At 22.4% G+C, this 144,179-nt stretch overlaps 19 protein-coding genes across 20 annotated transcripts; 7 read left to right on the top strand and 12 right to left on the bottom strand.

The window, feature by feature from the left end:
• Positions 1–38,135: 38,135 nt before the first annotated feature.
• LOC105360674 (HMG box-containing protein 4-like) lies at positions 38,136–39,763 on the bottom strand. The gene is made up of 5 exons (XM_011497641.1): positions 39,708–39,763; positions 39,067–39,575; positions 38,760–38,835; positions 38,556–38,687; positions 38,136–38,488 (listed from the first exon to the last, which is right to left on the bottom strand). Exons 1-5 carry the CDS (start codon positions 39,754–39,756, stop codon positions 38,136–38,138), a joined length of 1,119 nt encoding a protein of 372 aa, XP_011495943.1. The 5' UTR covers positions 39,757–39,763.
• Positions 39,764–42,831: 3,068 nt separating this feature from the next.
• Positions 42,832–50,084, top strand: Nup205 (nuclear pore complex protein Nup205). Its single transcript, XM_011497640.1, has 10 exons — positions 42,832–42,863; positions 43,022–43,185; positions 43,248–43,664; positions 43,967–44,258; positions 44,316–45,038; positions 45,135–46,889; positions 47,110–48,606; positions 48,685–49,136; positions 49,559–49,754; positions 49,831–50,084. The coding sequence occupies exons 1-10, from the start codon at positions 42,854–42,856 to the stop codon at positions 50,043–50,045; spliced, it is 5,721 nt and encodes a 1,906-aa protein (XP_011495942.1). The 5' UTR covers positions 42,832–42,853; the 3' UTR covers positions 50,046–50,084.
• A 233-nt stretch (positions 50,085–50,317) lies between these two features.
• Positions 50,318–51,333, bottom strand: PIG-C (phosphatidylinositol glycan anchor biosynthesis class C). Its single transcript, XM_011497639.1, has one exon. The coding sequence runs from the start codon at positions 51,264–51,266 to the stop codon at positions 50,448–50,450; it is 819 nt and encodes a 272-aa protein (XP_011495941.1). The 5' UTR covers positions 51,267–51,333; the 3' UTR covers positions 50,318–50,447.
• A 784-nt stretch (positions 51,334–52,117) lies between these two features.
• LOC105360837 (NF-X1-type zinc finger protein NFXL1) lies at positions 52,118–54,865 on the top strand (the record flags this gene model as incomplete). The annotated part of the gene is given in 5 exon segments (XM_011497836.1): positions 52,118–52,162; positions 52,164–52,373; positions 52,449–52,561; positions 52,740–54,420; positions 54,560–54,865. Coding segments are annotated over 5 exon segments (2,355 nt in total), but the record flags the coding sequence as incomplete, so codon positions are not given.
• A 47-nt stretch (positions 54,866–54,912) lies between these two features.
• LOC105360836 (uncharacterized) lies at positions 54,913–57,156 on the bottom strand. The gene is made up of 7 exons (XM_011497835.1): positions 57,005–57,156; positions 56,584–56,698; positions 56,262–56,429; positions 55,878–56,178; positions 55,533–55,801; positions 55,122–55,472; positions 54,913–54,956 (listed from the first exon to the last, which is right to left on the bottom strand). The coding sequence occupies exons 1-7, from the start codon at positions 57,062–57,064 to the stop codon at positions 54,913–54,915; spliced, it is 1,308 nt and encodes a 435-aa protein (XP_011496137.1). The 5' UTR covers positions 57,065–57,156.
• A 1-nt stretch (position 57,157) lies between these two features.
• On the bottom strand, positions 57,158–60,217 carry LOC105360671 (amine oxidase [flavin-containing] A-like). Its single transcript, XM_011497637.1, has 5 exons — positions 59,888–60,217; positions 59,018–59,154; positions 58,127–58,585; positions 57,925–58,068; positions 57,158–57,303 (listed from the first exon to the last, which is right to left on the bottom strand). Exons 1-5 carry the CDS (start codon positions 60,095–60,097, stop codon positions 57,168–57,170), a joined length of 1,086 nt encoding a protein of 361 aa, XP_011495939.1. The 5' UTR covers positions 60,098–60,217; the 3' UTR covers positions 57,158–57,167.
• A 175-nt stretch (positions 60,218–60,392) lies between these two features.
• LOC105360670 (uncharacterized) lies at positions 60,393–63,826 on the top strand. Of its 2 annotated transcripts, none has more exons than XM_011497635.1 (3): positions 60,393–60,470; positions 63,191–63,693; positions 63,765–63,826. In XM_011497635.1, exons 2-3 carry the CDS (start codon positions 63,334–63,336, stop codon positions 63,795–63,797), a joined length of 393 nt encoding a protein of 130 aa, XP_011495937.1. In that variant the 5' UTR covers positions 60,393–60,470; positions 63,191–63,333; the 3' UTR covers positions 63,798–63,826. The 2 variants fall into 2 exon arrangements, with proteins under 2 accessions (XP_011495937.1, XP_011495938.1); XM_011497636.1 differs by lacking the exon at positions 60,393–60,470 and adding an exon at positions 62,482–62,638.
• Positions 63,827–66,747: 2,921 nt separating this feature from the next.
• On the top strand, positions 66,748–70,275 carry LOC105360668 (neuronal acetylcholine receptor subunit beta-4-like). Its single transcript, XM_011497634.1, has 7 exons — positions 66,748–66,972; positions 67,760–67,804; positions 67,869–67,978; positions 68,051–68,261; positions 68,491–68,668; positions 68,734–68,886; positions 69,868–70,275. Exons 1-7 carry the CDS (start codon positions 66,748–66,750, stop codon positions 70,221–70,223), a joined length of 1,278 nt encoding a protein of 425 aa, XP_011495936.1. The 3' UTR covers positions 70,224–70,275.
• Positions 70,276–71,900: 1,625 nt separating this feature from the next.
• On the bottom strand, positions 71,901–73,242 carry LOC105360667 (neuralized-like protein 2). The gene is made up of 3 exons (XM_011497633.1): positions 72,873–73,242; positions 72,467–72,790; positions 71,901–72,041 (listed from the first exon to the last, which is right to left on the bottom strand). Exons 1-3 carry the CDS (start codon positions 73,240–73,242, stop codon positions 71,920–71,922), a joined length of 816 nt encoding a protein of 271 aa, XP_011495935.1. The 3' UTR covers positions 71,901–71,919.
• A 5,045-nt stretch (positions 73,243–78,287) lies between these two features.
• LOC105360666 (Kelch like family member 18) lies at positions 78,288–82,122 on the top strand. Its single transcript, XM_011497632.1, has 8 exons — positions 78,288–78,622; positions 79,294–79,424; positions 80,042–80,542; positions 80,783–80,958; positions 81,026–81,206; positions 81,278–81,494; positions 81,565–81,734; positions 81,808–82,122. The coding sequence occupies exons 1-8, from the start codon at positions 78,392–78,394 to the stop codon at positions 82,013–82,015; spliced, it is 1,815 nt and encodes a 604-aa protein (XP_011495934.1). The 5' UTR covers positions 78,288–78,391; the 3' UTR covers positions 82,016–82,122.
• Positions 82,123–83,620: 1,498 nt separating this feature from the next.
• Rheb (Ras homolog enriched in brain) lies at positions 83,621–85,935 on the top strand. The gene is made up of 6 exons (XM_011497631.1): positions 83,621–83,890; positions 84,364–84,582; positions 84,665–84,736; positions 85,231–85,438; positions 85,605–85,734; positions 85,808–85,935. The coding sequence occupies exons 2-6, from the start codon at positions 84,534–84,536 to the stop codon at positions 85,895–85,897; spliced, it is 549 nt and encodes a 182-aa protein (XP_011495933.1). The 5' UTR covers positions 83,621–83,890; positions 84,364–84,533; the 3' UTR covers positions 85,898–85,935.
• A 3,969-nt stretch (positions 85,936–89,904) lies between these two features.
• LOC105360664 (ATP-dependent DNA helicase Q5-like) lies at positions 89,905–91,159 on the bottom strand. The gene is made up of 4 exons (XM_011497630.1): positions 91,060–91,159; positions 90,860–90,971; positions 90,341–90,414; positions 89,905–90,019 (listed from the first exon to the last, which is right to left on the bottom strand). Exons 1-4 carry the CDS (start codon positions 91,088–91,090, stop codon positions 90,003–90,005), a joined length of 234 nt encoding a protein of 77 aa, XP_011495932.1. The 5' UTR covers positions 91,091–91,159; the 3' UTR covers positions 89,905–90,002.
• Positions 91,160–91,212: 53 nt separating this feature from the next.
• LOC105360835 (ATP-dependent DNA helicase Q5-like) lies at positions 91,213–93,261 on the bottom strand. The gene is made up of 6 exons (XM_011497834.1): positions 93,159–93,261; positions 92,838–92,962; positions 92,590–92,754; positions 91,923–92,096; positions 91,316–91,505; positions 91,213–91,220 (listed from the first exon to the last, which is right to left on the bottom strand). Exons 1-6 carry the CDS (start codon positions 93,259–93,261, stop codon positions 91,213–91,215), a joined length of 765 nt encoding a protein of 254 aa, XP_011496136.1.
• Positions 93,262–95,010: 1,749 nt separating this feature from the next.
• Positions 95,011–95,492, bottom strand: BORCS7 (BLOC-1 related complex subunit 7). Its single transcript, XM_011497629.1, has 2 exons — positions 95,324–95,492; positions 95,011–95,226 (listed from the first exon to the last, which is right to left on the bottom strand). The coding sequence occupies exons 1-2, from the start codon at positions 95,459–95,461 to the stop codon at positions 95,047–95,049; spliced, it is 318 nt and encodes a 105-aa protein (XP_011495931.1). The 5' UTR covers positions 95,462–95,492; the 3' UTR covers positions 95,011–95,046.
• Positions 95,493–97,020: 1,528 nt separating this feature from the next.
• On the bottom strand, positions 97,021–98,603 carry LOC105360662 (ubiquitin thioesterase otubain-like). The gene is made up of 5 exons (XM_011497628.1): positions 98,426–98,603; positions 98,298–98,350; positions 97,861–98,160; positions 97,591–97,791; positions 97,021–97,326 (listed from the first exon to the last, which is right to left on the bottom strand). Exons 1-5 carry the CDS (start codon positions 98,466–98,468, stop codon positions 97,129–97,131), a joined length of 795 nt encoding a protein of 264 aa, XP_011495930.1. The 5' UTR covers positions 98,469–98,603; the 3' UTR covers positions 97,021–97,128.
• Positions 98,604–98,781: 178 nt separating this feature from the next.
• On the bottom strand, positions 98,782–100,241 carry RpL32 (ribosomal protein L32). Its single transcript, XM_011497626.1, has 4 exons — positions 100,147–100,241; positions 99,936–100,051; positions 99,638–99,790; positions 98,782–98,955 (listed from the first exon to the last, which is right to left on the bottom strand). The coding sequence occupies exons 2-4, from the start codon at positions 100,026–100,028 to the stop codon at positions 98,797–98,799; spliced, it is 405 nt and encodes a 134-aa protein (XP_011495928.1). The 5' UTR covers positions 100,029–100,051; positions 100,147–100,241; the 3' UTR covers positions 98,782–98,796.
• A 6,235-nt stretch (positions 100,242–106,476) lies between these two features.
• LOC105360659 (F-box/LRR-repeat protein 3) lies at positions 106,477–114,113 on the top strand. The gene is made up of 5 exons (XM_011497624.1): positions 106,477–106,699; positions 107,085–107,304; positions 108,458–108,703; positions 109,862–110,029; positions 114,037–114,113. The coding sequence occupies exons 1-5, from the start codon at positions 106,477–106,479 to the stop codon at positions 114,062–114,064; spliced, it is 885 nt and encodes a 294-aa protein (XP_011495926.1). The 3' UTR covers positions 114,065–114,113.
• On the bottom strand, positions 113,537–115,948 carry LOC105360660 (transmembrane protein 185B). Its single transcript, XM_011497625.1, has 5 exons — positions 115,746–115,948; positions 114,855–115,200; positions 114,419–114,718; positions 114,019–114,142; positions 113,537–113,892 (listed from the first exon to the last, which is right to left on the bottom strand). Exons 1-5 carry the CDS (start codon positions 115,781–115,783, stop codon positions 113,684–113,686), a joined length of 1,017 nt encoding a protein of 338 aa, XP_011495927.1. The 5' UTR covers positions 115,784–115,948; the 3' UTR covers positions 113,537–113,683.
• Positions 115,949–119,166: 3,218 nt separating this feature from the next.
• LOC105360657 (odorant receptor 22c-like) lies at positions 119,167–120,781 on the bottom strand. Its single transcript, XM_011497623.1, has 6 exons — positions 120,252–120,781; positions 119,884–120,178; positions 119,689–119,788; positions 119,510–119,620; positions 119,286–119,441; positions 119,167–119,217 (listed from the first exon to the last, which is right to left on the bottom strand). Exons 1-6 carry the CDS (start codon positions 120,736–120,738, stop codon positions 119,167–119,169), a joined length of 1,200 nt encoding a protein of 399 aa, XP_011495925.1. The 5' UTR covers positions 120,739–120,781.
• Between the last annotated feature and the right edge of the window lie 23,398 nt (positions 120,782–144,179).

Here is a 144,179-nt window from a genome sequence, read left to right as displayed (position 1 = left end):
TAATATTTCAAAATATTTTCTTATGAATTCTTATTTATATTTAACGACTATTTTTAAATATTGTAAATATTTTTAAAGCATATTTTTAAAAGCATAGTTGAAATAAATAATTTTAATAGGCTGTATGTTATTATTTTAAAAATAATTTATTCTCTATTAGTTAAAAAATTACTTTTGAAAGAATGAACAATAAAAAAATTTTCTACTAAGGAGTATTAATAAATTATTATAAATGAATATAATATAAATTTCATGTTTCACATATATTTTTTAATGATAATTTGTATAAAATAATATCTAAAACTATTTATTTACTAGAATCACAATACTTGAAAAAGATAATTTTTTTAGTAGAAAAATGTTATTGGTAAAATGTAAAATGCCGTAAAAATGCATAATTGTATTTGTTTCGCTTATCTTAAAATTATATACTTTTTAATCCATAATTATTAAGCTACATGATTATGATAGTTTTTCAGAACTATAAAAAATATTTTCACTTAAAAACAATTTGTGCATATATTATTAATAATAATTACAAAAACTTGATTATTGACTACTTTAATATTAATTGATATTTACTTTAATTGATTCAATAGATTTTAAATAAATTTTTTAAATATTTGTCGTGTGATAAAAAGCATTTTATATTTTTTAATTTTTGTGGAGTGTTTATTTTTAAATTTCAATTATACTTTTGAAGATATTTTCATAATAAAATAATAGCTTAATAGATATTAATAATAGCTGTACCATATAGACCAAAAAGTTAGATTTATATAAATAATTTTTCGAAACTATTTATTTTGGATTTTGTTTATTCAAAATAATGTTTCCAACAATATATGATTTTGATAAATGTCAGACGTATTATTATTTTTATGTTTTTGTTCTATACTGGAAAGTATATATTTTTAGAGGTAATTCCATGTAATTTTACAATACTTAATAATTTACTTTTTTAAAGAATTGTTGTAAATTTTTTGATGGTTTATAATATCTGTAATATTTTTAATAAACGCTTTATTTCACTTATAAAAATAGTAAAGTCTATATACGGTTTTTTATAAATATAATTTTTTATGAAAACGAAAATATAAAAGATCAATAATTGCAAAAGTCTATTCAGTAAGTATCGAGCTTATTATGAAGTTTAATATAATAAATTTAATATATGCATTCAGAAATGAATACAAACATTAGAATAATATAAATTCGTTGTATAAATTGTTACTCGTAATTATGTATAATTATTATAAGTCGCAATAAAATAAAAATATAATTTGTATTCACAGTTAATACAGAAAAAATAACATCATATTTCATGAAGATAAAACAACAAAATATTCTATTCCTTGAGAAAATTGAAGAAGTGTGATTGGTTGGAAAGGAAAGAAGATAGAATGAGAAGAAAAGATAGAGGAGGAGATTGGGAGATAGAGATGAGAGAGAGAGAGAGAGAGAGTGAGAGGAGATAGTAGTTGGAAGGGTAGTGAAAGGGAGTGACGAAGAGGAAGAGAAAAAAAGGAAGTGAGAAGGAGAAAGAGGGATGGTAAAGAGGGAAGCGGAGAAAGAGAATATGAGAGAGACAGACGGAGGGGAAAAGAGAGACTAGTCCGAATATACCGAAGCAATAGACAATCCTAGTGACCAGACCTGCAACCTCACTTTAATCCTGATAAATTGTTGTGCACCCTCTGCTGTACTGTTATTAAGAGGTCCTTGAATATTCATGATTTCTTTCGTGGATGCTATTAGGACTTGCACACGCGTCTTCCATGTATCATTTTATTTACATTGATTTGAAAGGCATTCAAATGCCGCTCTTTTCTTATTAATCTTTGAACGGTGAGTTCTCATACAAATTATATTTTAATGTTGTTATAAAGTGTATTTTTCGGCACCACACAAACAACTTTATGATTACATTGTCTGTAAGGACTGGAATGTTGCTATCAAACTAAATAATTTGAATTTAAATCTCTTCAAACATATTATGACGAACATCTTAAGTCAAGATTGGTTTCGGTGACTCATTTTATAATTTTGAAATATAAATGAGCTTTACTTCATTCATTCATATTAGACATGTATTAGGTATGAATAGATATGTTTGGCTATCTAATTTACCTGCAGGCTATGAAAACTACACATTTCATTACTTAACTTATTAAATTTAAAAAATAATTTTTCCTAATATTTTTATTAGTTTAAAATAGGCCTACATGATGAAGTATATGCAAAAAATATTGGATAAGCATAATTATTTTTAATTCAAATTAAAGTATTTATTATATATGAGAACATTAAAAAAGTCAAGTCACTTATCTAAAAACATCTTTATATAAGTACTTAATAAATGGTATAAATCATAATTATTCTATTTTAGTATATAGTTAAATAATTGTCGTTTACCAAAATTATCCCTTAACACGTTAATTAAACCATATTGCAGTTTGCCAAAGTTTGAAATTACCAAAATTGTTTTCTATATTTAAATAATGCAATACAATACAAAGAAACTGAATTTAATTAAAATATTTGATTAAACGAATATTTAAATAAAATAACTATATGAATATGAACTTTGGATTACTGGAGCTTTAGAAATATTATTCACAACGAGCATATAGAGAATAAATGCTAACAGATTCATTAACTTGGAGGTACACTTCTATACTAGGAAATAAAATTAAAAGCAATAATGTCTAATACGAAAGAGTTATTTATATTATATATATATATATATATATATATATATATATATATATATATATATATATATATATACATGTATTTTTTTTATCACGGGAGGCTAGAAGTCACTCTAATCTTAATTTGATATGCAAATTCATTTTAATATTATTTGTTCCGCACAATTTAATATTCCCTTTTCTTTGCTTAAGTCTCATCTTAAATCACAAAAAATGACCAATCGAATTAGAAGAGAAAAAAGAATTCTGAATTGTTTAATTATAAAAAAATATAAAGAATAAAAATTAAGGAAAGAAAAACAGAGTAGAAGTAGGTAGAGGTTACGTTGAAAAATGATGAAATGGCTATCAATAATCGTTACACATATATCTCGATGTGCGTAGATTTAGGCACTCACTGGTATTTTCGCGGACGAAGCGAATAAGAAGGACGGATAATCGGAAATATTTCAAAATTACGATCTATTCGTCACGCCCGAGCTGCGGCAAGACGATTAATTAAAAGGAACTCGATAAAACGGAATGCGATAAATGCGCAATAAATACTGAAAATACGTTAGACCATTCGAGCCGATTTCACATAAACACAAAAGACAAAAAGAATACTCTTAGAAAAAGTAGATCACCTTTCTGTAGGCAGGCAAAGGCATAAAATAAAGGAGAGATCAAATAATCGTGTCGACGAGACCAATTTATATTAACGAAATATGAGCAGATAATAAATACTGGAATGGCATTTTAATTAATTTTCTATTCATTAATATGTCGTCATCGTTTTTATTTGCCTGCTTCATCTAAGTTCTAGTAAATTTACTAAGTTAGGTATAATTGTAGAGATAAACGTTAGATTCTTTCTACAACTTTGATATATAACTTACACATATGTAGCATATTTAAAACGTCAAATGAAAAAAATTAAATACATTAATATTCAAATTTTTGTTTAAATATGTTTGAAATTATAAGGAAGCTCTAATCTATGCATATCTATTTTTATATTTTCTGAAGCATGTTTATCCGATAGAAATGTAATAGTTTTTGTTCATCTTTTTTTTTCAATTTGTTCAAAATTATACAAAAATCAGGTTATTATTATTTAATAGAAAAGATGAAAGAGATTGACCGATCAGATTGCAAGTATATTATTTATAATGTTATAATGAAAAAAGAGTCTTTTATTTAGTATAAATTTGTTATTTAATATAAATTTATAAATATTATAAACCATTCAAGCATTAATATCATTAAAATACGAAGTTAATATACTTTTATGATTAGTGAATTGGAATTTTAAATATCTTTTATTTTAATACTATTTTTCATAAGTCAATATAAAAATTCTGAATAGTTATGAAATTTAAAACTGAGTAAAATTAAATCACAGAGAATCATTTCAAATTGTTATTAAAAAAAATTAAAGGTACTATACAATTTGTTATCGTTTGTAGTGTGATATTTCTGGATATAATAATATATTCGAATTCATATGCTTTATATAAAAATGATAATGAATTGTGATACAAATAATTAAAAATCCATTCCATTATAATTTCCATAAAATGTTATATTAAAATTCAAAATGACATATAATATTATCCTTACTACTAATATCATTACGTAATGTCCATGAACATGGATTTTACATTAATCAAAATATAGTAATAATAAATACGTACTCAAACTCGAATAGTATCGTAGAATACTAAGTTAATATCAATGTTATGTATACTCTTCGCCAATAAGCGTATCTTCTTAGTAAATCCGAAACGTTAATATTAGACATATAAGCTCGCCATAATCTTACCTTATAAAACATTTTTAATTTTTTCCATTATTATTTAAACAATTTAGTATTTGGCGTAAAATTATTATATTTTTGTGCGGGTGTTATAATATACCAATTTATAATACAAAAAAGTTTTACTCCGTCTAATTTTAGTCCATTAAAATTTTCTATTCTAGTACTAAAACCTTTCTTTTTATTTAAGATTTAACTTTATTAAAGAAAATACGATTTACACTTATTTTATAAATAAAATTAATATATTTATCACTGTATAAATAAAAATACGATTTTATTTTTTTATTTATGAATATTATAAATAATTTTTTTGTATGATAAAATATATTTTTTTAAATCATTAATTGGTACTTGATTATGAATTGGTATTATTTTCTATATACTATTGTAATAATACATTAATATATTTCACTATTAATTTAAATTTCAAATATAAATTTCACTATTAAAGTAAAGAAAAAAAATCTTTTTGCACATTAATAGCTAAATGATCATTGTTAAATTAAATGGTCGTCGTAATAGTAAAAATACTATAACCGTAATGTTATAAATCTGAAAAGTAAGATAATTATTTTTATTACAAAAAATGTTACATAAAACACGAAATTGAAACTTTATATTTATATATTAATATAATATATTACTTAAATTAAGATTAAAATAATAAAAGATCTAATAGCTTATAAATACAAAAAAAGAAATTACAAGCAATACAAACAATCGTTATCTATCGATTACCTTATCTATTATAGTTCTGTTATTTAAAGAAAAAAAAGACAAATCGATGTTTGATAGAAACATTTATCTAATACTTGATACGGAATCGCAAAGGAAGTCAGATGGATGTCTAGCTTTTCTACCTGGGCAACGGTCGTCATACTGTCCATCAAGTCAATCCTATTTCACCTGGATATCATCAAATCATCAGGATGAACCCTTATTTTACTAGGGGCGCATTTGGGACTCGGCGTTGACAGCTGGGAGGTGGTGAAAGTACGTTCTACAGGATATAAAAATTTACGAATACCTTGTTTAACGAATATGTAAATTGGTAACCGAGTTTGATATGGTATTATTAAATCATAGTATCTAGTATTAAGATTAAAATCGTCGTTATTTAATTTTTATCTTTTTTTTCTTCTTTCGTTTGACAAATCGCATATTGCCGACTGAATTAAAGAAGGTCTTTAATGTCTCTTATAATTAACGATAGTAAACCGAAAATGTGGGCCTCTTCTATAAAGCATTATTAAATTTTAAAAAATTGTTTAAAAATAAAATACGTATGTTGCTAGTATATTTCTATATCAAGCCTCTATTTGTATCTAACTACGTAATGCATCATAGAATAATTATTTATCTAGATATAAATTTGATAGAAAGTTGAATATATTACTACAATTTTCAACAAAAATTTCACTTTGGTAGAAAGTTAGAGCTTACTGATTCCTGATTTATTTAAATACAATTATATAATTATCAAAACTTATATTCTTGTAACTTTGTTGTTTCCAATGTAATTTCGCAATTAATTTTTCATTATTTATCCAAATATTCTAGAGTATTTTATAAGTCATGTATCTTCCAGTATTTGTATATGTTGAATTGTACATGTCATTCTTTGTATATATTATTTTTAATATATAAAGATATAATAATATATTCATTAACAATAAGTTTATAAGTATGTATAATATTTATATTATAATAAATAATATATATATATATATATATATATATATATATATGTAATATTATTTATACGTATATAAATATAATAATAATAATAATAATAATAATTTTTCTTATGTCAATATAATCATAATAAATATGTAAAAGTAAAATATAAATAAAATCGAAAATAAACATTTTAACATTTTTCATACAATTTTAACAATGGGAAATCAATTCCATAAATTAAAAATATTTAAAAAATAATTTCATTAATTTAATATAAATTAATAATATTACTTAAATATAAATTTTGTAATACTTAATCTTAATTATTTATAAATTATTTATCGATTATTTATTTTTATACATTATTATATATTATTATATATAATTACTTTCAATTTCATATTATTTATTAAAAATAAAATTTTTTTTGCTTAATATTCTATAGTAAGATAATTTAACATAATTTTACCTATGCTTTTTTACAAGAAATTTTATTATTAATTGACACATTTGAATTGTTCAGCGAACGAAATTTCATTATTGACATGAGAAAGTAAGTGATAAATAACTAAATATAAGCTTTTTTGTATAATTATAATAATCGATTAGTAGTTCATTTAACAAATAACTTATTTTTCCCTAGTAAATAAAAAAATATTTTTATTTATGAAAAAACTTTTACTTTAATATTTTATTCAATTGTTTTATGTTTCATTATCAATTTTATTTACTCTCGAAAAAAATTGTTAGTTTGTAAGTCATAAATATAACTTAATAAATAAACTTGAAATAAATAATAAGACAATAATACAAGTATAAGAGTCTCAGTTTATATATACATCTTCAAATTGATTTTAAATTTGTGTCCATATTTTAGTTGCAGTAATGATTAAAATTAATAAACGAAGGGCTTACACTGTAAATTATACTACTGCTATTTGAACAAAGGGAAATACATTTCAATAAAATATAATTCAAATTTTGTATACGCAGTATTCTAATATAAATAAATAATGCCAATGTAATCTAAACTAATAATTGTTTTCAGCCAGCAAGAGGTTAAAAGCACGCTTTCGATGTAATAAAATATAGTAAGAGTCAATCTATACGGATACGTGAATCGCTAGCCATGAACATCCGTAAGGATTAGTCTTTTAACCTTTCACCTACTGTTAAAGGGTATCTAATCGGCAGCTAATCTTACTGCGTGAGCACAGCAGTGGTCCACAGATCCATTCTTCGTAGTGCCAACCATTTCTTGGCGGGTGTTTGCCGGTTCTATCCATAGACGCGTTCTTGGCGTCTTACCGCAAGCGCATCCGTGGTTGCTTCTGTTATTTACACGGTCAGAAATGAGATCGTTGTACCGCGCAAAAACCGCTGTGTTATTCATAGGATAGGCATTATGAATCACTTTCGAATTAAAATCATGAGCTCTATGCACATCGATATTTTTCTTATTGATATGTATTTTCGCAAACATATGCACGCAGCATCTTTATATCTGCACATTTAATTTAACATCGGATATAATTGATCAACTATTATTATATAACATAAATATATAATATATAAAATTAATTAGCCATAAATTTATAACTACTTATATCTTAAACAATGATAATTTTTCATGTGTTATTTAATATTGTAAGTAAATTTTTATTCTTCTATCCATTTATAAAAATTATATAACCAAATTTTAAATTAAATATTTTTATAGTACATAAATAATAGAAATTGGGCAATTAGGTCTATTTTATTTTAATATATTACTTTTATTTTATATATTATAAAGAAAATATTTGTATTATGAAAAAATTTTAATATTTCGTAGAGACAACAAACGAAAAAATTAATAGATAAGCTGGATTGATCAATTTTGAAAGTACAAATTTAATAGTTTGCGAGTGCTTTAGATACTCTTACATATAAATTTCTCGTCAGTAATATAAATTTATTATAATATTCATTAAATATTCTCATACATATATAAAAACCTAAATATTAAATTAAATAATAAAAATTAATAATCTGTAAATATAAATAGCGAAATTTATAAAAAAATATGAATTATATTATATATATATATATATATATATATATATATATAATATTAGAGGGAGAAAACAAAAAGGAAGAGGAAGAGAGGGGGAAATAAGATTTGGAAGCACATAGATACGTGTACTTGCGCAAACTAATTAAAATAAATATAATTTATGTTTTAATAGTTGATGCTGTCGAAGTTTTTTTTGCAAATTAAATATTTAAAATAAGGAATGCAAGATTGTTTTTCTCGTTAAAAGAGTTCATTTATTATTATAAAAAAAATGACTCATTTAAATTGATTAAGTCAGTAATTATTATTTTAATTAAATATAATTTATTACATAAATCCATTATCTATATATTGATTATTGAATATATCAATGAATTATTTTCTAATATTTTTTATTACTTGTTATACTTGCAATGCTCTTAAATTGTAATTGAAAATTTTTTAATCGTAATAGATGTATATCTGTTTATATCTATAGTTTATTTATAACTTGAAATACGTTAGTTATATTTTGGCAAATGTAAAAGCTATAAAATGCAAAATCAAATATTTATATCAAGTCTCGTACATTCAGTAAACTGATAGTGCCAAAAATTTAATAAAGAAAACAAAACAGTTACAAAATATATTAGCCACAAAAAAAGAAAGAATACAAATAAGAAAAAAGTAATTGGCACAGCTTTTGTTGGTTCATGAAAGAAGGGGAAGTATTGAAATGAAATTTCACTCAATTCAATTTCCTTCCGCGATCAACCATTGATAAATGCCAAAATCCTTAATATATTCACAGACCTGTGTAGGTACATGTGCATCTATCCAAATCAATTGATATGTAAGTTCAGTTTGCTTTCGATAATCTGCAAACGACTTTTGTTAAAACTTTTACACAATAATCACTGCTTTTACTAATATATATATATATATAGATGTATTTTTCTCATGCATTCGTTATTAATTTTATATATAAAGGGTGTTATATCATATGAATCGTATCTAGTTATGTGTAGTACTTGAATCGATATATCATATGATAAAAAATCAAAATTATGCAGGTTAATATTAAAGAGAGAACAAGTCAGTAAAAAAGAAAGAGAGAGAGGGTTTGAGAGGGAGAGGGTGAAGGTCAGGCAGAGGGGGAAATGGCGATAGAAGGTTGAGAGAAGTGCGGGGAATTATAATGTTAAAAGGATGCTATCCAATTTGAAAGCAGAAAGCAAAGGAGAAGGAGAAGTCCAAAAGAGGATCAGACAAAGAAGAAATATAATGAGAAAGAGAGGGAGCGAGAGAGGGAGGGGGCCTTTGAAAAGGTCGTGTTAAAGGGGAAAAATTAAAATTTAACAGGAATGAAATGCGTACAAAATTGGAGTCGGGTAGTGCTAACTTTTTTCCCTTTTTTATCTTATACTGGCTCTCTTCGACCTTTTCTCTTTCTTTTTTCCTAGTCATTTTTTACCTTTTCACAAAAATCTCTTGACCTTTTCTATCGATCCAAGGGTACGTATAAATACATACCCTTTTTATGGATTTCTGACTTCCACTCATCAATGATGTTTTGTATATCTCTCTGAGACTTAATATAGGGATTTAAATAAAAAGTTATAATTAATGAATTTCTTAAACAAGACGTAGCAGAGAGGAATAGCTATTGTCAATGATTCTACGGACATTAAAAACTATCTATGTATATACTTGCCTTTTTAGAGTATTGTCTGTAAGACTAGATATATTGCCTTAAAAGATACACTTGATCTTAAGCAAAAAGCCTCCAATTATTTGATTCTTTTCTGAGATTTCTAAACAAATAAATTACCGGTATTATTTATTGTATGCAATTTTATCTTCTTTTCAAACATATTATTTACATATATATATATATTTAGTTATCCAATCCATTTATACAAATACTGTTCAAATTCCTGTTTACATAAATACCTTAAATCACTTGTGATTTATCATCTAAACAACACATTTATCCAATTATATGTTTATAATATTAACAACATTTTTGCTTGTACTCTTATCATGTTATTAGTGTATATTATTTCACTAATGAAATTATTGTCAAAATTGTATTAAAATGGAACTTGCACAAGGAAAGCTGTATGATAGTAAAGAAAAAATTAAAATGAAATTAATTGCACATAATATAGTTCAAAATGTTTTTTCAAAAATCTTTTGATATGTCAATTACTTAGTAAATACAAATTATGTTTGAAATTTTTGTAATATTATTTCTTTAAAAAGTCTGTCTGATCTAAATTAAAAAATTGTGATTTAATATAAATTATTTATTGGTATCAATCATTGAATAGGTATCAAAATGCCTATTTAAATTTTAAAATATATATTTTAAAGCCTGTTTTTTATGTATAATGATGTTAACAATTATTTTCATAATTATATTAAAAATGATCAAAATCAATATAAATAATGAAAAATACATAAACAAAATTTTTAAATGCTTTGAAATATTATATATAATTTATTGTTACAATTGAAATATATTTATTTATATATTTTTTATGGAAAAAACTCATTTAAAAATGTTTAACTATTTTTCATTTGTAAAAAAGTAAAATAACAATGTTATTTGTTTCTTGCTAATGTGTTATTGTAAAACATAATATTGTTTAGTAAATAATATTAAAAATTATTTTTATATTTAATAGAATAAATTTTTAAAAGTATTTGTTAAAATTACTAAATTTTTATAAGTTTTTGACTATTTTTATTATTTGTTTCTAAATAATTAAAATAAATTAATTGTCAAATTAAATAAATAAAATTAATTTAAAAGAAAATTTTAAGATTAAATTTTTTAAGTGTACTTGTGCAAATTTAATTAAATGAAAACTACTAAATAATACATGTTTAATTTATTGTATAATAAGTAGTAGTTAGCAGTAATAAATAATTATGCATACAATTATTATATATTTCAATAAATCTAAATTATTATTGTCTTTCATGACTAAAATTTTATATAGTATTGTAATTTAAAAGCATTATCGCATAATGCCAGTATAATTACTGACAAAAAGTATAATCTTGTAGAAATTTCTAGATGCTTATGTACGTAAAAATATTATTCGAAATAATGAAGAATTTTTTATTTCGTCACTTTAAATTGGCACCAAAAAAATAAAAAAAAAGTATTGAAAAAAGTTCACATAGGATATTATTGAATTTTGTAAGTAATATAGATTAATTTTACTGACAGAATAAAATTGTCAATGCATATAAATTTCATCGATAATTCTTTTTTGTTTCTAACAATAAAACGCAAAAAAAAATTTAGTAGAAAGCGGAGAAAATAAGTGAAGGGAAAGGGGCTCCCTATAACACCACAAATACCAGAAGAGATGCTGTAAGTCTCACCAGGGGTAAATAGAAAGGTTGCACGATTAAAAAATTGGAACAAGTTGACAGAGAATGCAGCTACGATGGCTACAGGTGATGGCTACCGTTGTGAGAATATTCCCACAGCATCAGTGGCGACGTCAACCCTTCGGTATCCTTTCGCAAAGAAAATGCATTCTCGCCTTCCCCCTTCCCTATGCTCACCCTTTGGATTTCAATGAGAAACGGTTGAGTAAGGAGGTGCGAAGGTATTGGAAAACAGACACTGACTAGTTAGGAAGGGGGTTTGATCGCATCCAAGGAATAACAGATAGTAGCAAGTTTCATCCTCACCTGCGTGAAGAATTTTCGAGTTACACTTCTAATTCGATTAATCTGGGTATCTAATATTAATGTAAACTTCATTTTTATGGGAAAGATTGAAACTAAAATTAGTAAGAAATACAGAGGTTTGCAATCAAAGAGAATAAAATAAACTCACCATTCATGTACATATCATCTGCCATACCATTTCTGGATTATCGTTTCTGTGGTTTTCTGTTATTTATTGCAATTTTCTTTTATAATGACTGAAATAGGCAAAATATATACTTTTCAATCTTAATCTTCAAGTAGATACATAAATGTAGTTATGATAAACGAGATAAAAAAAAGTCGATATGTCTGTACGTAACTCAGAAAACAAAAATAATTACATTTATAATTTTAAATATTTAAATCGTATGTCAAATAATATTCGTATATAAAATTTGCCATGAATTTTTAACTATTGATGAGTAATAAATTTTTAATATTGTTTCGTACGGATGCTAATAATATAGTGATTAGAAGCGACGTTGTTGTACAAAACTAACAAATAATATAAACTAATAAAATATATAATAAAATAAATTTAAAATTGTCTACTATTAACAACATATTTAATAAATAATTTTAATTCCGACGAAGATTTTATAAGTAGAGTTTGTAAAGAAAAAATTTTGTAAGCATCTAAATATAATAATTGTGGATGATAAATAATTAAATTTGTTAATATCGGAAAATAAAATTGATAAAATAAAATTAATTATATATTATATAAAATATACGTGTTAATGGTGCAATAATTATGAAGGAATCTTTAATGTTAGATAATCATAATCAACACAACTCAATTCAAACGAACGTTAGTAATAAAAAATGACGAAATTATCATATCCAATTGATTTAATTAATTTGTAAAAATAAAAAATAAATAAAAAGGTTTATTGATTTGCGAAGCATTCATCCATACAATAAAAAAAATTTAGCGGTCAATAGCTAATGCACGCCTCGAGGCGCCTACATGTACGTAAAGTATGAATGTGATAGATAGACAAATTATTAATGTATGAACATACGTAGTAGGGTCTCCATAAAGCAATATCGTAATAGGAGGGATATTCTACCCAGGAAGTGGGTACACGTGACTCGCGAACCTGTCGCCACAGTAAACTTCGTCGCGGCACCGAGGGTCAACCATAAAAAGAGCGTAGCCAGCCCATGACGAATCAATCGCCACTAGACTATCCGCTTTGCTCTTTACTTCAGACTTCCATTTGATTTACCACTTGGCAGAACTTACGTATGTGATATCATCCTACGATCGATGCTTAAGCAGTTTTCCTTCTCGCTGCTTTATCTGTATTAATTAATTAACGAATTTCTTTTCTCGATTTCACTACTCGTTTTATTCATAATCTATTTTGAATATAATTATGCAGGGTTGGATATATGTAAAATTTTTACGAAAAGTATCAGAAAACCATCTGATCATTGTTCTATGTACTTTCTTTTTACAGCATAATTCTTTCATAAAAATACGATTTTAATTTTTTTTTTCACTTTTATAATCTTATTGTCGTCTATTATGTATACGATATGTATTAGAATTACTTATTAAATATAAGGTTTATAAACAATAAATATATATTAATCTTATAAAATATAAAGATTATATATTATTTTATCATTTTACATCTAGTTAATTTTATGATTTGAATTAAATGTGTAATTAATAAACTTAATAATGAAAAATCGAATTCATTACTTTATTTCTAATTTGGTAAGAAGTATTCATTTATTTCTCAATAATATATTTAGTTGTTATATAAAATTAAAAAATAATATAATTTAATGTTAATACATTCATAAAGTTACAATTAATTTGTAAAATTAATCTGAAGAATTCTAGGTAAATTAATGGTTTAATTGTTTTCAATAATTCTTTTAAATTAAATAAAACTACATATAAAAATTAAAAGTGTTTAAATTACATCACCATCTCTAAAATTAATACCAAATATTTAGGTAATATAATATTCTTTTCAATCAAAATGCAAAATAAAACATGTTCAATTATTTTACAGAAAAATTTATATTCATTATTATCGAAGACAATAGGATTTCTTTTATATTTTCTTTATTCTTTAGAATTATATATTTCTTATCCTTTTTTGAATTTACTTAAGAATTCATATTTATGAAATACTAATACTATTATCTTTATTAATTTTATTTACGAATTCGAAAAAAAAATACGTAAAGTAAATAATCACTATTAATGATTTGTATGTACAAATATATAGACTTTATTGAGTCACGAAACTCCGGTTGTTCATTTTCAATTCATGGGAAAAACCGTGTCCTCGAATTAGTTGGTACAACGATAGCTAAAAAAGGGTATATGAATATTTATCCAAGAATCAACTGGATAAACGCTTCGTTTATATTAAACTAAGACGCTGAAGAGGAGTATGTTAAAATAGAAAACCGGAAGGAGCGGGCGCAAAAACAACAGCTCAACAGGTTGGACTGTCGCATTTCCGGAATTGCTGCTTGTCAAATCAAATCCTTTTAGTCGCCCGTGCGGACTGTCAGAGTCCAAACCCGAATGACGATGATTTACTTTCCATAAACTCCAGAGCACGCTGCAACAGTAGAGCCTTAGAACCTATGCAAATACACACATATTCGAGACGAGGAGGCTTTATACACGAGACGCATGCGTAACTTATACCTCTGGGAAAATCTCCGTTCCGTTTGCAAAATTTGATTACCTGCTATATAACTTTTACGTAAAGCAAAATAACTTACTTTATATCGGTAGGACGTAAACTATTCTTAATTAACTAAAAACCTCTTTTTAAATAGTTAAAAAGAGGCATATTATATTTTCAAATTATTACAGTATATAATTCTATAGTTATTTAATAATGGTTTGTAGTATATGATGAATCATGTAGCTTTAGAATTCTTATTCTTTAAATATTGTACAAAATAATTAAAATTGTATATTCAAGTTACAATTTACAAAAGGCACTGTATAATACATCGAAAAATAAAATAGGACTACTTTTAACGATTTGTAACATATTAAAAACTCCAATTATTTATCGCAATTAAAAGAGATTTAAGTTTTTTTATTTTTTTGTTATTTATTTATTTTGTATTACCGCAGCGAAATTTATTTTGTATTGTGTATACAAGCAATATCACATCATCTGTGGTTTTAAAGTATCAGCAATTGATTACGATTTGTAAAATTGCTATAAAAATTAAACTTATTAAGAAATACACAGAAAAATGAGCTCATCATTAGAAATGCAACTAGTTTAGTGGATTTGAAAAATGTATTTATATTTTAAAAGAATATTGAAGAAAGATAATAATTTTTCACATAGTTTGCTGTACTAATGAATACTATGAGTTATTATGAATACTATTTGAGACATCAGTGTCTTGACCAAGCACGGTATAATATTTTAAATAATATACAAAAATGAAATCAGATAAATTCTCATGCAATTAAATCGATTCCAATAATCAGTATTTGTATCCACAATGGACTAATAGGTCGACGTGGGTCGTCAGAAAAAAATATGATGCCTATCCATGGGCGTCCGATGTATAAGATCTGGTTTAATAGGGGTTTCCTTGTACCATTATTTAGTGCATTCGTTTAAAAGATTATCCGACACATTACCAAGGGTTGATCGAGAATCGTGTGGCTACAACCTTCTGCAGATTTTCAAAAGTTTGTCTTGCATAATTAAATAATTGTCTGAATTATGAGATTAATTTTATTTATACTTATTTATTGAACTGGAAATAGGATTATCAATTAATTGAAGTACATAGAGAGCTATTTACTATTCTTTTATTTTTGTAATTCGCGAACATATAGAATATTTTATATTTATCAAATACATTAAAAAAAGTTTTATAATTTATAAATGAAAATAAAATCACATTCAAATTCAGAAAGTTAAAGAGGAAAAGGCTGAATCTGATGTAACCGAACTTTTAAACTATTTTATATTATATTTTGGCTGTTATAAGTATATTAATCAACTAATCTTTATACGATAAATAATTCACGCAAACAGGGCAAGTTTGCAGTGGCACCTTTGGAAGTGGTTACATTATTAGGTACACATACATCTGGAAGTGAACGCGATGAGTGAGTATGTTTAGCACGCATAATATTTAACGCAGGTGATTATTTCTTGTCGAGTGAGATCTTACTACTGAATTAAAATTGATAATAAAAACTAGAATTCAGCTACAAACGAAAGAATTTTAAACGAGCTCCAGCGATATTTGCTTCAGTATGTATGTCACTCAAATCATTTAAGAACAATCGTGTGTATGTCACTTAAATAATCCAACAGTTCTAAATACCCCTTTAAAATACTTATCAATCAATTCCTATGGGTGAACGATGTACGATACGACTCACATGCGATTATTAGGCATACATTGAAGAGCTGAGAGCACTAACAGTTCCGGTTAATCTGGTTGAGGAATCCAGAAGTTTTGGCGTCCTGGACTTGAGGATTACCAACGACAGGTCACGCGAGGTGTCAGTTTAAACAAGGAGCGATGCAATATTTGCAACAAAAAAAAACAGCGGAAAGTTGTTGATTTGTTAAAATAGAAGATATAGGACGCGTGATAGAACTAGCATCTTTTGTCAAATTTCAACCTTTCGTATCTTTCACGTTTTTAATATACTTAGATTATTTTTCATGGCGCCTGTCCATAATATTTTAATAATATCTTAGATGATTTTTCCAGCAACTCGCTTCGAATATAATCATGTAAAAATTCACATTCTATGCATGAGATATGTAGAACGATTAAAAAAGGAATATAGAAATTATGTTTGAATTACTTTAAATACTAGCTATGAAATTTTGTCTTTTTTTGTCAACGCATGTCGATGCTTAATAATTTTTCATCGTATACACTATTGTTTTCTAATAAATACTATACTTATTTAAAGCTCATTTTAAAAAATTAATAAATTTGAATTTATTTTAGATTCCACTGCCAATGTAGCCTATCAAACGTATACTTAGTTGATAATTCTTTTTAAACTCAATTAAAAATATACAATTTTGTATCTAGAATATTTATTAAATTTAATTAATTTCATAGCGTAAAGATTTTTATAAAATGTACTTTCTGGTTTTCTATAAAGAGCATATTTATAAAAAGTACATGTTTTTAAAGGGAATTTCACACTCCTAATTCAACATTTTCAACAATAGATAAAAATCCAACGGAACTCATTGTTGAGAATGCGAAAACTTCAACTATACACACATTATCCGCCCTAATACAATAATTGAAAAGCTGCACAGATTTTGTCCTCTCTCACGGCGGAATGACTTACGCTCGAAGAGCAGCTTCCGCTAGTGTAAGAGTCATCACCAGCTGCATCGAGGGATGCTCTAGCTTATGAAGCTCAGGGGATGGGAAAATCAGACATGGATTTGCTTCCTCATTCATCCTTTCGCGCACCCTTGATAATGAGATGTTTCACTGACGGAGTTTTTTGTTTAAATGTCGTGGGACTCTTGTAGCTCTGCTCTCGAGTCCCCGAATTGCATGCGTATCTCTTCTTTATACATCCTTCTTCTTATTTTACAACATTTATTACTTTCTTATTCACCTTCAATGATTTTTTCTTCTTTGTTTACTCATCGAAAATTTTTAATAACGATTTTAGCTATATTTTGTGGTTCCTATATTATTTTATTATAAATACTGTGAGATACCATGTAATACATATCTTTATGTTCTGCATAATGAATCATCCTTGATTTTATAAAAATAAAATTGCCTTTATTAAATAGATCAAACATTATTATGAAATTGAAAAATATGTATTTGAATATAAGTATTTTAATATATTTTTATATATTGTAAATATTCTTGTGAATTGTATTAGATAGAATCCTATTACTAGATAGAATATTTTTAGATTTAATTTTAAATATAATTTATTAAAAATTTCTTAAAATAATTATCACTGCGTTTGTATTATACTATATTTAAATTTTTAAATTACAATTGTTATTACAATAAAATTCTATATACTTATAATTACTTTTAATTATATAATTAAGAGCTCATAAATATTGTATTTGTAATATCTGCTTAATACATATTATATTTAAATAAAATATAATTATTTATAAGATAGCTTTTAAAGGAAAATAAAAAATTTAATTCTAAGTAAAATCCACAAAATTTAATTTATTAATATATTATTATTTATTTCTAATATCTATAATGTATATAGTAAACTAAAGTAGTATTAGACCAAAAATATAAAGTTATAACTAAAGTTGAACAGCTTTTTATCTCTTTTATAGTTGTTTCTAATATGATCCTTACTTCTATAAAAGAACATGAAAAATCTAAATCTAAATTCTAAATGACGTATGAAACTTAATTTTTTGTATAATATTAAATAAATCAATATAGATACGCTTGGGTTCATTTTAATTTTGCAAATCTTTTATTCATACATATAAATGAAAAGCAAATTTTATTTTTTTTAATTACTGGTATCTATTGATTTTTTGTTCTCTCTCTCTCTCTCTCTCTCTTTCTCTCTCTCACACACACGTTTGAATAAATAAATGCGAAATAAATGCTTTTACTCAAACTCTTCTTACAAGCGAGTCACTTCATATATAGGACCAATCCATGTAGATTGCAAGAACAGCTGTGGCTTCTGACCCGAGCCTCAAGATAGATTACAAGATTATTCCAAGTACCCCACAGATAATGGAGGCACATCTCTTCAATACTCTCGAATTATCTTGAAAGATACAGAGAGAGAAAGAGAGAGAGAGAGAAATATATAAAAAAAAGTCCTATTCGAACTTTTGTCAAGTAGAAAAACATGCCTAGATACAGATTGAGCCAAGAATCTCAAGCATTTTTATTACAATAATTTAATGGAATCAATTACGTAATTACAATAAATTTAAATTTAAAAAATTTAAATGAATAAATTTTTTACGTAAAGTTTTCGAAAAATACACTTAAACTTGAAAAAAATGTTTAATAATTTTGATTTTTGTAAATATTTTCAAATATATTGTGCCAAATCAAAACTTTTTAAAATTTTATAAAATCCAATGTATTAATCGTAGATATTTAGATATATGAATCTTAAATTAAACTTCTATCTTTAATGCTAAAAAATATAGATTAATTTTTACTTTTCAATTTAAATTTGAATGAATTGTCTGTTGCTTGTTGTTTATTGTTTATTGTTTGTTGTTTATTATTTGGAGTATATTGGATTTTTCAATAATGAAGTACGCAAATTAATAATTTTAGAAGGTAATGCAAATGTTTGAACACATTAGTACACGTATATGAGAAAATTCACATATACTTATAAATCATATAAATAAAGTGTCTGAACAATATAAGAAATACAAATAAATCAATATTTAGAATTTCTATAAATCTCAAAAATTGAAATAGTAAAGTTTCTGGTTAGCTTTTACGCATCGGCACATCAATGTATGTTAGTTTACCATGTTTTTATATGTTTTAACGTGAACAAGAGAAAAAGTCTGATTTACGATATTCTAGTAACAACATTTAAAAAATGAGTAGATTTTTAAGTTAAAAAATTAATCTACTATAGGGCTTTATAATGCATAATATCTTGCGTTATTAGATCTTAATAAGAATGCTAAATTATTTTATACCCTAAATCATCATATTTTTACTGCCATGTTATTACGCTTTTCTTGGTGTCAAAATATGAACTTCTTGATTGAATCCATGCTTGATTAATATAAAATAATATATATTTAAATCTATATATAATATATTTTTAATTTATTTGTTTATAAAAAAAATGTATAAGACAGTTACAAATACATCTTAATAAGGCGAATGAAACTCTGCTGTCGTGGCTAATCTTTCAAAAGCAAAATATTGTTGCATAAAATAGTCGTGAAAAAATCCCTTCGTGTCTTAAATATATATTAATATGTTTAATAACGAAACTTACGTATATGGTCGAACATTTATACTTCAATACAATAAGAAATATTCTTTATCGTGCATAAACGTTTATTTTTCAAATTGCTAGTTTCGCTTCTTTCCAATATTGTGCAGATTATAATATTTGTATATCTTAAGGCAATATAATAAAATATTTTCTTTCTATAAATATTATAACTTGACTGATATAAAATTATTTTGTAATATTTTTTGCACTTAAGAAAATCTAAATAAATAATGTGATTTTTTAATATTTCATAACTAAATGCTATTACTAATGTATATTAAATATATATTAATAATGTTATCATTTAAAATAATCGCTGAAGGACAAATATATATAACAAGAATTAAACCAAGATTATATAAGAAAAACAAAATGTAATATCATTTTGTGTAATGCCAGATCAGAAAATCCTATTTAATTACTTTTGAAGTAGTGTTTTTTTCATTTTTTTTTTGCTACTGTCAATAATTAAGTATTTTTTATATTTATAAAATTATTTTTTATAAAATTATAAACACAATTACCTAATTGTATTAGATTGAAATTTATACAATTTAAATCAAACAAAATAAATAATTTTTTTAAATTTGAAGTCTCATTTCATGATAATTATTATTTTATGCATTCAAGGAATTTATTGTATTGTTATTTTATTATATGCATTAAATCGGTAGTTTTTATAAATGAGTATACAAAATATATTAATATGTAATTATTGCAAATACAAATATAATAAACAATGAATTTTATTTAATTGAAATGATAATGTTTCATTATTTCACTACTTTAAAATTAACTGCATAACAGATATAGCTTTTTGAAAAGTAGTTTATGAAATTATCTGATATACTTAAATTGAATTTTGAGATTAATACAATTTATATGTTTTTAAGTAAAATTATTATTTTGTTATTTTATTTTCTATATTCTTTTCAAAATTTAACAGTTTTTAGATTCCCAATTTTTATTTAAGTAATAAAAGTTTATTTTATAACAACAATTTTTTAAACTTTTTAATTTGAACATATAATTTATATCACATGCAATTGAATGAAAAGTTAATTAATAAATTTTTAACAAATAAATTATTGATGTTTACAAAATTCTGTACTATCAAGATTTATTACTTTGAAATAAATTGGATGGTAAAAGTATAAGTTTAACTTCCCAATTAATTTACACGTCAACATTTTTCGAAAGAAAAGTAATAAATGTGTTAATAATAAAATCAATAAATTATAAAACAGAAAAATCTATATAAGTGTCAAAAAATTCTAGTACATGTAGTCACTACAGTACTACAATCATAGTACAATGATAGTCCAAGTATACTATCATTATAGAGTACTTACTTCATTAATGATTTTAATAATTTAATAAAAAATAGTAATACTGCATAATAAGTTATGCCGTAAAACCTCTAAAATATAGAAATTCAAATTCTACGGCGAATATTTGTTGAGGAAAAGAAAATACAGCAGCTAAAGGTAGGGAGAGAAATGCTTTCAAGAGTAAATTTATTTGTGTGTATGTGCGCGCGCGCGCATGTGCATGCATGGGAACAATATATAAAGTTGGAAAAAACGGTTCCCAGGATCTCAAATAGCTTCGCATGTCTCTACAATAAAGGGAAGATCATAGGCAAGGGTCACTGAGTCGCGCACATACGCAAGCTTTTCGAGGGATGCTGCTGGCTTTATTTTTGCTTCTATGCATCTGCTCCTTTGGCGTAATGATATCCAAGAGAGTAAGAGAAAGAAATAAATAAATAAAAAGTAAGAAACAAAATACAAATGAAGGATCAAAAGATGCAATAAGGGGAGAAATGAAAGGCGGGTTAAAAAAAGCATATTATTTGAATGTGTTACTTTCCCATTAATTTCTCTCTTAAATGACAACAATTAAAACAAAATACTTACATATATTTTAGATTTTATAATATTCATCGGCTTTTTTAATTAATGCCATATAACTTTTTTTTTTTTTAAATATTATTAGTTGATTTGGCAGCAATAGAATATGTTATGTGTCTTACTTAAAGTTAGTAATGAAATCTTGTTATAGTAGATTTATATAAAACATCTTCGCATCTATTTCTATTTATCATAATAGTAATAAATAATATTAACGTATTTTATATTAAGTATATATAATAAGTATTCAGTCAATATTTCAAATGAATTGAACATTAATTTTTTTGTATATTTAAATGAGCTTTATCTTTTTATTTCTCTTCAAATTTTATTATTTATCACTTTTGAGCTTCACACTTCATTTTATCGAATTATATAAAAAACATAAGTATTTATCAATATAACCAGCTGTAAATGGCAAGAATCTTTACAATACTATTGAATATTAATTTACTATCATTAGAAAGAGTTAAAACAATGAAAATCATATAAATATGTTACAATGGCATTAAGTAATAGCCAGATACTAATCCACACCTGAAAGAATTATATTTATTTAAAATACAAATTCTCAGTCGGCCATAGGAACCTTTTCAGAAAAGTAATATATAGGGTATAATATAGAATATAGGAGAACAAATAACATTCAATATTGTCTCAAACAAATTTAATGTGATACATAATCATGATGCTTGTATTGAACGCTTTTTCTTTTAGATATGACAAAAACTTTAAACTAATGTTTTTAATTAAATTGAATAACTGTCATTTTTTATTAAAATAGTCAATTAAATGTTTACATATCAGTAAAAATATAATTTTTATATAATAGTTGGATTGTGTGAACATATATTTTTATTTATCCTCACTGAATTCATTGTAATAAATAGTTAGCTGAATCTATTAATTATTTCAAATGATAATATCCTGGCTATCATAAATGCAATAAAGTTAGAATTTACTAATTTTTACTATAAAAACGAAGAAATATTTAATTTGAAGAAGTTCGACGCTTTTTTTCAGTCCTACCTTTTGTACTTGTATACATATACATGCATACATACTATTGTATGTATGAATGTATCTATATACGTATGTATATATATTTCTTACTTTTTCTTTTTCTTTTATACTATCTTCTAGTTTTTCTTCTCAATTACTCAGTCAAAAACATACTTCTCGGAAAGAGAAATTCTGAAGTACCGCACACCGGTAAGAGTATGTTTACAGTGGAAACATGAAAATTAGGTGGTTCTAATAAGAGGTTCTCATCTCTTGCTCAATAAGTACGAAAAATTTGCAGTTCGTTTTCTTGGTGTTTCATATAAATATTCTTCAAGTTTAAAAATGTTCTTTACTTAGTAAATATATTATTTTAAATAACAGAAACTCTCATATACTAACAGATATTTTTCATAAAAAATTTTAGTTGAAATTTTAATATAAAATTTATTATAATTGTTTTATTTTATCTTTAAATACAATATTTAATTATAAAGTTATTAAGTGTTTCACATTTTTATTCATAATTATTTCAAAAACTATTTAATCCGATTAGAAATAATGTTTCAAAATCATCATTGAACAATTAATTACAAAAATTTAATTAAAACTTATATTTATATTTTTATTACAATTGTCGTTCAAAAAAATTTCTGAAAATTTGTTTGAGAAGAATAGACTATAAATTGCAAGTGCTATAAATAAAGTGTTATAAAGCTAATATATAGTGGAATTATTTGAAATATGAATCATTTTATGTTGTAATTTAATAAACTATGAAATAAATTAATATATAAATAAATAAATATTTTATTTCTTATTTAATAATACTTTTAAAATAAGAAATCAATTATTCATCTGTATAATTTCTTTTACTATTTATACTTAAGTTATTGTTAGATATTATATTTTACACTATGAATCAAAAAAATTGGAAAATGGTTTATTTACCATAGATACAATTTTCATTTAGATACCAATATTATTTTATACCAAAAGCTTTTAACATTTTTTTCTCAGAATTAAAAACTACATAAGTTTAGCAATATAAAATCTGAGAACCACTTGCTATTTAAGGGTGCTTTTAAGATAGTTCAATAATGTTAATACTATACCCTGTTATTATGCATTCTATAAGAAACGAAGAAATCCTTCTTTTTGTTCTCCTCGTTTGGAAACGCGAAGTATTTTACTCTCAAATACTATAAACGTATTCTTTCATTGAATATTGTGATCTGAACATTTAAAATCGCAGGTTTAATTTCATGGCTATAATTCAAACTTCAATCATTTACATAGTCGTATAGAAAATGTTTAAATAAGAAAAATATATTCCAGTTAATTCTTAGTTGGATATCATTTAATTTGGATGAATTGCAACTTACTTTTTTACAACGGCACTTATCACACTATTTGTCTTGTTGATATTAAAGTTGCATTACGTATTGAATAAAAATTATGTTTTTAGTAGAAATAAATAAATAACTTTTTATATTAAAAAAACTTATAAATTCTCTTAAAAATTAATTTTATATTATAGATTTTATAATAAAAAAAAGAATTGAGTGTATCTAACTACCGTGTATCCATTTTTATATTGATGAATGGTCATTTCATGTCTTCTATTGTCCTACATGGTTCTTAATAAAACTGCTATATTCTATATTTTGGTTTCATTTTACTAAAGGTTATTGTATTTCAAACTATTCGGTCCCTTCTGAAGCGTATGCATAATACATACCAAATATCGTAGAGATATACTTTCAATCCTCCTAGTTCTTGAAAAAAATTTTGTTATAATTTTACTATATTTAATAATTTTTTATTTCATTCATTCTGCTTTGATCAATGTAATGTAATTTTACTTAATTTGTTCTTTTTTTGTAAAATCACATTGATTATGGATAAAAACAATTTTTCCGTTAATTATAAATTGTAAGAAAGTTTTTAGTTTTATAGAATAGAAAATATATTTCACTACTAGAAAAACCCAATTGTAGTGAAATTAATATTTGTAAAACAATGTAAAATAAAACAATAATTCTTATAAAATACGAATTACATCATTTATCGGAATAATGTAATCGTTTATTGTTATTGAAACTCATTAAAGCAATTCAATTTGGTTAAGAGAATAGTGATATTTTATCTCAAATACTTAAAGTATTATAAATTTATTATTATAGTACAATATCATTTTAATATACAATAATTATATCTTAATGAGATCTGAACAATGTATGAGTTAATATAAAGTTTTAGTGTAAAATAAGATATTTTACAAAATCAAAATAAATCTTATAATTTTACACCCTTCTTAAACTTTTTTTTTACTTTCTAGTAATGATTCGTAATAATTAAATATATTCGTTTTCAGAATCAGTTGAACACCCATTGAAGGTGTTTCATCTGATTAACGGCGTTAAACGGAAAGAAGGAAGGAATACTTTTTCTTTAATGTAATGCGATCCATATTAAGAAATTTCAACACAAATCAGTTATTTATTTTTATCAAAATGAGTGCCACATTTATGTCGTTATTTTTCATCATTCGCTTTATTTGATTTTTTTAATTGCTTTTTATTCTGAATCCTGTATTTTTTTCAACAGTTTGCATTCTATTTCGATATTAGTCGTTTTTATACATTATTAAACTTAAACTTAAATCGGATATTATACACAATAATCTAAATAATAACCAAATATAATATTCAAATCCGTAAATAGATTCTCAATTGTAAAAAATTTATAGATTGTATTAGCCTTGTTAAATCATATTGGCTATTATTTTATATATTGAAATTATATTCAACCTACCACTGAATTTGCAATATGTTCGAATATATTTATATATATTTTTTTATTCTTTATAAAAAATGGGCATAACAGTACAATTCATAGATTTCTCACTATATATTTAATTATCTAATTACAATGTTTGTGCGGTCGATAATTGAATTTTTTATTGCTTAATAAGATATTAGCTTTACATAAACACTTCCGTATCGTTTGTCATCTACAATGTATTCATGAAAGCAAATTTTTTCATGATTTCCTTTAATCTGAAGTTGATGTATTAAGACTTTTTAATTTCTGAAAGGCGTAAGTATTACTGTGTCCCATCAACATACACAAAACGCAATTGAAAGTCAAATAGCAAAACTAAAGATTGGGAAGCTGCCTAGAAGAGTTGCTCTTGTCTGTCTGCTTGTTAACTTAGTGGAAATATCTGATAAATAAAAATGTTGCGAGATAAAATGAGAGAAAAACGTCCCCTATTGATTGATTCCAAATGAAGACCAAGTGCACTTTTACATTAAATTTCATTATCATTCAAATATGTTTCAACTTATATTCGCAAACAGCAGTAGCAAGTGTTAAATTAGCTTCTCAGGCAATTCGACTGGAAAATTATACTCAACGCTATGAGATATTATAGTTTTCATAAATGTTGTATGTAAAATATATTAAATACACATGAACATTGATTTAAACAAGTATTATAATATATTTAAAAATTTATAGTATAAAGACTTAAGTTTAATACCATAAAATGTAAACACATAACAAATAGTCGATAAGTTTGGTATGTATTATAAGTGAATTACGCCGATTCAAAGTAATGCTCTTACTCTAAGTACTAGGAAAGAAAAATTAATGAAAATACAATCGAATAACTATTATTATAAAAGACTTAATAACATTTCAAACATTTTAAAATATTCCACAAACATATTTCGGTTGTTTCTAAAGTAAAATATTAAATTATTTTATTTTATTGAATTTTCTAAATACTATACAATTTTCGTTTGAATTGAAAAATTTTAGATTCTTAACATATTCTGGAATCAGTAATATAAAATAGAATTTTATTAATGAGAGATAATTATAGATAATTGTCTAGTATTGTGTTTTACGCATAGTATCAAATTATTTCGAAAAGGTAAATTCGAATAGATTACTAAATTAAAAAATGACTTAAATACTATTTCAACTATTTAAAATATTTTAGATATCATTACATGCATCAAAACTATTTTTGGACATAATGTAATGCAAATGCTTGAATTAACAATCATTTCATTTGATAAAAGGCCTATGTGATCCTTAAGAAGTGGTGGATATAGCAAGGGATAAATGTACAAGCGCTTGCACATCTTTATTCCAGGTAATGCATAGTGCTCATAACGTATCGTCCATTATGCATAGAATTCGGAAGATCCTTCGGACGGTTGATACCGACGGATTTGAATATTAATTCGTGCACGTCGTCGAGGAGAGTATAACGAGAAGATTGGACTACGGTCACTGTCGTCGAAGGGAAGGTCCGTCACTAGGACAAAAAATGCGTAGAGGAAAGAAAACAGAAAGAGGGAAGTGAATCGCTTGCAAAGTGTCCATCATATACGTTACTGTGCGAGGGCTAATGAAACACTCGGTTTCGGGATCCTCGAGGGTAGAGCGCACGTCTGGACGAAGGTCTTCTTCGCACCTGCGCCTACCCTGGGGTTGATTTCCCGCGAAACGTTAAAAAATCGATTAACGTTTGCCGGATGCGCGCGATTGCTTTAAATGTCGTTTCGCGTGGCAGAGACGTCCATGTGTTCAAGCCATGATTTACCTCCCATCCATGTTTACTTCGCAGTTTGTCTTCTCCTCCGACAGGACGTACGATAGAAACGATACAAGCATGCATCGAGCTATACTTTTTAGATTTATTCCTTACTAAGTACATCTAAAATTTACGGTGTATAATGATTTGTGCTTGGAAACATCTGCACAGCGTACAAACAATTGACTAAATTATAACGTTTTTTACATTTAAATTTTTCGTATACAATTTATATAATAGAAATTTAATATTAAAGCAATGGTATCTACGCTTTTCCCTTTTTGTATTAAAAAATCTGTCATCTTTTATGTATAGTTCAAAATTATTATCATTGTTTGTTATTATATTGTTTGTTATAATTTTAAAGCATACCACATCGATCCCATAAGATATAGACTTTTTGATAAATTTGTACTCTCAACTTTTATATACAAACAATCATTTATTAATTTTAATTTAATGAAAATATGTTGTCATATTTAGTGTAACACAATCAAATATGCTTTTAAAACTGCATGAATCCTTAAAAATAAATTAATAATTATCTATAAATAATTTAATGTTTTTTATTTAAGTTTATTTTTTTTATTAATAACAGAGATTATTACAATAAACTCATTTTTCCCGACAAATTTAATGGCTTAAATCTTATTTTATAACCATAATCGGCGAAAACATTCATTCGCTGGCAAACGAAAGTCCCGTTAATACTCAAAATAAGTATAAAAAATTAGGTCACTAGTTAAACAAAAAGTAGTGCCAATTTAAACATTTAAATAATAAATAGTTGCTGTGTCAACTTCTCTTGTAAAAAAGAAACGTATGTTCGCAAATACGTATTTCAACTTTATTCCGCACGTTTGTTCCATAGCAAATACCGGGAACGTAATATTGCAATAATAACGAATGACCGAGACGGGCTACCAGAGCAGTGCGCGTCTCTTTTCCATTATGCAGTTAATGAATGCTGCGCGGCCAAGTTTCCGGCAATAATTCAATTAGTTTAGCGCGTAAGATTTAGCGTGGTGGACGCCATAATTTAGGTGTGATATATACGTGCACTCATGAGCATTGAACATAGAAGTTTGTGCTCGTTGCCGGACCAACCTTAGCATAAATTAGAAGAAACAATGCCGGAAGCTATTGGTATAACCTTACGAGTGAGAGAGATAGATGAATTTATGCAGATATATATAAGGCATTCCAGAATATACCTACATATATGTTTCACTCGGCATATTACAGCCGCATCAACATGTCTGTATGATTGTGTGTATTACATACAAATATTTTTAGGATATATTGGTGAAAGGATGTGACTATTCTTGAATCGATGCTGGACAGCTAATATCGCAAAAGAGTTACGCGATTCGTATACTCGCCAGGCCCCCCGAACAATTAAAAGGGTTACATTTTATTTGTACTGCTTCTATATCCTTGCCTCGCCGCTCCGACTAGGTAGATGCTCACACAAGTGCAAGTCTCGGCTCTTTTCGAGTCTAATATTATAACTGACTAACCTTATTTACGCGTATATATCAAACAAAATGGGGTGGTAAAACCGTTACAAACTGTAACAGAACGCTTGTAAGGATTATCTGAGCAGCGAGATGTGCAGTTCCGAAAATCGCGAGCTAAACTTCATCAACGACGAGTGCACGTATTATTTTAAAATCTCTTTTTAAATAAATACCATAAATTATTTTAATACATTAAGTACAGTGTAAGATAATAATAAACCAAAATATATATATATTATTTTAATGTAAGTTTCTAAGCTAATATTACATCTCATATTATACAAATAAGAAAAATTTAAACACTCAATTTTAAATAAGAATAAACTATATATAAAGTTTCAAATCAAGTCATAAACTAAATTACAGTACGAATCAATATATAAATAATCATTAAATACAAATTTATGTATTGGAAAATAATGATATATTTGTTGACTTTATACTTTTTGCGTATTATTTAAATACCTTTAAAAAAAATAATATATCCAGTGATGAATTGGAGATTCTATTTATTTTATATATAAAAATACTTAAAAATACTTACTTTTTATTTATATAAGCTTCTTCTGTCTTGTACAAATTAAAAGTTAGTAATTTGTTCAACAAAAAGAATAAAATGTATTTATTAACAAAATTTATAAAAATGAAGTTTATTGTTTATGTAATATATATTTATTATATGCAGCTCATATTGTAATTTTTTGTTTTTAAATGTAATGATAGTTTAATATTTTAAATTATATAAATTGATTAATATAATAAAAATTTGTTAAGATATAATAATTTTATATAAAAAAATAAAATAAACCGATAAATTATACAAAATCATTATCGATGTATTAAATCATATGGTATTTTATATATTTAAAAATTACAAATTATAAAAAAAACAATCTACAAATGATTGAAAAATTAAATTTGTTACTTTAATAATTATATGAAAACGAATGTCTTAAAGTAATTAAAAATACTTGTAATTTTTAAATATTTTTATAAGTCCATCTCATATAAATAAAACATAGCGCGTAAATTATTTTCAAAGAAATGTTATGATATTTTATTAACTTATTATTACATATTAAATTATTATAAAAATACATGTTTATCAATTTTCAATGATCAACATTTATATATTTATAAATAATATTATTACGTGTTAAAAATAGATAAAAATCCATATCGCATTATTGTTTTCCACTTATCTGAAACAAATATAAATTTTGTACAAAAGCAGTATGAATCTCAACAATTTCACAAGTACATCATTTCTATTTCGATACCATTCACTTTGAAAAGATTACTCCACAAGCAAATAAAGGTAATGGAAGCAAATTGTGTTTCACAAATTAGGAACGCTTACTATACACTTAACCTGCGCTTAATCATTTGTTAAGTGCTGCAAACACTTGACAAATTTACTGTGGTTGATGAACAGGAACACTCGAGGTCATGCAAGTAAATATTATCAAGAGTCAGTCAAAAGTTACAGCGAGTCGTCATCGACTCGTCAATCATAATGTGACACAAATAGACCGAGCAACTCGTAAAATATTCGCGCCCTCGAGAAATTACGAGTCGCGCACGTCAAACCGGAAGCAGGAAGTTCGAGGCGGGGAACCGGTACGGCCCGTGCCGCCTAGATCGTCACTTGTTCTTCAAACCGCCTCACGGCTGCAATTAAAATGCATTAAAGCTGGTCGGCGATCGCCTTTCAATCAGACATTTAAATCGAGCAAACCGGTCAGCGGTTTCACTTCAACACTTTATTGCGTGTATTTTCGTTTATAAATTTCCGACGCATCACCCTTACGAGTGACAGACAGTCACTGCCAACTCCTTCTTTAGGGCGACCCTTATAAAAAATGATATTACGCGAGAGTGAATCGAAGGGAGGTGATGGGGTCGAAAAAAGACATGGACAAGGGCCAATGAAATGAAGGACGAGCTATGAAATTGGACAATGAGAAATTAGATACAGGCTAGCGGGTACTCGCACTTGGTACCTTTGAGATTTATTCGCATCGAATTGAAAAAACAGTCTTAGGTACTTGTGCCACGCTTTTTATTCGCGTGCGTCTAAGAACTATTCGAGATATACGTTACAATTGACAAAAAAATACATGATAATGAAATGGACTTATTCACTGCGTACATGAGAAATCTCACGCTTGTTTTTCAGCTGCTGCCTTCCGTATGAAATAATACAAAAACCTAACTTAGCTACTTTATTTTTATTACACTTTCTATCCAAATCGATGACAAAGCTTCATTAATGTTATTTTAATTAAAAATTTTTAAATCTCTTTTATAATCCATATGATACGTTCGATCACAATTTTTTAAGAATATATTTATTCAATTTTCAATAGATGTATATTAATTATTTAAATACTTTTAATAACATTTAATTATATTTAATTACTTCATTTACTTTTATATATTTATTTAATATTTAATTTTATTATACATTCAATTACAAATTAAATTCCGCTTAGTTTGCTCGATTTATTTTATAGAATTTTTAATAAACTGTGATCATATTAGCATTTTCTATTATTTGTATACGTATATTTCGTTAATTATTACTTTTTTCTTTAACCTTAGTTTTTAATATATTAAATAATACCTATGTAATAATAAATAATAAAAAACACTTCGTCTATTGGCTTCAAAACGAGACTTCACTTCCTATTTGAATTATGTATTTAAGTATAAGATCATCATAATATATTGATTTTTTACAAATTATTATTATAAAGTTTCATTTAAAATTCAAGTTATAATATAACTTTAAATAAAACTTTATTTTTAATTTTTTTATGTAAATATTTTTACATACTTTATTTACAGAGTTTTCCACGTCTAATTTCGAAGATAATATTTTTATTTTACAAATTCTTCTAAAGTTCATCCATTTATTACTTACTTTTTTTACTTGAATTACATTCGCCCTTTAAAAATATTATCATAAATATGATTGTTTTGAAATTTATTTTAGTATTTAGAAATAAATTAAGTAGTTTTCAAATTTCATAACAATTTTATATACTTGTATGATAAATATGCATTCGTTATTGATTCATAAAAAAATGTTTATTTACTAATGATAATAACCTAAGTATTCTGAAGATCAATAAATATGATCGAAAGTTTAATTTATCATCAATTGTAACTTCACTGTATAATGATATACTTTTCTATATGGTTTAATTATATACAAAAATCTAATGTTTTTATTTAACATTTCTTAAGTTCATAATTTGATATATTATAATATATTGAATATTTTATAGTATATAGTTAAGGGAATTCTTTATTTTTATATTCATGTTATATTTTAAATATAGTTAGTATATCTTGATGTATTTGCTAATTCTATTCAGATAAATATGTATTTGTTGCAACAGTAGTGAAAGAATCAACTATCTTAAAAATGTCCTTTCAACTACGTCATTGACTTTTACACATTTTCATATCGACGATCAAAAACACTCTCCAACCGCGCGAAGAATTAAAAATGTTTAAGATATTTGAAAAAAAGAAGGTCAGTTTATGTATTAGCGGCGCAGAGAATTTTAAATTATTTTTAAAGTCTATTCACAAATATTTCACGGATGCAATTTAATTATTAGAAATGTATCAAATGAAGTCTATTTTTAACCGTATTATAAAAGATTATATTACAAAAAAATTGTAAATTTCTGAATGTACCAATTACATAACGCATGTTGATTTATAAAATATAGATATTGACTATTAAAAAATATTTCCTCATACATTTATATAGAAATATTTTGAGAGAATGTGAGATTCATATTATGATGGTAATATGAAATACTTTTTGTAAGCAATTTCATAACATTATCACATTAAATTTAGTAAAAATTTTAATTAAAAATATTAATTTATTTGGTAAATATTTTGAAATAATTATTCCTCAGACTTAAAATGTTTTAGTTTTATTTTAATTTTAAAATAACATTAGTATATAATTTAATCGAAATATAAAATTTGCACTATCCAAATTTTACATTTAAGAATAAAAAATTAAAAATAATTATATACTTACTATATTCTATTATTATTTATTATGTATATAACACAGTCTACAGTTGTTTACAATATATAGAAGTGTACAATAGTTTACAATATATAGTAAATCTATATTATAGACTTCTACGAATTTATATCACATTTCCTAATTTAATATTGTTCCTTACGTAAATCATAATTAAAGCTTATTAATTTACTACATTAAAAATCGTGTAGATTTATTTGATAAATTTACCAACTATATTTTAAATAAATTATTGAATTATAATTTATTAAATGGTTCTAGTAGATAATATTAATACAACCATATATATTTTTTAATACACACAGATCAAAAAATTAATAATAAAGTCAATAAAAAATTAATGAAAATTACAAGTTACAAATTTACTTATTTTAAATATTACGCAACCTCATAATTAAATCATACTCATTTATTTTACTTTAAAATTATTTTATATTATTATCTTAAAAAATTTTTTCTGTTTTTAAATTTATAAATTAATTTTTTGTTACACTTTCAATAAGAAAAAAACTGATAACTACGATATCATTTATCAGTTTTTGATTGCATCTGAAAATATACTTTATTACAATTATTTCAAACCCTTTCTACTTAAAATCTTATCCAAAAATATTTTTTAATAACAGCATTCTTGACAATAGTACACTAAATATATATATTTCATGATCCAATATAAAACATGCAACTGTTAATAATATAATAATATTATATCTGAATTACGGTACGAAACAAAATTTTAATGAAGTTGATTATTAAAAACGAGTACTGAGTATGAATATGGATATATAGTTCATTATCAAGATTTTATATTTATTACAGATGATTGATTTAAAAATAAAATATAGCTTTATATATATATAATATTTTTATAGTAATTTCATTTATTTCTAATGAATTATAATCATTAATATAAATTTTACTACTTATATGGTATTTTTATTTAAAATGTTATATCGTTATTACTTATAGATTTTACACATTACATTACAATATATAGAATATAATATGTATAAAAATAAACGAAAATATATATATATTTATAGGAATGAAGAATATTATTGGTACAAAAATTAATTATAATTTTATTTAAATTTGAAATAATACAACAACAGATAATCGTATAATGTAATAACAGATAAATACTTATACATTTTGTTTATGTGTTATTTAAAGATTTTTATTATATCATGAAAATTATTTTTTCCACAAAATATTGAATGCAATACTTAAGGAAACGTAATTTTTTTACATTTTATTAGTTTTTAAGCATTTTATTATTGAATTATACAACAATAAAATTTACTTATCATTACATTATTAGTAATATACATTGGTGATGTGTGTATTTTGAAAGATGAACTGGATAACTCAAATATTATTCTAATGCATTAAAAGCATTATAGATTAATAAATGCGTAACATATTAATAACTAAATGTTAGTTTATATTTATATATAATATAACTGAATAAATATATAAATAAATAAAAATACATTAATATATATAATTAAAGAAAAAAAAGTTTTGATATATCTGTATTTTATTTCTATTAAGTTTTCAAAGCATTTACTGCCATCTACTTAAACTATTTAAAATTACAAATTGTTACAGTTGAAAATAAAAAGATTTACCTAAAGTAGGTATCCCTATAATACTTCTAATTTCATATACTTGTAATGTTACTCTTATAGGGAATTAAATAGATTTTTTTAAATATTATATTTATAATTAAATGAATTACAAATATACAACATATTAGTGTAGATTACGAAATCCTTTCAAATTTAAGATAGAAAATTATTTAATGAAAAAATAAATATTTATAATCATTTGGATTGTAAATTATAAAACAAATTAAAAAAATGTATCTCCTGAAATTTACATATTTTATAAATATATTTTATATTGTACGTAATGTGATACAAAAAGCAAATGACAAAATTAATATTATATAACTGAAAATCATTTGTTTTGATAATATTTTATATAAATAGTCTTGTACAGTAATTCTTATTTAAAACAAAAAAATTTAATGTACTTTATATGTGAAATTAATATTAAATAAATAAGTTTGTACTCAATACAAATTTTCATATTAAAAATAAATTATTTACTTTTTGAAATATTTGTAAGCACATTGCTTAACCTGTCAATAAAATAAAAATAATCTAATTTTCATGTTCATATCATCAAAATTTTAAGTTACAATACTTTCATTGTAATCTTGTTAGTATAAAAATGTTATACCCTCTTTAAAGTAAATACCATAATACATAAATTTATTTATGCCTCAAACATAATAATATATAAATTTTAAAGTTCTTTTAGTTTTCAACCAGCATATTTTTATTTAATTACTTGCTCGTATGTTTTTAGAAGAGAAATTTTCAGAAAATAATTTTTGTATGCATTTATTTTAAATGCACTGTTGTTTTGAATTAAAATACAAATGTACCAAATACTAAACTATTATAATTTATAATATTAAATGATATTAATTTTCATATGTTTAATATTCTCTAATAAACATTAAGCTGCAACATTATTTTATATTTATTTTATATTAATATATTTTAATATTTTAAGTTTTATTATTATACTTAACTACAATATTTATATTTAAATCTCAAATCTATTTTACGTCATAATCACATTTTCTGGATATAAATCTATATAAATATATTTAATAAAAAAAAATTTGAAGTTGATATTTGTAAAATTTATTAAATTTAAGGAATTTTATTTAAATACATAAAATAAATTGAAATATAATGATCTATTTTGAGTAAACGATAACAAAGAAATTGTGATTACAAATGTATATATTTTTCAACGAACAGTAAAAAATTAATCTAACAAATTATTAAGAAATTAAATTTAAATTATATTATTAATTTAATTAAAGCAGAATAATATATTTCAATTTGTTGCGAACAATAAGTAGTAAACACAAAACAATGGAATAAAATATGAAACAATATAAATAATTAATAATAATCTTGAAATATCATGTTCTTATTTTATCAGAAAATGTTTAATATCAATAATATTTATTTAATATCAAAAATATCACCTCTGCGTATTAAACCTTACCAAATTTACGACATACTAAGTATTTACATCTAATTACAATTAAATGAAAATATTAAAATTGTTAATTAAAAAAGAAAATGAAAAGGTTTTCTACAAACTGAATGCTGTTGAAATTGGAATTATATTATTGAATATTCTTTATTAATTTGTTGCAAAGTATGAAAAATTATCATTTTTGTATTAATGAGATTATAAAAACCATTAATATAAAAAATAACAAGAAAAATAACGATATCATATACCTGTATCATATAAATAAATTATATATTAACTGTATATATTTGATAAACTATATATTTAATATTAAATTCAATTCAATTCGATATTTTTTATTAAATTAATAAAAATACATACTAATATTTTCATTATTCACATCAAAATGTTTTTTGATAGCATTAATGCATAATACTTTAATATAATAAAATGAATCCTTGAATTTATTATATCATTACTAGATATTTTATTTTAAAAATCGTATATTTTTTTTAAATATCAAACCATAATATTTAAACGGGTAACAATATATAAATAATAAAATATAATACATTCAGATATATTAATTATTTAAGGTCAAATCTATATTAAATATTTACAGAAATATTTCATTTACTAGAGTATGGGAATATTTATTTAGTTAAATATTTATAAAAAAGGTTAATTTTTAATTTTAATAATATTAACAAAATTTTAATTAACATTAATTAAATAAATCATTAAAACATAAAATTATTTATCTCAATGTTCATTTAAATTATATTCAATTTATAAAACAATTTTATGAAACACTTTTTAATATATTATTATTATGAATTTATATTATAAGATTTTATATGAAAATTGAGTTACATTCTTATATTTTAATTCTAACAATTTCAATAATTTAAATGGTTATATGACTGTATAAGATTATATGTATATTATATATATAGATTATATATATATATATATGTATTATAAGAATTTCTACTACCAATTCATTTTATAAATATTGTATTGAATTATCTACTTGGATCAAATAAATAAAAATTGTCTTAAATAAATAATCATACGTATTTACTATACAGCCAAATATATTAGTTTAATTATAACTATTGTAAGTAATTTAATATTCTGTTCAAATTAATTAGTTTAATAGTTTATTCCAACCATAAAAAAATACCTTAAAAATATATTTTTAAATATCAAATTATTAAGACTATTTATAATATATTCAATAATTTAGTCTCAATTTTGGATAGAATAAAAAAAATATTTTTTATACATAAAATAAAATTTTTAGACAAATTAATATATTTTAATAAATACTTTGGTATCATATATTTGAAATTACTAAGTTTGTCCTAAAAATTTTTTAACTTTGTCACATAAATTTGATTAAAACAATTTGTTTAAAATTAATTCTTAATAAAAACAAACAACTTTTTATTAATAAATATAGAATGTAACTGCAGAGTTTTTATTTTAACATTTACAATTGTTATTTTTAAATAATTTTTTAAATAAGTATGTTAGATCTAATGTAGATTATTACACTTATTATATAACAAATAAATAAATAGAATATATTAAAAATTAATTTTTTAAAAATTTTAAAATTTAAAAATCAAATTTAGAATTTAAATATGTTTTCAATAAATTTTTTGTAAGTTTATTTATTGTATATTTTAATTGCTTTTAGAATTCAAGCTTTGAAAAAAATTTGTAAATTTATATAAATAGTGCAGTGATATATATAAACAGTGAGTAAAATATATTGGAATTAGAAATATTATTTGAATTAAATCCAACTATTAAATTATTTAGTAGATATAAAAATCTGAAAAGGTAGAACATATATTTTTAAAGAAAATCTTTAAAATATATAACATAATCAAAATTCAATCAGTTTTATATCAAATAACAGAACAATGTAACATTACAAACAAGAAAATTAATTATGTAATAAATACTATTTTATTACAAACCAGGCATTATGTATGCAATATTTTCTAATGTTCTCAAAAATGTAGTAAAATTATTTATTTTTATAATTGACATTTGCTGTGAAAGACATATTAAACTAGCCATAGCACATAACAGTGAATCCAAAAGGACAGTTATACAATCTGACATTATAACAGATTTATCATACTGTTTTAGACGAGTACCAATTAATATAAGACTTTCAGCTAATAATTTAAGATAAGCAGCAACATCAATAGGTTGCAACTGAATATTTCTTAATCTTATTTCATTATGAGACTGTTTCATCTGAAAATTTTTAACTTCATTATTATTACATGATTTTAACCAATCCTGTCTTTCATGATCTGTAAATTATTAAATATATCATATCTTATTTATATACCTATTGACAAGATTATTAATGTGTATTACCTATAATAATTTTATTCTGAAATAATTCAAATTTTTCTGTTAAATGTTGAGCTTGATTGTGCCAATTATTTCTATCACTAACCGACATTTTAGTCCACATTTCACCCAAACGTATTGTCATAATTGTAATATCTATAAAATATAAGAAAAATGTAATACACACTATAATATAAATATTATTTTAAATAAAATAATCTTTTTAACCCATATTTGGAAATTTTTTAAGTATTTCTTTTTTCATCTCGGTTGACCACAGTTTATATCCAGTATAAACAGAATCCTAAAAAAGAAAAAATTAATATTGCTATAATTAAATTTATTTGTTCATTTTCAATACTTTATATTCTTCAAAGAATTGTTTATACTATACTGACTTAATATGTTATACTAATGCAATATTACTATTTAATAAAAAATATAATTATTATAAATTATATATCATGTACAATAAATTTATACCATAATAAAGAATAATTTTTTTAATAAATTCATTTATAAATACTTTTATCACCTCATTAATGGAATTAATTCTAGTTTCAACCATTAAATTAGGATAAACAAGTTTCTTAGGCTCTGTTGCTGGTGCTATTAATTTAGAAATTACTAATTCTTCATCAGAATATAGACTATCTTCATCATAACTTGTATAATCTGGAGTTTGTAAACCATTGTTACTTGGAATTGAATCTGATTCTGTTTCATAATTACTTGATTGTGACACTTCATAATTTATATCAAATTTTATTTTTTTTTCAATCGATTGATTTGTTGCAGAAATTTTCTTAAGTGTGTTTGAACATCGTTTTTGAGATTTAGAAATAATAGAACTATCTTCTGAAATCTGGCTTTCATATGGTATATCAACATTTTCTGTATTTTGAGATTGCTTAATTTTTTTATAGCGTTTTGAAAGATTTTTTTTTTTGTTACCAATATTACACTTAGTGGAGTCGAAATACATTAGTTTAGATGACTTTTTACATACACGACCGCTACGTGATACACTTGTAACTTCTGATTCTGAATGAACAAATTAATAACATTAGTTATAAAGTAATTAAATTTATAAATAAGAAATATTTCAAATGCTGGTTTAAATTGAAAATTTTACATTAAAATCTATAAACAATAGCATATATTTAATATAATTACCATCTATCTTAAGATGTTTTGCATATGTAGCCATCCTTTGTTTAAACATATATATATTTTTTAAATGTAATTAAATTAATTTGAATAAATAAAATTTTAAATCGAATCCAAAGTTTTATTATTTTTAATTTGCTTTACCTTACAATAGTAAACAATAGGTTGCACGTGCTTCAATACGAAATGTTTGTAAAAATTAACATTTAATATACTCGTGCGAAGACTACTGAATTTTAAACAGAGCTATAAACTATCCATTTTGAGGTAAAAGAATAATTATCTGACTATACACTAGCGGGAAATATGGATGTAACATTAATCGCATAATTGGTTTTTAAATAAATTAATTCTTCAGAATTTTATTGTATCAACTTCTGAAATTACAAAACTAATGTTTATGTATATAATATTATTTTGTTTTTTACTTTTGATTATATTTGTATTTTCTATTGTAAAAATTAAATTAATATTTCATTAAGATTTTTTTTATAGATAATGTAAACTTATATTTGTTTGAAATCTAAGAAATCTTGTATATAATTTATAATTTATAGTAGTTCTTAAAATTATTTATAATTACAATTTATAAAAATGTTCAAGTTTATATGTATTTTTAAAGCATACGTAAGACATAAAATGAAAGAAACAATAACGTAAACATGAAAGAAATTAAATTACAAAAACGATGTATTGCTTTAAAAATAATCTTTTACTTTTAATATCAATTTATCGTTTTACTTAATTTGATTCAATGATTTTAAGAATAAAGAGTTTTAAAATATATTTTTTATATGTAGAAACATGTTTTTACTATATTATACAAACATTATTTCGCTTATAATTGTAACATAATACATTTCTAATAATAAATTTTTAGACGGAAATTTGTATGAATTTTTTTACGAAAATTGAATAAATATTTAATTTCAAATACTAACTTAATTATTACTTCATCTCCAGTGTCATTACACTTATTTAATTGACAAATCATCGCAAATAATACATATAGAATCTTATCGATACAATTATTTAAGTATAAAAAAGAATGTATGCTTAACTAATTTTATAAATTAATATATTCTCAAACTGTAATTAGATATCCTGAAATAAATATTTACTTTTCAGTAGTAACAATTATAATCGCAACGAAAAGTTGTTGAAATAATTAAAAATTTTTACATTTAATTTAATGAATATAGTGTAATTATTTAAAAATATCTTATAATTCATTTTAAATAATAATAAATAAAATAATACTTATCCATTAAGTGAAAAGTAATTGGTAATGTTTAGACTTTCATTGTATTATATATGTAATATATATATATTCACACAATTCATATAAATAGAATTATAATACAAAATAGAATCTACAAAATAATTGTGTGAGAATTTATTTAAATTAAAATTCTTCTAGTCTTTATATATTCTTTATTGACTGTTAATGTTATTCAAATTAGTTAACTACAGTCAAATAGTTTCTTAAGAAAACAAAATTTGGTTTTTAAATAAATGATTATTTCATTGTTATTAATCTTAATTGGCTTTAATAATAAGAAATTCGTTAAAAAATAACAATATATTTATTTTTTATAATATAGAATTAATTTTTTATATAAAGTAAACTTTAACAATGCAAAAGTAAGTATCATGAATATCTACACATTTGAAACTTCAGGATTTATTAATAAAAATTGCATTGAAATATGTGTTTAATTTCCCAACTAATAGATTCAATAAGATAGTATATATAATAATATAGTATAATATAATAATATAGTAATAATATAATATAGAAATCATTAAAATGGTGTACTAAAAATGTTTAATTCACAAAGTTCTTAAGTATTAATAATATATATGTAAAAAAGTAGATAGATTCATTCACTTAATTAATTACCATTATTATTAATTTAGATGATAGAATATTTCTTGTACATCTTGTTTATTGTAACATAACAAGAGCATATCAATATAAATTACAACTATATAAGTAAAAATAACATAGTGAAATAATTTGTATCAATAAAAACTTTTGTAACTTGAAATCGAATGACAAATTAAATATGAAAAAGTTGATTATTCGTCATAAGTCAATATATATATATATATATATATATATATATTACATTACTTCTTCAATATTCAATCATTATGATAAATTATATTATAAAATTTGATATATACATAAATAAATTAATTTCATAATATAATACCTACCAAATATTTGCATAATGTAATGTACATCAGAATCATAAAATATTCATGCTTATTTTGTTATATATACGCATTTTATTGTAATGTATAAATATATATGAAATTCGTGAAGTGTTAAATGTAATGAAATATATCCAATTAGAATATCTTTATTAATGAAAATAAAATTTATTTCTTTAAAATCATACATATTTTGTAATGTATAATAAATATATATAGAAGCAATTAATTTTAATTAAATGTATGAATATTTATTGCATATATTATTTACCAAATGTTCTGTTCCCGCCATTAATTTTAATCAACGAATATAAACTAGAGTAGAAGCATAAATTATATTAAAAATTTGAACGGTTTAAGTATTTCAGTAGTGAATAGTACAAAAATATAATTTTTTTTTAATACAAATTGGAAATTTATTATAAATAATTATTTAAATATATTTATATTTTTAATTTTTTTTTAATATTGTCTAATAATAATTGACGTTTTCTTTAGTTATCAAAAAATCTTATTTATAATATTATTTTCGTATAATTATTGCCAATTATATTAATAGTTTTATGAATATTTAAGAGTATATAGTAATTTACAATAAATTTTTATTAGTAATAAAAATATATATTTGATTTTTATTTTTTCACGTATTTATAACAAAAAGTTTTAAGTTATAAATAGGATTTTATATTTGATTATTTGAATTCGAACTTTTTATTTTATTTAAATTTTTTGTTAAACTAATAGGTCAACTTTAAGCGGATTAATCGTATCGTTTGTATTAGTTCTTTAAAACTTAGTATTCACCCGGCCGGCTATAATGTGTAGATTTTTGTGACGCTACGTGAAATATAAATTTTAAAACAATAATTTTACTTTGAATAAATAATAATTATTAAGTTTTATTGTAATTAATTTATTAATAGTTTATAAAAATGACTGGCGGTAAGTAGTCATTCCATTCTTTCAATTATTTTCACAATAGTCATTATAACCTATTGGTAGTTCATTGAATCCTTATGAGAATTAAATAAGAAAACGCTTAATTTAAATACATATACCGATACAATTGATCACTTTTTGTGTCAACTATTTTATGTTAGAAAAAAGTAATACAGAAGATATGTGGACTCCTTATAAAGAATTACAAAGTCTTGTTGAACGTTATGTCACATCATCGCCAAGTACATTAGATCCACAATTTCATGAATTCACAGAAACGCTTCGTAATCATCGACAAAATTTCTTGACTCTATTAAAAAATCCAGTGAGTATGTTTGTGAATTAATTATTAATTGAATAACTAATACTTTTTAATTTTATTTTTAGCCAAAGAATAATAAAAGTAGAGAAGAAATTTTAAAAGGTGATTCGCAAGGTATAACTTCACCTGGATTAGGGCATCAGTTGCTTACAAAAGAATTAATTGATGAAACTCTGATTATAAGTGATATGTATGATTTAAATGAATTTATGGCTCTTGATTTATTATACACTGCTCAATTACAAATGCCTCATCATCCAGGATTAACAAGAGGTTTAACAGCTATTTTATTATATTATGATGGAAGAAAAGCTCTTACATCAACATTAAGAACTTTAGTACAGGCTAGAGTAGGACATAGTTGGATGCTAGATATACCAATGACTTTAACAAAGCAAATAACAGAATATACTAATAAAATGCAACAAGATGGGTTATTAGATAGAATATTATATTTGCTTGAAGAAATGGATCCAACTAAGGTTGATTATTATCATTATTTAGCCAAATCATTCACAACTTTTATTAATTTAATAATATTAAAATAATAGTAAATAATATTAAAATTTTTCTCATTCTGCTAAACTTGATCTATTAATATAATAATGATGTATTTTATTATGTTTTTGTATATGCAATATAGAATTTAATTTAATTAAATATAAGAATTGTAAAATGTACTTTTAGTATCTAATTTAAATATTTGTTAATAATAAATAATTTCGTTTTATCTTCTTACATAAAAAAAAATTTTCTAGAAATATATTTATTTTTTATACTATAGGAACAAGATCTTTTGCAACAAAATAGAGCACTTGGTGGTGCAAAACATCATTACATGGTTATGAAGTTATTTAATGATACTAGGCAAGATTTATCAGATATTCTCTATATGTGGTCAGCTCAGTCTAGCTTGCCAAGTACAGTAATGTTTAGGCTTTTATCATTGTTGCAAAAGCGTCGACCAGAGTCTGAAGTTGGCAAGGGCAATCCTGATAAAGTCACATTAGCTCTTATAATGGCTTTTCTAAATTCAATTAATCTGAGTCCTCTACATAGTCGAGAAGATGGCGAAGGTAAAAATTGAAAAAAAAAGAGTTATTTAATTTAATTATTTATATTTGGTTTTACAGAAATTGTTCGCTCTATGTGTATAATAGCAGAAAGAGGTGTTTTTGAAGAAGTTGTCCAGAAATTGGTAACATCCAACATTGTTTGGGAAAGCACAGGTTTAAGAGGTTTTGTTCAATTTGTTCTTGCAATAGCTGTTACAACAATTAAATCAGCACCTAATTTGTGCCCAGGACAAAATATAACAAACCAAGATGAAATATTAGTCGAAGCTGCTTTATCGAGTAAAGCTTTTCACTTTGCAGCTGATGTACTTTTTAAAAGTGAATGCTTGCATTATGAAGAATTTTATGTTCGCTATTTTCATACTTTAATATCAGATTTCATTTTATTAATGCCACTGAAGATCAAAGAACTTAGAAGTAGAGCCGATGAATCTATGCGTTTAATACAAGCTTATCAACAAGAAGGAATTGAGCCTCCAGTAAATTTAGATAATCATTTTAAATTTTTAATGCTTATGATAGCTGAATTATATGGGTATGATCCATTAAATTTAAATTTAGCAATGGACTACTGGTGTCAACATTCTGAACCATCACATGTACCAAATTCTATTCATGTTAATCGTTTACCATCAAGACAAGTTGCATTATTTAAATTTATACGTTTAGCTGGTGAAATTCTTCCAGCTGGATTATTTGTTCCTTATTTAAACATGATTGCTTCCCTTGCTTCATCGACTCAAGCAGCTAGACAGTCCTTTAATTTTTTAAAACCCAATGGTAAGTTAAATGATTCATAGTGCCCTTCAAAAATTAATTCAATAATTTTATTATTTAATAGTTTAAATAAATTGTAATACCTTAATCAATATTTAGGATCAACTGGTTCAACAACAATTTCTTGGGATCATTTTTTCAATTCATTAAATCGATATTATTATAATTTACGACAAGAGTTACCACCAACGCAAGATACTGTATATCGACAGCGCGGTCATCCAAAAGGTATAACACCGAATGAAGTTAAAGGCTTAGAAGCTGTACTTCAAGTGGTACAAGTTGTAGCAAAATATGATGAAATGTCTAGAATAGCTTTATGTGACCATCCTGGTTGGAAAGTTTTGCAGTCACTTATAGGCTTAGTAAGCTGCGCCATGCCAATTCCTTTAAAAGGAGTTTTGGTAAAAACTTTGGCAGCTCTTGCTAAATCTCCCGAAAGTTCATCTACTGTTTGGCAAAATTTGGAAGCTGCTCAAATCATTACAACAATTCCGACAACAAGCAGTTACCAGCCTAGAGGCGTTCAAACTGAATTAGAAGAAATCGAATCTCGAAATGAAGAATATCCGTTAACTCGAGCCATGTTAGAATTATTAGATGTTTTGACAGATTTTCCTACTCTTCGATTACTTGGTGTTGGTCAAAGAAATCCAGGATTTGATCCATATTTACATTTTATCATTAATACTGTTTTTCTTCGATTTAATACGCGCTCTTACAAAAATCCAAGTGAAAAGTGGGATGTAGCTAATGCTTGTTTAAAAATACTTTTTAAACTACTTAAGCAGTATGAGTTAACTATTGAAGATTTTGTTGGATGTAAAGTAGAACTTCAAGGAGGGGAATCAACCATGGTCAATGCATCACCTGGTTATCATTTGATGACCCAACTTCATTCAAATACTGAATTACTACGAATAATTCTTTATATTCTTGATGAAGGATGTAACTATTTGGATACTTATGACTCATTTCCTGGTAAAAAGTATCTTGAAGAGAGTACTTTGTATTGTCTGGAAATTTTAGAACACTGTTTAAAAACTCAACATCTATATATGCTGCAACTGGGCCTTTCATCCTCAAACAAAATCTCCACTGGATTATCTAGACTTTTGTTGGGTGTAAATCATCGTACGGGTAAGCCTGATCATATGATTAATGTTGCAAAATACATTTTGTACAACAATTGGCTACGAAGACACGCATATGTTGCTGTTGGTGTAATTCACTCTGTATCTAATGAACCTGGTGCTGATTCAGAATTACTTTCAACATTTACATCCACACCATCTCTTACAATCAACATCAGACATGGTTTTGTTGAATGCCTAGACATGGAAGACACTGGTAATGAGAATGAAGAAGAAGGCGAACGAAATAAACAGCAATCAGGACACTGTAAAGACAGAATTCTGTTGTTGATGATGCAGAGTATCATACGACCATCTCCAAATTTAGCTCATTATTTATTAGGATTTGAAATTACAAAGGATATAAGAAAAACTGTTATTCAACAACCAGGAATTCTTGGCTATCCACGAACATGTTTACACTCTATTTTAGGGATTTTAGAATTATCGCTAGAAAGAGGAAGAGATAAAATAACAGAAGCATGTTATTGGTTTCTTCATTCGCTTACATCAAATACCAAAACATCCATACCAGTCTTACGATTTCTTCGAACTGCTACTAATCAAGACTTTATTCAACGACATTTATCAAAATTACCATTTCAAGGAACAAACAGAGCTACTGACTTAACTTGCATGTCATGGTTGCTTAAAATTGCAGCGATAGAATTACGCATTGGAAGTGGAAGCCTCCAAAATTCTTTAATTCAAAGACTTATTGGTAAATAAAATTGAGTAAAAAACTTTTGAATAATTTATGTCAATTTTCTATTGTTATTTTATAATAAAAACTTCAAAATATTTAATATAATTTTAATTGATTATTTACATACTAATTTAAAAACAAAATAATATGAATACTAAGATGTTAGTGTTTATATACTTAAAAGAAACATTTTTACATTCTAATTAATTTAATATATAATTTGTCCTTCTTTTAGGTAATTTAGGACAAGACAGAGATCAAGTGGTACCTTCACAAAAGTTACTTATGGATTTATTACATTATATAGACTTTCAATTACAATTAGAATCTCCAAAATCATGGGAATATTTTGATCCTTCACAAGTTGAAATGGTTTTTGGTCGTTGCAGTATACCGGTAGCTCTTTCCGATGGACCACAATTGATAGATATAAAAAAGTTGCATTTGCTTATTACAGAAGAACTCTCTGTGACACAAGGAAATGCGACTACTACTCAAAGAAAGTTAATGCAACAAGAACTACAATCAATTTTAACATATGCTTTAAAAAGAAATCAAACTAAAACTCTATCATATGCAACAGTTAAATTTGTAGAAGGATGGTGTCAAACCACTGAAATACTTTTTTCTATAGCAACAAATCAACAACTTCCTGCAGCACAAAGACAAAATTTTCTTTTAAACCTTTCTCACGACTTATTGCAAAAAATGACTTCATGTGAAGCACTAAATGAAATAAAAACATTGGTTTCCGGAACAGTTTTAATACTTCTTGTAAATTTACGTGTTAGTTTTGCATTGCAATCTGATGATGAGTTACTACCTTCTTCACCTACAAATACAACAATGATGAAAATAATTTTGAATCATATTTTGCAATGGATCATTAATTCTGAGGCTTCTTCTCAGAAAGTTCGTACCCATCTTTACGGAGCACTTTTATATTTTCTTTGTGTTGTTGGATCAGAAAAACCAGGAGAATCTAATGGTATGAGTACAACATTTGTCAATCAGTTAGATAATTCTATACATAGAACATTGCCAATGCAAGAACGCTCACATCGTTATGCTACTATTCAAGTAATAAATAGTTTTGGTGATAAATTAATGGATATTATATGTCATAGTTGTTCAAGTGGGCATGATGTTTGTAAAATGCTTGGACTTTCTTGTTTAAATAAAATTCTTGAACTAGATTGTGATAATTCATGGATTATTTATCTTTCAAGTCAAGGTTATTTAAAACACATGATCGATAGCTTACTTGAATCAGATAATCTGCTTCGATGTATGCTTCAATTAAATCCTCGAACTTTAAGACTTCTCTATTTGTATGAAGCAAAAATAGCGATGTTTACTCGAATGGCTTCAACTAGAATGGGCGCCGAAAGTCTTTTAGAAAATAAGATTTTATCTTGTCTTTCAAGTATGTCAGTTATTGATCAACATCCTGATGTTAATGATAGTTTTAATGGAACTGATCCTTCTTTCTTACCATCTATTGGTCAAAGATATCAGCAAATTTTTTTACCAATGCTTTATCTATGTGATGCATTACTAACTACTCTTGGTACAGAAAATCAGTCATGTGCCATACAAATTTGTGGATTTTTACAAAGTCATAGAGATACAGTAGAGATGATACTAAGAAATATTTTGCCAAATTCAAATGTACTGTTTATGAATGAAGTTGCTTGTTTAACAGGAGTAATTGCTCGATCTGCCAATATTGGTAAGTCTGATTAATAGTTTTTGTTTTATTTTATTTTATTTTAATAAATACCATAATAACAATGCTAATTATTTGAAGATATGTATAAATTGGTTGATGAAGAAGTAGAAAAATCAGAAATAGGTGAATGTACTTTAGGAGATAGTACTGGAATAAGGGAATTAAGAGCTCATCTTTACAGATTACAAAAGCTTATGTTAGCATTGTTACCAAAGTTTCAACCATTACCTAAAGGAGATTCAGATCAACAAAATTTTTCTTGTGTACAAATTGGTGCAAATATATTACTTTATGTTAGAAACCAAATGCAGCACAGTCATATGAATCAAAAATTAAGACACGTTCTATTTGAGCCTTATTTATCAGAAAAACCTGATAATCGTGATATTAGAATGAGAGAAGCCTCCAATGGAATGCACTTAGGTGTTATTGTTGAACATTTAGTATCTGCAACGAATTCACTGCAATATTTGCTGTCACAAAAAAGGTCTATTTGTGTTAAAGAAATGAGCTCATCTGATATGAAAAAAGTATAAGCATTTTTACATTTCATTTAAAAAATGATCATGAAAATACTATATCTAATTGATACCCAATTGAAATAGTTAAATAATACATTTTATATTTATGTAAAAAAAATTTCAATTTATAATTATTACATAACTATATGATTACATTAAAATAAAAAATAACTAACATTTTAACAAAAATACATATATATTTGTAAGAACAAGCCATTATAATCAATTTTAAGACTAAATTAAAATATTGAAATTCTATTTTTTCTCAAATAAAATTTAGCAATTGAATAATTTATTTATAAAACAGGTAGAGAAACAAATAAGAATATTTATGACATATTAATAATATTATTAGTTATATTTTATTTGAAGAATAAATTAAAAAGTCTGTAACATAATACAATATATATATTTATATATTTATCTTTCAGTTTCTTACAGAAGAAGAAATTGAATTAGATATAGGTAAACAAAGAATAATTATTGAACAACGTATATATCGACACGAAAAGATGAAACATCAGAATATGAAATATGCGTCATTGATCATTGAACATAGTTTATATATACTATGGAGTCATTTAGATTTTTATGCTATGCAGGCATTGGCTCAATCGAAAAGTCATTGTAAATATCTCTTACATATTTTAAATATTATTAAGTTGATAAGATATTAGTTTTATAAAATTACACTTTATTTTAGTATCTTCTATTAACTTTGATGATAGTACATTAGAATGGAGAAAATTAAATGAATTACTTCCTGAATTAAAAACTGGATTGGTATCTGTTTTTACAGATAGCTTTGTTACAAGACTCTTAGAAACACACAGTGAATATACAACAGTGGAACAAGGTTTCATTGAAGCACTTGTTAGAAGAATCAAGCGACTTTTACAATTTATTATTGTCAAATAAACTATGTATATATATTGTATAAATTAATTAAATAATGTATTGTTATCCTTCCATTTAATAAATATTTTTTAAAAAATTATATTAAACCATAACTATGCATTGATGCTTCTTTTAGCATATTTTATATAATTAATAAATAAAAAAAAATGGAAATATAAAAAATTTATTTTATAATTATAACAATCATTTTTTATACTAAAATTAATAATAATAGTACACAATGGTAACTTTATATTACAATAGACTAGTAATCAATGTCAATTTTTAATATCAATTACTTCTATTTTGTTGACTTAGATTGCATTTACAGTATATGAATAATGTTTTGATAACTTAAATTGCATATACAGTAAATGTAAATTATATGCACTTTATCATGTACTTTTCACTGTAGTTTTAATTTTAATCAACCACTGCTTCATCCCATGGACCATATATATTTTCTTTATATCTTTGACACTTTATATACCAAAGTGGACAAATAAAATGTACAAGAATTAACATTGAAACAAAAACATATGACAATGTTGCTGATATATTGCAAAGCAAATATAAAGTGCCAAATGCCAAAATATTAGATATAAAAATTTTATTATGAAGTTTGGATAATAAAAATGGCAATAAAACAAAACACTGAACTGCTACAGTAAGTAAAGAAAAAGCATGTGATGGTGTAGATAATCGTGAAGTTAACATTAATGAACCAAAAATAGATGATGTTATTGATAAAGACTCGGAAAGAGAAACATTAGTTGAACCATATTTACTAAAAATCAAATGAATTAAAAACATAAAAATTGTCATTGCATAAATTGTATCTGTACTTATAGTTTCTGTTAATGTTTTTAATACTGGTGATAAAATATATCCGAAAGCTAAAAAAATTAATACTGTACGTAAATCTTTTGATACTCGTTCTAACATTTTACAACTTTTCAGAATATACTTTAGATAGCCAATTATTGTTAAAATGGTACTAATAATAAAAATTGTATTTGGTGTTGCCCAGTCATTATTTAGCCAAATAAATACAATAACAAACAGAATAACAATACTAAATTGTATTGAAATACTTGCACCAAGATTAATAGCTTCTTTTACAGTTACTGAATGAGGTTTGATATTTTTACGTAATTCTTCTAAAAAAGAAACATCTGTATAATTATCTGGCAATCCATAATTTTCGTACAAATTTTTTTTCCAATTTGTTGCATTAATCATGTTTATACTGTAGAATTTCTTATTTTTAAAGAATTTTTAGTCAAAAAAAGTCTATAAAAATATTTAAATAAAATTAATAGAAGCATAATTTGTCTTCAATCGTACAAAACTTAATATAATTTGTTTGGAATTAAATAATTTCTTGATCTGGTACTCTGTAAAAATTTGATTTATATATGTATATTAAAAAGTATTAAGATTTAATAGTTAAAACAATCATTACCTTTTTAAATTATAAATTATCACCTTGTTTTCATAACTTTTATACTTAATTCTATGGTAAATACATTATTTCTATTAATTTTATTGATATAAACTAAAAAAAAAATAAAACAAGTTTTTCTATTTGTAAAAGTGATTGTAACGTTTTCGAATGTTTAGAGTGATATACATTGTAATTTTAACATGTGCCTGAAATCTAACTGCTAAGAGATATAACCTTAATTGTTCTGTGAATACATACATTGCTTCATATACTGACACTTCAACTTTTAAATTATGGTGTATAAATGCGTAGTTTATTATTGGATTAAGATACATACACCGGTAAAAATACACAGTATTTTATATTATATTAGTTCTTCATTTTTGTTTAATATACCGTTTTTTATATTTTTGTCATTCAATTAAAATTTATTGTATGTTTATTTAAGAAATTTTATGTTTAGTTTAACATAATATTATTTAGTATTACTTTTTTTAACATACATTGCTTTAAACTTAAAAAAAAATCTTTACATAATTTTTATATTACCTATATTATTGATGGACAAAATAATTTAGAAATATCAAAATTTAATTTTAATTACGAATTTCTTAAATACACTAATTATTTTTAAGTATATTACATCATGAAAAAGTTTAAAAAAGCTCAAGTACAAAATCAAGAATCTATAAAAAAAACATTTGGAAACAAATGTTATTGAATCTTCAAGTAGTGAGAATGAAAATGAGGAAGTATTAGAAACAGCTGTTGAAAAAGTTTTATTTGATTATCAATATGAAGGTGGTAATGTTAAAAAAACATTGTCCTATTTAACAGAAACTTTTCAGTCTGGTGGAGCAGTTTGTTTAATTTGTATTTCTTCAGTAAAAAAAAATGATGCAGTATGCATATACTATTTAAAACATTAAAGTTTGAATAATTTTATCTTAAAAATAACAATATAATTATTTTTATAGATTTGGAGTTGTATCAAATGTTATGCGTTTTTACATTTATCTTGCATTCAACATTGGGCGAAAGATAGCTTAAATTATAAACATGAAAAAGGTATCACACCTGTTTGGGGATGGTATGTTCTATAAGACTTATGTAAAATCTTTATTTTTTTATTATAATAAAAGTATTTCATTAAATATTTTGTTTTGTTAGAATTTATAAAATTATAAATTATTTATCTGTAAAATAAAGTATGAAATAGCTTTTTAAGAATATAAATTAATTTTATTGTAATTTAATGTTTTTTCTAGTCCAAAATGTAGAACAGAATATCAACAAGACCAAATACCACAAAGATATGTATGTTTTTGTGGAAAAATTGAAGATCCATCTTATCAACCATGGTCAATTCCCCATTCTTGTGGAAATATGTGTAAAAAATTTTTACAACCAAAATGTAGTCACAGATGCATGCTTTTATGCCATCCAGGTTCTTGCCCTCCATGTCCAAAAATGGTGTCAGTTGCATGTTATTGTGGAAAACAAGCACCTTATCCTAGAAGGTGTAATGCTAAAGAATGGAGCTGTGGTAAAATTTGTAATAAGGAGTATATAGCTTGTGAGCATAGATGTACAGAAAAGTGCCATTCTGGTTTCTGCTCACCTTGTTCAGAAAAGGTCTTTAGTGCATGTAATTGCAAAAGTAAATCTGAATTTAGAAGATGTAATGATTCTTTGTGGTTGTGCGATAAAATGTGTGGAAGAGACTTTTCATGCAATATTCATATATGCAAAGAGTTTTGTCATAAACCTGGAGATTGTAATACATGTCCATTAGAACGAAATAGAACATGTCCATGTGGTAAAAAAAAATATGATATATCATGTAAACAACAGCAAGTACCAACATGTGGAGATACTTGTGGAAAATTATTAGATTGTGGAGCTCACTATTGCAATATGAGATGCCACACAGAAGGGTGTGGACAATGTTTAGAAGTTATAACAAAAACTTGCCGATGTAAAAGTTTTAGTAAAGAACTTCCTTGTATTAAAAAATTTCATTGTAATAAAAAATGTCCACAAATGAGACTTTGTGGTATTCATCTATGTAATAAAAAATGTTGTGATTGTCTATTACAAAATAATTTTAATATTTGTGAAAAGATATGTGATAATACATTGAATTGTCGTAAGCATAAGTGTTCTGCTCTGTGTCATAGAGGACCATGTTATCCATGTTCTCGTACTATTGTTATTCAATGTCGTTGTGGCAATAATAAAATTATGATTCCCTGTGGAACAGTGAAAAAAATCAAACCTCCAAATTGCAATAAAATGTGTAAGATACCACCAATTTGTCATCATCCTAAAAGAGAGTCACATAAATGTCATCAAGGTGTTTGTCCACCATGTCATAAAGTTTGTGGATTACTTCATAAAAGATGCAATCATGCTTGTCCAGCAATTTGTCATACTAAAGTTTGGACAAAAACTAAGCCAAATGAAATTTCTAAACCAGTTGGACCATGGGAAAATCAAAAAGAAAAATGGGAATATAAATCTTTTCTATGTCCTCCTTGTGAAATATCTATTATGATTACATGTTTAGGAGGACATGAAACACTTTCACAGCCTTGTTACAAGGCTGTTTCAGCCTCTTGTATTAGACAGTGTGGTCAATTATTATCGTGTACAAACCACACGTGTGAAAAACTTTGCCACAAACTTGAATTATTAAATGATACTAATAATGATGAAAATAAATGTATGGTATGTGAAAAGCCATGTGCCTTTTCAAGACCAAAAGGATGTATACATGATTGTCTAAAATTTTGTCATCCTGCTCCCTGTGAACCATGTACAGAACTTGTAAAAGTTCCTTGTCATTGCGGTATTAACATTCTTTATGTACGCTGTGCTCAACTTACTTCTATTACTTCTGAAAAGCACAATAAACTTTTAGTGTGTGGAAATCAATGCCCCCAAAATGTAAATTTTATTATGATTCCAATTATATTATTTTATTTTCTTAGTTACATTTAGTATATCCATTTCATTTGTTATAAAATTTTTGTTTCAATTTTTTACTAGATTTAATTTATGATTATTAATTTACATTTGATTTCAGTATCCTTGTGGTCATCGATGTATCGACGATTGCCATGCAGGACCATGTCAAAAATCTGAATTTTGTAATAAAAAAGTCAAAATATTTTGTGAATGTAAACGGATAAAGAAAGATTTTTCATGTATTTCAGTACGTGCTAGACAAGCTATTGTAAATTGTGATAACGTTTGTCATAAAATAAAAGAAGAATTAGTACAGATTCAAAAAATGGAACAAGAAAAAAAACGAAAAGAAGAAGAATTAAAAAATCAAAAAGAAATTGAGATGTTTAAAAAAAAATTTAAACCTAAACAGAGAGGTAAAGATCGTCATTACAATTACAATAAAGAACAAACTAATGATAATAAAAACTCTTACATGTGGTTGTGGTTAACTTCTATATTTGTGGTTGGAATTTCTATAATAGTAGTAGTAATAGTAATTTCAAATACATAATAAATTACTTTATAGAAGATTAAAAAACAAAACAAAATATAGTTTATTTGAGTGTGACCATGCACAAATTATATTATTTTAATTATTTAATTAGATTTAAATTTGTTCTTTTTTTGAATCAATGAATTATTATCATAATTACATTTTCTGTTAGTAATATTGTTAGAATATAATGTTTTAAAGAAAAAACTACAGCCAAAAATTGAACTTGTTAACAAAATAATAATATATTCTACTCGATTAATAAATGGAGCACCACAAATTGTGTACCATCTTGCTCCATTCTTGGGAGGTATTCCATTTGATAAACAAGACCATCCAAAATAGGATTCATCATTATCTGTTAGGCACAGATATTTTCTTTTATATAATGTTTGACCTAAAGCATTCAGCATTGAAGAATTCTCATAACATGGACCGATTGGTTCATGCCATCCAATAGATATTTCAGAAGCAGGATCAATAAATATAGCTAATCCTAAAATTAAAAATTTGAATCTAAAATATTTTAAAATTACTTTCAATGTTTGAAACTTACCAATGAAAAATATGTAGTAGCAGAATATATAGAATAACATTACACAATTAGTAGTTTTCTTTGTAGTGCTTATATAAGTTGTGTTTATTATCTTTGGAAAACTAAGCCATATAATACTCAAAAATATTGAAAAAAGTAAAAAAAGGGTAATTTCTGAATGAATTTTAAAAACATCATGTAAAGGATGATAAAGTAAAATAAATAAGAGAACACCTCCGGGCATGCCTAAAACTGCAGCAATCAGTGTACATCCAAATTCCTTGAGATAGCTAAAAAGTTAATATTGCTGCATTAATTTAATTTTAAATATATTCTTCAAATAATATAAAATGGAATATTAATTACAATCCAGTAAAGTTCCATTTTTTAGTTTTTCCAAACACAATGAATCGTGAAAAATGAAACCAAAAAGTAAAGCTGGCAGTAAATGATGCATGAAAGTAAAAGGAATTCCATGGTACATAATAATGTCTATCTAAAATATTAGGATCCGTGTCATGCCAAGTCCAATGCATTAATCTCACACCCATTACATCATATGGGTAATCAATTAAAACAACGACAAGACCAGCTGCGAAAGGTTCGCTCCATCTTGGTAATTTTAGTCTATCAACAGCAATTACTGCAGGATAAACAAAAACAACATCTGTAAACAAGTTTTAATCAATTAATTATATTGTCTAAACGCTACTCATAAATAATAAATAATTCAATATAAAAGAAATTTACATATTAATATAATGTATAACGGTAGCCGCCGACCAAGAAAGATAATTGGTGATTGAGCATGCCAAAAGTTATCAATATTTGGAAGATTATAAGAAATTGTTTCTATGACTAAGCCATGTATTATAATTCCAATCCATAATTGTATAAATCGGCCTCCATTTTTTAATGCTGTAATTAAAATTTAAAAACATTTCGAATAGCATGTAATAATTTGGTATGTCAGTTATCATAAAATTTCAAGTATGTTTTGGAATAACATTAAATATAGTAAATAATATAATTATTTAAGAAATTAAATAAATAAATATGTATATATAATTACCATGAAATAAAGTAATTAAATTGCCAATAATAATCAATGACTGTAAATAAATAAAACTTGGCTGTGCTTGCCATAATGCAAAAATGTCATTATATGTTACTAACCAATCCCAAAACTAGAACATTAAAAATACTAGTATTTATAATTTAATAAAAACAAAAAATCTTTAGTTAATTTACATTATAGAAAAACAAGTATTAAGAAAAAATTAATTGAAGTTGCAAGATTTAACTACTAATGTTACCAGATAATTATTTGAGATATATTATCAAAATAACGATTATTATTTTTTAACAAATAAAATGATTACATAATATAAATGAGTTTATTGGAAAATAAGTTATCTAATACTAATTAATAATATGCGATCAAATAAATATTCAATAATTACAATGAAAAAAATATAATTGAAAAAACTTACTCCATTGAATTGTATTTCGGTTTTTTCATCGGCAAAACCAGGAATACTTGAAATTTCCATTATATATCTTTATACATATATTCTTTGATGATTATTTTGTTTTCATTATTTGTTATCAACTTTCCTATTGAAATAGCTCGATTTATCTCAAATATTTTTGGTATTACATGAGCTTTGATGATAAGTAGTTAGTTTGGAGAAATGATAAGAGAACGAAGAAATTAAGACAGAAACAAATTTTATGAATTAAATAAATTCCAATATTTAATTCATTGATACGTGGTGGTATGTGCAAAGAGCTATTAAATAATTTATAAAAACAATTTTAATTTAAATACAATAATTAAATTTTAAGTTAAAAAAATCATAGAGTTTAAAGCAACTATTCAGTAATGATTATAATATATTGAAACAAATGATTTAATTACAAAATGAGTATTGTAAATGTTTAATTACGGTTAAGTTTTTAAATAAATTTTTAAGGATTATCTATTACATTTAAATACTTAAAGGCAAAATTACAAGCAAAATAAAGATTAAAGATTAAAACAAAAATCTTATAAAAAACTAATTTTGCCTATTTGTTTTTGTATTTGAACAATATATATTAAAATTTCAGATTTAATAAAACAAAATTTGAAAACAAACTTGTTAACATTGTTTAATATTATGAAATATTCTGACATTGTAATTAAATTATTTGTTAAAAACTATTATAAATAAAAACAAAAATGATTTTCATTTGACGTTTATAATATAGATGATAAATTGCGGATTATAGAAATAAATTTTGTTAATAAACTAAATATTTAAAAAATTTCGGGATTATTTAAAAATTATATGTAATGCATATAAAAATTGTTACGATCAACTATGACATTTTTTACGTAAATTGAATAATTCAAAAATATATTGCTAACTTGTGTAATTTCCATTCTAAAGAACTCATCGACTGCGGTCTCACACGTTCAAGAATCGAATAAGCTACTGATTTACCGGCTTCAATTGCTCCATCAATAGTACCGGGCCAATTCTTAGCATATTCGCTGACAGCAAAAAATATTCTAAAATTGATGTATATTTGCTTAATATTCGAATTAAAGTCGAAATAAACTTTAGTACCGTCCATGAGATTCTGATAATAAATTAAGATGATGTTTTAAGCATCCCGGTTTTGGTACATTCATTGGACTTCCTCCAGGAATTACTCTCCAACTTGTTTCCGTCAAATCTTCAAGTTCAATATTACTTGTAAAACACTTGTTTAAGATAGATAAGAGATTCATTTTCATATCAGAATTTATATTTGTTTTTGATAAAAATCCAGAAACATGAAATTCATTATCTTTATTAATAGTGGCATCGTATGCTAATCTAAGATTCATATTATAATTTGTAATTCCTATTATATTTTTAGTCAAATTATTCGACTCAATTAACTGTGAACTCTTTGCGTTAAAGAAAACATTTGTTTCTTTATCATATGAAGATTGAGCTTTTGTTATATTCAAAGGTAAATGAGGTTCTACGGTAATTTTAGAGCTTTCAAGTGGAGGAACGGCAAGAATTACATAATCGCATCTATAAAAATTATTCTTATAAAATATAAAAAATATAATTTATATTTGTATATAAAAAGTAATTTTTTATGATAATCTAATAAATAAAGTATAATAGGTATTTATGATTTAATAATTATTTATATTTTAGGAAAATATAAAATCTATAAATTATAAAAAAATGAAATCTCACTCTTTAATAAATAAAACATCAATGTGTTTAATTTAAAAATTAAATTAAATGAGATCATTTAATATAATATTCTGGAAATATTGTTAAACCATATGCATAAGTGAATAAAATTGTAATTAATTATTTTAATCATTTATTGTTCCTGTTCAATTTTATAGAAAAAAAATAAACTAAATGAAAATAGATTAAATGAATTAAAAATTATTTATCAATAATAATGCTTTAAACAATTAATTATTTTAAAAAGATCATATTTTATACTTATAATGCCCTTTATTTGTCCAAATATATGCTCGATCATCATTAAATTGGATTTTATTGACTGATTCGTGGCAATGAATTTGATTTTCTTTGTTAATATTTTTTGTCAATAATCTAGCTATATTCATTGCACCTCCCTATAAATAAATATTTCTTAGATGTGCCAACAACAAAGTTATAAAAAAAATTATATTATACAAAATTTGAGAAGCAAATAATGTACTGTCATAATATATATTAAAATAAAATTACATAAAATAATATTATATAATGAATGGAATAGATTAATATTTCATTTGATAATTAAAAAAATGAATTTAAAAAATAAATTTTAAATTGTATTTATATTATACTTAAACATGCTGATTATCAATTATTTAAAATATAAAAATATCTTACAACTTTCAAACATTTTGTTCTTAATAAATAAATTGCAATATATGTTTACAAAATTCGAATGAAAAGTAAAATATAAATTACGAGTTATATTTATTTGTAATTTTAATTTATCGCAATCCAAATTATCTATTTGAATTCCATTTCCCGACCAGACTTCGTCTTTTCCATAAAGACCTTGTCGCTGGTATATTGAAGAAATTAATGTAAGAATCCATTCGTGAAAATTTCAAATAAACGTGGATACTTTATCCATAACATATTTCATAATATTAAACAATGTTAACAAGTTTGTTTTCAAATTTTCATTTATTAAATCTGAAATTTTAATATATATTGTCCAAATACAAAAACAAATGGGCAAAATTAGTTTTTTATAAGATTTTTTATTTAAGTTAGTTTTATCACACAACCGAGACAATAATGTTCTATCCATAAAATAATCATTAGAATGTATAAATAAAAATATCTTACCTGTATAAAATATCGGTTTGAATCTCCTAGAGTTACCCTCAATCGCTGAATAAAGCCACCTGCACCATTTAACATAACAATGTACCAAAGAGCGGAAATATTTTTCAACTGCGCTATGCCTTTGTTAATAAAAATGACTAAATTAAGAAAAAATAATACGTATTGATTATACAATACATACCACATGTAGCATAAATCAAATTTCGACATAACGAACGAGATTTCCGAAAAAATACTAAACGACACAATAGATCTTCAATGCTAACATTTGATAATTCTTCATTAAGTATTTCTTTTCTATATGTTTTAAAATATGCATTTTTGCTTATACTATCTATCTAAAAATAAATTTTCAAATTTGATCAAAATTTTAATGAATTCTTTTTCCTTAAATTCTTTATAACATATTAAATGCCATCATTAAGTTTACGTATATAATATGTATATAATATATACGTATATAATTACGTATATAATATTTATAACAATAATATGATGATCTAAGCTTCAATTTAATTCAATTTTATAATTAGAAAATATACCAATTTTATAAAAAAATACACTTCTCCTGGATTGTAAAACGGTATGTTATCACTGATATTTTTATTTTTATCAAAATGTAAAATTTTTCGTATATTAGGAAATTTTTCTTTCTCTTTTGATAAATTTAAATATTGAACCATTTCATTCAATCGATTTTGCAATTTATGTGCATAAAATGATCTGCTCTTCTCTAAAGTTAATAATCGTCCACCTGTATAACCTAAATGAATCATAGATATTTACTTATTTATTTTTACAAACTAATTTAATTTTTAATATACATCTTAAAAATACGTACTTAAAAAATCAAATTTATTCATCCAAATTTTAAAGTATATACAGTTTAGTATTTATTGACAATTTGAATGTATATATATTATACAATAATTTTAAAAGGGATGTATTTTATTTAGACAATCATGTTTTTAAGAGAATTGAATTAATGTCAAATTAATGAAACAGGCTATTCAATTTATTTTTAATATATTTAAATAGTTAAAAAATTTTAGTTTAATATAAATTATGTATATTTCATAAATTAATCTAAAGAGATATATTGTATATTAGGAATAATTATTTTAATCTTGAAAATGATATATAAAATAGCAATAGCTTTATCAGTGAGCTTCTTTTGTATATCTTCATACCTTATTAATAAATGATGCAGCTATGAATATTATTTATTACCGATATTATTATATAACTAAAAGATATAAATGTATTTATTAATACTAACTAAATATATATATAAATAATATGTAACTAAAAAATATATATTTATTTATTAATAATTACTTCAAATTTTATTTATATTTTTCTATATTATTTGGAATAAAAACAATTTGTTTACATTTATTTAAATATCTTGACAAACAAAATAAACAATAATATATTAAAAATATATTATTTACCAGTTTGTTCTAATATTAAAATATTTAATCCAGCAGAAATTAATCTATCAGCAGCTGTCAAACCACTCAGTCCAGCACCAATTATTACAATATCAGTATCAGTATCATCTTCTTCAATTTCAGTATCTTCAAAGTCTGATAAATTATTGATCATATTAATGAAAATGAATTAAACTCTATTTTACTGAATATTTTTAAATAAGTACAATAATTTTTACAAGATATATAAATTTAGTTTATTATTCAGACATTTTGTAAAACAAATGATTGTAACAAATTTTTTAATAATTAAGCAATAGTATTTTTAAAATATAAATACATCAAAATTTAAAAAATTATTTGAAAAATAAAATTATTTATAAAATTTAATCTTTAATATATTAGAGAGTTAAAACAAATAGAAGATATACATTTAAAAAGAATTGAACTTATTATTAACATACAAATAAACTTATTATTTAATAAATACATGTGCATATTGAAGTACTGTTTATTTATACAATTATTAGATGTTAAAATAATCCCATTCAATAACAATAGTGAATCGTCTAATCATTTTGTAAAATATAAGATTTGCCATCTTGTAAATATAATATAATTTATGTAATTTATGTTAAATATAAATCAATAGATAATTCTTATAAAAGTAATATATAATTTTTTTATAAAGAAATAATGTTTATCATTTATGAATAATTCTTATGAAAAATTAACTTCTTTTACAGTGAATTTAATCAAAATCTATAGTTTTAAACTATTCAAGATCGATACTCGATTTCCATTTAAATTAATTGTAAATAAGCACATGCTAGTAAAATTGGCATACTTGCATTTGTTCTGCTGGTAATGTAGCGTTAAATAACCCAAGTTTGCATACATATATGCATGTGTTTACAATTAATTTGTATATTGGTTAGAATATTGTTTTCAGCAATAGTAGAAGGGATTTATGTATTATAAATAATTGATAGCAAGATAAATTAAATTAAATGTTGAATTTCTTTTAATATTTGTATGAATTGTAATATCTATATCATAAATGATATTAAAAATAGAATTAAAAGTCATTTTATAATAAAGCTGATGTGTCAAATGAATATAAAAGCATGACTATTGAATTAAATAAATGAAGATGCAATGATTTACGATTTTATTATAACTAAGTACGTAAAACGTATAAGAACATATTTTAAGATATTACAAAATATCGTATGTAGTATGATATAAACATCAATCATCTAAAAATGTCGCCAAATGATTATTATTTCAAATTCATTGGCTATGAATATAAGATAATGTACTTATAAATATCATTACTTAATAAATGCTATTAGTTTTTACATATATAATACGGTAACCCAATAAAGTCAATGAATTGAAACACTATAATATGAAATACAAGTTTGGTATATTATGAAATGATAATTTGGTACAAAAGACCAAAATCCACAGTAACCATCAATTATTTAAAGCAACATCTATTAATGCGAAAACTACAGTAATGAGGTGTTTTGTAAAAGGTTGTAATTGTAATTCTTGGAATAAAAAAGATGGAGATGGTAGTATAAAAATGTTTAGTTTTCCAAAAGATAAAACTATTAGAAAAAAGTGGTATAAGGCTTGTGGGATTCCACATAATTGTAAAAATGTGTCTTCACGTAAGAAAATCATTATTGACACCAACATTAATTTAACACAAAATTTATTTTTAAATAAAAGATTATTAATTGAATTCAATATAAAGATATTTGTTTTAATATCTAATATAAATGCATAGAGAAAATAAATTACTCAATATAATTTGAATTAAACTTTTTATTTATTTTTCATTTATATTTTATTTTTATAGCTCGTGTATGTGCAATACATTTTGATGAATCAGCATATACTTTGAAGTCACGGTTAGGATTTGCTGCAAGTCGAGGAGTACGTCATTTAATACCTGATGCTATACCTACTTTAAATTTACCTGTAATTCGCAAAGATAAAAATATGTCTGAATTGTTTAATTTCAATTCTCATGATTCCATTTCATTTTTAAATGATCATGATTATAGAAAAGATAACACTAATGATACAGCTAAAATTATTGGAACATATAAAAATGAAAAAATTAAATTATTACATGAAAATAAAGTTTTACACGATATTAATGCAACTTTAGAAGATAGAGTGAAGATTTTAGAAGATAAATTAAACAAATCTATTCAAGATAAAAAAGATACTGAAATATTACTGTTAAATAGAATTAGAAGTTTACAGGAACAATTAAGAAATGTATTAGCTGATAGCGAAGAGTGCGTAAAGGAAGAAATACAAGAATTATTTACTGAAATGTTTGCTCCAAAAAAGGTATAGTAAAATCTGTGAAATCTAAAAAAGATTTTTTAATTACCTTTATTCAATTAATTATTTTCTTTCAGATACGAAAAATTACTCTTAAATGGAAAAACTAAGTAATATATTTTAATTTTTTTAATTATAAAATATTTATTTAAATTTCTATAAGATTAAAAGTTGTTAATCCTATATTAAAAAGTAAATCTTTTATTAAAAAACTATTGTAATAAAAAATTGAAATACAAAAATAGGAATTTTTTCAATGTATTTATTTTCAGTGGAGTAACAAAAATGAAATTAATACTAAAAATAATTAAAATAATAATAACTTGATTTGTGATATTAATATTTATTCTACTTAATTTTTTTTTAATATTTTTATAGTTGACTCTTAAAACATACTTTGTTTAAATTTATATTTTTAGATGAATGTGTTGTACAAATGTTAATAATTTTATATTAATATAATAAAATGAAAAACATTCTTATAAGTCATCATAGAAAAGTGAATCATATTATATTAAATGTATAATTTTTATTAAATTATAAGGCTTAAGTTAATAAAAGTTAAATAAAATAAAATTAAGCATTACAATAGTGTTTATTTAATAAGTACCCTATGATATTCACATTAATTTAAATATTGTTTCTTGATTATTTTCTTTATACTTTTTATTCATTAGCTTTTTATTATATTGATAGTTGTGAATCTAGGTTTCTAATATAAAAGAATTTTAGATTTTTAAGATTATTCATTATAAAAAGAATTCTTAATATAAAAATATATTAAGTAAGATTAATTAGTGGTATTAAATATTTTAAGTTCTTACAACATAAACCACTTTAATAAACTAAATTTATTTTTTATTTGATATAAATAATATTTTGGAATATATTGAAATCTATATTTTGGACCACTAAAATGAAACACCATTTTATATGCAATTTAATAAATAGTAAATTTTTTATTGTTATATTTTATTAAATCAAATTCTAATATTTTTAGTTATATGATAAAGGAATTAGTATTAATATATTAGTTCAAATGTTAATTTAAATAGTTCATATGATAAATTAGCATAATTGTTTAAAATTATTTAAGTAATAAAATAAGAGACTAAAAATAGTAACATGAAACTTTAATTTTTTTAACTTTATTAAAACATAATATTTTTAACAAAACTACTGTAAAAACATGCAGATAAAAAATATTAAAAATTCTTATAAGAATTTTAAAATGTAATGAATAGTTACATATTTTGAAAAATAATAAAATATTTAATTTATAATACGATTTTTTAAAATAAACATTTTAATGGAAATAGGTAGTTATTTTTTCAATATTATTTGTTAAATGAAAAATATCGAATATAATGCGATTGATTTTTTTTAAAATTTAAAAAATTATTTACTAACATTACGTGCCTAGTCTTTACATTATAAACAAAAACTATAATTTTTTTATTAAAGATATATTTTTTTTATTTTTATATAAATTTCTGTAACTATTACACTCGATATAAAAATATTTATGAATATTAAAATATATGTGAAAATATATGGTTTTATTTTGCCTGTTTTTATAAATTATTAATCTACTATCATAAACTTATAAGTTGAAAAATACTCGTTTATTTTCATAAAATCATTCATTGAGAATTTTAAAATTGATATCTGTAAAATGTTAAGTGAAATAATTATGATGTAAATATATATTAATAGCAAAAAATTTTTTAAATTAATTTTTTAATTTTTTAATTTTAATTTTCAAATGAAAATTATATTATTATTTAAAAAGTAATTTGGACATCTTTCTAGTAAGTATACGTATAATAGTGAATGTTTGATTATATTTATGTTAAAAAAATCTAATTAATTATTGAATTGAATACATAATTCAATATTTATAATTTTATAAAACTTCATTGTAAATAATTTTGAGAAAATAAATTAACATATTATCCCATATTATAAAATATCGCATTTATTTATCTTTGTTCCAATTTATTAGAATTAAAAGAAAAAATAATTTATAATGTAAGAAATATACAGATTTACAAATACGTTTTTGTATAAATAATAATTTTGAATTTGGTAAATATGATTTAAATAATTTTAATAATAAATTATTTTATAATTTATTAGATATTTCAGCCCTTATAAGTATTTTATTATAAAAAATATTTATTTCTCATATTTTTTATATTTTTCAATATCGATATTGTATTTATTAATGTATACTATAAATAAAGTGTTCTATGAGAGATCTCTGCAATCTACTGAAATCTAATTATATAAATTAAAGTAAAAAATTTTTAATTTGCGAGATAGATTTTAATCAAATGGCAAAGAGTACAATTAAATTTTATAAACTCCTTGATATTAATAACAGATATTTTAATATGGAAGACCAGTTGTAATTAAGATAAGTTCCATACTTCTAACAATTCTATAATTTGTTATATAATCAATTCTGCGTATATAATAAAAATTTGTTATAAAAGAAGTGAATTTTGAATGTATTATTTTGAATATATTGAAATTAAATCATATTTATGTAAATGATTAAATTATATATTATAAAAAGTTAAAAAAAGTTAAGAAGACAGAATTTGAAATACTTGCTTGCAACACTTCTTAATTAAAACAATGGTCTAAAGGTCAGCATCAAGTCAAAATATATAATCTAAATTAATTTTTCATTATATTTACATGATTTTTAATTTTGCTTCTAGCTTTTCAATAAAATCCATAGTTTCTATATATATAGATTGTTTCAACATTTTAAACAAACTACGTATAGAAAATACATTTAAAAAAAAAATAGTATAGTAGTAATGAAAATTATTCATACATAGTATTTTAATCAACACAAGATAATTAATAATAAATATATATGTCTATAGATTAACCATCATGTAATTTCATTTAGGGGCGTAGATCAATATAATATATCTATAGTTTTATGTTACGCGGGGCGTATTTTATGCAACATTCAGATTAAATCATGCTCGTAAAATCAGTCGTTTAACTCAATTTTTTATTATTTTTATTAAACATAATAAAATGTATAAAACTACTATTTTAATTATATTTTTAATTAGTTTAAGCAGTTTTATCAATGAATGCATTACTTTAGCGAATGTATGTAAGGACATATCAAGTAAATCAGTATATCTGCAATTAAAATCATATTTATTTTGTGATTACGATGCTGATGTGCGCCCAGAAAATAACAAAAAAAAGACCACAAGTATTGAAATAACTGTAATGCCGAAAATAATTGAATTTGTAAGTATAAATGAATTTATTTATAATACATACATATTTCATTTATACATAAAAATTATTTGAATAGTTTTGAGAAAAAGGTAATACATTTGATCTATGTTAATTTATTTCGTATGTTATTTATTAAAATTAAATTTAAAAAAATAATATATCGGGTGAATTAATGACAGTATTAAATTTTTATTTTATTTGAATAATTAGAAAAATCCTAAATTTTTTGTATATTATATAAGTGAAAGAATGATAATTAAAATTAAATTTGAACATAATTGATTTAGTACGATTTAACATTAGATTTTCAATATTTTGATATGGTATTATATAATTCAAACTTTAGTTAACTGATTAAATACTTTTATAAAAATCTAAAAATTTTCAAATATTAAACGTTTATATTTATATTTTTTATAAAAATACTGTATTGAATTTAATATGAATATACTCAATGAATACTTGCGTTGAATATGTAGAATCAAAAAGAATGTTTAAATACAAAAACTATATTTTTTTAATTTCTATTAGTATATTTATTATTTTTCGATTCTAATTATTAATTTTAATTTAGTTTTTATTATGTAATTTTTAATATTTTTCATCAATTTCATAAACTATAAATTTGATGATACATATTCTTCTGTTTATTGATAGAACTATGAATGTTCATTAATATTCAATAAATTATTAAGCGATTTAATTTTAAAACAATAATTAGTATAGTATAAAATTAAACTTATTTAAAAGAATAATAAAGGAATAGGTATTTTTTACTTATTTTTTTTATTAATAGAATGATGCAACGAACATTCTTGATGTACATTGTTGGACAGCAATGGTATGTGAAATAATTTAATGTGAACATCAATATTAAAAAATATAAAATAAATTAATATTATTAGAATTGGACCGATCCTTATTTAACCTGGAATCCCGATGATTTTGAAGGGTTAAATTCTCTATACATTTCAAGTAACGATGTATGGGTGCCAGATATAATTGTTCATAATTCGTATGTTATATATTTATTTTTATTTTCTCAAAAATAGTAAAATTTTAATTCTTATATTCATTAATTCGACAGAGGTGATGCGAATGATAATGCAAAAAGTATTCCAGAGACTACTTGCGGTCTAAACAGCAATGGTGGAATATTATGTATACCAGCTATAAAATATACAGCGCACTGTGATACTGATTATACTCATTATCCCTACGACATTCAAAATTGTACGATAGAATTGGCATCTTGGTCTTATAGTTCTGATGAAATTTTGCTACTATTATCTCATGGGGTATTGAATAATTTGTATATAATAATCAAAATAAGAATATTGTAAAAATAACTGAAATATTATGATGCAAATACCTATCAAAATATAAATTCGTAAAATTTAATTAAATTTTAATTTGTCATTTTTTTTAGTCTAAAAATAACAGCCATTTAAATTAGTATTTCTATTTATAAGTATATAATAAATATTTTATAATGAGTAGTTTGTAATAAAATTTTATATTTTACAGATTGTGATGACAGACTTTACACCAAACAACGAATGGAAAATTTTAAAATCTAGTATTATATACAAGATTCAAGATTTCAAAATGAATAATTCTCATACTTCGCTTATATATATTATCCAGTTTATATTACAAAGGCGGGGTGCTGGTATACATATAGTTTATATAGTTCCAGCTATAAGTACGTTTAAACGTTTATAGTAAAATTTATTCAAACTCTATTTCATAATTATGCTCTTTTTACAGTTTTAATGGTAATGACATTATCTGTATTATGGTTAGATTGTCATTCAACTGAACGCATGATAGTGGCTTACATTAGTTTTATTTGCCATTTAATTTGTATACAAGATTTATATGCAATTATTCCTCATAACGGCGCTGCTTTACCAAATATTCGTAAGTTTTTATTTATTAATTTGCATAAATATAAAAATATAATTAATAAAATTAACTTAAACAAAATTAAAAAAATTTCCTTAGTATATATTTAAATATTTTCATACAAATTTAACTGCTCTGAATTATTTATTCAAAATTTTAAAAATTTTATGGAAATGAGTTTAATAGTAGAACATTAATTAATAAATATAAAAAATATGTTAAGGTACTTCAAATTATATTAAATTGATTATAAATGAGCTTGTATAATAGCACTTACAAAATGCATTAATTGAAAAATGTGTATTATAGTAAACACGAAAAAAATTATGAATAAAATAATACAAACCATTACAATGTTATTAAAAAAAATAGTTTCGACAAATAAAAATAACAATAAAATAATGCATTATAATAAAGTTTTGATATGCGAAGTTTTGCCTTCAAATTAAAATATGTATGATGTTGTTGGTTGAAAAAGTCACACGAATGCATAATGGAAATACATTGTAGGCAAAGAAATCATTATAGACCACTCAAATGTATACAAATAATCTCATTACATGTAGCACCAGCTATTTTCAATACAATTTGAGAAAAATATTTAAATAAAAATTACAAAGATCAGAATTTAAATCAAGTTTTCAAATCGAAGTTCGTGAGTTTCAATGTGCAATCAAATTTCTCGATAAATAGTACTATAAAACAAAACTTCATTAAACAATTAAAAAATATTTAAGATATATACCATACTGAGAAAGTTTGAGAAAAATTTGTAAAAATTGCCATTTCTCCATAAAAAATGTATAAATAATAATATATTTAAAAAAGATATCACTAAAAATTTATATTTTATTTTGGCACAATCAAGTAATTATAATATATCTTGGTTTTATTCCAATGAATTAATTTTTTGAGTAATTCCGATATTAACCAAATAAATATTTTTTAAACTAATTTTAGTTCTATATCATATTTGCCTTTATGTATCTGTTACAGTGCAATTTTACGAAAACTCATTTTTATTGATGGCCGGGACTTTAATAATAACTGCTCTACTGCGGGAAGTACAAAATTCATCAATTTTAGCCCCGCAATGGCTTACTTGTACAACATCATTAATCCTGCAGAGTAAATTTGGTCAAGTTCTCCTACTGAGTATTCTTGATCCAAAAGCGTCAGCCTTCTTAGAAACGTCAGCTGATGATCGCACTGATCTAATGCACGCAAAGAAAAACTTAACTTGGAGTTACGTAATTCTGCTACTTGGCTGGTTAACTTTCATTTCCGTATTATTTACGTATATAATAATGCTTGTAATTCTTTTACCAACTAGAATTACTTCTATAACTTAGACTAATATATACATTTAAATAATTATTGATAGGATTTATAAACATAAATTGAATAAACATGCAAAAGAATTAAACTTCTTTTTTTTAAACTTATTAAACAATAACATAAAAATGACGTAATTTTTATAGTTTTAATTAGAAATAACATTGTTTTTAATATTCATTCAATGACTTGAATTATATATATTTTTCAATATTTTTTTTAATCATATTTTTTTTTTAATCTATCGTTTCATCATTTCACTACAACGCTTTAATAATAAATTTATAAATAATAAATGTTTCAACTAACAGGACCCATCAATACGTTATTGTTTATTTAATATATTGAGTAAATGAAATGATATATCAATGGTTCACCAAATAGAAATTTCAAATTTATTCACAACAAATAACAAAATTTAAAAATTTGTAAAAAAAAACTATGTATTTGTGTACATTCTGAATATGTTAGATATACAAAAAATATATTTACAAATATATTATACATAAATCTATTTTAAATAATATATAAAAATATTAATTTTGAGAAGATTTAAAGTTGGAATTCTAATATTAATTTAAATCATTACGTATTAAAAACAAATATTAAAAAATATTTAAAATGGTATACTTAAAATGTAGTAACTTAAAGTAATTTAAAAAAGATTATTTCAAACTTTATAAATACATTTAGTATATAAAATAATAAATCAGTTTATTTAATTATATGCAATTATACATCTATAAATCTATTATTAATGTGTAATCATAAATAATACAATAAATTCTACAACATAATAGATAAAAATAAACTGACACATAAGTAGAATTTAAAAATTACATTTGATTATTTAATAAATACTTATATATACTCATAAATAAACGATTTTATTAAATAAAAGGATTTATACAACAATAATTATTAATTAAATATAAATCTATAATTATGATTAAAATAGTACATATTTTTACAATTCTTTATTATCACAAGCTTTCTTAAACATATTACAATATATAACTGAATGACTTTTTTTGAAATTTTATAGAATATAATATTCTAAATAAATTTTATAAATATTCTATAAAAAATTTATTTATAAAAGAAATATAAGGAAATGTATTTGAATTATCTTCAAATGCTTAAAATAAATATTTTATATAAAAAGTACAATTTAAGAATTATGAGAATACAAAAATAGATAATATAAAATATTACATATACTAAATTAACGCTTTCCATTGAAACGATTATTTTGAATGTACAAACATTAAATATTTAAATAAAAATAAAAGCAAAATATACTACAAACTCATTACAATAAAGATTACTTTTATCAATCATTAATTGTCCCATTATATACAAATATTAAATATCAATTTCAGAAATACTTTAATATATAATTACAAAATTTAATTTACTGATCAAAATTTTGTATAATTAATATGAAAATTTCATTCAATTATAAAATATTAAAAACGTGTTTTTAAACAAAATAGAAATTTATATTCTTAATTATATTAAATTAATGAAATACAAGTGCTTTAAAAAATATACAAATATATCTCATTAACTATAACAAATACAAAAGCTGCTTAATGAATTTTCTTTTGAATAAAATAAAGCTAATAATAGTTACAATATTAAAAGGTATAAATAATAATATAAATACAGTATAATTTAAAAAGTTTAAAAAGAATGTTGATTTGAAAATAATTATTGCGACTGATATAGTAGATATTTTTTTAACATTTTTGGGAGAGGAAGTGATTCAACACCAGTCTTCTTTGTATATTGTAGAATAGTATCTCTACAAGCACTTTGTAGAGTTAATGAAGCTATATAAAAATTAAAAATTTTTGTTATAAATTTTCAATAAAAAAGTTTATTTATAATATTTTTAATATTATAAAAAATATTTTTTATATTTATTTACTCCTATAGATTATATATTATATTTCAATAGTATCACTTATAAATTATATAAATTTGTATGAAAATTGTAAAATACATTTTTTATTAAATATATTCTTTTTAATTTCTTTTTATATTTAGATTATTTGTGTTTTAATATAATATGAACTCTATTTAGTCATTTAACAGATTAAATAGAAATAGCATTACAAATTTTAAGTGAATATTATATAATTATAAAAATAGATTACTTAAGTAAGCATTTATTTCCAATCAAGATTAGTTTAAGATAATAAAGAAAATATTAATATGAAATTTTTAATATTTTTAAACATATATTCTAACATACCTCCGTACAATTGTATTATTCTAACTTGCTTTGTTGTACCATAAACATCAACAACAACATGCAAAGGTCCTGCTTTGTATGGAATATCTCTACCAAATACACCTTGATCTTCACCATTTATAATAAAATGCATTTCAGCTTTGTCTGAACCAGCCTGTGGTACATACATTACACCTATTCTGCTTCCAGTATCTGTTGGTAATATATTGTGAGAAGATCCAACAATATTTGGCCTTAAAATACTATATGGTATAATTCCTCTAGAAGTGTGAACATTATTACCATCAGTCATTAATCTTTTTTCTCTTGCTGGTATACCATCGCCTAAATAAGAAAAATATAAATATTAAATAAATATAATTTTTTTTTCCATGATGAATTATAATTTGTAACATTGAATTCTTACCATAACCTGTTCCTAGAATTTGTTCAAAACCATCCCATATATTAGAACTTTCAGTCATTGCAAAAACCCAACTTGAACCTGTCTTTAATAAATTTGGTAAAGCAACATCATAATCAAGCAACTTTGCCATATCAATGGTAATAGGATCCATTTGAGTCAGTCCAATTCGCATATGTCCACTCCAACCTCTTTCATCTTTCTCAATTTCTAATAAAAATATTTCACCTAATTGTAATGGTTCTTCACTAAATACTAGAGCTTTTGCAAAACTTGCTTTGCGATATGCTACTGTATTACCATCATAAAGAACAATATTTTCACCATGACTTGAATGAAACCTTGTTTTATCTCTTTTTGTACTTTCAGTCATTCTAAATAAAGAAAATAAATTTTAATTAAGATATTAAAATTATAATTGAACAAAACTATAATTTATTTAAGTTTAAAAAATCATTGTTAAAAAATTATTTAATTAACATATTAATTATATTTTTATTTAATCCAAGTATAATTTTTAATTATTATAAATAAAAACGGATTATCTAAAAATAAGCAATGAAATAGAAAAAGTTCACTAAACCATATAGAGCTATTTAATTTATATTTTTTATCTACAATAAGACTTATTATTAATAATATTAATAAATTATAACTAATAAATTAAAAACATATTTTCTTGTTTAGATTCATAGAAAAAATATTTAATTTGTTAATTTTATCAAAAAAAAACTTGAATTAAAAATATTTTATAGTGATAAAAATTTTTAATAAAATCATACTTGCAACAACTTCAGTAAATTTCTGGAAGGTAAATTCTTTTTGAGGTTAATTCACTAATTCCTTTGTTACAAAGTTTCGTTAGTACTATTATAACCAAACTTTCTTAAAGATATTTTGATTATTTAATAAGTTAAACATATTAAACTTTGTATTTCAATTTAAAATTAACTATAAACTTAACTATGAAATAATTTACTTTATAATATAAAATTTAATTTAATTGAATTTAAACAAATTTGTTTCATGAGTTTTTATATCAACTATGTAAACTAAATCAAATACATTTATAATGTTAATTTATGATATGCTAATAACGTAAACAAAAAATGTTTACTGTTCAAACAATATATAAGATTTCCTATAAAAATCTTTTGTATACAGACACGATGTATCATCCTTAACTTAATAGTTTAGTATCTGATTTCCAAATTTGTAAATCTAAGCCTGTCCTCATCCCTTTAACGATAACCCAGTTAACGATAACAAAATTTTAAAAAACAAATTAAAATGAGAGAAAGAACAAGGGATAGAATAACCGTAACACTTGCTTCAATTAAAAATTAATTTTGTTCACTTGTATCAAATATTTTCTCCTCCTTAAACAGTATGTGAGTTACTTAACGTTATGAATATTGATAAACATTTTGTGTATATATATATATATATATAATTGAAAATGTTGAGAACGCATGCGCAAACATGGTAACAGTTTTTACAATTTTTCAAATTTATACGTAGCAACACTAAATTATAATTTAATGTATCTAATAATTTTCAATAAAAATTCATATATTCATTGCTAAATAATTAAAAATGATAGAGTGATGATTTTATTTTAATAATATATGATAAAGTATTTCTTGACTTATTTTTACGATTAATACATAGTTATTTTAAACAGTTTTTTAATAATAAATATCATAAAAATCTTTTATTGAATTATAGTAATAATTCAAAAATAATGCATACCTAGTAACGAATATTAACTATTCCAAAATATCAAATACGAATGTAATGTTACTGTGAATTTCAAATTTTCAAAATTTATAATTTATCGTATATCCGAATTTCATAAAAATTTTAAATTATTTTAAATGATGTCAATAAATGTTGATTTCTTAATAAGTTAAATTTATTTACAAATTATTTCTAATAATAATATAAAATTTGTAAGAATTGTTTTTGTTAAAATAAATTTATATTTTATCAATAATAAAATAATAAAAATATTACAGTGACAATAAAATATAAAAATTGTCATGACAGTTTTATGATAAAATTAATAAAAGCAATCAATATTTTTCTTTTCTTTTTATAAGTATTTCATCACAATTGTTATAATATATACTTAATGGAGTCCGATAAAAATGTTTAAATATATTCAAATCACCACACATTTCTAAATATCAATTATTTTATTAATACAATCATATTCTACAATTGAATTGTTTGTAACATTAAAAATATATAATATATTTCTTTAAATTACCTTATTAGTTATTGATATGATAAAAAAAATTATATTTTGTAACAGCTAACCTCTTGAAAGCCTATTTATACGCATATATTTTTAGGCTCTAGTTTTTTTATTTTTTGATTAAATTTGTATTTTAACATAAATTTTTATTAACTATTCGCGCATGTTCTCTTTTTTAAGCTGAATTTTTAAAGATAATCATAATTCTTATAACAATTATTCATCTTTTGTATTCAGAATCAACCGTATCAAAAATCTATTGAGAAACTTATATAATTAATATTTTATCTTATAATTAAAAATTTCAGAAAGTTAGGAAAATTTTATTTTTCAATTTAGATGCTAATTGTACATTATCAAATTGAATGCCAATATTTAAAATAATCAATTATATCATTTATTGTGATAATATATTTTTTAGATAGTTAGCTGTATAAATTTTATATAAATTCAATATAACTCGAATGCTAATCTTTAAATTTTAATAATATGGGATAGTGAAAATTGTATTTAACTGTGTATATTGTAAGTTATATAAAATCATAAATTCAGTAAAAAGAAAAAATTGAATAAACAAAATAAATATTTTTTCAACGAATGCCATTATTTTATTATTTTTTAAATATTAGAATGTTACATAAAATAGACAGAGCGTCTGCTCAGAAGTACTTATAAAAAACTTCCGGCACATTTTAATATATTAATAAAGAACAAATGCGAAGAAGAAAATCTTAACAGAGATATATATGGTTAAAAAATTTCGAAGCAATTGTAAAAAATCAAAAGGTACACGCTTATAATGAGTAAACATATTGATTTTTCAAACTTTAAATTCTTTCCTTGAAACAGATTTTTTCAATCTGTTTTTCACGATCTCAAATTGTGATTCAATGTAAAATAAATTTTAACTATTCTTTGCATATATTACTATAATATTAATATATTTATTATTTTATAAATATGATATATGCCTGTGTATACATGGAATAATATACAAAATATAGTAGCAACAAAAATTTTTAATTATTTGTTTTATAAAACGTTGAATTAGAATAATTGCATAAAATTGAAATTGGATATATAAAGGCTCCCATTAAAATAAGGTTAACAAATTATTTCGGATAAAAGAATTTATCTCTATGAATTTATCTAAATGATTTTTTTATGATTATCAAATTATAAAGCATAAAATACATTCTAAAATAAAATATCATAAAAACATATTTAATTCTTTAAATTATTTGTATGACCTTATATTTCATTAAATTTACACTACATTTATTATACATTAATATTATAAAAATACAAATTATAATTCATTATTTTGTTGAATTTTTGTTTCATCTTACTCTCTGTATTGTTTTTATACAAAACATTAGCTTTCTTAAAATTTTAATTTGATTGAACTGCCTACTATTTAAATTTTACAAGAAAATCTTAATGGGATATAAAATGTATATAGAAATATTAAATATCAGATCTCGCCGCTTTACAATATTGATAACAAAAAAACCTTTTCAAAAGAGTATATTATATATAAAGATATTATTTTTACTGTGTATCGATAAGTATTTGCGAAAATGTAGTACTGAACTACATGCACTATTCATGCACCAAACAACTTACAAAGTCACATTGTACTCTAAAGATATTTACAAAATATAATTAAAAGTTGCAAGTTTATTTTTTCACAATCTTACATACATTGTGAAAAAACTATATAAAAACATAATGGAAGTGACATAGCCGAAATAGAGATTTTTATCAAACATATACGAATATTAAAAATAGGCAAATGTATATACTTTACATATAAATACAATTTTATCTCAATTTAACTTTACAGGTATATTAAGGTCATATCTTAAGTGATAATACAACTTTATATTATAGATATGTCAATTATGTTTCTTAATATTAATCTTTAAATAGCTTATAATTTTTTAAATTAATGAAAAACATATTAAAATGGCTGAATAAATATGACTGAAATCATTTTTTAAATTAATGTTGATAGTTTAACAACTTATATAATAATTTATGACGAAAAAGCATGAATTTTTATATACAGTTTAAGTAGTTAACATAATTCGTATTACATTGTTTTTCAATGTTTATTGTTAAAAACTAATATTAATTAATAGTAATATTAATTATATGTAATTAGTTTTATATCCCGTCATTTATTAAAAATAAAGAATATATTAAATCTTTGTTACATTCAATATACATTTTCTATTTACAATGAATTAAAAAAAAAGAATTATAGATAAAAATAATAGATTTAAAACGAAAGGTTTGTAATATTCTTACAGCTTACCAATATTTAATTACGTTAAACTTAAATATCATCTATTTGTGCGATCATACCTTTTCGTATATTGGTGTTGATTAATACACATTTCTTGTTTTCAAATTTTCTCCTGATTTTCTAATGGATTTTAATACAAAGTGAAGAAACAAATGAGCCAGTAATATGATAGAAACAAGTGAATTTTTAAAGAGTCGAATAAATATAAGAGTTAGAGAAAAATGAAAATGAAGCATAGGGGAAAAAGAAGAAAAAAATTAAAAGGTAAAAGAGAAAGAGTGCACAATGAAAAGAAGATGGAGGAAGAGAATTAGTAGAGAGAAAATATGCATATATGCAATAACTTGTATGTAATTTATGAAATGCATGCACATTTTTCGTAAAATTTAAGCAATCTCATGATACATTTCAATTATTTTGATAATAATAATGTTCAAATTACTTTTGTATTAAAAGTAAAACAATTATAGAATTCATATAATAATAAAAAATATACTTTCCGTCATAACGTTTAAAAAATATTTTATAAACGATTGTTTCAATTATTATTAATGAATTATATATTGATACTAACCATAACAATACTAATTTATCTTTAAATTAAAATAATCCTATATGATAATAATAAAGTTAATTGTAATTATTTAAAAATTTTAATTCTTTAAAAGTTCATCTTATAAAAAGCTTTCTTGAGTATAATTAAACAAAAGATTCATTTTGTTTAACAAAATATTTTGTTTTGTTTAACAAAATATTTTGTTTTGTTTAACAAAACATTGCACACAAACTTTTTAGTTTGTTTTTAATAATACCGGTAGTGGTAACAGTGGCAGTAAATACAACGGGAGCGCTGCTTTTGGTCAGTATTTTTGCAACGATCCAAGCGCTATTACGGTAAATAATAACAGCAACAAAATCGTGATTGACTATGACTTATTGCTCTCGTCATCAATGCAGCGCTTCACTAAAATGGAGATTGTGCCATTGAAAGAAGAACAATATTGCGATGGGCATGCGTTGTGTAAGGTTTCGGTGGATTCGGCATTGTCCTCCAATTGCATTGCTGATTTCAGACTGGCTGACAAAGAAATTTTTTACCAGAATACTGAACATTTTAAAGAAAGCTTTCCAACTTTTGAACATATCAGGAGACAAGGCAAATTCTGCGATGTTACGTTGAAGGTGAACAATAACCTACAAATTAATAACTAGTTTATTCCTCCTCTCTCTCACATTTGCTTTATCTCGCGCTTCATCCTTGTTACAATTCTGTGAACACTACAAAATATTTATTTTTTTATTACATATCATTTTTGAATTTTTTCTGTAATATATTTGTGTAAAAATATAATATTATTTTTTCTAATGATATATGTATTTATAATTGAAAAATTACAAAAATTACGAGTAAGAATAAAGATGTAAAAAAATTGTAATATTTGTATAAAAAGCAAAAAGTTCTAATGAATAAATATTGTTATAAATGTTTAAAAATTCATTAACTTATTCTTATTATCTTTGGTATATAGATAAATTTTCAAATCTATACATATATGTAATTTTACATATAAATGATGTCATTTAAATAGTTTGTTATACACTCCTTTTCATTAGTGTACTTATTTTTATATTTTAATATAATTTAAATATATTAAATAATATAAAATAAAGAAATGTTTACGTTTCAAAAATTCTACATATAAATATTCTTTATATTATATTATTTATTATATATAAAGTGTAATAATAAGATATAAAAACAAGGTATAATACAAGAATAAAAATCAAGGTGCATGTTTTGCTACAAGCTATTAGAATTTTCTTTTTTATTGATGATTGACATTAATTTATAGGTTGATGATCAGTGCTTCAGTGCACATCGACTAGTTCTTGCAGCAACAATACCATACTTCAATGCTATGTTTACAAATGATATGATAGAAAGTAGACAAAAAAATATTACTCTACAAGGTTTTGACTCTATGTAAGAAAATTAAATATAAAATTATATCAAGGATTCTTATACATGAATATCATTTTCAATAGTTTAAATATTTAAAGTTTAATTATGGTTTGTTTTTATAAATTATTAATATTACTTAATCTTTTTAAATTCTAAATATGTAATTAGAATGAAATATAGACAAACTGCACTGTTAGATACTGATTAAAAGTATATTTATAATGACTAAAATTTATATACTTCAATATTTTTTTAAAAATTGTATTGATTTTCTTAATATTCAAATATTTCAGTAACACATTCATTACAAGTAACTTATTTTAATTTACTATTGACTACAAAAATAATTTATATTAGAATTATTGTAGTAGATTTTTTCATTAAATATATCTGGACAAATATGAAAGAAAGATAAAAATACCTTTAATAAAAGTATTACATCAAAAAATTGAAAACAAAAAACATTTAAACAAAAAATGTAATTTGAAAATTATATTAACATAATTCATAAATAATAAATTATAAATTTAAAAAACCAGACCACCAAGTAGCTACTTTACAATTATTTATGATAAATCTGTTCCTAATATTTTAGTAAATAAATTATGGTAATGACATCTTGAAAACATACAATACAGGGTTTTAGAGGCATTTATAAACTATGCATATACTGGACGAATACGTATTACAAATGAGAATGTTCAAAGTATTATGATTGGAGCTTCATTCCTGGGATTACAATACGTTAAAACTGCTTGTGCTCTCTTCCTTAAATCTCATTTAAATCCAGATAATGTTCTTGGTATCCGTAATTTTGCTGATATTCTTGGCTGCACATCTCTATTTAATCAATGTAACAAATACATCAACCATTACTACATAGATGTCTCACAGTCCAAAGAATTTTTTAATCTGTCCTTAGATGATTTAAAAAGCTTTATTAGCAACGATGACTTGAATATTAATTCTGAAAAAGAAGTTTTCGAAACTATTATTTCATGGCTCAAATATGACATTAAAGGGAGAAAAGACAAATTATCAGAATTGCTGGCACTTGTAAGATTACCGCTTCTAGATCCTGAATATCTTGTGGATCATGTGGCTAAAGAGAAACTAATCAAAAGTTGTATACATTGCAGGTAATATTCATGTCATGTTTGCCCTCTCATTACTACAATCTAAATATGTAAATATTTTGTATGCTATTTTAATTCATTGTATTTTTTTAGTATCATGATTGGTGAATACAATATATTTTCTCTGTATGCATGTAAATATAAATATGGATAGCTTTAAATAATATTCTATACAGACAAACCAATATATCAAAATTAATTTAGATCATATGTAAAGATTTTAATTTCACATTTAAATTTTAGAGATATATTAGATGAAGCAAAAGATTATCACCTTATACCTGATAGGCGATATTTGATTGATAATTTTAAAATTCGACCACGGTGTAATTTTGTGACAGGGCATATTTATGTTATTGGTGGTCTAACAAAATTTGGAGACTCGCTAAATACAGTTGAAGTTTACAACCCATTCACTGGTACGTGAAATTGAACTTAACTTATAATAATGTTTTTATTATCTTATAACAATATTAAATTATTAAGGAATGTGGAAACCATCAGAATCTATGATAACACTTAGGAGTCGAGTTGGTGTAGCAGTGTATAAAAATAAATTGTATGCCTTTGGAGGTTATAATGGTTTTGAACGATTAGCAACTGTTGAAGTTTATGATGTTTGTCTAAATAGTTGGAAACTAATAACTCCAATGGAATATAAACGAAGGTATTGCATTTAATTAATATTTTTACAATAATTGTATTGTATAATGTATAAATTAATATGAAAATATTAAGTGCTGTTGGAGCAGCGACTTTAAATAGCTACATATATGTATGTGGTGGCTTTGATGGTTCAGAATCATTAAATCTAGTTGAAAGATTTTGTCCTAACACTAATATATGGGAAATAGTACTTCCTATGAATAGGTATCGATCTGCTGGTGGAGTTGTTGCTTTTCAAGGATATATTTATGCATTGGGTGGTCATGATGGATTATCAATACATAATTCAGTATGTAAAATAATTATGATTTTTAAAACAATCATTAAAATGTACTTTGTATTAAATTATTATGTACTAGGTTGAACGATATGATCCAGAAAGTAATATATGGACACTTGTGCAACCAATGTTGACAAAAAGATGTCGATTGGGAGTAGCTACTTTACGTGGAAAATTATATGTATGTGGAGGATACGATGGTTCTACATTTTTGCAAACTGTTGAAGTTTATGATCCTAAAACTAATAGGTATGTAGATTATAAATAAATAACAAAAAAAATTTTTAATTTTAGACCAGTGAACATGATTCAACTTGTATAGGTGGAATTATATAGCAGGTATGAATGTTATGAGAAGTCGAGTAGCATTAGTTGCAAATCTAGGAAAACTTTGGGCAATTGGAGGGTATGATGGAATTTCTAATCTCTCAACACTTGAAATGTACGACCCTGAAACGAATTGTTGGTCTTTTGCTACATCTATGTATGCACATGAAGGAGGAGTTGGTGTTGGTGTCATAACAGTGTGATAAAATATTTGTCATAAAATCTTCCATTAAGCAGTCATTTCATTAACATGAGTGTAATTAATACTAATAGATTAACTTTGTTAAAAATTAATAATTAATGATAACAAATCATTTAAAATAAAACTAATTTGTATAACTTTAGTTTATAATAATTATATTTCGACTTTTGTATTGTATAAAAAATTTATCATTTAGGTAAAATTTTAAATACTTTGTATGAAAACTGGGCCAACTAGGCATTTTTCTAACATTTTCTGTTATTGTGATAATTTGTAGTAATATAAAATTGTATACATAATCTAAGAAGACTTTTACAAATCAGTCGTTTTTTACAAACAAATGAGTTACTTGCATCATATAATACTCGACCTATACACAAACACAATATATCAATGATGATTATTTACTTTAAACATTTGTAATATATATATAACACTTTCATATTATTAATTATAAAAATAATTTTGTATTCATTATAATAAACCATTTTTATTAATAATGAAATAATCGCTTATTTAATATTATAAATGAAATTTTTATATCTAAAAATTATAACATGGTAAATATTAAATTAAATATATAAAATGTAGAATATTGCAATTAAATAAATATTTGATTAAAAGAAAACTAATTATTAAAAATATAAAAATAATATTAATATAATATTGATAATTTTTAAAATTCAAATATATTAAGAGATATTGTAAAAAGTTTTATAAGTACATATTTAATATGTATTAGACATATAAATTTTAATATTTAGTATGAAAATGAACTTACATTTATTTTAACATGTATTTAACAATCAATATATTTTATTAATAACTAATGCATATTTAATGAAATCAATTTTTCATGTTTTTAAGTTAAAAAGGATTTGAGAAGTACATACAAAAGTAATCAAAAATCATTTTTCTTAGATATTTTATTTCACTACCTTTTACTTCTATACATTTAAGAAAATAAAAAATTGTATACAATGTATGTAGTATAACTAATTGTTTTCCTTTAAATAAAAATCTGATGTTTAAGACACTTTACGTTTATAAAAAACTTAAACATTTATAATTTCAAAAAACCATAATTAATAAAAAGACTTAACTACCTATCATAATTTATTAATTTATTTAAAACTGATTAAATTACAACAATTTGGAAATATTTTTGCATTATGAATATACATAAATATTAAGTATATCAATAAAAGCAATCACTATACTTTTAGAAATCATAATAATTTGAAATAAATTTTATTTTACTTTAAGTAATAAAAAACTAAATATGTATTTGGATGTAAAATAAACAAATTGTTTAAAAAGATGCAAAATGTGTTAATTCAGTAATTACGCTAAATTTAAAATATGAAATTAAAAGATAAAGAAAAATGATTATCTAGAATAGTTAGTACAATAAATATACTTAATTGTATTATACAATTATAGTCGTATTTCTTTATTTCTAGATGATTTTAAGTCGAAATAGTAATAGTAAATTGTCTTTCTACGTGAAAAAATTCAGCACAATCCAGACTCGTCTTTTATTTACGGTTCAGTGTCAGTGCTACGATATTAATTGATTAGTTAAGGCATCTGACGATGGTCAGCGCACTCGTACGACAAGCGTTTTACTAATGTGTTTATGTTTTCCATCTTTCTTCAGCATTATACACAATTTTTCTCGTCTGGCTTCGAGTATATTATTATAGAGGCTGCATAAATATTGTATTATCTTTTTTGTGTGTCCATCATTGAATTTTTTTTTATTATATGTAACGGATAATAAACTACAACAAAATCGTGTAGAACTAACTGTAATGTTTATATTGTAGTAAATAACTAATTAATTTGCTTATTCGTTATAGCGAAATAGTTAAAGGTAATTATTAATATTTTTTCTGTCGTATTATTGGGCGTGCATGCTTGTATTATATCTCTTTCATATCTATTACATTAATATGTTCTGCATTGTATGATACCTATAAAGAACATGCTTTTTCAATATACAAATACAACGTACACATACGTGATATGTGCATCATATGTCTATACATGCGCTGTAGTTAGTGCATATAATTCATCTTTTATAAATTATACTTTGAAATGTGCCTATTTTGCTTGTTCACATATTTCTTATGAATAAAAAGCTAATTTTTAATATTTTTATCCTCAAATGTATTATATCTTACATATGTAAATATTGCTTATTATTTAGTATTAAGAAGATAATGCATGGATTAAATTTGTAGGTTATAAATGCACTTGCGTGTGAGTACACGATGGTATACGTAATTTTTTTATTCTAACGTATCGAATAATTTTTCTATTACAATTATAAATTTTTATCGTTAGTAGATTCATTACTGTCAGCACAATGGAAAAAATTTTTCATGTTAAAATCTCAAAATGGTAGAGAATTGTGGGAGAAATTTTTCAATCTAGCATATTTAGCTGATGTTCTGTTTTAATTTATAATTATTAATTCAATTTCAACTTAACAATTATCCTAATCGCTTAGCAACATGCCGCCTAAACAGAGAAAAATAGCGATCATGGGCTATCGCTCTGTTGGTAAGTTAATAAAACTATATAGTTCTTTTTTTTCCAACAATTTGAAAACGTACATTAAACTATCAATAATCTTTACTTTTAGGAAAATCTTCATTGAGCATACAGTTTGTTGAAGGGCAGTTTGTTGATTCATACGATCCTACTATAGAAAATAGTAAGTTAAATAAATTTCTTAAAATATAAATTTTAAATGTTATTTAAAACTATTTTCTTAAATGTTTAAAAAAATTATAATGTAATATTAAATGATCTTTTTACAAAAACTATGTATAGAAATATTTTTTAAAAACTATATATATACGTATATATGGATTTCAATATCTTTCTTTTATTCTTAACAAAAAAAAGTTGATTTTATTTTTGTTAATTCAGGCATAAGTAAAAAAAGTTGCATATTTTGGTTTTTAATAATTTATAATATTACTTTATTAACGTTTATCAATTTTAACATAAATAATAAATTTATATTCATTATTAAATTTTGTTATCAAATTTAAATTTGATTATGTAACTGAAGTAATAGTAATTTAATAGTTTACTAGAATATAAGATATTGAATATATTTTTGATGCTTAATTTTCTATAATTTTTTTAAATAAATAAAGTCACTTATATATTAAAATTAATATTTTAATATTCCTGTTGAAGCATTTACAAAAAGTACTCGAGTGAATTCTCAAGATTATGAAGTCAAATTAGTTGACACAGCAGGTCAAGATGAATATAGCATTTTTCCAACACAGTACTCAATGGATATTCATGGATATGTTTTGGTATATAGTATAACTAGTGCAAAAAGCTTTGAAGTTGTACAAGTTATATATGATAAACTTCTCGATATCACAGGAAAAGTTCAGTATGTACATTATAGTCTTAAATAAGACAATAAAATTCTACTGTTTTTTATTTTATTACAAACTTAAATTTTAAGTCAAGTTATTTTTATGAATTTTTATATACAAATTTAAAAATTATTTTTTATAATAGAACATAATTATTACAATCATTTTTGTATTCCACAGCGTACCAATCGTTTTAGTTGGAAATAAAACTGACTTATATGTAGATCGAATGATTACTGCAGAACAAGGAAAACGGTTAGCAGATTCATGGCACGCAGCTTTCTTAGAAACAAGTGCAAAACAAAATGAGGTATATTATAAAAATTTCTTTATTATTTTAAATTTAATGATTATAAATAATAATAAAAATGTTAATGTTTTAGTCAGTTGCCGATATTTTTCATACTTTATTGGTTGAAATTGAAAAGGCTGATGGAAATGTACAAGAAAAACCTAGTTGCTTATTATCTTGAACTAAAATTTTAATTTAAGGTTTTGATTTCTTCAAATGGTGTGTATACACATATGTAAAATTTAAATATGTAAATTTAAGTAATTAACTATTTAGAAGTATTATTATTATTGAAACATCGATTATATATTATATGTATAGTAAATTGTTCAATGAATTTGTATTGTAAATATTTACTTAGGTAATGTATTAGAAATAAGTCATTTTAAAATATTAAATAAGTAGGATGATAAATATTTTTCTAAATGATTTTTCATAAAATTTGAATAATTAAAAAGAAAATAATTTATATAATAATTGAACCTTTGGTATTTTGTTTCCTTTTATAATAAATATACATGTGGATTTAATTTGTACTCAATAATTTCCAATACATTTTTTCACTTTTGTACTGGTTGTAAGTAGTAAGCTAATTATTTCAATAAACTCATTTCTATGTTAATAATAAAAATACTTCTTAAAATTAATTATTAATGTTTTATACTACCATTTAATTTTAATTATGTATTAATATTTTTCGAATAGATTATTCATAGTATCCAACATAATTCAATAAAGTATTTTAAACAAGATTTTTATGATAAGCGCATAACTAGAAATTAAAATATTATCTCTCTCTATATATATATATATATATATTTAATTTATACCATTTTACTTGTATACCATTAAGTGCAACACATTAACATTTTTAGATCTGGCACTTTTATTTCTTCCAGAAAGAACTTCTTTGACATTGTTAACAGAAGCATTATATTATTAATAATACATACTCATTGTTTTTATTTAAAAAAGTTTGCTGATTATTAAATAAATTAATGTGTTCTAATAATATATAAATTAATTAATTTATAAATCTATATCTAGCACTTGATGTTATATTTTTTCTTTTATCTTTAACTAATTTTGTTATGTAAATATAAATAACTGTCAAAAACTTAATTATATACTCAACGTTGGTTTAATAAAATATATATATATAGATCATTACTTTATTTGGATCATTAGTACAAAGTTTTCATAGTTAAATAAATTTTTTTATTTATTCTTGATATATTCTTAATAATAAATATATGCTAGAAAAGTAATGATCTATTCTTTCTTAATTCTTTCTACATTTATTAGTTCAAAACTAATTATAAATTATTATTGCAAAATAATATTTTCTGCAAATAAAATCAACATATTTTTCTTTAATCTTTTTAAAAACAATATTTGAGTATTTATAATTTGATAAAAATAAATAATGTAATTACTAAATATATAGTTTAATGTATGTTAAATATTTTTTGTAAAATTATAAAAAAGAATAGGTAATTCGGAATAAATATTTGATTACAAAATTGACTTAATATTGAACTATTTTTTAGAATTAAAGAAAATATATAAATTATTGAATGATTTTAGATAATTTGTAAATGACAGAAAAAATTAGCTACCAGCAGTAAATCATCAGTCTTCTAGTAATTACTCATCTATCACAATGAGAATATTAACTCAGCTAGACACAAATAACTAACAAATATCCAATAAATGAGAGATTCCAAAATGTACAACATGTACACACATAGGCAAGTGCATTTATTTCATGAATAATTAGTGATTATTGACTGTAGTCCTCATATATAGTCATAATAAAACTGCTTGAAATGAAAGACCATAACTTCAAATTAAATGTTGAGTATTTTTAAAAACCAAAATAGAAAATTTATAAATAATTATATTCATAATTTTTTAACTGATCAAGTAATTACTTGTGGTTAAAATAAATTATAAGCAGATTGGTCTTAAAATGAATTTGGATAATTTATTAAATATTTTAATGGAACCTATATCTATCGTGATATAATTTTTTGTAAAATATTTTTATAAATTACAGATAATTTTCAAAGAATTTCAGATAATTCAACAATTGATTATGAAGAATTAATATGTAAAAGTGCAATATCGTATGTGATATATTCACTTTATATTTATATTTATTGTCCATCTTTTTTATAAATTTGACTTGTACAATTTTTTATTCTTATATTATTTTTATGCACAATAATACTGTAGCATATATACTTCTGTACTCGAAAAATGTGAATTTGATGTATGTGTAAAACGACGATAAACTTAGTTAAAAAGTGTTCTCATACACCCATAAAAAAATTAAAAATGTACATTTCAAATATAAAATCTGTATATTAATTTTTAAGTACATGCGTAAATGCGAATGCGCAAGTATTTTTGGTGTGTGTGTTTAAAAACGAAGAATGGAAACAATTGTACGTACAGAGCAAGTACAACATATACTGTGAAATATATATAGACATTAAATAAACTTGAGGAAAATATGACCTCAAAAGTTTCTGTTTTCATAGATGATTTATTTATTTTATTCAGAATAATATGTCTAGTACTGATTTCGTAATTTCAAAACTAATTTGTATTTTTCTATTAAAATTCATTTAAGTATAGATTAACATATTAAAGAAATAGCCTATGTTACAGGTATTATTTATTTAAAATAATTTCCCAGGTAGTATTATAAAATTAATTTTTTATATAAATAATGTAATTACGCCGAATTTATTTTTGAATTTTTTTCATGTACTACTTAATTTAAATACTAACAAATTACACATTTAATTATTATGCTACAAATTTTACAGTAGATATTGTAAATGTTTTAATTTACCGTACTCCGAAATGAAATTTTATAATCAATTTAAATATTCTTATAATAATTTGTATAAATATAATTGAATCTATTATACATATGCTCATATATAATACTAAATATTTTTAAATTTACTTCTATAATGAATTTTATTTTAATAATTGTTCCAAACGTTTTTTTATTTGATTAAAAACATAATGCAATATACTTCAATATAATTTATTTAAAAGTAGTAATACTATATTTCAATCAATCATTCCAATTTTAATTCTATTAATGAAAATATGATTTGATGTATAAACTTAATATTAACATTTCTATAATTTCTTTCTTATACATTAATATACATATTTTTTTATATTTCTTATACATACTTTTTATTTTTGTAATTATAATTCCGATTGTTAAATTAATTAAAATCACAATTGCTTATTATATAACATCTTATGTATTACTTTTAATTGTTCTTCTGCACTCATCTGACAATACACATGTGAACAAAATTTTCTATCACATTTATTATTTTTTAAGTATTTAATTTTATTTTCTCTTGCACTTCCTCTTTTTTTAAACTTTTTTATACTATTTTTTGTATTATTTTCTACATTAATTGATTCATAAACATTAAATAAATTAGAGTTAGTTCGACTAACTAATGATGTACATGGAGATGATGAATTTATGCTTTTTTTTCGATATAATGTCTTATATATTTCTTGTATTTGTAAATCAGCATTTGCTCTAATTTCTCCATGTAAATTAGATTCTGTACGTATGAAATCTAAATCCTAAATAAAGAAAATCATAATTTCATGTCAAATTCCAAGAATAAATTTTATGAATAAAGTATATTAAAATATTGCTGTTTTATGAAATAACTATATCATAATAATATATAAAATACCTTATTCTCTTGATTTTCATTAATATAAATAAATTGATCCATCTTTTGGTTATGTGTGGGTGTTACTTTACTAAACATTTTAAAAAAGATTGTTTCAATTATAAAATAATTAATGCAAGAAATTCGCAACTATGCTGATAATTTATCATATTAGTTAATATTACCTTACCTTATTTTATTATCATTAATACTAGTTTCAAATTTCTGAAAAATTTCTAATAAAATACTCTTATTATCAGCATTTACACTCATACTACTTTGATTATCTAATAGCATTTCTTGATAATTATCACTAAAAAAATTTATCAAAAAATACAGAAACTTATAATTTTAGATACTTTAATAATAAATACGACTTTATTACTTACAATTTGTCATATATATTAAGATTGAAACTTTCAAGTGATCCATTAAAAGTTAAATTATTTTCATCAAAATAATTTAATTGTAGTAGACTTTCTTTAGCAGCTTCTTTATTTTTACAAACATTACAGCGATATTTGCAAATTGGTACTTGATTTCCAAAATATTTAGATATTACTGCATGCATACATCTTAAAAATAAATTCAATAGTAAAAAATCAATTATGTTGATTTTATATTAAACTAATTAACTTCAAATTTAATTTATTTAAAGTTATATTTAAAAAAATAATATAAGTATAAAAATTATAATAATTAATAAAAAATTTCATCTAAAATAATGAATAATATTTACTCCATTTTCACTATGCTTTTTAGCATTTCCATTAGTAAAATAATTTTAGTTTGTGAATAAATTTGTTGATTTGGATTTTCAGAAATAAATAGGTTTTGCTGATTAAAATTTCTGATATCTTTAAAGTAACAATAGATTCTACAATAGGACATATTACCATCATGTCCAGCTCTTCCTGATTCTTGATAATAATTTGCAATACTTGAAAGAGCATACCAATGTACAGTAAATCTAAAAAAAATTAAATTGAAACAAAATTTTAACGATTTATAATCTATATAAGATTTATGAAAATGGGAATTGCTTTCGATTAAAAAATTAATGTTAAGAATGTATAATCATTTTAATAAATAAGAAAGTATATATGCTTTTTTTTGTAAGCTAAAATCATATATACAAATAGGAATCGTAATTACAATAGTTTAAACTACAAAAAGTTTTTCATTTAAAACAAAATGTAAATAATAATTGAAATGCTTTCTCAAATTGAAATATTTAATAGTAGTTGTTAATAATATAAAATTGATATGTTTAAGAATACTAAATCTATTTTAAATATCTTAAATATCCAATATTTTCGTAGATTAAAAATTTTAATTTCAACCAAGTAGGAAATATATATAAATAAAAATGTATGCATATAAATATTTATTAAATAAAATTTAAAAAATTTAACCTGACTGTTTGCTTGGAAACTCCTATACCAAAATTATTAGTTGCGATAATAATACTAACTGCACCAGAGTTCCATAAATGTTGAATTTTAAGACGTGTTCGAATTTTAAATCCTAAAATTAAATTATAAGTTTAATTTGATACAATTAATAAATAATTCATTTCTAATTTAGTTATATATTTTAAAAATTGCATTCTTACGAGTATCATAAGCTACTGCTGAAATTCCCATAGAATTTAATATATTAGCAAGGTTTATAGTTGTGTCTCTCTTCTGACAAAAAATAATACCAGAATTTCTTTTTTCCTAAGAATTAAAATAATAAAACAACTTATTTTAACTTAAATATTAAATTATATTACTGCAGACAATTAACACCAAGAATAAATGTTACAATATTATATAATGAAATGACTACAATAAATAAATTAAATATAATGGATATAATACAAATACATATGCTTACTTTCGGTACAGACATATCGACATGTCCAAGGCTTTCAACAATAAATTGTTTTAAATGTTGTACTGGATCTGGGAGATTATCAATAAACCAAATATCATGAAACAAATTTGATCGAAAAACTGGCATTGTAAAAATCAGTGGATCTTTCATTTGTAATGTTTTGAAAATATCTTCTATAACCTACATTATTAAATTTGAATTTTAAATTAAATTCTCTTATTTATTGAATAAAATATTTTATAAATAAAACGTTTGTTATTATATATGTTATATAATTAATAAAAATATTAAGTCTGTTAAATAAAATGAATTATTCTAACAATAGATTCTTGTTACTTTTTAAATATTATAAATTAAAATATTATTTCTTGACTAAAATGAATTACAATATACATTAAAATAATTTATTTCTTTCATTTATAATATAACATTTATTATATATATTTTATGACAAATAATTTTTTTCTATTTGTCTTTAATATTGAATAAAAGTTGTGTAAAATTAAAACTATCCCATATTTATAAGGTTATTTATTTTTACTTATTTCTTTTCATTAAAAAAATTGTTTTATAATATTTTTATTATTTATTTATTACCTCTTTTGTAGCTGAAGCTGTAACAGCTATAATCGGTACATTTGGTCTTTTAAGTGGCCATTCAACAAATTTTCTATAAGAATGTCTATAATCATGACTCCATGGACTTAAACAATGCACTTCATCAATAACAAAGTAAGATAATACATTTGGTTGTATATTTTTTAGTATTATCTAAAATAATAAAAATATGAATCGAAAGTTATTACTTATAATTGTTATTAAAAAGCAGAAATATATTTAAATATTGACATTGATAAGCCATCCTATATCATTAGTTATACTTGAGCAGACAATAATGTACTTTAGTTATTTTTAAATAATTAAAATTGATTAATATTTTTACTATTTAAACTGGGCTTAACTAATATTTCTAAAACTGTTATTATCTTTTTACTTATTGATCACTTATTACTGTTATTATTACTATTATTATTATTATTATTATTACTACCACTACATACTGTCACTATTGCTATATTTATTTAATAATAATTCTTTTGTTATATAAAATAAATTCTAAAATTATTTATTTTTGATAAGTAAAAATTAATTCACTTTGAGATTTATTATTTGTTTAACTTATATTAAATTTATATTTCTTATTTTAAAATATAAAAAAAAATATATTAAAAAATTAATTTTTTTATGTTAAATACTACATCACCTGAAAAGATGATGATATGTACTGTTCAGGAGTTATATATAATAATTTTATTTTTGGCCTTCTCGATTTCATTTCTTGCTTTATTTTGAATTTTATTTTTTTTGAAGTATAAGCATCCCAATTATAAACCAAAATTTGTTTACTTTTTAGATAATTTACTTGATGCTAGAAATAAAATAATAAATAGAAATAAAAACTAAACAAATTAAATAACATTTACATTGTATAAATATTAATTGAATATTAACCGTAGCAGAAGCTATTGTTGGTGAAATAACAATAGCAAATGAATTATCCTTTATTGTTATTGGTAATTGAAAACATAATGATTTTCCAAAACCACTTGGCATACAAATGTAAATATCTTTCTCGTCTATAAAAAAAACACTTAATTTCTTAATTTAAGTTATTTTTTTAATAATTAAAATTATTAATTTATTTTTAACTTCAAGATTATTATTTTGAGGTTATTATAACTAACTTTTATAAAATATAAATAACCAATAATTACAAATATTTAAACGAAATTTCAAATTATTTGAAAATTAAACTAATCAATTAATTCTAACTTTTATAAACGGCTTCAGTTGCTTCTTTCTGTAAATAATTTTTATAATCATTATATCCGAATTGACTTTGCAATTTGTCCTGTAATATTTTCTGATGTCTCATTGTATATTTTAATTAAAATAGATGAATAAAAGACCAACAAATAACCTTATCTTTTAACACTACATATAAATATTTCAATTATACACTAAAATCTTTATATATTATCTATATTTTAAATTACAAATACATTTTATAAAGACTTTGCAATAGAATTTTTTGCAGATTTGATTAAGCAGTTTTATTTATGAAATATGGTTATATGAATTGTTTTCATTTTATAAATTGCAACCTATAAAATCTTCACCCATTTAAATTATAAAATATTATGTAGATCGTAATAATTCAGTTAATAACTCTGTATAATTAGAATAAAATATTTACTAATATAATGGATTCATTTGCATTGAATTTATCTTTTGCAAATAGCTGATTTCAAAAGTTGAATACAAAATCATATTTAACTTATAATTATTGAAATTAGGAATGTTTAAAATTAATTAAAATCAATTAATTTATTTTTTTTCTAAGCTGAAATACAATTGGTATAATGACAATTGACTAAAGTTAATATATTATAAACATGAAGCAGGGTGAAATACATAATAAAAATAGATAATTATTCAATGAAATTAATAATTTTTAGCAATGAAAAATATTTATTTAGTTTTTATTATAAAATAAGAATGTATTTTGCGATGAAATATTAATACGTATTTTTTGAATATTAAATTAAAAAGATTCTATTTTAATAAGAAATTTTTTTAATTATACTAATAAATAAATAAGTTGTGTATACAGTTGAACAAATGATATTTAATTAAATTCATTAGCCACATGAATCAGCAAACATTTTTTATAATACTATTTTGCAAAACTACATTCATTCATAAAAATTTAACAATTGATTTTTTGAATAAATATATATATAGTGTATTTGAAGATTCGTGTTTATGCTTACTAAATCACTTAATGAATATAAATTATTTTAAATAAATAAATAAATTTTCTACATATTTGTTATTATTATTATTATTACTGTAATTATTTTTCTTATTTCTGTAATATTACTTTTACATCAGGAATTGTACTTCTTATTATACTACTGTATTATAATGGTATAATATTAGTACACTTTTATTTAATGCAGTTTTTGCTATGAAATAAATTTAAAAATGAATTTTTCTTTTTATCAATTGATGATTGTATCTAATATCTAATAGAGTATTAGTATCAGTAATTGGTATTCAATTGTAGCTATTATATTACTATTATATTTCGCGATATATATATATATATATATATATATCACCATTTTAAATAAAATATTTTAATTTTTTATATAAATATTACTTTTTAATTTAATTAACAACCAAAGTTTTTTAATTCAAAACTGATATATAATTTAGACATCAGATAAATTCAATTTTTATGTCTATTAAACAAAACAATAAAAATAACTAATATAATAAAACTATATGTATGAAAATAATGAATGTAGAATATCATTAAAATTTTAAAAAATATATAATTATTTTTAAGTTTCAATCTTTAATAATACTTTCAATAAAATATTGGTAAGTTTTTTTAAATATTGAACAATTATTGATTTTATATTTTTATGAAGTAATTTATATATTTTTTATTACATTAAAACAATATTGTTTAATTATAAAAATTGTACAAAAATAAAAGTATAGAAATATATTTTTTTAATAAATCCACTGTAAACTTCAATTTATAATATATATATTAAACCTATTAATAACTAAAATCATTAATGGATTGAAATATTATAATAGATTTTTATAGTTTCAATTTTTATATCTTACACATAACTCACAATATTTATTGTTGCATTGTACGTAGTTGTTCAGTAACTTCTTTCAATTTAAGTACACTTTGATTGATTATATTTAATTGTAATTCTAAATGTGTTACAATTAAAGTTAATTTTTTCATGTTCATTTCTACACTTTCAAGAATTTGTTCTTGTTGAGAAAATTTTTTTGCAGATTTCATCAAAATCTATATTAAGTGAAACATTTTAATATTAATCATTAATGCTTAAAAATTTTAACTATTCTTATTAGATATGATTAGTATTTTTAATACAATTACTCACTTCATTACTTTTTGAACCTCTTTGAATTTGTCTCGTTAAAGATGCAATATTATTAATATTCACTTGTACTCTATCAGCTAGTCTTATCTTAGAGTCAATGAATAAGTTTCGAGCACTAGTACTTGAAGCTGATGTCATTATTAAAAATTTTTTGTTATTTTTAAGGCAGCTATATTAACATAACATATAATTTTAAAGAATTTGTTTTTAATTCATTATTTTATTTGAAATAAATAATTTAATTTCAATATCATTATAAAATTATTTTATTTTCCTATTATTATCTATACATTACCATCTATGATCAATTTCTATACACAAGTATTTAAAAAATTAAATAGTATTTAATATAAAATAAAATTTATTATATTTAATAATTGTCTTAATTTTTAAATCCAAGCAAACAACAGAAATAAATAATCAATTATAATAATCAGAAAAATAAATTACTTTCGGTATACGCATGAAACAACATATGTTATTAACCTTAAATTACTCAAACCAAAGATGATAAGGCATTAATAATATTATTGTTATTAAAGAAAAATTGAGCTTACTTTGTAATATTGTACTATAAGGAAACAGAATTTTCAATTTGTTACTAATGAAGCGAATATAGAAGCATTTAATATAAAATATTTTTCATGGATCAATTTGTGTCAAAGTAGTTTTACTCTAACAGATGCTATTTTCGAGCGTAATATGATGTACCGTGATTGTTATATAAATTCTAATCTATACACTCATTAGTTAAACTTTATTTAAATACGGAAAATGACAATAATACTGTGTTTTAATTTAGTTATCTAGAATTATAAAATATGTCTATTATTTGTATATTGAACTATCTCTTGGATTGGAAATAAAATTACACCAAATATATTACATTTATTATTGTTATATAAATATATTTAATATTAAAAATAGCATTTTATTGTTTATTAGTTCATTATCTTACATAAATACATTTTACCATTATTTCCTTTTAACACAATCTCTAAATACAAATATATTTAATAAATCTTATTACAAATTTAATAAAATTTATATTAATTATTTTCTCATTTAATTAAAATTATATTTCATTCATGTCTAAACTTATTCAAACATTGACTTGAGATTTTATATTATTGGAATATAACCGAATATACAAATGCTTATATACATATAAATATAGAAGGTTAGCTGACAATAAATTTATTGACATAAATTTAAATTATAAAATGTAATTATATTGAGAGTAGATGTATTTTTATTTAAAATAAATTAGTAGGTAATGAAATCAAATATAATTTATGTACATCATTTAATTTTCTTTAAATATTTATTTATTGCTTAAAAATTACTTAATTTATTTAAATTAATATGCTCATAATAAAAAAATGAATGAAATATTCTAAAAAAAGAAAAGTTACTATTTTGTATGAAATTTGTTTATTTTCATTTCATAAATTATGATCAAAATTTGCGAAAAACTTAATATTTTACAAATTAGACAATTCACTTTTTTAAAATAATTGAATAATACTAATTCTTAATGCTAACAATCTTTTAAGAATATTAACTTTAATAATGAAATTTAACATTTTATCTTAGACAATTAATAAAATAGATGCAGCTATTTATTATACTATTATTAAAAAAAATTTTATTTTGACATTTTTAAAGATTATTTAATCTCAAATATAAAATGATCTCACAGATTTTTTAATTTTAGTTTATGTATAAATTACTAAAAGGAAGATTTCAATTCTACACTCTTAGTAACAAATTAGCATTTTAACTTTTCAAATCATAAAAATTTATCAAGGATAAAGAATATCATAATGGCCTGGTCGATACAGTAAATGAATAGATGGTGTCGATCCCTCTGGGAAGTCATGTGCTGTTACTTCAGTACCAGCACCTCTATCCATGTATCGAACACGTACTCCAGTATTTAACGCAGTACTCATAGCAATTATATGAATATGATCAGATTCCTTATACATTGGTTCAACTTCCTGAAAAATAACTCTAAATTTAAAAGTTCATAAATTTAAGTTACACTTAATCACTTTAAATAATTATTTTTATGGGTAATCAATGATCTTTTATTACAAAAATATATATTTTAACAATATATTTATTTAGTAATTATGAATATCATCAAATAATACATTTTTTAAATACAAAGTACAAATTATTTAAAAAAAAATCATTCATCAGAAATAGTTTTTGAATATTATAAACTTACTGTATATACTTTATAAGTATTAAATACAAACCTGATGACAAAATTCTTTAACTGTCCGATCACCTTCAATAAAATGTTGATAAAATTCAGCCTCTCTTTGAAGATGACCAGAAGTTATTAGCCTAAGGTAAACAACAACATAATCCGAATATCCTTGATCATTGAAAAGTTTATGAAGTTCTATGTAACTATTATCTGTATCCCCACCAACTTTATCAATAACTTCCATAAACTGTAAAAAATTATTATAGTTGGAATAATACAAAAAATACATATAAAAATATTTAATGAAAAACTTTACCGTATCATGAAAATCTTCAACAGTAAATTGGGGAAATCCTAACTCAACCAGATTTTCTTTACTTTTACGTGCAAGTTCTCGGAATTTTTCATATTCGTCTTTATTATTAATAAGTTTTTCTAAATAAGCATAACTAAAAGCTCGAAAGAAACAATTGCCATCTGGTCTTGTTCTTCTAAAGAATGAATATTTTTGAGCTAATGCCCTTGCCTTTGATAAATATATATCATCTTCTGTATATTCACTTTCTAATGCTTTCAATGATTCTTTTTCGCCAACCAACGAAATTGTTTCTTGTATCTATACAAATATAAAATCAAATATATAAAAAAAATGTTAAGATATTTATAGATAATTTATTTTCAGATTGATTTGTCACTATTTTGATTTGAGATCAGACCTTGCTCTTGACATTTGATAAGAAATAAAACAATAACCTCTTTTTCAATACGTCTCTGTTGTTGAAGTATAAGTTCATCTTGATTGACGTCTGTAATAAAATAATATTGGGACTCGTATTTATATACAAGTTTTCACTTATGTAATAAAGATACCGAAATAAAACCTGTATTTTCAGTTGATTTTGCTTGTACTGTCCGGTCTCCCATATTCTGATTTTTTTCAGAAACTTTTACGGTGAAAAATGCTGACTAAAAGAACAGATCACTATTCTCCAAAATGTAACAGCGATTAGTTTCACAATTTAAACATAGATGGCAATGAAATATATACATCCTTATCGTAAGATAAAAAATTTAATTCCTATATAACATTATTTTTATTGCCCAAATTAACAAATAATGATTATTTATACGAAAAATATTAATAATTTAATCAATGAGTGTGGGAAAATAAAATAATAGACGTATATTGTTTTTTCTCATATATATATATATATATATATATATATATATATATATATAAAATAATTACAATTTATTCATTCTCTTCAGAACGAAGGCGAGCATTAGCATTTGTTACGCGAATAGATAACTGTTGGGCACGTTCAACAATTGTCTTGCGTTTTTTACTGCTTACTCCATGTGCAATTTCCGCACAAAATTTACGGTTCTGCATTATTAAAACTTCCAACTCCTATAAAAAAGAAGAAAAACAGTATAATATAATATAAAAATATTTAAATATTATTATAAATATTGTACAACTACTAAATATAATAAAACCATCTGTCTTTACCATTTTGTATCATTTAATTTTTTGTTTTGATAATTTTTATCAATGATTTGTACATTGGTTTGTAAATAAAAATATAGAATTCTAAAAAATATTAAAATTAAAAATGTTTTCATTCATTATTTACTTTCATATTATAAATATGAACATGTCAGATTAAATTTACAATTTAGTTGGTACAACTTTGATATAAATGTTTCTACAATTAATACATGTTTGATTAATCATGAATATGCTAAATATTTACATTTAATATTTAATGTACATATTAATATTTATTAATACATATTAATCTTTAATGTTATTCTTATAAAAAACAAATTGTTTCGTTTAATTATTTAAATTTGTTAAATATTGTATCAATTATTATTCTAATCACTTTTATAATAAACTAAAATAAAATAAAATTAATTTATTTATTAAAATAGATGTTTAAATTTAAAACAGAAAAATTATATATAAAACCTGATCTTACCTTATCTTACCTTAATAACATGCGACAATAATGGATTACTTTTAATTTTAGAAATTAAAGTGATGTCTAAATAATTTCTCAAACATATTATAGTTTTTATTAACTTACTTTTACATTATGAATGAGAACTTTCCGAAATCCAGTTGGAAGCATATGACGTGTTTTCTTATTGCTACCGTAACCAATATTGGGCATAAGATATTGTCCCTTAAATCGCCTTCTAACTCTGTTATCAATACCTTTAGGTTTTCTCCAGTTTCTCTAGAATATGTTAATAAATCAATCTAACAAATAATATGTGTAAAATATAATTACAATAAGTAAATATTTAAAAATAAAATTAATATTTTACATTGTATTCTAAACTCAATATGGTTTTAAATATTTTGAAAATTACATATTTTACCTTTAGTTTGTGATATCGATCACTTTGGTGTCTAATAAAGCGCTTCGTTCTTTTTTTAATGATTTTCGGCCTGTACACTGGTCGAATAGACATATTGCTTAAGTTTTTCTAAGTCACTAAAACAGAACAAAAGTATTCTTCAATATTACATGTTGAACATGATCATATAATCTTTGCCAATAAATTTTGGAAGTTCAACTATTACAATTCCTTTCACAAAAAATATATTGTCAATTGAATTGGATAGTATATTACTTGTTCATAAATTTTATAATTATTATTTTGTATTGTTGGATTTTATTGTAAATAACGGATAATTAAATAAATTACGTACCCTCTCAAATAAATGCAAGATCTTTGATTTAAGGCTTGAATACGAAATACGATTATAATACAAGTTACAGAAGCAGCCAATTATCAATAAGAATATAGAAGCAAAAGCGTAAAACTTTTTCTTAGATGATTGGCTTTTGATTGGATGATTTTGTATTTTGTACTTTTTACATACTTGTGTCAATACCTTTATTCAATTTATTATTAGAATATATTTCGTATATATAGCTTAAAAGATGTTTTCCAATTACTTTTCTTAAATTCTTATGTTTTAAATAAATTTCTATTTATTAGTATGTTCAAATTTTCTTTATCTTTTTTACATAAACTAATGTTATTCTGAATAAATATTGATATAAATAAAATATAACATAATAAACAAAAATATTATCAGAAATCATGAAGAGTTTAAATACTATGAAAACAGCAACTATAAATATTGTATGTTGTAAACTACAATTTTTTATTTCATAAATAGTTGATGTGGCATTAGCTGTCACGGTTTGAACTACGCTTTAAAAAAGGATAAAGCGAATAGTAGGAATTAGTATTTGCGATCGCTTGCACAATTGTGTTTTAATTTTTTCGGTTTTCAGCATGGAATTTTTATTTATATTAAATATAAGCGTATCATCATTGCGAAGGTTTCGTAAACATTTTGATAGCGCTTGTGCATGCACATATCAAAGTATCAATTTATAGATTTGTTTTTATTAAATATAAATTTAGTATAGTCACATCTTAAAATCAAAAGTTCTAAGAGTAAATTTGTTAATGATAGCAATTGAACGTGTGCAATTTATTGCTGATTTAGAAATGCCAAAATTATATTGAAGATTTTTATAAGACAAACTTTTCTGTCTTTTAGTTTTATTTTACTTTTTTTACAGTAGTCGATTATATAATACTTGATTATATAATATTTTCTAAGTTTTAAAAAGTATTCTGAAGTACAAACTATTATATAATAATGTTATTTAATAAAATGAAAATTGTCGTATAAAAGTAATATACAATGTTCTTCCAAATTATGTATATTGATTATACATAATATTAATATTTCATTTTTCAAAGTAAAAATTGTAAATATTTCATAATTTTAAAATATTTTCTTGCTTTGTATAATATATTGCTAATCCTACACTAAATATAAACTAATATATTTAATATAAATAGATATTGTAAGTACAAAAGTGACTATAACATTTTTATTTCTATTGTAAAATTGTAAAAATATTTTTCTTTAATATACTCATTTTTAAATAAAAATTATATTTAATTAAGATAACATAAAATACCTATAAATTTTATGTAAATATGCGCAAAAATTCATGTGGTATTTAAAAAATGTATTTGTATAACTTTTTGTCACAAAATTATTAACTATTCTATTTATGAATTGTATTTTTATAAAGATGCAGATCTTATAATAAATATTATTAAAATGTATATTGCAGTTGTCTTTTAGAGTTCTCGTATCATTTTATAAAATTATTAATAGTAAATAAAAAATATTACATGGTCTTAACACATACTTAACAAACTTTGAAAAAATATAGTTTTTCTCTAAAATATATGTAGTCACAATTGCGATATTCAAAAATATTTAGTATAACGATTGACTTACAATTAAAAATAACAAAATAATCATTATTATTACATAGTATTTACCATTCATTTGCGGAAATATTAATAAGTATTAAACATAAATATCATAAACATTTTTCGTATATAATTCCGTATTTGAACATTTGGATTTGTTTAATAATTATACAGTAAATATTTTAATTTAATTAATACATCTGTAGATGCACTAAAATTATTAATTTAAAAGTCTTTAATTATTATTATAATAAAAATTATTGATTATTATAATGCAAGTATATGCCTTGATATGCAATAGACTATAAAATTTCCAAATAATATTTAAGCAGACACTTATTTTCATTCCACATATTTAATGAAAAATTATTAGTAGTAATTAAAAATTAAAAGGTATTGATATTCATATAATAGTATTTCTTTTACAAAACTGTCCTAGAAAAAAATTGGAATTACATTATTGGATAAATATACTCGTAAATTATTATACACTAATCAATATTTTATAGTATAATAATTTAAATAAAAATTCCTGGCTTTATTTTTTAATTCATTGTTTGTTCATAATTTTTATTAATTTGATAATTTTTAAGAAAAATGGAAGAATATGCTATATAAGAAATAAGAAATAATGTTTTTGAACTTTGTAGGATATCTGCGTATTTTTTGTTTTAATCAATTAATTCCATATAAAAAATAACACAATTTGTTAAATTTTTTCATTCATACCTAGGTATGTCTTTTTTTCAATAATATAAATCCTTTCTGTAATTTTTTGATGTGTGGTTCTAATTATATAGGTAATAAAGTACAAGATCTATGTATATTCGCATGGTAAGTGTAATGTTCTCAATTAATACTTTTGAAACTTTCTTAATGCGAGACCCAAAAGAATTCGGTGTTTATATTCTTAAATATTGAATATTACAATCATAAAGAAAAAATAAAATTCTAAATTCAATTACTCTGCATTCATGTTAGCTAAATTTATGCAATGACGAAACGTCATCGTTCACTTTTTCTATTATTTGAAAATAACAATTTGTACAATTTAAGTAGATTTATAATTCTAATATTATTAGATTACAAAAATTGAATAAAACATTTTAAAAGTATTCAAATTTACAAATATAAAAGTATAAAATAATGAATAAAGTTCGATTCATTACTATTGAAAGTAATAATGGTGAAATGTAACATAATTATTGCAATATATGTTTATTTTCTTTTATTATTATATAATCATTCGATATCTACGATAAAAAAATATAATTTTAATATTTATTCATTTATCGTTTGAAAATAAAAAAATTTCTTTTTATAAGACATTAATTACTAATATATGTAAAACATATTAAGATAAATGAAAAAATGTAAACATGCTCATTGATAAATAAGTATTAAATTAGAAAGATATTAAGGTAAATTTAAAAACATTTAAATGTAATAATGTAATAATTAATTGAAATACAAATCCAAATAAAAATACAATACTTTATTATTACTTATTTTTTATAATATCAAATAATCTATGTATTTATTTGAAATTGAAAATTTCATTAAGTAATTATGATTATAATAAATAAAAGAATATAATATTCATAAATGTCTCAGAGCATTCTTCCTCTCCCCTTTCTCACTTTCATTATATCAAGAACACGTGTATAATTATAAATGTTTCTAATATTTTTGATCGATTGTTGTATTAATTTTATAAGCTACTAACTTTTCAAACACCATCATTCAACTTTCTCTCCTCTTGATTTGAAAACATCTAATTAAACAATTAGTAATAAAGCATAATAAAGTTATGAAAACATAATGAAACTCAATTATTACGCTTCGTTATATGCACTACTATTGTATAGAAATAGTAAATACATTTGAATATATATGCTGATATACTTTCGTGAAAACCTACATTTTGATATAGTTATATTTATTATTATTCCATTTCCAACGCATATTTTAGTTTTTCTTTTTTTTTTTATTTCACAACACTATTAAATTTATTATAAGATTACATATTACTTAATTAATTTCATAATGTATAGTTCTTTCTCATGGTTTTTATCTATTGTCTATATTACATCTATTTATTTTATTCTTTTTTATTTCTGTATATTAGTAAAAATTTTACTTGATTATCATAAAATCAATAAAATCTAATTTAACACTATCTAAACTCCCGTTCATTTATTATATTTATTTAAATTCATTTGTAATATATTTATATATATTAACGAACTGATATTAAAATTCAATTTTTATTATTTTAAAATAAATATGTATTGAGTTTTAAAAAAATGAATTGTTAAAAAGTTGACATTTTAAGTATTTCTTCAGAATAATTATGTTGTCCAGAATTATTATACGTATGAGATCCTATCCGATTATGGTATATAAAAAAGTTATTAATAATAAATAATACAATATATATTCAATTTTATATGCATTTTATTAATATATTACATAATTATTGTTAATTATTTACATCAATACATGCATTATATTTTTCTACTAATATAATTTCGTAAATATTTTTATCTGAGACATACATTATGAACTTTAGAACTTTCATAATTGCATATGTTCTTTGATGAAGTCTCACTAATTTAGTTCTATATCACGATCTAATAATGAGTTTTTACTAATAATAATAATAATAATTTTTACTAATTTAAATAATAATTAAATATTATGATGTATATCAGAATAATAAATATCAGAATGATTTCAGTCTTAGCTCAAATATAACAAACGATTATTTTAATTTGCTTATTCAAATTTGTTTTTTCCTCTTAAGTATTTAATAAAAATAAAAATAAATGCATTCTTAAAAACAGTGAATAGATTTCTTATAGAATAATAAATATTAGAATAAGAAACAATTCACATAGAGGGAGAGCTGCAAAGTATAGAAAGTATGCAATTGTCAGCCATTTTTACGTATAGGCATTAACGGAAAGTGAAAGTATATGATGTCATAGCAAGGCCGTGCTGATCATTCTTTTATTTTTCGCTTTGAAATCCGAAACATTGACTTGATCGAGCGTTTTCGCAATGCTCACGCGAGCTCGGCGTGAGTGTAATGTTGCATTTATAGCCTCAATCACATGTCCACGTGCTTCTTATTTGTTGACTCAAGATTTTATTATTAAAATTATTTAACTTTTTATATCAATTTTGTAATTAGTGATTAAAATTTTAAATAATTTTACTGTTGATATTCAACTTATAACATTAATTTCCTTATTTACAGTTATTATATATATTATGAAGTTTGAGTCTGCATTATTAAAAATTAAAATTATTAAATTAAAAATCTAAATTAATAATACGTTTTTTGTAATTACATTTAAGAATTTTAAATTACAGATGTATTTTTTAAAAAAATTATCTTATAAATTATTTTAAAATAATGAAAATAATCGCAAAATCTGGGTAACGAGAAAACAAAACAGGTTGTCAGAAAATCCAGTTTTTAATAATAAAAACTGTTTTATGGAATATATGTAACAATTTTCAAAAGATAAATCAAATTATATAAATAAAATAAAATAAATTAATTAAAATTGATTTTTTTATAAATAGATTGTATACTTATCTTCAGAATTTATTATTCATATTAAATACTGCTAATCAAATTTACTTGGAAGCAAAAAATATACTGTATATCACTGATAATATATCATTGTTCCATATAAAATTAATTTATTTAAGATGAATTATCTAGGCTTGCATAAATATATCTTGTATTACACTAAATTTTATTTTCTTGAACGTTACAATATTATTGTAATATATTATATTTATTATAATTGATAATTTAATTATTTAAACAATTATTTATAACTTATTTTCTTTTTACTGAATTTTATACAATTTTAGAGATATAAAAAGATTTCTTTAAAATCGAAAATTATTCTCACGATATAAATCTTCAAAGAAACTAGATTTTAAAAATTATGCACCTTTCGGAAAACTGGAGGCAATTATTTTTTTTTGTACATTTAATTTGCTGCAACAAGCAAGGCGAATTATGATGAAATCATACCCATTGAAAAGCAATGTACTTGGCCTAAGGCTCACCATTCTGTGCTACCTTAATAATCCCCGGTTAGGAGTCACGTGTTACGTGCAACTCACACGAGACTAAACGAAAACAGAAAGAAACGAATGTTACTCCTGATCATTACTTTATCCTTTCTCTGAATAGTGCTCCGTTCTACAAGCGACTATGAGCTACAACAGTCGAACCCCAGAAGTTGGAACGAAGAGCAGCAGATACTAAGCCACGTTGCACGCTTTAAATAGCTCGATATTTTTCTGACTTTTATTTTTTTTAACAAGTAACTTCTGTAAGGTTAATCGTTCTGTAGAAAGATTTTTAACTTAAATAATCTTAAACTTTTCGATCAAGTATTATTATAATTGCTATTAATTAATTAACGAACTTCTAGATCATTATGTCAAGAACTCCTTACAATGGTTCTTTTTATTTTTTATTTTATCAGCAATTTATTATTAAAATCGACTAAAAGTAACATAATTATAACTTAATATATAAATAGTTTATTTATTAAATACACTATGAACTTTATATATGATCGCTTTAATAAATGAAGATCAGTCAAAATTTGTCGATGTTGATAACAATCGTTTTCCGATGGCTTTAACAATATCTTCGGAAAAAGATTCACTAGATAATAATGTGTTAACATCTATGTACTTTGGCGAACCATTTTTATCCATTTCACCATCTAACTATTCAACAACGTTACAATTGACACACAATTACAAAAACAGTTCACAATTAACAGCGAGAGGTATCTATTATAATCAAGGAATATATTCTTTTCAAAAAGTTTCTTTAAGCCTATGTTCTTACGTTCTGACTTTGCATATTCATTTCTTACTTATATTATAGTTATGTAATATTTTATTAGTATTATATTTTCCATATTTTTGAAAGATTATATAATCTTATATTATTTTATTTTATTATATTATATTATATTATCTTCATTTTATATTTAAGACATTAAAAACATTATATAATTATATATAAACAATCGACGTTTTATAAATTTAATTTAATTAAAAACATAATTTCTGTATATTTTCACGATAGTAAGAATTTTTTTTTTTTTGGGAGAAGAAATTGCAATTTTTTTTAAAGATTATTCTAAATTTTGAAACATTTATTGGAAGGTATTGTACAACTAACGAGCTTTTGCAACAGCATTCGGGAATTATCTCTACCTTATTCGATGCTTAGTGAGCAACTCGTAAAAGTACTCTGTGATACCGAGTCAATTCGCTTGGAAACTCTCCGAGTAGAGGCACATCCGGACATAAAGCCCGCCTCAAAAGTTAGTCATGAGGCGTGGACCAGCTTCACTAATCATTTTCCAAATATCAATTTCGTTTTGTAAGTACAACTTCTTTTACCTTCTGATTATTTACATTCACATACTAACTTTATGGATTATTATATTACGTAGAAATGTCGTTTTAATAACATAAAATAATAAGGAACATTTTTTATCACTTCATCATGAAAGAATATAAATAATAAAAGAGATATTGTCGTTTATTACATTATATATATATATATATATATATATATAAATTTAAGACATACATTTAGATATTTAAATTTGAATAAATAACATACGAGTGAATTTTTTTGAATGAATAAAATGAAAATGAAAATTATATTTTTAATTTACTAAATATTTAAGAATAACTCTTAAAAATAGAATATTGTAATCAGTAAAGAATTTATTATTCGAATAATAATGAAGGGAAAATAATTTTATTACTATTTAAGATATGTATATATTGAAAAAGTTAGGATATAGAACTAACATCTGCACTAACTGCTCGCATCTACAGACATAAAAAAGGTAAATTACATAAAATTTATTTTACTTCGCGCGAATATAATAATTAAAGAAAAACTCAAAAAATGTTAAAAATGCATGTCAATCGATCTCCTTTATTATTTCGTAAAAACTTAATTTCTGTATTCCTGAAGCTCCATAAGAACTTAATCTCAATCATTGAAATGATCACGTATATTCAATCTAACTTCTATATTTTAGCCATTAAGGCCTGATACATTATTTGCTACATTCTTTATTAAAGAATATAACTTTTTCATTTTAAATTTTATTTATTTTTCTTTATTGCATTGTGTCATAATAATTCAATATTATCTTTAATGTGCACTCGAATTTATCAAAGACAAATTTTATGCATTTTACATATCTGTGCGTGTAGTGCAATTTATAATATAGAATAGCTTTGAAGAATTGTAAAGCATTACATTTTACCAAATATTAAAAAATATACTTTAAAATACATTTTATAATGTATACTCGAAATATAAATATAGTAAATAATAAAAAATTAAATAAAAAAATACTATTTAATAAGATAAATATTTAAAATAAACGATTATTACGATACGATAATAAAATAAAATAATTGTATTTTGCTTATAAAATGATACAACTCTTAATAAATGCTTGATAATTACAACAAAAGTAAATATTAACGAGTAAAGAAATTGCCTACAGACTGACATTCTTGACAGAAGCAAAGGACTACAATGAGTTGTTAGTGCCGTATGTGCCACTCACGCATCTCTATTTTGGAGATGGAGTGCCGTCATCTGTCGTGGAAGGGATTGGCGAGCGATGTCCTCATCTTGAAGAGCTAGTGATTGGTGCCTACGGTCCAAACCCGATTGATGAAACTCTTATATCTGCAGCAAGAGGCTGTCTACGACTTAGTGCCGTCGGACTCGGAGACTGCGAGCTCACGTAATCTTTGTTTATTTACCACTTATTTTCAGAATTTAAATTATATATAAACCATTTCATTATAATTTTTCAATGATTTATATGTCAAAGAATAAACATTAAAAAACTAGTTTCATATTTAATTTTAATATTACTAATTTTTACGAAATAACCATCACATTTTTAATTGATAATAATATAATTACGAAATAATGAATAATTTATTGTTTATTGCATTATTTTATTGATAACAAAAAAATCAAAAATAATTTTCTGAGTGAAGTAATTATTTAAGAAAATTGTATATAGATATCAATGGAAATTAAAATTAGTTAGATATCCTAAATAAAATTTTAGTCAACATTATATTATTTTTTAACTATAATTGATAATACATTTAATTTAAAAAAATATGTATATCAATAAATTTTATTTTCAATAAAAATTTTAACCGTTGCATTAACTTGGTTTTTAAAAATATTAATAGTTTTATATTAAATTTCATTATTTTCACTTGGATTAAAAATTTAAATAGTTTTATTTAATACATATACAATGAATAAATATCCAAATTCAATGCTTAATATATAAATATAAAGTACATATTGATCGTTCATTATAAAAGAGAATGAAAAATGTTATGCATACATCAACCTGCTTTATTAAACTTACGTTTTGCTACAATAACATTTGTCTGATAATTTTATTGTTGAAGATGTTAATAAGAATTTATTCATGTACTTATTACACTTTTATAATATTTATGATACATACTCTGTAAGAACATTATAAGTACTGAAAAATAGATAAATCCTTATAATAAAAATAAAAGGATATTTTCAACAGTTGTAATATTTTTTATAGAATGGTACATCATAATAATTACTTTATGCTGTTAACAATATTATGAGATAACTAATTAACATTTAAGGTATTTATATTAAAAAATAAATAAGTCACATAAAATATCAAATTATTGGTATGACAATGAAAGTAATAAAAATTCTATGTTTATCACTTAGCAAAGCTTAAAATTATTCTTAAAAATAAAATTCATAGAACAAATAATGTTTTAAATTTTATTTTTAGAATTGAGAAAATATATTTACTTAAATACATTTTATAATATTAACGTATAATTTTAATATTTTTCAATTGAAACATTTTTTTTTTTTTTAGTTGTTCCAGATTTATTGAATTTGTTGGTCTCTGCTGTGAAAGATTAAAAATTTTGTATGTTTCGGATACATCTTTGATTGAAAACTCAGAATATAGTATAACAGAAGTTGCTGAAAAAGTATCATCCCTTTTAGGAAAATCTTGGAAACCTAATTATGTTCCATATTGGTAATAACAAATTATTTCAAAGTATTTATACAATCATTCAATATTTGTATAGTTAATATATACATTATCTCATAAAAGTATTTAAAATATTATTTAAAGCGTATTTATACCTTTGAAAACATTTTTATATTAAAAAAATACGTATAACAATTATATTGTAATTAAATTGTAATAAAAAAGAAAAATTATATATATGCAAGTAACTCGTAGTAAATTTATATACATTTCCTCTACATTTTAATACAAATAAATAAATATTGTAATAAATTACAATAAGTCTTCGATTTAAAATTAAAATAAAGATTAATATTTAAATTTTTAATATTAAACCAAATTTCAAAATATTTAAGGTTTTATTGTTAATGTAATTTATATAATAAGAAAAAATAGAAATTTGGTTAAATAACATTTCCTCTTTGGAAAAGTATTATATCCTTTTTTATATAAAATAAAATATCATCAATTAAATATAAAATAGTTTATAAAAATATCAGAAAAATCAAACATGTACAGCTTTTTTCTATTCAATAGATTACTTTACAAATAAGTGAACCTTTTAGCAACTACAATTTTTATTAATATTAACAATAAATTCCTGTAATTTAATTCTCTTATAAAATTTATTTTATCTCTTCAAATAAAAATTCATTCATATATTATAAGGTATGTTCAATTATTTATTAACAGAAAAGGTGCTTGTAAATGTATATGATAATGTATTTTTCGATACGTTTCCCAATTATTTTTCAACTAATAAAAATAATATAACACTAAATATAATCATTACTCTTATATGATTGTGTCATTTTAATAAAATTTTAATTATTGCATTTAAGCAACACGAAATAGTTCGTATATTTTATCCACTCATTATTAAATTAATATGGTATACATTAATAAAATTATAAAGTAAAATAAAGTTAATTATTATATAAATTCTTAATTTTGTAACAACAGTAAGTCTTTTACGACAATTCATTGTGACATTTTATCTATTCATAGATGCGTAGATTGTTCATAGATTCTTCGGTGTTAATATTTTTACAAATTATTTTAAGCTTAAATTTATTTAATCTAAAATGTATATTTGTTAGTCACATTTATAGAATTAAATATTTCATAATTAAAACATTAAATTATAAATGAAATGATTACAGTACTTTTAAAAATATTTGTATTATAAATAAATAACCTTTTTACCATTTTAATTATACTACTACTAATTTATATCTGTATTTTAATTTTTTTAGATTCGACAGTTATATTACTTATCATTTTAAATTGTTTTTATACATAGAATTCAGCAATATATGACGTAACATCAAATATAACAATTTTATCATAATTTAAATATGCTATTTATAGTTTACGTATCAAACCTGAACATATAAATATTACAATACCAAAATGCGAGACGGATATATGAATATTTCTTGATTGAATTTCGTAAAGTTGTAATTTAAAAATCAGTTAAAATATGTAACTAGCGATATTATTTTGTTTTAATTTTAAATTTAATTACCAAATACTGCTGTGATGGGGAAAAGTAATGATATTGTTAATATCACTGAATGTAGTATAAGTAATATTGTGAAATTATAGTCGTCAAAAAGTTCTGTAGAAAATATTTTATCTTAATATTCTATTTGTAATATTTAAAACGGAACTACCATAGATAGCTCATAATAGAGTCGAAGTTAATAAATATCTCGAGACATACGGAATTCGTAAATAATAAATTTAGATAGAGATACAAATTTCAAGTTTATATTTTGATCCTCTATTACAATTGCTTTCACGACATATTTAAAGTCGCTTGTTAAATAATCAAATACTGTATAAAGAAGACATTATCAAAAAGTAATATATGCAGAGTGGTTCTCTACAAGTTCTTAATATAAAGTATTTTTCATCCCACATTGAACATGAACGGATGATCGATTGATAACGACATAATACAATATATTTATGAAATTACATATGTAAAATATTCTTTTCTTGTATCACCATTTAATAAATTTTTAACTCAAAATTTAAATTACAATTTAACTGAACTAAAGATAAAATAATTATTATCGTAGAAATACTAGTAATAATAACAACCTCTATCCAATTAACTTTACTCAATGGGATGCAACCACTTAGTTTTTCCTTTAAATGGTAAAGACAAAAGACCATGATCTTAGGTTTTAAACAATAGAGAGAGATGGAAAACGATAAAACACTATCAGCTAAACACCGAGAAATAGGAACGTATTTCTCTCATCGTTGTATAAGTGTTACATTCAATTAATTTTTTAGAGTACCCGCTATCTTTGTCAATTATTGAAAAATCTCGACGTGCCTATTCATAATACACTCACATTCAAGCCATTTAAACTAAGTCATTTGTGCAAGGGAGTGTATTTAAAGCATAAATTAATGCAGTAGTTATAGTAAAAAATGTTAATAACAGTAGTAGCAGTAGTATAGTAGTTATAGTTTATCAATATACTTTATTATACGATTAGGTTGTTTTAAATATTCACTATTTCATTTTATTTGAAAGAAAGTAAAAGAAAATAAAACCACAAATCTTGATCTTTACACGAAACATATGCTATCTTATCAAGGATGAAATTTGATTTAATATCAATTAGCAAATAGCAACAGGTACATTTCACATTGAATGTTTATGAAACAGTAGTATTTTGTATGCAAAATATCAATTCATTAAATTATTACAAATAGTTTTAAAATATTAATTTTTAAAAGTTAATAGTTTTAAAAATATTGAAGTTACATTCAATTAACAAAAAAAAAAACTATATTAAAATATTCACATTTTAAGGAAACTTCCATTGACAAACTTAAATTATACAATAAAATGGTATTAATAAAATATCAAATTAATTAAATACAATCTATTTATAGTAGAAAAATTGTATGTACTGTATGATTTATAATCTGAATTTAAATGCTTTAAATCTTTTTTTCTAATATTATTTTCATAAATATTTGAAAAAAAAATATGAAACAAAATTATTTTTAAAAAGAACTTATTTAAAATAAATTAACTGAATTTTAAATATCAAATATAGAAGCTCGTTATCATCATTATTAAAAATACATTAAAACAACTCATTGATATATTAAATATTTCACTAATAACTAAACTTCTTGAAATTAAGAAATTTTATATAATTTTTTTTAAATCAATATTTTACTATGTTTATATTTAACTATCATTATCAATGAACTACCAGTGTTATGATGCTCCTATACTTATAAGAATTTTTATTTTGAATTAAACGATAGAAATTTAAGTTCAATAAAAATTTTACATTAGTTTTAAACTAATAAAATTTACAAAATAGAAAAAGACAATAATACCATTATAAATTACATGCTTTTCCTTACATAAGCTACTTCTTTTAATTTACTTTTAAAACGATTAATATAATATATAATACATTTTAAAAACTTTTTCTCTTTTAATAGCAAATTATTACTTCAATAATCCTTTTATAAAGAATCACTTCTTACAAATATTTGCTAGTTTGTTAAGATCCTCTAAGAAAAAATATTTTGATCATAGAGTCTGAGTTATAATTTCACAGTAAATCAGCATGGAAATCCATTTTCAATTTTGAATAACTATCAAAGACAATTTAATCAATCAGGCATGTCTATGGAAATTATGGGTTCTACAGGTTTTGTCAAATCTATTTTCTTAATATTTTTTTCATTTTTGTCAAATACAGTTGAATCAACTGGATGATCTTCAGCACTTCTTGGTTGATATGAAATATTACCATATTCTTGTAACAAAGGACATAGACCCAAAAGAAAATGACAAAAATCTTTTCTAATTCCAAACCACCCTAAAAAATAAATGAAATAAAAATTGTATAAATAAATTTGATGAAATGAAATATACAATATTCTATTTATAAATATATAAATTAATATAATTAAACTGTTTAATAAATCGTTTATATTTTACTAACATCGATTTCCTCCTTTAGCTCCAAAGGACATGGAGATGAGCGTTAAATGAGATAATAGTAATGGCATAGCTATTGTAGTATAATTAAGAGAAATATCACCATCTAATTTATTTGCCAGTAATACCTATACAATATTAACATAAAAATTTATGGAATAATAATGTAAGCTCTTAATTAATTCACTATTTAATTGCATTAAATTAATTATAATTATTTTAAATTTTAAAAGTTAGAATTTTATGATTTTTAAAATACATCAATAAAAAAGAATAAACATTTTTTTAAAGTATATTATGTATATTTATACAATATATGACAGTTGAAAAAATAAAAAATTTTAAGAGAAATATGTAAAAATTATGAGATATGAATAATAAATATATTGCTTTTTTATACCTACTTGAAACACCAATACTGGTACAACTAAAAATGTATATGCTAATGCTGTATTCAAGGATGTTCTCCTTTGTCTTGCATTAATTTGAGGTGTTCTTAATAAAACTGCAGCAAAGACTATAGCATACAAATCTGCAACAAGGGATAAACATAATAGAGCCCAAAATGGAACAAATACCACTTCCCAGCTCCATGTAACAAAACCATCTAATCTAAGTGCAAGAAAGATAAATTGTAAAATATTGACTGCACAAAATAGTTCAAGTTCAAAAGATCGATCATGTTTTACAGCCCAAATGCATACCTAAAAACAATACTTTTTGTAAATTTTATGCAAATAACAATAAAATAAATGTATTCTATTTTAATGGAAATTGATAACAAAATTGTAAAAAATTTATTGATTTAACAAAAATTAAAACTGAATATAGAATACTTACAGCAATTGATACAATAGAAATAAAAATTAAAGGTATGAACACAAGAATCCATAAATGTCGTTCAGATTCAAGTTTATCACAGACTAAAAGTTCAAACATTAACAAAATCAGATGTAATGCTAAAGTAATAAGCATTGCTTTGTAATGGACATATGCCTCTCCTTCAAGTCGTGAATGTGGATGTCTCCACCACACATAGCTACCAACTGTAGCACCTAAGATCACCATACCTTTCCAAAACCATATTGGGCTAAATACTGCCCAATAGTTCCATACAATAAAACCATCAAGTCGTAATACAAAAAGAGCAGTAAAGATCATCAAACAAGAATGTACCAGGAACTTGCTAAACAATAAAATTAAGGATATTATATAGCAACATCATATCCTAATATGTATATAATTAAATATTTAAATTTTTATTGCATAATTAAAATTAAAAATTAATATTTTAATTCTAATGACACAATTTTATATAATTTATATTTAATACAACAATATTATTATTAAAAAAAATAGATTTTAAAAATTATATATTTAATACTAACTAGTCTTAAAATATAAAAATACTCTAAATGCATTGAAAAAATCTATACAATCATAATACATATCAACACTAAATGTAACACAAAATATCGTAATGTAATTAAGGATTCCTTGTGCGAAATTAAAAAAAATGTATTTATAATCAAGTAATAATTCATTCAAAACAAAAGAACAGCTGAGCGCAATCTATAAACATGGCAACAATAAGAATTGGTTAGAGTTGAACATTAACCTAAAAGAGTAAAATCATGTGATACTTCGGCATTGTCGGATAATAAGTGATTAAAATATAATAACAAGATAATAAAATATAATAAAAAAATATATAATAAAGAATTATCTTACCTTGGATTAAAATCCTGAAAAAGCGTTTGTAAATTCATGACTTCTTGTATTTTCTAAGAGTTTGGTTGTTTGGAGTACGCCAAGATCTGAAAGAATCTAATGTAATAGTTTATTGTCGCGTTTTTCGACGCCACCAACAATAGAAAGTCGACCTGCTGGAGTTCATCCGCAACAACAATTTAATGGACTCAAAGAAATAAAACAAAACAATGGATTCAAGCTAGGATAAAATGACCAATGCCGATTATCATAATCTTCTTAATAATTGCAACACTTCAACAGGCTCCAAGGGCTCGGAACTATTCTCGGACATTTGCACGGTTTAACAAGCACTTTATGGGCAAATTTAATGCATAAAACCTTATTGTTGACCATGAAATAAATTGTAAAACTCCCTTGAGACTTTCTGTACATATAAAAACGGACAGAACATCAACAAGGAACAATTAGAAATTTGTAAAGTAACCCTGCGCTACCGCCCCTAGCGGTTAGACGTCGGAATTGCACAATATTCTCGATTGGTGCAGAACAAAAGGGTCGCATGTTCCGATGAAGACTTTCCAAAATCTTAAACAGTTCCAGGGCTCTTTTAGCTTTCGCAAATTTTATATTACATTTTATATTAAAAGTATTTAAAATCATTATATAAAATAATTATTAAATAATTAAATGTTATTTAATCATCATGTCAAGTGTTAAAATTGTACCTAAGTTCATATTTTGAATTTAATTTGACTCCTTCACGATAAGTTATGTAAAATTAATCAACAAACGGAATAAGGAAAAATTTTTTAAATAAAATATTTTTATTTACATACATAAATAGAGTTTTAATGTATTAGTTATACAACATCCAAGATTAAAATAACATATATTCATATAATTGTTATATGATATTGATATATGATATATAATAATCTAAATAATAAATTTCTGCGTTAATCCTGGATTTCACAGTCTCTCCTGGACAAGATTTGTATCACATAGTTAACTGAATTTTATCAATATACAAAATATGACCAATCTCTTTATTCAATAGAAATAGTATGTGCAAGAATAAAGCTTTAGCATTACTTTGCTGGCAACCACTTTCATATATATTAAAGTAATAATAACTCTATAAAGTAATAATACAGCGTTTACAACTAAAGCAAATTTTCTTTTTTGACTGCAAATTTCAAATGGTCTAAATCTATTAGGTCAAATCGCTGTAGGACAGTTAATCCTTCGGGTAATGACTAAGCCAGTCCAATGACTACAAATTATTTAAAGATTTTTTTTAACTCAATGTGTAAATAATCATAACTAATATTTTGTGCGCCATTTATTCTCGACTTGAGACATCTTATACTTTCGAAGTCTACACTTATACATTTTACATTATTGTTAAGAAACTTCGTATTATATTATTTGATACAAATTAAAATATTAATAACCTCAGTATTAGAATTGTATTGTGCAGTATTGGATTGTTCATATTCGTATAGCGAATACATGAATAAATAAAAAAATCCAATTTCGTAGATATAAACGAAATCTTTATATTTTAGAAAAATTAAATATATATTTATTTATATTTAATTTTATAAGTAATGCATTTAAATTACAAGTTTAGTTTCTTCTGTATTCATCTACAATGTGATCATTATAACTGCTCGATATTAAAATACCATAATCCGAATATGTACTTTTTGAAATATGAAATTGGGACAAATGTAAATAACATATACTTTTAATATCTCAAAATTTGCTAGTTTGTAATAATAAGCTCAGATTATTACAAAATTGAAGTCCCAATTTTATATTGAAGAAACTTTAAAAATCTCAAAAATAAATGAAAAGATCATCAAAAAGATTGAAAAATAATATTTTATATGGAAGCAATTTAAAACAAATTTATTATATTTAAACAAATATAAAATATGAGATTTTTAAATATAACTACATCTCTAAATTAATAAAAGCAACGATATTTTGTTTTCTAATTGATGTAATAATAATATATAATTGAAATCTAAATATAAGTAATACTTGTTTAAAATCGGGCAACATAACATTAATTTTTAAAGAAATCATTTCCCAAAATGTTTTTAAACGTATCACAAATCTCAATTAATTATTCATATCGTAATAACATATATTTTTAAATAATAAGTAGTTTTATACCTTAAACTGTATATTTTTAAGAAAATATACAGATATTTTTCTATAATTTTCATTTTTCATTATCTGTAATATCTTAATAATGTGCTTAGTTAACGTACAATTAGTAAATCTGTTATTATAAATAAAATTAATTAATATATCATATAATATTTATACAACATTAAATATCATCCAACATAAAATTACATTTATTTTATTAATTATTTTATTAATTACTTAATCCAATATCTAACATATTTCCAATATGCATAATAATAATGTTAAAGTAAAATCAAATATTAAAATACTTTATAATTTCTTAATTTGCGTATATATTAAATAGGTTTAATTTAATACAATGAAGGATTTTATAAGATTTGTAACATAAACTTTATGTAAAGCCGAAATATTAAATAAATTTATTAAATAAAATATTAGCGGCATATTGTTATATTTAAGCACTATTGCAATTATGATTAAAATACAAAATTGGGTAAGATAAAAATTTAAACTAAAACAACTTTGGATTTTTTAAAAATAAATCTACATTACTAATCAATTTGTTCAATTTTTAAAAGACATTTTTAAAAGCGAAAATATTCTAAAAAAATAATGTATGAATAATATTTATTTAAAAATTTATTTAATAAAAATAAAAAATATTAAAAATATAATAGTATAAAATAATACAAAAATAAGATTTATTATAATAGATGACAAATACAAAATTAATATTAATTATGCATTTATAAATTATATAGAGGCATAACTATCTATGCATAGTATGTAAAATCTTTGATATATATATCTATATTAAATCATAGTGTTAACGTTATGATACAATTTTTCTTTATTTTAATAATTCAATTTAGGATATTCATGATATGTTATCTATTTAAATTATTTTAAAATTTCTTTAATTTACTCATAAAAAGAATTTTCGAAAGAAAAGTAGAGTAATCATTTGTTGATAAAGATAGAAAAATCTGGCATTATTTTTCAAAATCATAATTTTCATTGTTATATTAATATTATGAAATATAAAATTGTCAGTTATAAGATGAGTTTGTTATTAAGTGATCATCTTGAACTTGACTTAACTTAGAATACGTCCTAGAACAAGTTTTATTTTATATATATTAATTCTTTTAGAGATTTTAAGTAATAAATAAATAAAAATAATATTAATGTTCAATAAAATATATTTTAATAATAAAAGGATATTTTAAATCGTCAATTATTAATTATGAAGAAGTAAAAATTTGATTTAATTTATTTAAATGAAATTTCGTAAAAAAGATAGATATGCCATTGCCGATTTCATAATCTGAAAATTTTATGAAAATTACAACTGATGATATGATTTATTATTACTTTCACTAGAATAAAACATACATTTGTAAACATCGTGAAAGAAAAGTCGCCAAAACTTCCAGCTACTAATGAAAGTGGTTGTTGTGAGCATGTAATACAAAATATTATACTCTTTTGATCTTTTATAGGCAAATCGTACCACTGACATTGATAAAATGCATTTGAAATATTAACACTCTATTAACATATATATATTAAAATAATAAAATTACTTATATAAAACTAAATATTAATGTTTATTGTACCTCGTGAATGAGATATTCTCCTACCCAGCAGTGCGTATAGAGCCGGAAAGTATTTAAAAAACCATAACCGAAAAATGTTAATAAGTTTGTCATTTGTCCATAAGATACATTCTAAAATAATAGTTTATTTATCAAAAGAATATCATATTTTATATTAATATTTAGATTAATATACACACCAACTGCACTTGATAAATAAGAATACAAATTCCTACGCTTGCACCAATAAAATGAACAAATAAACACAGTCGATATACAGCTTTAAGTTTTAATCCAATTCTATAAAAATAATTTCAGTTAATTAAATCAATACCTCTTTTAAATTTAGCGTTTAAAAGATTAATGTTAAAAAAACTAATAAAAATGAATTATACATTATTAACTCTTGATGTCGTTGGATAATCTGGCGAAACTCTTTCATTTCATTCATTACATTTAAATTATTAATTCTAATAGAGAGAACTCCTAATTGACCACATAGATGTAGTATGATACTTAATGTTAAACAATCCATTGAAGTTTGTGTAAAAATAATTATGAATAGTAAAGGAATCTGAGAAATATACGTAATAATGTAACGCTTTATGTTTGTTACTTTATATAAAATGTGTATTCGATATGGCAAATCATAATTAATAGTCACGGTTGAATTAAAATTTTTCGTAAAATCTGTAATTATAAAAGGATACTTTTTATTATAATTATCAGTCTATAAAAGCTTATTAAAATTGTGTCTACTAACGTAATTGTCGTATGAGAGGCTTCGTAAAGTAAAGCATTGCTGTGAGTACTATAGATACAACGCCTATTTTGATAAAAAATTTGGAACGTACATTGTAAGATAAAAACATACTTCGTTCTTCATCATTTTTATAATTTTTTATAGAAAAATCTAACAAAAATTGATTAAGTAATGTACCGTAATATTTATTATATCTTCTCATTGTGTATAAACGTATACAAATTTGTAAAAGTGTAATACTTTCCACTGTGGTGCCAATAATATTTACCAAATTCAGAGATTTCAAGGCATAATAAAGTGCTATATAATTTAGTATGAAAGCATAGCATAAATAACAAAATAAACTTACAAAAATTAAGTCACTTTTATTATTGGGCCACAAGCCTAAAGTTGACATAAGATATTTATTCCATAATATTAAAATTCGTGCTTCATCAAATACTTTTTGATTGAGTTTATCATGTCTATCCCATTTAATTATCTTCATACTTCTTTCAATTAGGACTGAAATGATTTGTAATATATTTACAAGAACGTGAACTTTAATAGCATGATTTTATTGTTCTTATAATTTTAAGGATTTAATATTGTAAACTATAAGTATATATGTCAAAGTTTATGCGCTTTTTTAATAATTCAAATACAGATAACTTTTATAATGCTAAGGAAATAAAATAGCTAATAAAACTATTCCAATAATATACCTATCAATTTTCTATAATCATACCTGCCTACATAAAGTACCTACAATTATTATTAAAGATTTCATACAAAATTTCCTATAATGGAGGGTGTGCTTTTGCTCAATAAGATTATTTCATTGGGTATATATGAGAAACGGAAGTTCTAGAAGGACTTAGTAATTTTCTTTTAAATGATTAATTATAGTAATATAAAGTCTATTCAATTTTACATATTTTATGGATAAATAACCTTTTTTATGATACTTTATAATAAAATTAAGACTATAGAATATATAAAAATCAAAAAGTATAAACTATAAATAATTAAAAAATTATAAATATATATTATAAAAACAAATTTGCTCTGTCGAGTACTTTTATGGGTTAAGTGTAATTCTCTACAATCATATATATATAATAATAAATCTAATAGATATAAGTAACAATAATATTATTCATAACGATTTAATAAATTTAATAAACAATAAAATTGGTAATGAAAATATAATAAATATAATAAACAATAATGTTAGCAATAAAAATATAATAAATAACCAAATTGTTTAGAAATAGATAATATTTTAATAGTTGCATTATTTCTTACTGAGAAATAAATAATATTTCTGATAATTTGTACAAAAAATTATAAAGGCCATAAATGTTTCCATTATTTTGAAATTTTATTTATGTAATATATAGTTTATCATATATTTTCAATACAAGTTATAATTAATTATTATTACCTGTATATTTCCTTATATAATCAAATTACGAGATATTTTATCTAGAATATATATGACAAATATATGTATTTATCCTTAATACAGCTTTTATTTTATTGAAAATGTACGTTCAGATAAAAGAAGGTGTAATACTTGAAATATTTTTATTGTTATAAATATATAAATATAATTTATTAATATAATTATATCGTTTTTAATCATTGGAAAGTTAATTTATGTACATAAATATGTGTTGTATATCTAAAATACATTTTCAATAATTTTTTTATATTTTATTATTTATCAGCATGTAAGCAATTTACTTTATAATTGAACAAACTTCTGAGACATTAATGAGTTACATTTTTAACTGGTTTGGTTACATTACTACTTCAGGAACTATGATCCAATAAACTATGAAAACCATTTAATTGATTAATTATTATTAGTTATATTATTTTTGTTTTGTAACACGATAACGATATATGGTTATAGAATATCATACAATCAAAGAAAGATATCTTCAAATTAGTTATATATTCGTAACTACTAAATTATTCATATTATATATAAAAACTAATTATATCATTTAATTTTTACATCGACTTATTCGTAGGGCGTGCTAGTTGCAATATTTCCAATTATTTTATGTAGTTCTATCTTCTTGTCTATTAACGTAATAGACAACTAATTTTCCAAAACTGACTTGTATTAATAATACGTAAATAATATTGCAAATTATTTTTAACATCATTATAAATACAATTTTTAATTATTACATAAAAACCAATGAGTTAGAAATTTAATTAGTTTTAAACCTAAAAGACTATAAAAATCAGAAATATTACTTATAATAAAATACCACAAAAAACTTCGTTTTTTTTTAAAAAATTGCGTTTCTAATATTGTTAATTAAAAAGAAAACTTAAAAATTTTTTATATCTATTTTTATAATAATAGTTTTTGTAATAAAAACACTCTTAAACTACATTTAAAATTTTAGTGTTACATTAACTGGAATTTTTTTTAATGGTATAAGTGCAAATACATGTGTGGAAATACATATATATACATAGTTTGTGTGAGCGCGCACGCGTACATGCGGGAAAGGAAAAAGGCATTAGGAACTCAAGTTTGTTAATAATTCCAATAACTAACAACGTTCTTCGTTCTTCTTTATTCGTTGTTGACATGCCTATAGATTCGTTAAGAAATGCCCATACAAAATTTGATATTTACAGATGTTATATGCAGAAGCTAATAAAATGAAATTCATCCTAATAACTTCAAGAGCTTTCCTCTTTGTCTTTATAAGAAGTTCTTTTCATATTATTTTCCGATCTGGAATTTTTATTGTATTGCCCAAAATCTGTAATCAGGTATTAAAATTATTAAATAGCATTCGCTTTGAATGTATAGTTTTGATGTCTTATTTTTTTCTGATTTTAGGTTGAATTAAAATTAATTTGTAATGTATTATATATATATATAATATATAATAATATATATATATATAATATATAATAATATATATATATATATATATAATATATTATATAAAATATGTGATTATATATTTTACATAAAATATGAATTTTTAATAACTTCAAATTATATTATTTTCTTTTATCTGGACAATTAATATACTTAATAATGATGTCTACTAAATACGTATTTATATTTATTTAATTTAATACAAGACCAAATCTAAAATAATTTATTATAAGATAATATTTCAATGTTTCATTAAAGTATTCTTATCAATAAAGTAAATAAATTTTATATGAAAATAGAAAATCTTTGATCGTGGTACTATTTGCTTTTTTCATTTATAAATTATAAAAATTCATTTCAAGAAGATGAAATAATCTAAAAACCTATGTAAATTTGTGATCAATAAACGAAGGATTATAATTATTTATCTACTTATTATATTTAATTTATCCTATAATATCAAAAGCGGAGAAGTAGCTAAAATATTTCTTTTATTTATATATATAATATAATATTTTTTGTTAAATTAATATTGATTTAAAAGTTTAGTATATCAAATGAAATTGATTAAAATATATCTTAAATGTTCAGAATTAAACAGGTACGCTATTGATTAAATAAACATGAACGTCTAGATATAGTTCCAGAAAATATTTGCTAAAATTATTTAATTAATTAAAACATCAAAAACTTAAAAGAATGGAACTTATTTCAATCAGTTAAAATAAAAATATAAGAATGAAATATCTTTCGATATTATTTATTTCAAACTCTATTTAATATCTCGATTTAGTACGGACAGAAAGATCATAAATGTAAGTATTTTTGAGTTATTTAATGACATAAATATTACTTCTCTTTTTAAAGTTCGTTTTTCTATTTTAATAAATAACTTTTTGGAAAATTTATTGATTTAATAAAAATGCTCAATTAATAATATATATAATATTAATCATAAATGTATAAGAAATTAGTTGTTATATTAGTCGAAAATATGTCGGAACAGTTGTTCAAGATTTGGGGAAACTTTTTAAAATAAATTCGGAAACTGTTATTGACTGCATTTTATTATTTTTTCATGCAAGAACTAATTAAATTGTTATTATATTATAAATATTTGTTTATACTAATATCATGTAACTCGTATCTATTATTCGTATAATATTTTTAACCTTAATTTAAAAAGGTCAGAATAAATAAAAAATCAGATGATCAATAATAAGTAATATATATATCTCATTATTACTACTATTATGTTTTGCTATTTTCATATAGTTCATAGTGTACTTGCAGATATTTTATTTGTTCAATATATATTTTTGTTAAATGTATACAATTTTACTATAAAATGTTACTTGTAAATAAAAAAAATTACCAATACAATAAAAATATATTAAATATAAAAGTTATATTAAAAAAAGGTAAAAAAAAAAATTATATATGATATAAGTATCTTATGTGAGGTGCAGTATCCATTGTAAATTATTGAAATTTATACGAATTCAATTTTATTGGTCTACAATAAAGTAATATTAATACACTTTTTATGTAAAGTCTCAACTAAATATGTTCATTTTGTATTGTTATTTCAAAAATTTGATAAAAATCTTAACTGAAACAGTGATATACTTTAAATTAAATTATAATATAAAAAAATTATTATGATCTAGTATTAATAAATATATTTTGTTGAAGCATTTATTGAAAATATTATGAATTAATTTATGACAAAGTTTAATATTATCTATACTTTTAAGTTTTAGTTATGGCATCATTATTTCTTCTTTAGTTCAGCAAATCATCCAAAAGTTGAATACATAATTTCTGAAATAAATACAAATTATCTATATATGTATTTTGTATTATAATTATAAAATTTATACAATTATATTATTTTTTAATATTATAATCTTTGGAAGGATCGTAAAAATTGAACGTCAATTTAAATTCAATTTTTGTTTTCTGTTACTAATCATTAGAAATATAAAGGCATAATTTAAAAACATATCTGAAAAGTTTTTAAAACTCCAACAGATTATCAATTACATTTTTATTAATCATGACTATATATAATAGTTAAAATGACAATATTTTTATTAATAAGTATTCGTATTAATATTTTTATTAATAATTTGTATAACCAAGAGTGAACATAAATTAATAACTTTAAGTAATTAATAAATTCATACTCTAATACTACAATTTTGTTTTTAATTATTAAAACAATTTTTATTAAAATTAAATAAATATCATTGTGTAAAATAAAGTTATTTTTAGAAAATCTTGGTAAAATTGTGAATTCATTTTATAAAATGTTTTATATAATGGAAAATATTATTATAGAATAAAATATGTATATACTAATTATATATAATGAATTTCATTCATTTCTAAGTACGTCAAATTAAAACATTTTTATGAACACCTGTAAATTTATATGCTTTTACAATATGTGCAATACTGGCTATTTTTCCTTTTAATTTAAGATTTACAATTGTAAATAATATGTATTCATTCGTCCAAAGAAAAACGTGATTATATATTTTAGGGTATATTGACATACATTTTATCGATGCTGTAAGTTACAAATAAGAGCAACTTACCAATTGCTAATTTTATTCAAATAATAATAAATACATTATATACCTTAGTTATATAATCTTTATCAATTATAGACTCATTTAACATAAACATAATTATAAAAATTTTATTCTCACTAAATATTAAAAATTTTAACTTATAATTTTAAAAAAGGAAAATAATGTAGATGAAATTAATCAAGTATATTTAATTAAGTATCAGTTAAATAAAATTCTAAATTTTTTGGATAAATGTTTATGATAATTAAAGATTAATTAATATTAAAATAAGAGTTATTATTATTTTTAACTTAAATAATAAAGTAAATATTATTTTTCTATATTAAAAAATACATTACTGATTTATTACAGCTTCGATTTCAATTATTATAATTTAATTATAATACAACTACTGTAAATATTTAAATAACATTTTAAAACTCATGCCAAGTTTAAAAAAACTATATATATACGTGCGCGCGAGCTTGTATATCTATAAAGTAAAAACTTTTATTTTGTAAAAAGTTATTTTCTTAATGATAAATGATCTTATTTATAAGAAAGTGTAATAAATTACGAAGTTTATCCCAAAAAGTTTGAAAGAAATGAAAGTAGTTTTCCGTAAATGATAATTTAAAATGGTTCTTAGTTTTGGAAAGTTCATATAAATTGCAAAAGGCAAAATTAAAAAAAATAGGTTATTTTTCATATAATCTGAGTTTCACTTATTAAATTATTTCAATTATTAAATTTGTTCCAATTATGACATCGAAAAATTTATTGTAACTCTATACTTGCACAGTTATGACATTATTTATCTTTTGAAATTTGTTTTCGTAATGTAGAATTTATAATTATTGTCTCTTTTATATAAAAAAACATACATCAAATTTTGATTTATTTCTTAATAATTAATTGATAAACATTTTTAATTTCATTTTTATATTGCATTCCTTAATTTTCTTAACTTTAATTATAAAATTAATGCGCCTTATATTTTATAATTCTATTAAAATTAATTTCACATTATTTTCCTTGCCATTATAAAAAATAGAACGACGAAAAAAATTAAAGTAAGAATGTACATATGTATTTTTCAGATTTTAATACACTATATTTTTAAGCAAATTAGATTTATAATATTAAATAAACATCAAGAGATAAGTATGAAGAATAAAATTAATTTTTTTATGATAAATCTTTGTATTTTATTATTAAAAAATATTTTATTATAAATTTATTAAAATAATCATTATTATGGATAGCTTATTAATATTAAGAAATGTTATTATTCATTATATTTTATGTAGAAATAAACATTTTAATTATAACTGACTGACCAGTAATGATTTGTATTTTATAATCGTAAGTTTTATTAGAAATTATATATCCTTTATAAATAGACCCATCTAATTATTCTATACAAAAACTTTTAATTTTTTATTTAATATCAATTTTTTTGACGAAATTTATTGTTTAAAAAAAACATATTTTCTTATTTGTGCATCAAATTAACTGTATATAAAGATTAAAAATAGGTTTATATAAATCATTTCAAAATATTAAATTCATAATAAATAAATGAAAACGAATAACCCTATATTACATTAATAACGCAAAAAGAGAATTTTTATATTTGTTATTATTCTAGTTATGAATAAATACATAAAATATTCACAAAATTAATTATTATTGTCCTTTCAATTTTAGTGTTTAATGTTTCTCTTATCATTGAATAGAAATAATTAGAATTGAAAATTAATTCAAATTTCTGGACATTTATTCAATTATTATAATTATAATTCCTGTTATTTTATTATAGCTTTAGTTATCATTCATTATTTGAGTATATTTGTATATTATAACAATGTAAAATGTACGAATAATCGATAAAATTATATTACTTTGAATTAATGGTAAAAAGTTAGTTGTACTTTATTATTGTTTCTTGCATTCGATTCTTTTATTATTATTGAAAAATATTGAATATTTAGAACATTTCTTACGTAACATTCATCTTGATACCACAAACCATATAACAGCCACTATTAAACCTATAGAAATGCCAACGGAAATTACTATTTGTTTATTCTGAAAAAAATAATTGATTAAAAAATGTAAATATTTGATGATAAATATTTTGTTTTAATTTTTATATATTTAAAAAATACAATAAATAAAATTTTGTATGCCTAACTTACCCATTTATTTATAATTATATATGAATAATATTTTGGATTATCAGTTTTTTACACATATTAAGAAAATCTTGTAAATGAAATAAAATTTGTTTACAAATAATAATCATTCAATATACATACAGTGATTTTAATTGTTATTATTTATATAATTTTTTCCTAAGTTCTATAAAATTGAATATTTATAAGATAAAGGCTTTGATCGGAATACTTCATATATTATATGGTAGCTTAAATATACAAATTATTAATTCCTAAAATTAGAAAATTAATTTAAAAATTTAAAATAATTATAGTAATTTCAAATTGTATTCAATGTAATTCAGTGATTAAACATTTTCATTTTTGAAATTAGAATATAGTTAAACATGTAAATATTAATATAAATAAAAATATATAAATTTTGCAATATAGCGAGAGATATCAAACTTATAATATTTTAAAAAATTTCTATCTTAATACTAACATTACCAGTCTCACATATTATTTTAATTTGTACGAATTATTTTACGTTTAAACATGTTCATTTATATCTTATAAACTTATTTTTTCGAGATAATCCCAAAAGAGAAATGTGCAAGTGATAAGTAGGTGACTTAACATCAATATATAGTTTGTCTTTGGTGCGTATTATAATAAGGTTTGTAATGGGCTTATTTGTGTGTGTGTATGTGTATCTGTCCGCCTGTATGTGTATTATATAATAAAAACTGGGGATTTAATAAGTTGTTATCGCCTGGAACTTGGTGCCTGCCTACGCATAGACTGCAAGAGAATCATGCAAATTCTCGCATAAATTCTCGCCCTTAAGTAAAGGAATTGCATCGGGCTCACTTGTCTCCTGATCTTAGCTTCCCTGCACTCTTCCATAACGACTTGGGCGAGGATAGGACAGTCGCGACCTGCGTGACTCTCCTGCATGCGCTCAAGACCACGCTCGAGTGCTTGATGGCGCAATATCTGTTCGGAAAGCACTTCTGCTATCTCCCTGCGAGCCGTCATCGTTACTTCCAGGGCTTTTGTCTCTTTAAATGACACACTCGCTCTAGGACTCAGGAGCCGACTGCACTACGGCGTCATACCGTTGCTCTGTTTACCAGTTTCGCGCCGGCGCCGAGGGAGATGCCGATCCTCCTCCAAGAGCGCTGCCTTCAGCTCTTCCTCCACAAAGTACTACTATTGTTACGCATTGTCAGCCTAATCTTGAAAGGTCTCTCTTACACGACCTTATGGGTACCTGACCTACTTTTGGCAGTGGACGATACAAGCATGAATGATTACACAGCCAAATCACCAAGAGATGCTTTTTATTAACTCCCAGCGTTTATAATTATATATTTAATGTTATGTTCAGTATTGGTTCGGTGGATTTCGTGTGTCGCTACGCAGCTTTACGCAAACATTTATGGCTACTCGAGGTATCACATCGATACTAAAACAAGCAGTTGTTTGATTGTTCAATTGCAATATTCAAGAGACTATTCTCTATTTAAGAGTTTTATCAGCACATAACGAAAGTTAAAATTTTTAATTCTATAAAAACACATTTACTTATTATTCTATTTGAATGTTTGGAAACTTCCTAAGTAACACTTTGGTTTCAGATACAATATGAACGTAGAATCGAGTTAGATGAGATTTTGCTGTAAAAATTATAGCATTACTGCCTGGAGTTTATATAATCTTTCGAAATTTTTATGCTAAGTTTAATGTAAAAAAAATGTGTATATAAAATTAAAAGTCTATATCATCTGTAGTAATTATATTAATGTCTAAATTGTATTGTTACATTTTATACAAATTGTTACAACTCAAAATATAATTATCTAAATTTATTAACATTTACCAGTGCAAAATATTGAAAATAAGATGTTATATATGATTTAATACAATAATATTACCAATATATATATTTTATAAATATTCTTCTTAAAATATTTTTATCACGTCCATCGTACTTTATTGTCTCTTCCTAACATAATAATTATTCTTTAATATAAGATTATTTTATCATATGTAGATCTTCGAGTTGAAGTTACAAATTGCTGCAATTTATTTACCATAGTTATAAACAATTGTAGAACAAACTTCATTGATTTATTTTTATTGTGGTTGAGATAATTTATTAATCTAAATAAATGACTTCTTTTATTAATTTTTTGCAAATATTTATATATTAAAGTATTTTACATTTAAGTAACTTTTTTTGTAATTAAATACATTTGTATAAATAATTTTGAATATTTTTGAAAATTGAAAAAAATATTGTCTGTTTTCATTAAATTGTATAAAAAATTTATACATATATTTCAAGCTTAATACGTCACACTCGTTCTACTTTTACAGAAGAAAATCTATGTGCTTTACAAAAACAGGCTGTACTTTACGTATTCTGTATTTAACAAGTTTTTTAATAATATTTTATGACGTTCGTTTATAACCTATTTCAAATTTTAATATATAATTTTTAACAACTATTTTTTATTAATATTAATAAATATCATTACAATATTACTATCAAGACTGTAATTCAATTTTTTCAAAAAGAATTTGTAATAACATAAGACTAGACTTCTTCATATTAAATTATATATTCTCTTACTTTATAACATGGTTATAGAATAATATTAATTCCAAAAAAAATATATTGAAAAAAGTATTGTGCACAATAATAAATATAGAAGACTATTTGTTTTTAAATTCAATTAAAATAAATAAACTTATATTTTTATGCTTATTTTTATTGTATACCAAGAAACGAATTAATAAAACTAAATAATGATAAGTTTTTTTATCACAATAAATATTTTGTATGTGCTTATAATTTTAAGCTATCTCTATTGAATACTTTTAACGTTTCCAATAAATAAAAGTATGATTCATTTTCAATCAATTTTTAAAATACAAAACAAAAAGTACATGAAATTCTTATACAAATATTTAATATTAATTAAGATTGAAATTTATTTAATTATTATAATCATGAATACTCGCCATGATAATCATGTCTAAAAATAATTATAATTTTAAGCGCATTCTTTATTATAATAATTGCTTAAATCTTTATATTTGATTACTTTAATTTTGTGATTTTGGGTCATGTTCCAATTGAATGTTGGACTCCATTTTATCATTTTTCACAGAACGATAATTGAAATATATTAATGTTAAAAAATCCTATTAAAATATATTAAAATATCTTATTTCTCCGCTTAAACTAAAAATAAGCCAAATACCATATGAAGATGAAGTGAATGTTCCCATTCAAGCACATTTGAGAGTGAGATGTGACTAATAATATTAAATATCAATAAAAAAGCAAAAAAAGGCAAAACTTATAAAAAATATTTTATAATAATACACATATTATAAAGACATCATTAATATTTTAATAAAATTTGTAGTCTAAAACGATTTGAAATACAAGTAAAAATTATTAATTTTCTATATATGTATATATATTATTTGCATTATATTTAACTATTTATTTCATCATATTGTTAGTTTATAACTCATTGTACTTGTATCTACAGTAAGATTTTCCATATGGAAACTTTAAAACTGTTCTGTCTAATGAAGTTATAGTTGGTATTGATTTCGTATATATGTACAACCATGAGTGTAGAAGCTAATAAATTCGTATTGTATTAATGATATTAAAGCATGTAAAATATATCATTTGTAATTTCGGTTATCGTTATATAATTTTTCAATAAATACTATTAATACTGGTATGATTACATCTACTAGTAAAATTAGCAAAACCAATTTTTATTTTATTAAAATTTTTTTGTATGTTTTTGTATATTAATATAATATATTACAAGTAAATGAAAATCCAAATTTACAAATTGTAACTTCACTGTTTAGATTATCTCTATTTCATTCATTTTTTGTAGTATATAAAAGAATAATTTCAACAAATGTTTATTTTAAATCTTTTTATCTCTTGTACAATTATATAATAAAAATTATTAAATATTTATTGTGCATTATTGTAACATATGCATATTTATCTAATTATTTCATACTAATCTAATAGTGAAGCTTTAGAAAATATTAAAATATTTTTAATATTTAAGAAAATGATTAATTTAGATACTCTTCGTATTAAAATAAGAATTTTTATTTGTTTCGATTAATTTTATTGTATAAGTTTTGGATATATTTAATAACTGATCCTAACAAATGATATATTTGTTTTAGATTAGAACAAATTTATTAATTTTTTTTAAATCATTTTGATGAATTGAATATTGTTTGATATTAAAATCGTTTTAAATATAATATTAAAAATGAATGAAATATGGACTTGTTTTAACCATGTCTTTTATCGTATTATTTACTATACAAATTATTTTCACTTTTTATAAGAATATTAATTTGTGTGTATTATTTAAAATGAAAAAATATTTTTTGAAATTATCTAAATATATAAAATAACTTAATTAGCAAACGACTATTTAAAAAAAATAACAAACAGAAAATATATCACAAAATTATAAAGTGTTAAAAATAATTGAGTAAAAAAATATACAATATGAAATTTTTATTTTAGGAAAGTTTCGTATCTATATTGTAATATAATTTTAGTAAATGAAAATGTGAACAACAATAATTTGTGTCAATATTATTTATAGGGAACAATGAAAAAATCTGGGCTAGGTAGATTAATTAATTAAGAATAATTAATAATATTGAAATATGTATACATATCTAAAAAAAAATATCATTTGTATATTGCTGTACAAAAAAAACTTTTTAATAAAACAATTTAAAGTTAGCAGTTTTATTGACAATTACATTTCACCAATTTGTAACTTTAAAAAGCTTAATAACAAATTATTATTATTAATAATAAGGCGAATAACTTGCAACGCTCATATTTATTCATTCTATTTCATTTATACAATATTTGTCTATACTCGTAATGTAATATGATATAATTTTTCTATTTGAAAAGGGGTTATACAGAAACATTGCAACTATGATTTTTATTATTTAATTGTACTTAAAACAAATATTTACAAAATACTATATATCTAATGCTTCGTTGACTAATTTCATTGGTATATCTCATCATGCTTAATCAATTGCGACACTTATTAAGCTGTAAGAAAATGTAGGAAAAATTTTATTTCAAAAGGTTTTTTCAAAAATATATTTACACTAAACTTTTTAAAATTTGTATCAATCTTAATTCTGCGATGTGTAAAATGACATCTAATATACCGCTCTATTCCATTCTATTTATTATTTATTTCGAAAATTTTAATTATATTCATTTATGATTTTCGTAATGCGAGTTTTCAAAAACACATATACAAATAAATAGAATATATAATACAGTATAAATTTTTTTATAAATATAATACCTTATAAATAAAAAGCTTAGTCAACCCTTCTAATTTTATTTGAATAGTTATAGATGATCTTTCTCTACAAAATATACATGTAAAATACTTACATTGTAATCATCCATTTATTGTTTTTTTTTATTAACTTAAAGAATTTTTAAATGGTAATCACATCGCATCAAAAAGAGCTTTTATTATCAAGTTTATAAAAAATCTTTTTAGTCTTCATTACTTATTTTTGGTTGTTTTATTAAATCATCACTTTCAATAATAAATTCTTTCGGTCGTGCTTGTAAATCTTTTACACTGTTAAAAGTTTGTTAGTATTCATTTTTCAGATCATGCTATTCCATTTGCAGGAGATAAAACTTTGTTGCAAAGTCCTAAAACTTTTCATCAATTTTTATTATTTACTTCGTCTTTTGCAGCTTCTTGTGTATGTTCATTTATCTTAAATCTATATACAATGGCTGTAAAATATATTAATAAAATACTTACATTCATAAATACACTTTATTCTTAATGTAATATAATAATTTCAATTAGATAATATCTTCAAACAATGAACATTCTAATATATATTCTATTATACAAAAATTTGATATTAACTCATTTAAATTACACTTAAATTATAGTACAGTAATATTTAGAGATCAAATATATTATTATAATATATTGTTTCCATTAATTATATTTGCTTTAATCCTACTGTAATCGAACTTAAAATCCTTAGGACATATATATATATAAAACTTAATTGTGTTTATTAATTTTCATAAAACAGTTTCAAAAATATTATTTTCTTACACTATATTACTTAAGAAAATATATACCACAATTCTTAGGAATACGATTTATTCTATAAAATTTTGAATAAAATTTTGATACTTTATCTTGGCAATTTATCTCATTTTTTATTTATTATTATTATTATTATTATTATAATGATTGATTTATGATAATTTAAATATATAATAAATAATTGCTTTAGTAATAATATTTTTATTTTTAGTTTAATTGTATTTATTTAGGTATGAAAAAATTAATAAAAAATTTTGGCATAATATTTATATTACTATGCTATAATATTCTTTCATCATATTATCTTATATATTTATCTATAACTGTTGCTTACATATGTTATAAATAATATCAATAAAAAATTGTTTTCTGATTTACCGTATCAACAATTTTATTTTCGACAAAAATGTGTATGCTATAATTTATAATAAAGTTTCTTTTTTGGGCATGTGTATATTTCAATAAAAATAAAATATTTATATAAAATTATGCATAGATAACGTAATGGCAATGTTATTAAAATTTTATTACAATATTTTTATGAGAAAGAATTTAAAGAATTATGAGGTAACTAAAAATTTTTATAATAGAATACTTATGATACAAAACTTATAAATTTGACATTTTATTATAGTAATTCTGTAAATGTGTTATCAAATACGATATTATATAAAAATATTAAAGTGTTGATGAATTATATATTATTTACATTGTATTGTTTAAAGGAATAGCAATTCTTATTTTACTTTGTATATTGTATTATATAATTATATTGTATTATTTAAAAGAATAGAATTCATTCTAAAGTACTAATTATTTAACAGCAGTATGCTGTTAAGATATTAAGTGATTGCAATACTATATTAAGTAAAGAAAACTGAAGAAAGTTGAATATGAAATTCAAAATTTGTCAGTGCTGTGTTTGTATAGTCTACTTGTATTTATGCGCTGCAAATTTATGTACTACGAAATTAATATATATTCTTATATAAGTATCTGTTCTCTCTCTCTCTCTCTCTCTCTCTTAAAAATATTTGTATTTATACGGTATAAAGTTCTGACTTCATCTATTATTTCTAAAATCGTCAATTTTTTATATTTAAGTAATATATTTCATTTCCTTTTCTGTTATTAATAGATTGTTTTATTATTATTTTGATTGATTAAATCATGTACTAAAGAAGAAATCTTAAATATAGCACCAACAATAAATATAAAATTTTTTTTATTTATTTAGTTTGACTCAAATCCAATAAAATAAATAAATTAAATTTGCTAGAAAAGTAAAATAAAAGCTTTGCTTTAAATTAACTTTGGTTTTATTACACTATTAAATTTGTTTTAATTAAAATGAAAGGTCTATTCTTCTTTTTGAGATGCGTATTAAAATTGTTAACAAATTCACGTTCTAAATCTCTTGTTATTAATATAGAATATTTATGAATTTATATAAAATAATTAATACTTTTCCTTTATTAAAATGTATATTATATAAATATAATTTACATTAAATAACAAATTTAATTATATTGTATATTATGTATTTATAAATCTACATAATAATGTGTACATATATGTATATATGTATATTTAGCCAATAACTTATATAGTTATAAATAGTATATCATTAATTAACTTTTATAAACAAAATAAACTTGTGTGTGATAATATATGATGAAGTGACTATAATATATTAATAATATATGTTGTGCCATAATAACTTTATTATTTATAAGCAACAGTACAAAAAATAGTATTCTCAGAGTGTATCATTGGTTAATTAATTAATGTTTAAATTATTTATTCATTTATTTATTTTTATAGTTCATACTTTAAATATATTTATGTTATTATAAAATAATACTTATACAAGATGTTAAACTCTTATATAATATGTCATTAGCATATTTCAATTCAACAAAAAAATATATTTTTTTTGTGTGTAAAATTAAATTATTAAATTTTTTTTGTAAATATAAGCATCCAAAGTAACAAGAATTACAATTACATTTTAGTGCAATCATATTTTCTGATTTGAGCCTCGCAATAGAAATAAAAACAATACATTTTAAAATGTGTAAGAAGTAATGCCCTGAGAACTGGATAGATATTTTTATTAGGAAAAATTTAAGGCCTAACAAAAATGTTCTAAGGTAATGAATGTATTATGAAACATGTACGTATAAGTCAGTAGCTAAAATTTACTTTGTAAAGAAAGATTAATTATATATATTCTTTATAGAGATATGAGCATAGAATATTAATAACTTCTTATAATTAATTAATTTTTGTGACATAATAGTAAATAAATATAAATTTTAATATAAAATGATTGATTTTTTCAGAAAAAAATTATAAAAAATTTTATAATTACAAAATTGTTAGAATAGCCATTATTTTATAAATAATGTATAGGTATTGTCAATCTTGTAGACAGTTACTTTGGCTTTCTATGAAAAATTAAGTTTAATTAGGTTTTAATAATTTGTGCGAAATTTTAGTTTCTCAAATTTATTAGTCAAATGTCAAAGTTATTACTCAAATAATATTAACATAATTGATATTAATACCGTGTGATAAATTAAGTTGTATTGATGCCTATGTAATGAATTGTATTATTTTGCATATACTAACATGCTTTTCAATTTATATTTATTTTAAAATTCTAATTTGTATTTTTAATTAAAATTAAATTGATTAATAAAAGAATTTTTTAAATTTGATATTTCACATGTTTCTTAAAACTTTAAAATTCGAGTATTTTAAAAAATTCTATATTACATTAAAACGATTCTTAACAGTTAGTAAACAATGTATATTTTGTCATTTTCTATATTTTTTTAGGAACATTATAAAATAAAATAAATGATTCAATTGGTAAACAATATTAAAAGCATTTATCTGCTTCATCAGCACTATTTCTTCGATAAATCCTGGGATGAATTATGATTAGATGCATCTAAAAATTAATTTATAATAAAATAAGTCGTTCTTTGTTTAATATACAATAACATGTAAATGAGTTTTTTTATATAGTTAATTAGAATTTTAGATAAATAATAATAGAAGCTATTATAATGCAGCATTTTATGTCTTTTAATGTTTTATGTGTTCTAATATTTTTTAATATTTTATGTGTATTGAAAATAATAAATCTAATTTAAATCATGTTTCACTAATTGAGAGTTGATTAGAAGAAAAATTTTATTTAAATGTTTTTTTTTTAATAATTTAGTCGATAAGTGATTGGTAAGGGAAGAAGAAAATAAGAAAACCCCTATATATTGCTCTGAACAATTAGATTTTAAATAACGTATACAATACTTACTCATAATATAACATATATGAATTTTATGCATCAATACAACAAAAGAACCAAGGATAAACAAAAACAAAAAGAGAATTTAATTAGTTGTTCATATCGTACTATTAAATTCATAATAATTCATTCAAATAAATTCATAATTTTACTGATAAAAGATAACGTTTGGAATGTGTATAAAGATAAACATTTATTTAGTAAAAATTCAAATATAAATAAATACAGTAGACGAATATTTATATAAAAATCATTATCATGAACGGGAGTGATTCGTAATAGGCATTTAGTTTCAATTTATTAAGACTATGCGACATCTTTTAATGAGGGTGAACCGACTTGAACATTATAAGTGACTAAAAGTCAGAGTGATAAAAGGATTAGAATACCAAAGTTAGGTGTATCACAAGTGTATTGTAACTCTAGCAAACAATTGTATAAGCCCATCGCAATGAAAGCGCAAGGTCAATTTTACAATATTTATATAATATATATATTCATAATATATATAATATATTATATATATTATAATATACATAATATATATTCATTTATTGTACCAGCTTTACTTCCGTATATTGAGATTCATTATTATACAATATTTAATACAAAATTTATACAAAATGTATAATGTAAAGTATAAAGTGTTGGGATTTGAATTTCATTAATTACTTTTCGAAGCTATTTAATACATATAAAAAAATTATACTAGCTTATATAAAATAATAAAAGAAAAAGGAGATTATAAGTAATAGCAATAGAGTATAGAAAGATAATACATAATAGAAATAATGAGACAAATAAAAAAGAAAAATATGTGTAAATGTATATAAGATCTTTAATTCTAAATGTGCAACAAAAATTTACAAAATAGTAATAGCAATAAACATTTATATATTTATATATTCATAAATAAAATGAATAAAACTCATTTAGATGTGTTTCAAATTCAATACTATTGCTACTCTCTCAATTTCTTATCCTATGGATTGATTATATATAATCATAACTTTTAATATTAAAATTTTACACTTATACAATAAATAATAACATCGAATTTTTGCTGCATACCTTTGCCCTACTCTATTTACATCTAATTTATTATGTTATAATAAATTATTCAGAAATTTATCGGTCAATTTAATTATATTCTACAAATTTATGTTATGCATAACATTTCGTCTCATACAAAATTGATATCAAATTTATAAATTATATAATTATCATTTAATAAAAAGACTTCCTTTAAACAAATGCATTTACACAAAAAAAAACATGTCTCCGAATTTGTTATAATTGTAATACAAACTAGTATGTAGAATTTCATAAATTGAAAAATATTTTTTGACAGATTATAAATAATTAAGTAGTCATAATTAATCGTATATTAAATTTTTAAACAATGTATCTATTGTGTGGAATGCTAAATGTTTTAAATATAGTTTTAAATATATATTTAAGTACATTGCAATGTTTTGTAAAATAATCAATATAATATTTTTACTTACGAATATATTACAGATAAACTTACAAAATTTAGATAACTGAATAAATATTTTTTATTTTTATTATTTTACTTAATTTATGTTTAATCAGGAATATTTCTAAATCCTAATATTATATGAAATATAATATATTAAAAATCGAATATTATGTAAAATATTTATCTTTATATTTGCATCACTAGAGAAATATACCCAGAAATTAATATGAAAAATCATGATTTACAAGGTTAAAAGCAAGCTATTATTATTACTAACATATTTATTACATGTTATAGAAATATAAACATTATTAATTTAATTTATACTTAATAGTTAATAATCATAGTAGACTCGTACTATGATTATATTTAATAATTATATACATTTAACAAATTTATAAAATATAAGATGTATAAATTAAAAACGTTCTTGTAATCTTTCGATTTATTAGTAATAGTTAGTCAAAAAAGTTGTATATATTAAAATCCATAAATTTTTTATTTCGGTCTACTGTTTCTTCGTTGCTGATCTACAATTTCGTTGTATTTTTTTTTAATTCTTCTATTTCAAAAATTGCTGCATCCTGAAAAAATATTGATTGTAAAAAAACAAAAAACTGGGATTTTTAATACTATATGTTTATATTACATAAATTATTTTTTAGCTGCAAATTATTTAATACGTTATATTTTAGGCCACTTAATTTATCAAATCAATTTAGAAATATTAAAATATTAACCATATATGAACTAATGAATAAGGTATATAATATTAATTTAATTATGATTCCACTATTTCAATGTCATTTGGCATTGAAGCAATAAAAGATTGTTTAATTATTTTTCTTTTAAAATTGCATTTTTTATTTAATTAGAAAAAATAGAACAGAAAATATTAAATGTTTAAAAGTTAACTCAAGTAATTCTTTTTATTTTAAAACTTAAAAGATATTTATATTTGCTTACTATAAAAAATAATTTTGAAAATAATTTTACAATTTTGCTTGTTTATACAATGTTTAAACAAGATTTATTTAAAAATACAATTATGTTCTTAATATTAAAGCAATTAAAAATATATAATTAATTGCAAAGTACGAATATTTAATAAAAACATAAATAAAAAATGCATCTATCTGCTAACTAAATTAATTGTTAAATAAAATTTTCTTTTTCATGTGAATTTTACGTTAATTTTATTATACATATTGCTTTAATAATTAAAAAAATTGTATCTATATAGAATGTGTGTTTGTTTTGTGTGTGTGTGTGTGTGTGTGTGTAAATTCAATATATTGAGTGTAAGAGCGTAATCCATGAAAAGATATTTTAAACATACTTTGTATGTTATATAGATTTTTAATTTACACTTGAAGCTCATTCTTTTGATATATCTGTAATTGTTTAAAAGGGATAATTTGTATAAAAAGTTACACAGATATATTTTACTATTAATTATTGTACATTCAAAAAACATTTCTTTTGTGTTAAAAATATGTATTTTAAAATATCAAAAATAGAGACGTCTATGAATTGATATGTTTTGAATTATCTGGAACATTATTCTATTCAATTATGCTTTTTTGAATATTTGATATATCTATCGATATATAAAGCACTTATATAGATAAACATTTAAATTGAATAACCAATGTACTAATGTTACCGAATTACTGTCCTGTTATTGACAAGTCCCTTTAATGTTTTATATTCATTAAAATTGAATCTTTAGCTCAAACTCAATGGATTAACAATTCAAATTAATGGTTCAAAAATACCATATAAAACAAAGAATTAAAGTAACGAATGAGGAAATAATAAAATTTATACAAAGCTTTTTATTCACAAAAATATAGAATCAGGAGGTTAGCTTTGAAATTTTATTTATGAAAATTGCGAATTATATGAATTGTTTCCTTCTCCTGTAACTCGAATGGCAAAATGAATATTTAATAAATCGAAATACATCACTTGCGTTTTATTATATCATTATTCAGATTTAAGGGATAAGCTTGTATACACAATATAGTATAAGACGTTTTCTGTGTATATGTTGAATCGCCGACTATAAAAATAAAGAGTGAGAGGTTAAATCCCATCTTTAATCACGTTGCCGAAAATTCGACCTACAGTTTCGATACGTTTGACAATGTCATTCATTTTTTTGAAGGGAGCGGAATTAAAGAGACTGAGAGTAGGCTTGGTGGTTGTTTCATGGCTCGATTCAAGCTCACTGTTCGTCAACTTCATCACCATTTCTTCGCCTTTTGCAACCTTCTTTCGCAGTTCTTCACGATCCTCGCGTAATTTTTTCAGTTCCGCCCGGAGTATTTTCTCGTTCCTTTGCGACTCGGTTTCTAGTGACATGTAGCGTGCTCTTAGAGCTTGCAAGTGCTCATTAGTTGCAGTCAACTGTTCAGTTTCATTTTTCCCATCACTCACTTGCCATGCTATTTCATGTTTTAGATCATCATGCCATTTTACTAGTGCAACATATTCGCTTAGTTGCTGCCAACATTTAGTTGTTTCTAAAAATCCATAAATAATTACGCATTAAGAAATTTACAATAATTGCCTCCTATTAAAGAGTCCTTCAAATTTGCCCTCCTCCCTCCAGCTTTATCTATTTCCAACATTATACAATTAACAATCAAAATACTTAATTTATTTGAAATGGATTTTTAAAATTCTTTTATAAATTTCAGATGTATTCATTTCTACAAATAACAATGATTTTAAATTCCATATTAACAAATTTAAATTCAATTTTGAAAACACTAATATTTTTTAACTTTGAATAAATAATAATCTATTAAAAATATTTAATGTATTATAGAAATAATTCTTTTTGAAGAATAATATTTAAGTAACTAAAAACTAAAATCTTTATTTTTTAATATAAATATTTTGCATGATTAATTCTTAATTTTAATAAACTGTTTTGCTTTATAATCATATTAAATTATAATTATAAATACTGCTAATTTTTCAATGTTCATTAATGACAAAAAATATTGATCGTTTAATTGAAAATTTTTTTTTATAAAACTACTCACTTAAATATAATATTTTAATGTTATTCTATTTAAATTTTGTCTTAATAATTTAGCTTAGTAATACATTTAATAATAATATAGTAAGTAATAAATAAAGTATAATAAAAGTAAAAAATTATAAAAATTTAGTTGTTATAAATTTCATCTAACAATTTAGTTAATATTGGAGATCAAAATAATTATTGATTACATGTATTTATATAAAGCAAAAATCTATTTAAAAGTTAATATTATTTATAACTGACAATTCAGTATGTGTTGAAATCAGATTATAAAAACTTTTCATGTATTTGCATTATTATTGCTATATCTATATATATGTAGTTTTTAATGTTTATATTACTGCCATAATTGTAAGTGTGATTCTTTAAAAAGTAATATGAAAATATTCTAATTTATTTTTAAATTATTTTGGTAAATAGATTGTTTAATACTATAACAAATTGATATGCTCCATTAAAATTAATGTTTTGGTTTTGTTTCCAGTTAAGCTTTGTAACTAGATAGACAATAAATCCAAAAGATTTGCATAATTATTCATTGAAGTATTCGTTCAATCTGCACTTCATACCGAGCAAACAAAATTGATTGATTGATATTGTCTTTAATTGGTTACTTTTGATATTTAAAAATATTTTTTTTTTTTTTGAAGTTGAATTTTTGTAAATAATAATATATCTAATATATTTATCTTTGATACATAAAAACACTAATTTATTTATATACATTATATAAAAATCATCAAATAAAGGTTTATTGAAAAAAGGTAAAAGCTAAATTGTATTATTATAATTACAGTATATTGTATATATTTAATATAAAAATAATATATTACACAAAAATATTTACCATCTTTTTGGTCTTGTAATAATTGCATTTGTGGAAGGTCTGTTAATTTCGAATCATTTGTATTTGAGTCAACTGAAAATTAGAAAGGATATCTGTTAAAAATGAATATTCTAAATACATGGTTTTAAGTATATGAATAATTAAATTGTTAATAGACTTAAGAAGCTCATGTCGAAGAGTAGACTTTAATTTACATGCTGAACCTTGCTGGAATGGTCTCAGCCTTATAGCTATATAAGCAGAGTAAAATATAATCATAGTTATAAAAACTATAAGTCCAGGTAACTGAAGAGAGAAAAATTGACATTGTTAATGAATATTATTCTAGCATATAAGTTTGAAAAAAATAGCTAGGGCGTGCGTCAAATTTTGAGATTGAGAATCTGGAAAGTCTGGACTCGACTGTGCATAATGAAATATAGTTAAACATCTGTTTAATTTTATTAGGATATTGATCACTTGTATAACTTCAATTATCATTTTAAATGCGTACTTCAAAACGCATGGACAACGAAATGAGCGATCACGCGCTTTATCGTTACAGAGCAAATGTGGCATGAGAATCTCAAATATCGAGCACTTATGCACTGGTCTATCAGCCGTCAATGGACTGCTTCTAATAAATAACTGTCCGCGCCTAAAAGTCATAAACTGCAGTTGGCATCCATTCTCATGGGTCATTACTCACGTTTTTCCTGTACCTCCTTCGCTCGTTGCCGACGGCAATCACGAGCTCGTTGAGTTCCGCGCTTTCGTTCTTTTCATTTTGTTGAGTAGAAGGAGGTCCGTCTTCGACAGTCTTGATCGGATCCTTATGACGTACAAGATTGAAACCCAGACGGCCCATTTTCGTTCTGCTACTCACCGACTCCTAAACACCTCCAAACAACACTGGCGAATTGAACCAACTGAGCACAAGCTGGGTCGCGTACAATAACCTCCAACGTTCTCGACAGTCTAGAAGCGTCTCCATTAGGTTTGTCACGTCTGGCCGCATCGTCACTAATGGCGCTTCACAAGAGCCACGAACCAGTTATTTTTTAAAGCAAATCTAGATTATATTCTTATATATAATTCTTATATACTTCCTTTGCTTTTCCTAATACTTTTTTCAGAAACCTGCAACTTTTACGGCCCGGCCATTTTCGCACTAAATCCGATAAATAAGGAATAAAAACTATTGTAAAGGTTAATGAAATTCAAATTAGAAAAATATCCGTTAATAAGATCAAGTTTCATTATTTGAAAATCTTTAGAACCTAATGCGAAAATCCCTCATATATTATACAACTAAAATAGTATGTATTATAAATGTTTCTGTAAAATATACATTTATTTATACAGTATATTTTTGTGGGCTTACTTATGGATGTTGATCAAATCAAAC

This window comes from Ceratosolen solmsi, unplaced genomic scaffold (assembly GCF_000503995.2).
Source record: "Ceratosolen solmsi marchali unplaced genomic scaffold, CerSol_1.0 scaffold47, whole genome shotgun sequence".
NCBI lineage: Eukaryota > Metazoa > Arthropoda > Insecta > Hymenoptera > Agaonidae > Ceratosolen > Ceratosolen solmsi.
Note: the sequence above shows the minus strand (reverse complement) of the source record. Positions and strands in the feature narration are given on the sequence as shown.

Bases quoted from the DNA above. Each gene is read 5' to 3' on its own strand.
- RpL32 (XM_011497626.1), bottom strand. From the start codon at position 100,028: ATGTCTATTCGACCAGTGTACAGGCCGAAAATCATTAAAAAAAGAACG. The intron at 99,791-99,935 runs GTAAAATATGTA...AACATATTCTAG, and splicing joins ATCGATATCACAAACTAAAG to AGAAACTGGAGAAAACCTAA. The intron at 98,956-99,637 runs GTAAGTTAATAA...TCTTTTTTATAG, and splicing joins TTCTCATTCATAATGTAAAA to GAGTTGGAAGTTTTAATAAT.
- LOC105360657 (XM_011497623.1), bottom strand. From the start codon at position 120,738: ATGAAGATAATTAAATGGGATAGACATGATAAACTCAATCAAAAAGTA. The intron at 119,621-119,688 runs GTGTGTATATTA...CTATTATTTTAG, and splicing joins TTATTTATCAAGTGCAGTTG to AATGTATCTTATGGACAAAT. The intron at 119,442-119,509 runs GTACAATAAACA...ATATGTTAATAG, and splicing joins GAGAATATCTCATTCACGAG to AGTGTTAATATTTCAAATGC.
- PIG-C (XM_011497639.1), bottom strand. From the start codon at position 51,266: ATGATTAATGCAACAAATTGGAAAAAAAATTTGTACGAAAATTATGGA.
- BORCS7 (XM_011497629.1), bottom strand. From the start codon at position 95,461: ATGACATCAGCTTCAAGTACTAGTGCTCGAAACTTATTCATTGACTCT. The intron at 95,227-95,323 runs GTGAGTAATTGT...CACTTAATATAG, and splicing joins GAGGTTCAAAAAGTAATGAA to ATTTTGATGAAATCTGCAAA.
- LOC105360662 (XM_011497628.1), bottom strand. From the start codon at position 98,468: ATGGGAGACCGGACAGTACAAGCAAAATCAACTGAAAATACAG. The intron at 97,792-97,860 runs GTAAAGTTTTTC...AATTTTTTACAG, and splicing joins TTGAAGATTTTCATGATACG to TTTATGGAAGTTATTGATAA. The intron at 97,327-97,590 runs GTTTGTATTTAA...GTTATTTTTCAG, and splicing joins TTAAAGAATTTTGTCATCAG to GAAGTTGAACCAATGTATAA.
- LOC105360670 (XM_011497635.1), top strand. From the start codon at position 63,334: ATGTCTGAATTGTTTAATTTCAATTCTCATGATTCCATTTCATTTTTA. The intron at 63,694-63,764 runs GTATAGTAAAAT...ATTTTCTTTCAG, and splicing joins AAATGTTTGCTCCAAAAAAG to ATACGAAAAATTACTCTTAA.
- LOC105360835 (XM_011497834.1), bottom strand. From the start codon at position 93,261: ATGAGACATCAGAAAATATTACAGGACAAATTGCAAAGTCAATTCGGA. The intron at 92,963-93,158 runs GTTAGAATTAAT...TTTTTTTTATAG, and splicing joins AACTGAAGCCGTTTATAAAA to ACGAGAAAGATATTTACATT. The intron at 92,097-92,589 runs GTGATGTAGTAT...TTATTATTTTAG, and splicing joins ACATATCATCATCTTTTCAG to ATAATACTAAAAAATATACA.
- LOC105360671 (XM_011497637.1), bottom strand. From the start codon at position 60,097: ATGTCGAAATTTGATTTATGCTACATGTGGTATGTATTGTATAATCAA. The intron at 58,069-58,126 runs GTACTAAAGTTT...CATCAATTTTAG, and splicing joins TTATCAGAATCTCATGGACG to AATATTTTTTGCTGTCAGCG. The intron at 57,304-57,924 runs GTTAGCAATATA...ATTATTTAATAG, and splicing joins TTAGAATGGAAATTACACAA to CTCTTTGCACATACCACCAC.
- LOC105360667 (XM_011497633.1), bottom strand. From the start codon at position 73,242: ATGACTGAAAGTACAAAAAGAGATAAAACAAGGTTTCATTCAAGTCAT. The intron at 72,791-72,872 runs GTAAGAATTCAA...TTTCTTATTTAG, and splicing joins AATTCTAGGAACAGGTTATG to GCGATGGTATACCAGCAAGA. The intron at 72,042-72,466 runs GTATGTTAGAAT...ATTTTTATATAG, and splicing joins AATAATACAATTGTACGGAG to CTTCATTAACTCTACAAAGT.
- LOC105360668 (XM_011497634.1), top strand. From the start codon at position 66,748: ATGTATAAAACTACTATTTTAATTATATTTTTAATTAGTTTAAGCAGT. The intron at 68,262-68,490 runs GTATTGAATAAT...TATATTTTACAG, and splicing joins TGCTACTATTATCTCATGGG to ATTGTGATGACAGACTTTAC. The intron at 68,669-68,733 runs GTACGTTTAAAC...CTCTTTTTACAG, and splicing joins TTATATAGTTCCAGCTATAA to TTTTAATGGTAATGACATTA.
- Nup205 (XM_011497640.1), top strand. The intron at 48,607-48,684 runs GTAAGTCTGATT...AATTATTTGAAG, and splicing joins TGCTCGATCTGCCAATATTG to ATATGTATAAATTGGTTGAT. The intron at 49,137-49,558 runs GTATAAGCATTT...TTTATCTTTCAG, and splicing joins GCTCATCTGATATGAAAAAA to TTTCTTACAGAAGAAGAAAT.
- Rheb (XM_011497631.1), top strand. From the start codon at position 84,534: ATGCCGCCTAAACAGAGAAAAATAGCGATCATGGGCTATCGCTCTGTT. The intron at 84,583-84,664 runs GTAAGTTAATAA...CTTTACTTTTAG, and splicing joins CATGGGCTATCGCTCTGTTG to GAAAATCTTCATTGAGCATA. The intron at 85,735-85,807 runs GTATATTATAAA...TTAATGTTTTAG, and splicing joins CAAGTGCAAAACAAAATGAG to TCAGTTGCCGATATTTTTCA.
- LOC105360836 (XM_011497835.1), bottom strand. From the start codon at position 57,064: ATGGAAATTTCAAGTATTCCTGGTTTTGCCGATGAAAAAACCGAAATA. The intron at 56,699-57,004 runs GTAAGTTTTTTC...TTAATGTTCTAG, and splicing joins CCGAAATACAATTCAATGGA to TTTTGGGATTGGTTAGTAAC. The intron at 56,179-56,261 runs GTAAATTTCTTT...ACTTGTTTACAG, and splicing joins GTTATACATTATATTAATAT to ATGTTGTTTTTGTTTATCCT.
- LOC105360666 (XM_011497632.1), top strand. From the start codon at position 78,392: ATGCAGCGCTTCACTAAAATGGAGATTGTGCCATTGAAAGAAGAACAA. The intron at 79,425-80,041 runs GTAAGAAAATTA...CATACAATACAG, and splicing joins CTACAAGGTTTTGACTCTAT to GGTTTTAGAGGCATTTATAA. The intron at 81,495-81,564 runs GTATGTAAAATA...ATTATGTACTAG, and splicing joins GATTATCAATACATAATTCA to GTTGAACGATATGATCCAGA.
- LOC105360674 (XM_011497641.1), bottom strand. From the start codon at position 39,756: ATGTTTAAACAAAGGATGGCTACATATGCAAAACATCTTAAGATAGAT. The intron at 38,836-39,066 runs GTGATAAAAGTA...TTTCTTTTTTAG, and splicing joins GAATTAATTCCATTAATGAG to GATTCTGTTTATACTGGATA. The intron at 38,489-38,555 runs GTAATACACATT...AATAATTTACAG, and splicing joins TCAGAATAAAATTATTATAG to ATCATGAAAGACAGGATTGG.
- LOC105360660 (XM_011497625.1), bottom strand. From the start codon at position 115,783: ATGAATTTACAAACGCTTTTTCAGGATTTTAATCCAAG. The intron at 114,143-114,418 runs GTAGGTATAAAA...AATATTGTATAG, and splicing joins TACCAGTATTGGTGTTTCAA to GTATTACTGGCAAATAAATT. The intron at 113,893-114,018 runs GTTAGTAAAATA...TTTATTTTTTAG, and splicing joins AGCTAAAGGAGGAAATCGAT to GGTGGTTTGGAATTAGAAAA.
- LOC105360664 (XM_011497630.1), bottom strand. From the start codon at position 91,090: ATGGGAATTTCAGCAGTAGCTTATGATACTC. The intron at 90,972-91,059 runs GTAAGAATGCAA...ATTTAATTTTAG, and splicing joins AGCAGTAGCTTATGATACTC to GATTTAAAATTCGAACACGT. The intron at 90,415-90,859 runs GTTAAATTTTTT...AATTTTTTTTAG, and splicing joins GTTTCCAAGCAAACAGTCAG to ATTTACTGTACATTGGTATG.
- LOC105360659 (XM_011497624.1), top strand. From the start codon at position 106,477: ATGATCGCTTTAATAAATGAAGATCAGTCAAAATTTGTCGATGTTGAT. The intron at 106,700-107,084 runs GTATCTATTATA...ATTTATTGGAAG, and splicing joins TTCACAATTAACAGCGAGAG to GTATTGTACAACTAACGAGC. The intron at 107,305-108,457 runs GTAAGTACAACT...AATTGCCTACAG, and splicing joins CCAAATATCAATTTCGTTTT to ACTGACATTCTTGACAGAAG.